Source organism: Erythrolamprus reginae, chromosome 1 (assembly GCF_031021105.1).
Source record: "Erythrolamprus reginae isolate rEryReg1 chromosome 1, rEryReg1.hap1, whole genome shotgun sequence".
In the NCBI taxonomy this organism is placed as follows: Eukaryota; Metazoa; Chordata; class Lepidosauria; order Squamata; family Dipsadidae; genus Erythrolamprus; species Erythrolamprus reginae.
This window is the reverse complement of record NC_091950.1, coordinates 83769412-83885024: the sequence shown is the minus strand read 5'-3', so window position 1 is coordinate 83885024 and position 115613 is coordinate 83769412. Positions and strand designations below refer to the sequence as shown.

The following is a 115613-nucleotide window of genomic DNA, read 5'->3' as shown; positions in this document are numbered from 1 at the left end:
TCATGGCTAAGATGGGACTGGAAGTCAGTGTCTGCCTTTCTAACCTGGCGCCTTTAGCCACTAGACCTGTGATGGCGAATCTATGGCACAGGTGGCACACGTGGGCCCCTCTGTGGGCACGCAAGCCGTTGTCCAGCTCAGCTCCACTGGGCATGAATGTGCCTCCCGCTGGCCAGCTGAATTTAAGGTGTCTGGCATGGGGGCAGGGCACATATGGGAGATGCAGTGTGCCCCCCTGCGGCCTGTCTTTTGTTCCAGGAGGCTTCAAGGAGACTTGCCAAGTTCAAAATGGGCTGCAGAGGGGGGTTTATTTATTTTTCAACTTCTATGCCGTCCAATCCCAAAGGACTCAGATCTTCCCCCCGCCCCCCGCGTCTCCATTTGGAAGATACCCTCAGCTGTGCTTTGGGCAAAGAATAATGGTCAGCATTAAGACAAGGGAAGGTGTGAGGGCCTCTTCCACATGGTGACGCTGTAAAAAAAAAATCGCCATAAATCAATGGGTTCATACCAGCACAGGTAGGAACCCACCACTGCCTAACAGGCTTCGGAAAGGCCTGTGCGCATGCGCGGGGGGCAGCAGGGGGCGGTGGTGCACATGCATGGGGGGGAAGGGGTGTGGGCACGTGCACACATGCTAACACATCCACACACACCCTTTTGCACAGGAACCAAAAAAGGGTTTGCCATCACTGGAGTCGGTTCTACCTCCTTCTGGGTTGCCAGGGGAAGGCTTTCTTCAGAGATGGTAGCCTGAGTTTTTCTCCATGCACCCAGGTATCAGAGCAAGTGGAGAGTCCAAGGCTCAGGAATCCCAGTAGTGTTTGGTTAATTTTGGGAGATCTGGCTTGATGTCAGGATTCCAACAAATGGCCTAATAAAATTAAGAATCTCAGGCCATTGAGCAAGAAAAATCCAGTTCTTCACTATGTACTACCTAGGTCAGTGTTTCTCAACCTTGGCCGTTTGAAGATGTGCGGACTTGAACTCCCAGAATTCCCCAGCCAGCAACGCTGGCTGGGGAATTCTGGGAGTTGAAGTCCGCACATCTTCAAACGGCTAAGGTTGAGAAACACTGACCTAGGTGAAGCTCTGGCTTCACCGAATTCGCCCCTTGCCTCTGATCCTGTTTCCCCCTGTCCCCAGAGTGTGTCAACAACCACATTCCCCAACAAAGCAATTTTGCAGGTTGTGGAAATCACTCCTGGCCACCATTACGAGTCTCTGTGAAGATGGCCTTGACTTTGGCCAGCTAGGCTGTGTCTTGTTTTGACTGAGGTGTGAATTTTATGCCGCAGCTGCAAAGCGTGATTTCCATTCCCTTATCTATAGCAACTGGGGAGGTCAGGAATGCTTTGTGCGTTGATTCCCTCCCCAAAACAACACAGGGGTACTGCAGCACTTGATAGCTCTGAAAGTTGCTGAATTTTGTACTTCTTGTACTTGATGTGAACATTTTGTCCCGGTACTCATCATTTGTTCAGTACAGTGGTACCTCTAAGAACGCCTCTACTTTAAGAACTTTTCTAGATAAGAACCTTCATATCATACTACTTGCTTGATTTTTTAAAGGAAGAGACTATGCTTTATAACCAGATGTGTGTATAATTTGATGATGTTCCGGCTAATATTTTTAAGGACTTCATATGCTGATCTTCATTAGACCTTTTCCTCACTGTTGGGTTGAATTGCTCTCCTAGCCGTCACTGAATCAGCAAAAAATAAAAATAAAATACAGTGGTACCTCTACCTAAGAACGCTTCTGCTTAAGAACCTTTCTAGATAAGAACCGGGTGTTCAAGATTTTTTGCCTCTTCTTAAGAACCATTTTCTACTTAAGAACTTGAGCGCGGATAAATTTCCCAGGAAATTTGAGAACGGCACAAAGGCCCAGCCAGTTTCCTGCCATTCTCCCTGGGTTTCTCTCTCTGGCACAGTGTATGGGAGGCAGCCTCGTGCCAGATATATGGGAGGCACGTGCTCCTCCTCACCACCTCAGAGTCCCCCCCTTTTTTTAAGCCTTAAAGTTTTGGATTTTTTTTTATTCCCCTCACCTCCTTCCTTCGACAGCGACTTTCCTTCTCCTCCTCCCACCCAAATTCCAAGCTTTTATTTCTTTCCTAGTGGGTTTGCACGCATTATTTGTTTTTACATTGATTCCTATGGGAAAATTGCTTCTACTTAAGAACATTTCTACTTAAGAACCTGGTCATGGAACGAATTAAGTTCTTAAGTAAAGTAGAGGTACCACTGTACTTGATGCATAAGCTAAAAGTTGTCGGTGTTGGCTGCCTCGCAACCGTGAAACAAAAGTCATGTGTTAGTCTGTGTGGCACTGGTAGTACTCACCACGTTTCCTAGAACCAATTAATGACAAGTACCAAGGTGCCACTGCAAATGAAAATGGCTCAGTTTATTTCAAGTGGTAGCTAAATTGAATAGAACAGCTGCTTTATTTTTTCTGGGTGTTTTCTACTTTTTCTCTGTACCTTATATCACCTGTTAGGAACTCTTACATTTGTGGAAATAACTGTAAGTAAAAAGTTCAAATGAAAATTATATTACAGTATTTGCATAATACTGTAGATAACAAAATCTTGCTTTTTTTCTCCCCCAGATGAGATTTTCTACATTACTCATTCATCATTTTGTTTCAAAATATAAATAAGAATCAAAACAAAAACATAGCAATCGTCAAAGTGCATAGTATTATTAACTTTAATGAAATCATAATTACAAAAATATTTACAAATGGAGGACATAAAATGTTTACAACTTTTGCTTTGCATAACAGCTAGCTTTTCTTGGCTGATGCAATATTTCAATTTACAGCTGTGCAAGTATGTGTGTGTGTGTGTGTGTGTGTGTGTAAAACATACAACTTCTAGTTTGTCCTTGGAAAAGAAACTATACAAATTTAAGAAAATATCTTGCTAGCCATTTAACAATTGCTGCTTTACTTTTATTTGATAGTTCCTTTACTGATCAAATTTCTTCCATTTTTATTTTGGCTTCAGTCATAAAAATCAAAGTGTTGAATGTTTCAAATTGATATATCCATGAACTGCACACATTCTGCAAATGTTATTTCTCAGAGTTGTTACTATTCTATTGCACTAAATAACAAGATCTTAGTAAGTTATCGGGTATGTTTTAGATAGTCCAGGAGTCTTTTATAGTTTATCCACAATAACGATTTATGGTTGTTTCTTCTGGTACTATAGTAGAAGTCACACGAAGAATAGGATCATATGGAAAGAAATATCTCTTTGGCCCAATTTTGCGCAACAAATCAAAGGGGCAGCTTCTTCAGTCTTTAGCATCTCCTATTCCATCAGCATTAATAGCAAACATAGCTTCTGCTTCAGGGAGGCAAGGTGAATCGTATATCTTGCATATCCTAGTTTCACCACGACCTTTTCTCAAGTAAAGCCTAACCAGACAAATTAATGCAGTTATTAAAATAAAAACGATGAACTATTAAATAAAACATTAGACATTTATTCAACTTATATACCATTCTATCAACCAAAGAATATTCTGGGCAACATTCAGTTTATTATTGGTGGTTTTTTAAAGGTTTTCCTCATTTATGATATGCTATTGGAAACTCAAACAAAACAGTCAGGTAGAATAGGTAGGCGGGTTAAAGGAAAAGGCTAATGTGACAAACTGAAAAAAAATCCATTATCTTTGTTAACACATAGTTACATAACCAAATCCAAAGCTGAATACTAGTCTCTTGTATTTTTTGTTGCTTTCTCTTATTCCTCCCACGTACTACAGTACCGTTTAAGTTCTATCCCAGTGACCTGAGGTGGCCACAACACATTGATATGCCAAGAACATCAACAGCAGAGCACAATATTATCCAAAGTACCCATGTGTATTTGAATATTTGAAAGGGCTAAAGCAGCAAATAAACAAGCCTTCTATTAAATCATAATAATGTCTATGTAAGAACTTATTGCATCTTACAAATATGCATTCATATTAAATATACATTTTTTTTGCTTTATTGTTTTACAATAAATATATCATTATGATAAACTTGTATGGTAATTTTATTCCTTATGTTGGTAGCTGAAGATTCAAATTTAGCTTTATACTTCTGGAAGGAACAAATTGGAAGTTTGATACAGAATATAATCAGGTCCAAAGACTCATAGTAATTACTCCTCCTGTCCTTGATCAATAAAAGTTTGACTTTTTTTTTTAAACCATTCACACAATCTGTTCCCTAGTGAAGATTTCCACAAATGGGGAAACGATGGAGAACATTTTCACTTTGACTTGCAAACTTCCCTATGACTTATGCTGAGGGGGTTGGACTAAAAAGTTTTCCATTAAAAAAACCTTTGATATAATCTTAAATTATAACTTCTTTTAAATCATGCTGATTTAAAAGAAGGATATCATCTCAGTCAGACATGTGGGAATCTGGCTAAAAAGGTTAGTAAATCTCAGCCCTTAAAGTTGCTATTCAAGACTCCATCCAGCTGGAAAGGAAACCTTATTTGGAGTTCACAAAATAATTTATTTCAATTAGTAGGAAATGTGCGTGTGTGTATTCCAACTTGCTCTTGGACAAAAGATTTCAGCTTCAGGGAAACATGTTAAAATGTTTTATTGTGCCCTGAAAAAAGGGGGAAATGTTTTCACTGTCTTCACTACATAATGTAAATTCAATTCTGGTACCCACTATCTGTTAAAAAGCTCAAACATATTAATCTCTTTCTCTTATTTTACATATAATTCGCCTCCGATATTTTATTGTGGAATTTCTCAAGTATTTTAGATGCTGAAAAACAGTTATTTTTTGTCAGAGCATTAAAAAAAACACCATCTCCCATTAAGATATTTAAAATTTAACAGCTGGAGCAGTGAAGGGTTGGACAATGAGTAAGAACACGTAGTTATAACTAACTGGATAAAGAGAGCTGGCCACTATGGTTGCCGTGAGTGAAAAGGGAGAGTGTTTCTTTGTTTCCCACCTTTTTCCTATGTGCTGTGGGTGCTCTGTGATTTACCTTATTTAATGTAAACATATTAATTTATATAAAACTGATTCAGGTCAGAGTTCCTGACTCCATTTGGCATTGGCTGCTCAATTCCCTGATATTTTTCTACATAGTTAATTATTGTATTCTTCAAAGCTTGCAGATAAGATACTTTCCACTCACTTCCTAATATTTAACTGAACATTTTGAAGACTTCAAATAACAATTGCTTTGTAATTACTATTCAGTGTTCATAATCAGGATTACCGTACTTTTAATTCTTCTGCAATTCCATTATGTAAGTAGATTATAATCCTTTTTGTCCTTTTGGAACTTTATGACTACTGTTCACATGCAATTCCTGAGGCTATGCTCTCTAGAACATCCTGAGTCCACCTTGTGGTGGAAACGAGTTACAGGAAGCACAAAGATTCTATGTTTTGTACTACCAATAGAGCAGTGGTTCCCACACCTTTTCAATCCACCGCCCCCTTGGTGCTAAAACTGATCCTCACTGCCCCCACAGGCGGTCGTGGCTTGGTGGTCAGGTGACCAGGTGGGTGGGGCCAACTTGTAAAATGTGGTGAAACTCACTTAAAAATGTTCTTGCTTAGCAACAAAAATGTTAGGCTCAATTGTGGTCATAAGTCTTTATTTCGTTCTTTCTTTCCTCTTTGACTTCCCCCTTCTTTTTTCTTTGTCTTTCTATCTTCCTTCCTTATCATTTCTTTTTTATTTCTGTCTTCTTTCCTTCCTACCAACTTTCTTTCTTTCCTTCTTCCCTCCCTTTCTTTTTGTCTGCCTTCCTTCCTATCATCTTTTATTGTCTTCCTCCCTCCTTTTTATTTCTTCTTTCCTTCTTCCCTTCCTCCTTTTTCTGTCTGTATTCCTTCCTTCCTACCCTCTTATCATCTTTCTTTTTCTTTTTTCCTTCTTCCCTCCCCTCCTTTTTTCTGTCTGCATTTCTTCCTTCCTACCATCTTTCTTTCTGTCTTCCTCCTTCCTTCCCTCCCTCTTTCTTTCTTTCCTTCCTTTTTCTTTTTTCCTTCCCTACCTTCTTTTTCTGTCTGTGTTCCTTCCTCCCTACCACCTTCCCCCATCGAGGAAAACTGGGCAGGGAGATGCAGCTGATTGTCTCGTTGGTGTCTTGGCCAAGGAAGAGGAGCATGTTTGAAAATGCTGCTGGAGACAGCCCAGAGCAGCTGAGCCAGTCCCGTAGGGTGTGCATGTACAATACAGAAACTCTTCTCGCTGCAAAAAGTTGTTAATTGCTCACCCTTGCAAGAAGAGTTTCTGTATTTTGTAAGCTTTTTTTCCTAAAGAGACCAGGTAACAGACACATGGAGCTGTTAAACTCCAGTAAGACGCCTGTCTCATGGCCTGCTCAGCTCAGGCTGGGAAGAGTGGTGAGAAAAGCAGTGAACGGGCGATTGGGTGGACATGGGCGGTGACACGGGGACAGGACCGGCAAACCACCCGCCACCATCCTTGCCTCTTAGTGCCTCCCTAAGGCATCCCCCCCCCCAGGGGACGGTACCCTCCACTTTCGGAACCACTGCTCTACAGCATCTATTGGCTGCAATTCATTTTTTTTATCATTATCCTTTTTCTAAAATATGTACCTCTCCATAATTTTTGTCTCTTAACTGATCACCAGCTCTCTCCAATTGATGTCAAATGCCACCACCTAATTAAAACTTTGAATTTACTTTATAAGGTAAATGTAGTACACACCTGGATTTTTTGAACCAGTGTGGTTTATAAAATAAGCAGACTTTTAAAGAGATATTAATAACTTGATGAGTATATTTTATATTGGTTTTTTAATTATTTAAAGTATTATTCCACCCTCCATTTTTCTTTGTAAAAGACACCCAGAAGTGTTAGCTATCTTGAGTTAGAATATAAGCTACAAACCACCAATTTCTATTTAAACAAAACCTGGTTTCTGTTTCTGCAAAAATCTGACATCACATTGAAGCTTCATTTTAATCTTCACAAAAATTTCTAATTAAATGAAAGCGTGAAAAGTCTCTTCAAAACTAGCACCTGCCATCCTACCTGGTTGTTGAAGCATGTGCGATAATATTCCCTCCAATTGGTTTCTTAGGATCTGCAGCAAACATTGCAGCTCCATCTACTTGTGCTACCACCTGGTTTGTGATCACAACTGCTACGCCAAACTGTTGTGAGAGAAACATACAGTCAATTTCAGCTTCTTCACTATAAATTGGGGGGAGGAAAAAGAAAGGAGCAGGGTGGTTTAAGGATGCTGGGTTTGCCAAACAGAAATGGTCGACACTGTAGTGGTTTGAGCCCTGGTTGTATCACAAGACAGGGCAAAATCCTATCACTCACCTCTTAACTTCTGCCCTCCCCACCCAGCAGTTTGAAAGCATTATTGTCGAGTAGATAAATGGGTATTGCTTTATTGGGAAAGGGAAGCTGTGCAAGAACGGGAGCCCTGCTTGGACATGAAGTGAGATAGGCAGAAGAGGCCATAGAAGATGTCATCAATGCGAATGCTGCCAGCCTGATGGTGCAAGCTAATTCGCCCAATGGCACACTGTGGACAAGCATGCACGCGCAAATCATAACAAAGCAATCAGGTTGTCAAGATTAATCTGTAGATCTCCCCTTCCCCCACACATAAAATAAATAACTGAAAAATCCCCAGGTGGCTTGGAACTACCTGTTGCTACAAGGGTCTTTATGCTAAAGTGGAACGAATGACAGGTTGTCCAAGGGGAAATCATTTTGAAATTCCCTGTAACTTGTGATCTACTTAAAGTGCGGTTGTACATGATGTCATACCAAATGGCTAAGCCATGGAGAAATATCAAATGTGCTGAGGAAGCAAGTTGTTGCCACAGTTATGCTCATTTTTGCTTGACTCTGTCAGGCAGTGCGATCCATTTTTGGGGGGGACATGATTTTCCCTGACTTTTAAACATTTTAATATAGTGTTTTTCCCCCTGATTTATTCCATTTTTTTCAGGAATTCCCTGATATTTCCCGAACCGATTTCCCTGGTAATTCCCTGATTTCCCTGTTTTCCAGGCTTGCTGGACACCCTGTAATGATTACCTCATCTGCCAGTCGAAGCAACATGCGCAGGAATCTGGCTAAATGCATCTGCCTGGCCGATAACTCTCCTCGGCCGGAGTAGTCTGTCCGGTAAAGAGCTGTGGCACTGTCCACTATCAGTAAAGCATATCTAAAAGAAAAGAGCAGAGCAATAGTTTTCATGTAATGATTTTAATCCTTGCCCTCCACACGTTTGCTTTTCTGAATTATCTGGCCAATTTTTAGCATGCTTCAATTGAATACGTAAGCATCAATCAATCAATCAATCAATCAATCAAGGTAGTTCTTGACTTACAATAGTTCATTTAGTGACTGTCCAAAGTTACAATGGCATTGGAAAAAGTGACTTATGATCACTTAATGACCATTGCAGCTGCCCCACAGTCACGTTAACGAAATCCAGACGCTCGGCAACTGACTCATATTTATGACAATTGCAGTGTCCCAGGGTCCTGGCAATGCTTTTTGCAACCTTCTGACGTCAGTGGATAAGCCAGATTGACTTAACAACTGTATCATTAACTTAACAACTGCAGTGATTCACTTAACTATGGCAAGAAAAAAGGAGCAAAATTCACTTAAGTGTTTTGCTTGCCAACAGAAATTTTGGGCTCAATTGTGGTCGTAACTCAAGGACTATCTATATGTCCTACTGCTCTTTCTAAGCAAGATGAAGCCACATCAGCAATATTTAGGAGACTTACCAGGATGAAAACCAAACCAACTGACAATTGAAACAACTTTGATTGCCTTCTTGGTATCTGTTCTGTAAAGCAGGCATGCCTAATAATGACAAGCAGCCGCTGTATGGCTGTCCATCATCTCTTGTCAGGATAATGCATGCCTATGAGACAGTTTTTTGAGTTCAGGACACTGCCTGGATTAGTTCCTCCAGTTTTCCTGGTAAGATTTCAGAGGTGGTTGGTTCACTATTGCCTCATTCTTGCTAAAGTTGAGAGAAAGTGACTGGTCCAAGGTCACCTAGCTGGGTTATGCCTAAGGCAGGACTAGAATTAATCTCTCCCAATTTCTAGCCTGCTGCCTTTAATCACACCACCAAATTGGCTTTATCAGGATGATACTCTTTGAAATGATTAAAGACAAAACACGGTTGTAATCAGTTTAAAAAAATATCCTCACGTATGTTTGAATTAATATCAGACAATGGTATGACGTGGGGGGAACAATAATAAAAGAAGGCACTTTCATGCAGTTCAAAATAATAAAGAGCATATGCAATTTATTTACCAAAGGAATGCAATTTGTTAACAAAGCTTCTTCTGAACCATTGTAATACATATTGTTTTGCCATGAGCGAAGACTCCTAAAAGCAGGCAAATCTGCTTGTTTTGAAAAGCAGTTTTGTCATAAGAATTTTATCTTTCCAACTTGCATAAAATGATGGGTATCCTAAATTGGATCACCTTTTACATATAAATATTTTAATGTGTTTGACTTTTTTAAAATTACCTTGATTCTGTCATCATAGCAGATGCTTGATAAAGCAGTTGGGTTTGATGGTCTGTATTAAATCCTCGAGCATAAGCCACGTTATCAAGAACATCACTCCCAGATAAACCATATCTGGGGAAATAAAGCAAAAATAGATACATTTTACAGGAGTGAAAATAAATGCATGCAGCTTAAATATACCAATACCAATATATACCAAATACACCCATAATTTCCAGATAGAAGTGCAGACCTCTCAGCCACCGCTAGCAAGCGCTCTGGGCGGAAAGTGCCTTCGGTGTCTATGTACATGGCCTTCCCTTCGCCACCGCCTCGATCAATGGGGAGCTTAGAAGGGGGGAAAAAAACCAATTCAGTTTATAGAAGTGAATTGCAATACAATATGGAATTCCATACAATATTTTGTATCCAGTGTTATGCCAGGTGACTCTCTCTCCCCATCCAGTTACTCCTCCGTTCTCTAAATTTGCTGCAGAGGATCTCCCAATCTACTAGAGCCAATCTGAAGTGTGGACATGAGAAACAATTAATCTGCCTTGTCAGTGAACACACATCATTGGCTATAATCCATTATATCAGGCTGTTGCGAGTTGTCTTATTATCAGCTAGAAATACAAGCTGATAACCAAACAAACCAACATATATTATTTTGATTGTAATTCTTAAAATAATGAATTTATTAAAAGCTTTGTTAAAAGGAAAATGAGGAAAGGGGTAACTGAAGAGGCCGATTAAGATAAATATTAAAGGACAACAATCAAACTATTAAAATATCTGTAAACCATCTAATAATGTATAGCTTATATACAACAATTAATATTTATTTAGTTGATGAATTTTATGGGTATATTTCACTCAATAAAACATTAAACAGCGACCGGTTAGAGGCCACAGAGTTGGCCTTCTCCAGGTCCCATCAACCAAGCAATGTTGTCTGGCAGGGCCCAGGGCAAAGGCCTTCTTTGTGGCAGGTCCGATCCTTTGGAACCAGCTCCCCCCAGAAATTTGTGCCACCCCTACCCTTCTGGCTTTTTGTAAGGCACTAAAAACATATCCGTCAGCAAGCTTGGGGCCGTTGAGCATTGCCTTCATGCTCTGGCTGACGGAATGAATGATTATGAATGAATGTTAGTCAAATGCTTTTTAATTATGCAGGGTTTTAGATTAGGTTTTTACTGTTGTTGGGTTTTATTACATTAGGTTTCTCAGATTTTGAATTGTATTGATATTCTTCTGTAAGCTTCCCTGAGTCCACAGAAGAAGGGAGGCCTAGATATCCAATTAAATAAATAAAAATAAATAAATAAAGATAATTGAGTAAAACTAAATTCATTCTAAGGACCATTAGCTGAATGATAATGTAGCAAAGAATTCCACTGTTGTGGAAAGAGGGCCTATTATAGTTATAGAAATAAGAAATATTCTATTTTAGTATAAATAAATAAAAAATCAAAATTTTCAGACCAAGCCTACAAGTTCCCAGTCCTGGGTTTGCTATCAAGTATCTCATTTAGCTATCAGCTTCTAGAATGTCCTTGGGCTTAATCTAAAAATGTCCCGACTAACTGGGATATTTAAAGAACTGCAGCATTCTCCATCTCAGTGAAATCAAGATTTCCAAATCAGGGTCTTCAACAAAACATCTAATTCAGACTTCATGGTCAAAAGAACTACAGAATTCTAATCTTTACTTTCCAGTCCTGAGAACCATGTAATTAAAATATATGGAATATAACAAATTATAAAGATTTTTTTGCACAGTATTACACAAAGAAAAGTCTCCTTTGCTTACTTGACAGGTTACCGCCAATGTGTGACATATCTGAGTTTTTCCTGTGCGGAATTCTCCAAACATTTCTGTTATTGACCCAGTTTCTATTCCACCTGGACAAAAAGTACAAATTTCAGGCATATCACAATAATGGTATACATACAAATACGCTCATGAGATTGTGTATCACACATTTAAATTCAAACCTAATTGATCTTAAACTCTTCTATTTCTGCAAACATATCCGATATTGAACAAATTTACTTCTGAAACTCAAATACTTTTATATGTTTCAATTACAAGAAACATAACAAACAGAATTCAGATAGTGGACATCAGTCATATTGCACATCAGCTTTTTTATTTTGATTTATGAAAATAATATTATTCAACAACTAGATGTTTTTCACATGACCTTATCAGGATGCCATTGGTACTTTGTTGAATGAGATTTTTGTAGCAATTCTTTTAGGAGAAATTAAAGTACGAGGACTTTAGCTTAGGAAACAATCTATACAATTTTTTTTAAAGAAATGGTCTCCTACTTTTTTTCAGAAGTAAACTTCACTGTATTAAGTCTGCACAGCAGTGTAATATAAATATGAAAATTAAGGTTTATGGGACCTCAAAATATGTTCCTTCCTATATTAATACTAGAAGCAATCCAAAATCGGGTCACCTACTTTTGATTTATAACATGTGATAATGATTTCAGGACCAATTATAAATGTTGTACCTTGAAGAAGCTTATCAAGTTCTTTGGATCCAGTGGTAATCTGAATGATCTCTGAGCGTCTTTGGTGAAACTCTGTAGCTGTGGTGAATCCCATTGGAACCAACTTTGCTGCTTCAGCCTACAAATGACAGTGAAATGAAAAGGTTGGTTTTATTTTACAACTCTGTCATTTCATTTGTATTCTTGTGTTAAAACTCTCGTTTTCCTATAACCCTTTAAAAATTATAAACAACCACTTGCAAAAACTATATGATAGAGTGGGCTTGCTCCAGGTTCTCTCCAGAGGGGAAATGCTCCCGGTTCGCTTATGCCTGTCGGTCGACGGAGAGCCACTTGTGAAGGCAGCGTGAGGCTCCGCCTGGATGCCGCCATTTGGGTTTTTACCTCTGTGCATGCGTAGAATGCTTTGCGCATGCAGAGGGTAAAAGAACCCAAATGGTGGCATCCAGGTGTGTGGGCAGAGCCTCACACTGCCTTTGCGACCGTCTCTCCAATGACTGACAGGCACAAGCGAACCAAGAGCATTTCACCCATGGTTTTCTCTCTTAAATGTTGTTACTTAATGGGACCTTGGAGGTGGTGTTTCTTGATGGTGCTTTGGAATAGCCTCCCATCTGAGATTTGAGGGATCCCTATCCTTTGAGTCTTCTACAGCAGTGTTTCCCAACCTTGGCAACTTGAAGATATTTGGACTTCAACTCCCAGAATTCCCCAGCCAGGAAACACTGCTCTAGAGGGCCGTGGAAAACTGGCTGTCCCCCAAGCATTAAGCTAGGGTGGAGATGTTTGGTCTTATATCCTGGGGAGAAGGTCAATTCTATTTTATGAGTTGTTATGAGCCACCAAGAATCATTATATAAAGTAGAGGCTCATATAAGCCTAATCAGTCAGTCAGTCAGTCAGTCAGTCAGTCAATAAGACAATACGAATAATACTCAGTACTGCAGATGTATATATATGCTGAACATTTTTAAGCTAAGCATGATTACCAGGATTTTATCTGCTTTAGCTTCACTGATGCCTTTAATATTGAGCAATTCCTTCTTTGGTGCATAGGCAACAGCTTCAACGGTGTGAAAGCCAGCTTCTTCCAATTTCTTCACATCATTTGCATTTATTCCACATTGCTATAGAAACAAATATATTGTTATATAACACATTTAATGTAGAAATCAAAGAGTTCTATATATATCAGATATAATGATTCAAATATAATAGGTAACAAAAGTAAACAACCTAATGTTTGTTCTAATTAATGTTCTAATGTAAGAGTGAGCTCCACTGAACTCTATGAGATCTGGTCCTGTAGTCTTCAAAGATAGCAGCTAATAATCAGCTTTGTTCATTTCTATTATTTCCATTAATTTAAATAAACAAAAACGCAGCTTTAAATTCTTCAGCAAGTTCTTTTTTGTAAAAAAAAAATAAAACCAGATATTTTAAAAAAAGTTTTACTTAATGAATCAATACTTAACATTGTTTTCCTTTTTGTGCATAAGCAATAAGTAACCAAAATTATAAAAATACATTATTAAAAAATGTTATTTCAATAAGACTAAAATTTGGAAGTTATAACAATTTGGATAATGATTTTTCTCAACCTTTCAAAGATCGTATAAAAAAGAAACAAATCTCCCATTGTCAAGCACAGTGTTTTATAATATCAGCACTAGTGGCAAGAAGCTTTATTTTGTTAAAAAAATTAAAAAGCTAGCATTAATGGTTTCATTGAAACGTGCACTAAAACACCAGCCTGGAAAATGTATTAATAAAGAATATAAGATGGGACTGAAAAAATGACTCCATTTATCTATCCTATCTATCTATCTACCTACCTACCTACCTACTCATCCTTCATTCATTCATTCAATTTTTATGCCGTACAGCTCCCTAAGGACTCTGGGCGGTTACAACTGAAAATTACATCCGAATAATACTAAAAAAAACCCTATAAAGTAGTTTACAGTAATACATGTTAGTAATACATACCTCTAAACGAGAAATAGGCTGAGGACCAAAGCTTTCCTCTTCCGTTGAGATATCTATGCTCTCCTCACATTGCATTTGCATAGCCATAGCACAAATTATCCGATCTTCCTATCTAGAGAGAAAACAACCGCACTTTGAACAAATGGCACAAAACTACGTTGACTGTGTGCAATTTTATTTTTAATTTCCCTTTAATTTTATGGTCCTATCCTCTTGATGTTTCCATGCTTGAAAAATAACTGTTATCTGGGTGAGGACCCACAAATAACAAACAGTGTAAACATGATGCATTTCTTGGCATTCCGCAGTAACTTGACACTGAAGAGAAGTCAATAAAACAACATTAATATGTTATTATTGAATATGACAAAGAGTTGTTAAATTTTTGAAGTACAAAAAGAAAACAATACGGGTAACTGCATAAGTTAAACAATGAGCAGTGATGTATGAAAGGAAAATATGATAGAATTGTGATGTTTTTCTCTTTCTGGTTTAAGTCTGTAGTGTTGCAAGATGTTGTAACTCTTTGTGTGTGTGTATATGGTTGCTTTCTCTAGAAAACAAAGTTTCATTTTCACTCTCAGCAAATATATATACCCATACACACATACACACATAATACTCAAATCCCAGTGAGAGGGTATGGCTAGCTGATGAGGCCAGAACAAGGCCAAAATAGATCTATTCTAGTCTCCCTTAATTTTAAAACATGTGAGGTGTGTGTTTGTGTGTGTATATGTATGTATGTATGTATGTATGTATGTATGTATACATATATGTACACACACACACACACACAATGCTGAGAGTGAAAAGGGAATATTGTTTTCGAGAATAAACCATACATACACGGTTACAACATCTTGCAACACTACATACTTAAACCAGAACACACACACACACATTATGTGTGTGTTTGTGGGTTTTTTGCTGTTTTGTTCTCTATGTATTATTTTCTTTTTTTAATGTCAGGGTTTTTTTTTGGTAATGCTCTCAATAAATTTTTTTAAAAAAAACAATATTAACAGCCCTCGCTTTATTCCTTACCGGAACCAAGGCCACGGTTTACAAATCCCAAGCGACGCCTTTCTGTCCCAGATTCTTTTCCGCCAACACCACGCGCGCGACAGAGAGAGGCCCAAAGGGAAGGGAGACAGTCGATTCCTGACGACTTCTGGCTTCACAACAGCCGCCTTCCGTGTGGAAACTTGAACGAAGTCCGATGGAGTTGGGGGTCGAGCCGCCGCTAGGCCGCTCGAAGGTGTGGAGCAGCCGAGATCCTGCCCCCCCACCCCTCCCCGCGTGAGGCCGAACCCACTTACTTCTTCCACCTCCCAATTTCAGATTAACCCGCCACAGGTCACGTGACCGACGCGCAGGCGTTGCAAACGTCCATCACGAAACGCGGGAGGAAACCCCACTCCCATTACCCCATGCACATGCGCGTTTTCTAGCGGGTTTGACGGAGCGGGAGCAAAGTGTTTGATCCGACGGAGAGGCCTATTTCCAAGTTGGTTTTTTTAAGAGTCTTGTAGTTTACTTTGATTAGGGTTGTCTTTTTATTTTCGCGCGTGTGTAGATCAGTTGTCTACAACCAGGGCTCTCCAACCTTGGCAGCTTTAAGACTTGTGGACTTCAACTCCCAGAATTCCTCAGCCAGCTTTGCTTATCAATAAACCTTTGCCGGCTGAGGAATTCTGGGAGTTGAAGTCCACAAGTCTTAAAGTTGCCATGGTTGGAGACCTCTTGCCTAGAGGGCCATTTTCAAAATGCCAACTTCAATCCGAACCTTTTCGTGGTTATTCCTATATGCATCCTGTATCTAGATGGGTGCAACTTCCTGACACTTTTCAAATGTGTGTGGGGAAAGCGAAGTAGTAACAGAACATACGTGGCATTCCTTTTTCGTTTTTCTCCACCCGCTGCATGAGGTGGGTAGGGCTCAGAATGACTGGCCCAAAGTCTCCCAGCTGTTTTCATACCTCAGGTGGGACAACTCAGTCTCCTGGCTTCTAAGCCCATGCCTTAAATCAGTGTTGGGAAACATTGCCTTAAATCCTAGATTAAATTGGCTCTCTATTTACTCCTACGTCCCCCACCCAACCCTTGAAGGAGTGCTGAATTAACCAGTTCTTGTGAAATGCTTAAGCCAGTGTTTTTCAAACGTTGAAGCTAACTTTTAAGATGTGTGAACTTCAACTCCCAAAATTTCCTAGCCAGCTTGCTGATTGGGGAATTCTGCCAAATGAAAGCGACACATCATTAAAATGGCTACGTTTGAAAAACACCTTTAAGTTTTTAAAGAACCAGGAACCTATGACGTGGATAACTATGGTGTGTTGTTTTATGTTGCAAAAACCCAAATGATGGTGATTTGTTCAATAAACTATGGCTTAATACTGTGTGATTATTTCTTTTAACATGAACTATATTCTTAAGGAAACAACTTAGCTTTCCACAATTATACTTCTGGAAAAAACGCTTGGAATAGTGTTAATTACAGACTCAATGTGTGTGATATGGTTACAGAAGGCAATATTAGTGTCAAACCTGTGCAGAAGTTGGTGATAAATTAAAGGCTTGATAAATTAAAGACTATCTATAAAAGGCTTGATGTTTTGGGGAACTGAGGGAGTGATTTTCATGAGGGAGCAGATGCAGCCACAAAGTATTCTTTCAAGAGGTTCAAGGTCATCCTATGCCCACCCACCTGGGTGGAAGTGGAAGGACTGGTCACGCTGGCACAATCTGAGTAGGAAACCTGGCAAGTTTGTGGGTGGGGACAAGGCATGTGAACTTTCAACTGGGTGGGAAACTCAGATTCAGGGTTCCCAGTATAGGTGCCAGGATGGCTCCAGAAATAAATTGGATCTTTGAGGTATACTTTTGACTTCGACCCTGATTTAGTTTGGATGCTACCTGGGACCTTGGCAATTGTAGATTCTGTCATAGAACATTTGGAACATCATGGCACAAAGGTGTGATTCAGATTCCCCCCTTTTGGCCTTCGAGAAAGGCCTGAAACTCTGCCAACTAACTGAGGCTCCAAGGGAGCATGTCATTCTAGAGGTGGTTAATAGATTAAGAGAAGACCCCACCCTCCTCCCCCTGGGCACCTTGCGCTCTTCCATTCCAGGAAAGGGATGGGGTAGGCGAGAGACATGAACTACATTCTGATACAATCTATAGTGAAATAAGTAGAATGCCTATTGTATTATACATTAAGCCTGCAAAGTAGCACTTGTTTCATTAGTCAAAATGTTGTCAACTAAATAAATTGTCAAATAAATAGTATAATTTGAGGACATCTTGAGGTCCTGAACGAGGTCTAACATATTTTTATACCACTGTAACATCAACATTATATACTACTCAAAAAATAAAGGGAACACTTAGACCAGCGTTTCCCAAACGGTGTGCCGCAGCACAGTAGTGTGCCGTGAGACACGGTCAGGTGTGCCGCGAAGCTACTAGGGAAGCTCCAGCTGGGCGGGGCGTTGCCGGTGTCGACCTGGAGCTCCCGCTCGCAGCTGTCCCCCGGCTCCTGCTCGATGCTGCGGTTTTCGGCGCTCTCCTGCTGGGCCCCAAAGAAGGAAGGCAGGAAGGAGAGCTTCATTCTTCGCGCCTTTTTCCCGCCTTCCTTCTTTGGGGCCCAGCAGGAGAGCGCCAGAAACCGTGGCATCAGGCAGGAGCCGGGGGACAGCTGCGAGTGGGAGCCCCAGGTTGGAGGCACCGGCAGCGCTCCGCCCAGCTGGAGCTTCCCTGGCGTCGGCGGCAAGTGTCCTTTGGGGCCCGGCGGGAGGGCACTGGTGGTGGGAGCGGGGTGGTAGCTGCAGCGGCCGCAGGCAGTCGCGGGGAGATGGCGGCAGCGAGAGGGAGCTCCAGGCGGCGGCGAGAGGGAGCTCTCTCTCTCTCTCTCAGCTGACTGCAAGCGGGAGCCCTGACGGTGGTGGTTGGACATGCTGCTGGACGCCGTACATGCTGGCGCTGCGGGCCTGGCATATACTGCGTCCAGCAGCACGTCCAGTTGCCGCCGTCAGGGCTCCCGCTTGCAGTCAGCTGAGAGAGAGAGAGAAAAAGAAAGAGAGACATATAAGAGAGGCAGAGAAAGAGAGGCAGAGCGAGAAAGAGACAGCAAGAGAGGCAGAGAAAGAGACAGAGCGAGAAAGAGAGACAGCAAGAGAGGCAGAGAAAGAGAGATAGAGAAAGAGAGAGAAAAAGAGACATAGCAAGAGAGAGAGACTTAGCAAGAGAGGCAGAGAGAGAGAGAAAGAAAGAGACATAGCAACAGAGATAGAGGGAGAGAAAGAAAGAGATAGCAAGAGAGGCAAAGAGAAAGAAAGAGACATATAGCAAGAGACAGTGAGAGAGAGAGAGCAAGAAAGAGAGAAAAAAGCAAGAAAGAGATAGCAAGAGAGACAGAGAGAGAGAGAGAGCAAGGGAGAGAGAAAGACATAGAGGAAGGGAAGGAGGGAGAGAGAAAGAGCAAAAAAGAGGAAGAAAGAAAGAGGGATGGAGAGAAAGAAGGGAAGGAAGGAAAAGAGAGAAAGAGGGAGAAATAGAGCGAAAGGGAGGAAGAGGGGTTTTTTGTCCAAACTTTTCTTTAGCCCGCCCCCCCCCGCCCCCCCTTTCAATGTTCCCCAGGATTTTGAAAATATGAATAATGTGCCGCGGCTCAAAAAAGGTTGGGAAACACTGACTTAGACAACACAATATAAATCCAAGTAAATCAAACTTCTGTGAAATCAAACTTTCCACTTAGGAAGCAACACTGATTGACACTCAATTTTGCATGTCAGCACATTCAACTTTGTGCAGAACAAAGCATTCAATGAGAATATTTCATTCATTCAGATCTAGGATGTGCTCTTTGAGTGTTCCCTTTATTTTTTTGAGCAGTGTAGTATCACACAATAACTACAACAACTTTTTGGACAAAACAGCAGTCTTAATAGATTACTCCCATTAAGCAGAAATGAGCAGGTGCATAAAGGGTTAAGGCAAAAATAAAACATAAAAATTATGGTATTTATAGGTGTTAGATGTCCCCATCACTGACATTCCAGGAATTAGTGCAGGCTGAAGTTTTCTGGAGGATCTTTGGAACATGATTGCTTGATACCAAAATTAAAAAAATAAAATAATACAGCAAGTAAATATTGAGTGTTTTTTTCCATCTCTAAATCGCTACCAAGATACTAAAAGTACTGTTGTTAACTTTATTACACTTTTGAAAAAAATACAAAAGGTAAAAAACACTCAAACATCACAAAGCAGTTAAATATGCAATATTTACATACAATTTGTCCACCAATAAAATATTAGACAAGGGAGAAATATCCTAGAAATTTTGTTGTAAGAATGTCAATATTACAAATACAAGATGAGCCTTCCCCAAAATTCATGTTAATAATAATGTCTCCTGCCTTCATTAAAACTGAAGACTTTCCTCAGTCAGTATAATGGAATAAACATTTAATACATCCTATGATTTCTAAAAAATTAGGAGACTGATCCAGTATTCTATATCCAACATTCAATTACTTAAGTGCCTTATATAGGACTCAAAAGATCCTCTTACTCATCTTAGCATCCCTTTCTTGCAGTATATATTTAGAAATTACATGAACTACAATATAAACTTTATTCTATTATAAAATAATCTCTCAGAAATAAAAGGCAGCGCAAAACACTACTGAAAAACTATAGAAAAGAAAAATAACAACAACAGAGGAACCACATTACAGTTTTGCACTATCCTTCGTAGAAGAAAGACTGTTTCTGCTTTTCTATAGTTTAAGCAAAGATGTAATCACTCTAGTACTGCATGCTTGATAGTTGACATATTTTTCCCCCAACAAACTATTGAACACTTGCTCTTTTATTTTTCAGAATTGCCGAAGAATGTTGGAGCAGATTACAACTGATCTGATTGACCATTCTCTTCAAATAGTTGGCTCCCACTGGAACGTTGGACAAAACCGCAGAAATTTCATCATGGCTGAGAACAGAAAATGCATACATACAAACTGATTAAAGACAACATTCCTGATAAACTTTTTCATAGAAATAAAGTTTATATCATTACCCAGATACATTCATCTTTGTTTTACTCACCTAAGATTGCCTGTGCATTTTTGGATACTGAAAACTATTGGGGATGTTGGATAATTGGCAGATAAAGAGAGTTCAACTTCAAACTTCGCAAGAGGCATAGAACTGGAGAACAAAAGGCTTAAACTGCATATGGAAAAAAAAAACCCAGATACATAAAGTTAATAATTATGTATGTTACTAATCAAGCAAAATCCCAAATGTCATATGAAATAGTTGGAAGAAGCAATCAGATTTAGAATGAAAAATTATGATCATGAATAGATAACTTTATCTTTCACCTAAACCAAATGATGTAGTGATAATCTGAATTGGATTCTAAATTGATAATTTGGTAAATAATAAATAAAGGTGAATTTGGCCTATTTGCAGTAACTTTCATCATGTAAACCAGAGGTGGGTAATTAACTTTCCCAAGAGGCCACATGAGAAACTGGGACTGTTGTGGAAGGCCATTATAGGCCACTCTGCTGCCACCTCTACTGTGGCCAGACAGAGATGGCTAAAATGCTGGATATGGCCCATGGGCTATAAAATGTCCAAGTCTGATGTAGACCATGACCATATTGAACTTGTTCTCTCTCACAGACTACTTTACATTGGTTTTGTATTGAATGTTCAGATGGTGCATCAGCTGTTCATCTCCTAAAACAGAATGACATGTCTACTTACCATGATTTAATAACATCCTGGATTCATTGACATAATAAATGTGTTATAAATAGGTTACTCTTGAAAAATGGTTGGAAACCTCAGATATGGCCAGTGGACTATTAATGTTTTTTTTAATATAAAAAACTTAATTGCTAGTTATTAGGAATCTTTGTTTGCTTCTACTTTTTTTTCTGGAGCTATTTTAAATAATACGAAATTATAGAGCCATAAATGGTGAGAATCTTTAATAAAGTTCCTTAATAAATATATCTTGCAGATATTCTTATATATTATTGTTTTTATTGTTGCATCCTGTTATATCCATCTATAATAATTCAATGAGAGGTGGTATAAAATTAATAATCAAAACTGTTAACAAAACTCTTATTAGATGTTTTTCTCATGCTAAGTCCACATACATAAATTGTGAGTGTTAAGATCTTTAAAAAAACACTCTGCCAGATCTGCCTGTTGGATGTTGTTGTTTTAAAGTTGCCTGTCAAATTTTATGTTCATAACTCTTTTTAGCTTTTATTTTGTTTACCACTTATTTTAATCTGGTTCTTGAATCCACTACAGTGAACCCTCGAGTTTTGCGTCCTCAAGTATCGCGAAAGGGCTATTTCGCGAGTTTTCAACCCGGAAGTAAACTCCACCATCTGCGCATGCGTGCCCTTCCACGCATGCGTAGATGGTGGAGTTTCCCCGCCGGGCAGAGGCTTCCCTGGGTCTTCCCCCTCTTTCTCTATGTTGCTTCTTCCTCTCTCACACTCTCTTCCTCCCTCTCTCATCTCTTTCTTTCCTTCTCTCTCTTTCTCTATCTCTCCCCCTCTTGCTCTCGAGCGGCCGCCTAGCAGCTGATCTGCTCGGCAGCGCAGCAGCAGCGAGGAGCCGAAGATCTTCGGCTCCTCGCTGGTGCTGCGCTGCCGAGCAGATCAGCTGCTAGGCGGACGAAGGAACCTTCCCTGGGTCTTCCCCGCCCGGATCTTCGGCTCCTCGCTGCAGCCGCGCGCCCCTCGCCTTCGCCTCACCTGGCGGGCGAAGGAGGGCGCAGCTCCGGCCGCTCGCCTCGGAGCCGGTCTGCCTCACTGCCTCCAGTCCGCGGCAATTCCCCTCAGCACGCTGCCGGATCCAGCGGGGGAGGGGGGGAAGCGAAGGCGCGGCGATGGGCAAGGGCTGCCAGTGAGCCTTCTCCGTCCCTTTCCTGCTGCACCGGTCTGGGGCCAAGTGGGCGGGGGGCGGCCGGGACCTCGCCTGTCTCCGCCGCCCGCATCGCCCCTCCGGCGGGCCGGCCTCCCCCGCCTGCCTCTGCTGCAGCCGCCACCGCCTCCCCGACTGGCACAAAAGGGCCCCGCCCGCCCCGCCCCGAAGCTTACCTTGCGGCGGGATTCCCTCCCCCCGCAGCCAAAACTAAAAGCCTGTCTCTTTTTTTTCTTGCGGCGAGCCCAAGCCGTTTCTCTCTCGACCGCAGCCGAGCTTCCCTTGGCCCCCTTTGGCCCCGTCGCCTCCTCCCCGCCTGCCTTTCCTCGCCAAGCGCACGAAAAAAAAGAGAGAAGGCTTCTACCAGAAGCGGGTGATGGCGGAGGAGCTCCGAAAGCTGGCTAGCGGCTTTTCCCCCGCAAGAGATCCTTCATGCCCCTGCCCGCCGTCCCCGGCTTCTGGTAGAAGCCTTCTCTTTTTTCGTGCGCTTGGCGAGGAAAGGCAGGCGGGGAGGAGGCGACGGGGCCAAAGGGGGCCGAGGGAAGCTCGGCTGCGGTCGAGAGGGGAACGGCTTGGGCTCGCCGCAAGAAAAAAAAGAGACAGGCTTTGAGTTTTGGCTGCGGGGGGAGGGAGTTAGGAAAGTCCTACTTCTCTCCCCGCAGCTAAAAACTCAAAGCCTGTCTCCTGCCGCCCGGTTTAGCCAGGACACGAGCGGCGAAGTGACACCCCCCACCCCAGCACTTTGAATCCCGCCGCAAGGTAAACTTTGGGGCGGGGCGGGCGGGGCCCTTTTGTGCCAGTCGGGGAGGCGGCGGTGGCTGCAGCAGAGGCGGGCGGGGGAGGCCGGCCCGTCGGAGGGGCGATGCGGGCGGCGGAGATAGGCGAGGTCCCGGCCGCCCCCCGCCCGCTTGACCCCGGGGGGCTGAAGGGAGCCGGGCGGGGGCTACTCCCCCAGCCGGTTAACTTGAAGCGCTCGATTAACCGGCTGGGGGAAGGCAGGGCATTTGCCTCCTCTTTCCAGCTGAAGGAAAAGCAGACAACTGCCTTTCCCTCGGTCGCTTCCCGGAGACCGCTTTGGAACATCGCTTTGGGAGAGGGGGCAACTGCTCCCAGTTAAGAAGCAAGAATCCACCCCCTAGCCAAACGGCTTTTTTCGTGTTTAGCGCTCGAACGCCGTGCTAAACAGGAAAAAAGCCATTTGGCTAGGGGGTGGATTCTTGCTTCTTAACTGGGAGCAGTTGCCCCCTCTCCCAAAGCGATGTTCCAAAGCGGTCTCCGGGAAGCGACCGAGGGAAAGGCAGTTGTCTGCTTTTCCTTCAGCTCTAAAGAAGCGGCAACTGCCCTGCCTTCCCCCAGCCGGTTAACCGAGCGCTTCAAGTTAACCGGCTGGGGGGAGGCAGGGCAGTTGCCGCTTCTTTAGAGCTGAAGGAAAAGCAGGCGACTGCCTTTCCATTGGTCGCTTCCCGGAGACCGCTTTGGAACATTGCTTTGGTTGTTCCTGCCTCTCCTGCACCAGAGAGAAGCGGCAAATGGCCCAGCCCTTCCCCCAGCGGCTTCACCGAGCGCTTCGGGAAGGTGCCGCCTGTCTTCGCTGTAAGAAAGGCAGGTGCATCCAAAGCATGCGGGGAAGCGGTTGGGGGAAGGGCTGGCCATTTGCCGCTTCTCTCCGCTGCAGGAGAGGCAGGAACAACCAAAGCAATGTTCCAAAGCGGTCTCCGGGAAGCGACCAAGGGAAAGGCAGTCGCCTGCTTTTCCTTCAGCTCTAAAGAAGCGGCAACTGCCCTGCCTCCCCCCAGCCGGTTAACCGAGCGCTTCAAGTTAACCGGCTGGGGGGAGGCAGGGCAGTTGCCGCTTCTTTAGAGCTGAAGGAAAGGCAGGCGACTGCCTTTCCCTTGGTCGCTTCCCGGAGACCGCTTTGGAACATCGCTTTGGGAGAGGGGGCAACTGTTCCCGGTTAAGAAGCAAGAATCCACCCCCTAGCCAAACGGCTTTTTTCCTGTTTAGCACGGCGTTCGAGCGCTAAACACGAAAAAAGCCGTTTGGCTAGGGGGTGGAAGTGAAAGTGAAATGCCGGCGGCTCTAGCAGCTGCTACAAGCAGCATTTCACTTTCCCTCCCAGGCAAAAAGATGCCGGCATTATGGGCTGATGGGGCCGGACTTCCCAGGCGGAAGGCGTGCCCCTCTCCCCGGCATCTTTTTGCCTGGGAGGGAAAGTGAAATGCCGCTCGTAGCAGCTGCTAGAGCCGCCGCCATTTCACTTTGCCTCCCAGGCAAAAAGATGCCGGCATTCTGGGATGATGGGGCCGGACTTCCCAGGCGGAAGGCGTGCCCCTCTCCCCGGCATCTTTTTGCCTGGGAGGGAAAGTGAAATGCTGCTCGTAGCAGCTGCTACGAGCGGCATTTCACTTTCTCTCCCAGGCAAAAAGATGCCGGCATTATGGGCTGATGGGGCCGGACTTCCCAGGCGGAAGACGTGCCCCTCTCCCCGGCATCTTTTTGCCTGGGAGGGAAAGTGAAATGCCGCTCGTAGCAGCTGCTAGAGCCACCGGCATTTCACTTTCCCTCCCAGGCAAAAAGATGCCGGCATTCTGGGATGATGGGGCCGGACTTCCCAGGCGGAAGGCGTGCCCCTCTCCCCGGCATCTTTTTGCCTGGGAGGGAAAGTGAAATGCCGGCGGCTCTAGCAGCTGCTACGAGCGGCATTTCACTTTCCCTCCCAGGCAAAAAGATGCGGGGAGAGGGGCACGCCTTCCGCCTGGGAAGTCCGACCCCATCAACCCAGAATGCCGGCATCTTTTTGCCTGGGAGGGAAGGTGAAATGCCGCTCGTAGCGTGGGCGGGCGCGCGCGCGGGGACCCCAGCTTCGCTTCCCAGCTGGGAAGCGGCCCCAGCAATGGTGTGGGCGGGCGGGGAAACCCCAGGCGCGAGCAACGGGGTGGGCGGGCGAAGGGCGGTGGAAGTAAAAACACCATCTGCGCATGTGCAGATGGTGTTTTTACTTCCGCACCGCTACTTCGCGAAAAATCGATCATCGCGTGGGGTCCTGGAACGGAACCCTCGCGATGATCGAGGGATCACTGTATTTGAATATTTCTCTATTCTTTTATTTGCTGCGTTTTTATGAATTTTTTAAAGTTTATACCATATTGGATAACTGTCCATTTTGTTCCTTACCCTTGAATTCTATTTACCAAAAAAATGTTTAACTTTTTTTTCTACCTTCAGCAAAATGGATTAAGACTCCTGACGATTGCCTGGACAAATCCATCCAGTTTTCTTGGCTGCAATTTCAGAAATGATTTGTCATTGCCTTGTACTAGGTTGAGGGAGAGTGACTGATTTTTACCTGGCTCACTTTGTGCCTAAGGCAGGAACTAGAACTCATAGCCTTTTTGTTTCCAGTCCTGGGCCTTTAATCACTTCCAATCTGCCTCTTATTCTAAAATGCACCATTGTAAAACTTCAGTGTTGTCAGTTAAGCATAAAATCATGGAGTAATTTGGCTGAATTATAACATGTATTTACAAACTGGGAAGAGTTTTTTAAAAAAAATATTTGAATGCACAAAGCATAAAAATATAAGTAGATTAGACAAGCACTTACTTTGTGTCATTCACTTCAGTCTTCAGCAAGTAAAATTTTCCACCCCATTTGTTCAGAAATTCTATCTCTTCTCCCAGAAGTTGACAGCGGTTCACCACGAGAGAGAGATCATGCAGTATCTGGTTGAATAACCAAAATAAAAGTAATCTTGATTATCATAATAAACACATCGATTTTGTAGAAAATATGTCTATGGAGATTCTCAGTCATCTAGGTCATGGTTGTGCTTTTTAAAAGAGGCATCTTGTCTTTCTGTTTTTTCTTTGAAGGCATTTTGCTTCTAATCCATGAGGACTAAAGAAGCTGTTTATATGAGAAGCAAAACATCTTCAAAGAATAACCAGAAAGTCCACTTGCCTCTTTAAAAAAGCATCTTTGGGACTTCTGGAAAATATTGTCAAAATGAACTTTTCATAAAAATAAATTCCGGTGATTTTAGTCTTCAGTCTCCCCCTCATCCTCACCGCCAACATCTCCATTATTCGGAATACCTGGAGGAAAGTGGTAGAGGTGCAGGGCATTGGCGAACCCTGCCTCCACCTGAACTTATCATTGTTCAATTCTCCTGACAGCAGTTGTCTCTTGACAAAATAAGTGCTTTATTTATTTATTTATTTGTTTAATTTGACTTCTATGCCACCCAATCTCGAAGGACTCAGGGCGGCTTACGGCAGTATATAAATTACAATTAACAACAATAATAAAAAGAAGTCAAGGAAAAAAAACTAATTCTAAAATCATCATTAAAACTAAGACAATTTAATAGCATACATACTAATCATTCAAACCAATTTGAACATGTGGACAAGCTAGTGGTTATTTTAGGGCCCCCAGGCCTGCCGGCATAGCCAGGTCTTCGTGACCTTACGTAAAACCAGTAGGGTGCGGGCCATACGGACCTTGGGGGGGAGTTGGTTCCATAAAGTCGGGGCAGCAACAGAGAAGGCTCTGTTTAACTGATGGGACCTGGAGGAGGCCGACTATGTGCTCTAATTGGTCTCTGGGAGGTATATGGTAAGAGACGGTCCTGTAAATAATCTGGCCCTGAGCCATATAGGGCTTTACAGGTAATAACCAATGCCTTGAATTGTGCCCGGAGATTAAGAGGGAGCCAGTGCAGCTTGCGGAGTATAGGTGTTATATGGGTGTACCGAGGTGCACCCATGACAACTCGCGCAACTGTATTCTGGACCGTTTAGAGTCTCCGAACACTTTTCAAGGATAGCCCCATGTAGAGCGTGTTGCAATAATCAAGACGGGAGGTGATGAGGACCTGACCGACTGTGCGTAGAGCCTCCGGGTCCAGATAAGGCCGCAACTGCTACACGAGGCGGACCTGGGCAAAGGTCCCCCTGGCCACAGCTGAGAGAGAGTTGTGGACCCAATCTGAAGGGGTTAACGTTTCTCCCCCGAAGACGATGGTTGGGACAGATCGAATAGTCCTTAGGAGGAAATGCCCACAGCCACTCAGTCTTGTCTAGGTTGAGTTTGAGTCTGTTGGCCTACATCCAGACTCTCACAGCCTCCAGGCACTGACACATCACATCAACTGCTTCACTGAATTGGCATGGGGTGGAGATGTATAATTGGGTGAGCTATTGATGATAGTTCACCCCATGCCAACAGATGACCTCGCCCAGCGGCTTCATGTAGATGTTAAATAGTAGGGGGGAGAGGATGGGCCCCTGCGGCACGCCACAAAGGAGAGGCCGAGGGGTGGACCTCTGCCCCCCCACTAACACTGACTGCGAGTGACCAGAGAGATAAGAAGAGAACCACTGTAAGATGGTGCCTCCCACTCCCAGTCCCTCCAGTCACCGCAGAAGGATACCATGGTCGATGATATCGAAGGCCGCTGAGAGGTCAAAGGAGCACCAGGCCAGAGGAATGTCCCCTATCCTGGGCCCGCCAGAGATCATCTCATAAGCATCATGAACTAGTAAAATAATAACTTTGAGGACAGTTTTAAGAGCTTTACAGTATTTATTCTACATTAGTGCTTTATTCGACATTAGTTAATGAATTCTAGATTTCCTTATAATTAGTTCCTTACCTCAGAAAGTTGATGCACTGTTGAGCATTTCTTTTGCCATGAATTTTGACTGTCAATAAACTGAAAGATAAGCTTATGCACTAGATTTTCAGTAGGCGCAGCTTTTGTTTCTGGAAAAAACATCAAGTAAAAAAAATATTATCAAAAATTATAGCTATATTTAAATCATTTCATGTTATTTTATTTATTAATTTATTTATAACATTTATATGGCTGCCCATCTCACACAAAGTGTCTTCTGGTGGCATATAACAATTGAATAAAACAACAGATAATGTTTAATCATTAATACATGTCTCCTTTGTACAATTTTACCAAATACATGTGCATTATCGGTTACTTGTAAAATCTTCCATTTCCCCACAACTTTGAGTATTATTTGGCTAATGCAAAGAAATATACTACAGAAGAAATTAAAATTAGAAAGTAAAGATTCCTGATATCAGCCTGCTTTTCCTAGTTTCTTCCATTTCAACAATATGTTTCTCATGAATCTCTGGGTATTCGTTAAGATTGTAAAATATTGCAATCTTACCATCCAATAATGTTTCAAAATCCAGACTAACAATCTCCCAGTATAACTTGTTTTGGAAAGTAGCATCATCTACAAAAAAGCACACACGTTGTGAAGCACATCTTCAAAATTGGGTTATTCCATTTCTAGTACTGCATAGAGTTTCTATTACAAATAGTATGACTTAGGGTGATGTGTGAATCAGATTTATTGACTTCTGAATAAATTGGATAACCACCAATACATATTTCCAATATTGAGGAATATTTATATGGCGAGGCAACTTGCTATGTCAGTCTCTACCATAAAACTGTCCAGTTTAGATAATTCAGTATTTACAATCTATCCTTCTAGTGCAAAATGTTCCATTGCAATAAAAAACATAATTTTGCATAATAGTGGTAAATTATAGCCACAACAAATAGTTAAATTCAAATAATTTTAAACAGTTTTTATAGAAGTGCCATAGAAGGAAGGTAAGAGTTCCTGTTGTTTTGCAACTTACCAAAGGGCTGTTTAAATCCCACAGTGAGCTCAATAGACTCATAAAGGAAAGTAAATGCTGCCTGGTGATCATTCCATTGCTTTATTTCCCACTCAGAGAAGCTGAAGAAAAAAACATAACAGAGTCACAGATTAATAATGCTCTTTCCACTCTAGGAAAGAAGTATTTCTACACTAGGCTACTAGTGCTACTAATATTAATCAGTTCTGTATTACCGTACTTTCTTTAAAATACTTTTCTTCTTTGGAGAAAAAAGGTAAAAAGAAATAGGTTCCAAATGGAAGAAAGGAAGAAAGCAGAATTCTTTAATCAAAGTCTTGTGCAGAAGCCCCCCCAAAAAACTGAGTTTCACAGATTAGAAGAGAACTTCTAGCAGTATCAGTGTCTCTTTAATTGTAAGATTAAATTAATTAATTGGTCTAGTGCAGTGGTTCCCAACCTTTTTTTTGCCTATGCCCCACCTAAGCATCTTTAAAATCCTCATGCCCTCCCCGTGACATATAAGTCTTACTATTCAAAAAGTGAACTCCTACTCATGTGGAGGAAGCCTAAAAAGGCCATTAACTTGGTTTAAACAAGGTTCCAATTGTCCCTATTAAAAATCAAATTGCCCCATGGGGCATGAGCCCCACATTGGGAACCAGGGGTCTTGTGGTTAAGGCATCAGTTACAAAATGAGGGATGATGAGTCAAAGGCCCATCTTTGTTATGAAAACCACCTGAATGACCTTGGGCCTCTCAGCTCAACTACCTCATAGGATTGTTGTTGTGTGGAAAAGAGGAAGAGGAAAATGTGTTGAGTATGTTTGCTGCCTTTTGTTATTTGTGACAATACGAATAAAATAAAAATAACATAAAACAAACTCTGTCAGTTAACTTCAAAACCATGCAGACTTGCCTGGATACACCCCCCACATACATACTGAAACGGAGAAGTTGGTCTTTTAACTATTATAGGAAGACTCCGTTTATTTTCCTAGACTATTTTATCAATATCAATAGTTTTTTTAGAGTGAGTAGTTATATTGTCATCCCTCAATGAGAATGAGCAGTAGTCATGAAATAATCAAATTAAACTTTAGAGAATTCTCTGTCAATTGAGATTATTTTGTGATCACAGTTAAGTTCCCAAAGGGACAGCATATATTGGGACAGTTCTAATTAGAGGATGAATGGCATTACAAGAAAATCCTCTTTACTTACTTGTATTTCTCTGTAAATTCTTGGCAACTTCTTATGTCTCTTTGAAGCTGATTGATTGCAGAAATTTTCTGTTGCTTTTTATCCCTAAGATCTGTTTGCTCTCTGTAAAAATGCAACATGTGAATAACATAGAGATGTTGAAAGCCTACATATTTTATAGGTTGCAAATATGGGGTATTTTGGTGTTAAATATTACCTTTGAAGATCATCTTCTTGGGATTTGTAATTTTCTAGTTCTAAAATTAAAGAAAACTACTTTTATAATCTGGCAATAGAATCCAGGTAAAGAATCGAGATAAAATACAGGAAATAGTATAAGGGCAGACTAGATGGACCATGAGGTCTTTTTCTGCCATGAATCTTCTATGTTTCTGTTTCTATCCATCCCATTTATTGTAATTAAACACATCCAGCCCCATAATTCCACACAGCTGTACTTTCCATTCCATTATCCAATCCCTCCAAAGCAGGTGATGCTAATGTGCAATTGTGTTCATGCCTGCCAATTTTGTGCAATACTAAGAACAAATGTTCCATCCTAAGCAGCTCCAGGATTTGGAAAGAAAATAGACCATCCACAAACTCAACAGCGTTGCAACATTTCAAAGAAAATATTAATTTTGCTATACTTAAATACAGGCACACATGACAAGCGAACATGACTAATATACAGTATATGTGCTTACTGTCTTCCAGGTACGGCCCTGGGCAGGGGGAGCCGCCTGACCTGTTTGCCATACTTGGGGCGGGGGGGGGGGGGTTGGAGAACAAGGTGGCAGGAGCAGCCGAGTGCTGCCTTGTTGGGTGGCACCTTGCCAGGCGGCAGCTTAAACACCAACAAGATTTACAGCTGAGATGGCTTTGGCCTCTACCAGATGCAGTATGGTTTGGCAGTAAGGGCGGCGTTACCGCATGCACAGCTGACTGGTGGCCTCCCAGAACCCAACTGGCTGGTGCCAGATACAATGGCATAATGAAGCAGCAGCGGGTTATGGGCCAGGGGCCAAACCAGGGAACCCGATGATGGGAGATGACCGAGCTGCCTGCTGTAAAGGAACTGGATGCCGATGCCAGATGGTTGTTGAGTGGTGGGGCTGAGGGGGCACGGTTCCACCTACAAAAAGTGCTGGGAGGCAGTAGCTCCCAGTGCTGACTTTACAACGGACTGCTATTGTTACATACTCAATCTGGCCTGAATAAAAGCTAATTCTACGGTTCCAGAGCGTGTTTGCTTCTGTGGACAGTTAAGAATAAGAGAGGTAAACTCTGGCTAACAGGTGTCAGTACATTTCATGTACTTCAAATATTCCCTATATAAGCTCTATGGAGGAATGTCATCAGTTTACTTTATCCGGTTTATATGATTCCAATAATCAAGAGATTCTGAATGGTTTACGCTCTCACCATATGTAGACTAGATTAAAACAGCAAAAATAATCAAACAATAATTCTAACTAAAATATTTTTGTTAAGAAATTATAAAAATCCTATCATCACACAGGAGGAATACTATTAAAATAATATAATCTTTATTTTTAAGTAATAATGGAGCCCAAAGGGTTTTTGTGCCTGAAATGTTTTTGTAAAAGAACACTATTATAAATGTCACCCTCATCTATTGAAAATTAATTCTGAATCTTTTATCTCATTTAAATAAAAAAGCCTACTTACCTCTCTCAAGATGTTTTACTTTGGTCTCATGTTCCTCCATAGCATAATTGACAACCAACTCAGAATCATTCAGAGTAGCAGTTTCTAAAAATCAGGTAATGTTTAACAAAGACAGAAATTGTTACACCTCAAACAGAAGGAATAAAAAGATGGAAATCTCAAGTAAAACATTTATATAATTGGATAGAACTGCTTGGAGGAGGAATGGACAGTCTGGAGGTGTTTAAAAAGACTCTGCATTGGTTTGGCTAGAACTAAAGATTATATTAGAAAATGGGAGTTTCTCCCTGAGGATGAGGATATTCACTGCAAATGTGGCACTATTCATACAAGTCTCCATCTTTTACAGTGCCCTCTGGGACCAACTTGCACACAGAATGACTTGCTGGTCGGAAACATCTCTGCCATTAACGTGACCTGGTATTGGGCTAAAACTATATATATCCATATATTATTAAAGTTTTTAAATATCAAATTAATAATTTCCCCGTTTCTAGTTTCTGTATTTCTGACACCAGATGAGAAACTAATTTCACAAGAAGTTATTACCTGACATAGAATGTGTAAATTTAGTAAAATAGTGTATTTAAACTAAGTGTTGCACCTGTGGATAATCTGTGTAGCATATCAATGGTAAAGTGATCAGAAACCTAGAAACAGTATTTTTGTCATAATTAAGTTCCAGATACAAAGAGGAGTGAGATTAAAACATCAAATTTATAAGGAACCAAAGTCCTTCAAAATCTATGGTTATTCTTCTCCCCACTTGTTTATCCACTGTTTGGGGTTGAACAAGCAGTATGTCTAAATTGCTCAATTTTGAACAAGCTGAATATAATTTTATAGAGCCATGAATCTTTTGTCCTCTATTTGATAAAGAAAATATAAACAAAGGCTAGGGCATATACCTTATGGAAACAATACAGTTTACCAAATTCTTGTAATTTTTATTAATAGAAGTTTGCTATAAATTTAGGAAAACAACCAACTTATACTAACTCAAGAAGACTGAATTGTCTAATTTTTTAAAAAGTTATACCTTTCTCCAGAGCAAAAAGACAGCTATCCATTTCTTTCAGAAGTTCATCCATTTTAGCTAATCTTGAGTGTAGTGTTTCACATTGCATCTTATATAATAAAAAACATACTTTTTACTTGTAACGTAATATTTATATTATAGTAAATCTAAAGTTAATATTGATTAATGCCATCTAATGTTTGTTTGCTAATGCCAAAATAAAAAAGTGTAATCATATTAAAATATTACATAAAGTGTTGGGTGATATATCAAGCAAAGGACAGATCTGACAACACACATATTTAATAGCTGAATAATCAGGGTCTCTAGCCTGTTCATCAAATGTGAAATGGAAATGGAAATGTCCATCATGGAATATGCTTCTTACTGACATATTAAAAATTAAAAAACAAAGTATTTGATACACTTTTTGTTAAGATTATTTGTAAGAAATTAAAATGAGTTTTCTACTATTATGGGAAGAGAGAAGCTAACAATGAACAATGCTAGTAACAATGTAAATAACTGTAGTAGGCCATCCGCATTATATTATTGTAAATTTAAAGTTAGAGGGAAATTGTATCGTGCAATTCATCTACATGAATTGCACATTTCTATTTTATTGCTTGTTAAAGATATTTAAAAAGTAATAATTCCAATTAGGGAGTATTGAGCTACATTTTGTATTATTTGGAAGTAAATTATTTGCAAGGTAATTTGAATTCAAATCCCTTTTCAAATATAAATTTCATCTTGGAATAATCAGCAACTCGGATTATGCAGAACATTAAGGCTCAATATAATTTGCTTGTTTTTCTAGGAACAAGCTATTACATTTCAAACTACCTTATAAAATTGTATTGTAAAAGAAAAAGGAGGGCAAAAATACAAAAATAGAATTCTTAATAATTAAAATTTTCAAGTTATATCACATTGATTACCATAAATAATTTACCTTTGCATTGTCCACCAATTTCGCATATAATTTTGTTTTTCCTTTGTGAGCAAGAATTTTACTTTTCTTGGTGAAACAGGATTTCATTTTGTTCAGCTCAGCACCAAAAGTTTTCAGCTGCAATGAAAATAAACTTAGCTTAACTGATAATTCATTAGCAACATGCCACAGTCACAATGGATTGAATTCAAATGTTGGGCACATCAAACAACTATTAGAAACATGTTTTCCTAGCCACCTCTTATCCACTTATTTTGAATTCCCAAATGTAGTATTAAATAAATTGGTGAAATATGCTGAATTAATTTTATCATATAGATGATTTGGAAGCAAGAGGTCACAAGCTTCTCTTCAATATCTAAGGATACCCCCAGCCTCATTTCAAGCAAGCAAGCAACCAACCAACCAACCAACCAGAATCGACTGGTAGGGACTTTCTCAAACAGGATACCCTACACAATTTGAGACACATGAGTATCCAGGCTCTTCTTAAAAACTTCAAAAATCCAAAACTTCTAAAGGCAACTGTTCTACTGGTTAATTGTTCACTGATTACCTTATTTTTCAGAGTATAAGACGCACCCCCCCCTAAAAGAAGGTGGAAATGTTAGTGCGTCTTTCACACCAAATACAGCCATTTTTGGCCTCTCAAAGCTCCACCCAAGCGTCCAATTTTTGCAAAAAATGGATGTTTTTCAAAAAAAAAGGGGGGTGGGTCCGCAGAAGGGTTTGGGGGGCCTGCAGAATAGTCCTGGGGGCCGGGGAAAGGCAAAAACACGCTCATTTTCGGGGGGGGGGATGGGCAAAAAAATGAGCTCTTTGCAAACATGGGAGCGTTTTTGCCTTCCACAAATGTAGTGATGGTGAACCTTTTTTGGTTCACGTGCCAAAAAGGTGTGTGTGGGTGTGCTAGCATGCACACACTTGCCCATACCCTTTCCCTCCCTCCCCATGCATGTGAACACCCACCCACCCTGTGCATGCGCACAGGCTTTACTGAAGCCTGGTACATGAAAAAAACGCACTCCTGATTTGCTGTTGTGCTGTTTTGTGCACTCCGGAGGGTTTAGGGAAGCTTCCTGAAGCTCCAGAGTGCATAAAAACAGCTCAATGGGCAAGCCGGAAGTTTGGAAAACGCACTTCCGGTTTGCCCATTGTGCTGCTTTTTGCAGTCCACAGCTTCAGGAAGCTTCCCTAAACCCTCCAGAGTGAAAAACCAGCACAATGGCAAACTGGAAGTGCGTTTTTCCAAACTTGCGGTTTATCCATTGTGTGATTTCTTTTTGCCTCTGGGGCTTCAAGGAAGCTTCCCCTGAAGCATTGGAGGGCAAGACAGCCTCCCCCAAGGCCGTAAATCAGCTGGCCAGGGCGCACATGCACGCTGGAGCTGACACAGGGCAAAGTCTCAGGTGCCCTCCAATATGGCTCTGCATGCCATAGGTTCGCCATTATGGCCCTAGGAGTACCCTGTAGTCCTCCCAAACCCTCTGTGCACCTTGTTTTTGCAAAAAACAGGCCATTTTTCACAATATGGGGAGTTTTTGCCTTCCCCTCCCGCCCCGAGCACTCCGCAAGACTCCCAAGCCCTCTGCGCACCCCACTTTTACAAAAAAAAAACAGGTGAAAAACAGGGCTGTTTTTGCAAAAAGCCAGGTGCACATAGGGTTTGGGAGGCTTGCAGAGTGCTCCTGGGGGCCAGGGAGGACAAAAACCTTTCCCCCCCTTACTTACCTCTTTGAAATCTAGGTGTATCTTATATACCAGTAGGTCTTATAATCCGAAAACTATGGTAGGTTTTCATACATTGTTTATTGTACTGCCTTCGGACGCTTTGGGAAATAGGTTCACCTCCCCTTCTTTGTGACAGCCTCTCAAATACTGAAATATTGCTATCATGTTACCTATCACTTCAACATCTCTAACCTATTTAACAAAATCTGCTTAATAGTGTTTTTCTGGAAGATCTTTGTGGAATTGATAAAAGCATCTGCTTCTACAAGACCTACTAAGAGCATCTACATTTCTTGTCTGTTGAATAATGAAAGTAAAATAAATGTCTTAGAATTTATTTATTTATTTGATTTTTTTAATGCCACCCTTCTTAGACTCAGGGTGGCTTACAACATGTTAGCAATAGCACTTTTTAACAGAGACAGCATATTGCCCCCACAATCCAGGTCCTTGTTTCACCCACCTCGGAAGGATGGAAGGCTGAGTCAACCTTGAGCCGGTGGTGAGATTTTAACCGCTGACCTGCAGATCTAGCAGTCAGCTTTTAGTGGCCTGCAGTACTGTACTCTACCCACTGTGCTACCTTGGCTAATGTCTAATATCTTTGAATTTTATTATTTATAGAGCTTTATAATACCACTACTCCTAAAAAGTGGTCTGAAAATAGTAGTTTGGGTATAGATTATTTCTAAGGCTTTCAGAAATTAATTATACTGAATTGGGCACTATATTCACATTATTATTCAGTTGGCTATTGCCCTGATGTTCACCTTCTACTATCAAAGTTCCTCCCTTACTAATTTTGCTTAGTCGTCTACTTCAATAATTTAAAATGTATACTCCCAGAGAGTAAGAGAGCCTCATCTTTTTAATACTCCAATAGGCTTACTGAAAATAAAATATCTTGACACATTTTAAATGTTTATTTAAAGCTATTCAATCTAAAAGAATAGTCCATTATCAGTTAAGAATGAGCATATACTATCTGTATGTCTCATTTTTAATATATTTCTATTTATATACTATTTTTATTTATATAAAACTATTTTTAAAGTGAGCATACATAAGCAATTTCTATACATTGAAGTGCCATTAAAATAACCAAATATTCATAAAATTAAGATACGTTATGGACATATCCCAATAATTACAATTAAACAGAATAAGTCAGTTGTCTATACCTCTTTCTTTGAACAAGTTTTCATTACTTCCCAAAAACTTTTATTCATATTCACCAGAAGTTTATCTTGGTCAGCTGCATGAAGTTTTAATCTGAAAAACAAACAAACATCTGTGCTAGTCTGCTCATAGAAAGCAGAAATAATTTAACTGAGAAAAAAATTAAAAATGGGGGGGGGGGGAGTTATAATGGCACTGAAAAAAGTGACTTATGACCAGTTTTCACACTTAGGCCATTGCAATATCCCCATGGTTACATGGGCCAAATTCAGAAGCATATATTTGCCCGGAGTCATGTGATCAACTTCTGTGACCCCCCTGACAACAGAGAAGCTAGATTTACTTAACAACTGTGTTACTGACTTAACAAGTGTGATTAGCTTAAAAACTGTGGTAAAAGAAATGTTGTACAATGGAGCAAAACTCACTTAACTGTTTTGTTTAGTAACAAAAATTTTCAAGTCAGTTGTGGCATTAGTCGAGGGCCACCGGTGGAGAAGAAATCGTCTTTCTGTATGCAGAAACCCCCAGAATCTTCACAATAGAGATATTATTCTGTGCACAAAATATTCCATACACAGAAAAAGAGAGTTTTGTAGTCTATGTCCAAACTGGGACCTGTGTTTTTGCCACTTTGTTCTCTAAACAGACAGAATAGGGGGTTGTTTTGTTCTGGATTTGGACTGAAATAAATGTTCCGGGGGGGGGGGGGGGGGAGAGAGAGGAGAGCCAAAACCAAAGCATTTCCTTGGTGATATATATATGAACATCAGTGTCAGCAGCTGTCTGGAAGCTTAAATCACTGAATTAAAGAACAGGTTAATATACAGGTAATCCTTGACTTAAAACCATTTATTTAATCATGGTTTAAAGTTACAATGGCTTTGGAAAAAGTAACTTATGATGTGTCTTCAAAGTTATGACCATCGCACCATCCCTGTGGTGGTTACATGATAATTTGGATGCTGAGCAACTGGATCACATTTATGATAGTTGCATCATTTTGCAGCCACCTGATCGCAATTTGCAAACTTCCCAATCAGCTTGTGAAAAAGCTAAGTCAGTTGAGAAAGCGGAATTCGTTGAAGGACCATCCGATTTATTTAATGATTTTCTAAATGACAGTGGTAAAGATGGTTGTAATGTCGGTTTGGGTAATGTGATGACTCGCTTAATGACTCCATTGCTTAGTGACTAAAATTCACTTCCAAGTTGTGATTGTTAGTCAAGGATTACCTGCACTTGTTTAATATATTGGCTTTTGCAAGCAACACTTGTAAAAAAAAAAAAGGCAGAAGTAGTGGAGAAGACAAAGTTGCCAGAAAGATCAGTGTTCAGGAAGGTCAGTGGAACAGGCTGGAAAAGAAAAGCACTGTGAGGAAGTGGGAAAGGTGAACTGGTGCAGATGCAAAAAAAAAAAAAAAAAAAAAGCAGGAGGGGACCCAGGGAGTGACACACATCAGCCTTGTAGTATTCATCTCAACAAATCAGTCAGGATCCCTTTGAATACTGTTTTTGGCTATAAACTGCAAAAATCAAAACATTCCGGGCTTCAGATGGTCAATCCAAAATGAATAGACGTAGAACTTTATTTGTGTCCAGAACAACAAAACAGTGCAGGATTTATAAGAATCCACTAGTGTTTCTGAAAGAATTACAATGGACACATTAAAGTGATCAACTGATATCAGTAATATTGCAATTCACATCAAATTTAAAGTAGTAGATGTTAATACAAATGTCTGGGGGGGGGGAATTGGAAGTATCTTACTCTTCTATTATCGAGTGAAGAGTTTGACAATCCTCCTTATAAATCTGTAATTTGGGAAGATGGATGCAGTGATTGAGAATCTCATCCTCTAGCATAGATGATGTGTTGACTGTGTGCTATAGAGAAAACAAAACATATGTCATTTCTTAAGAAGGAATCTAATTAAAATTAAAACATTCCTGCTCAAAATTGAGAAAACCAATGTGCTCAAAATAGAACTGGAAGCAATACTAATTGCTTCTTTCTTGGTTCAGCAATTCCAGAATCCAAATTGGCATAAAACTAAATTAAACTTTGGCTGAAATGAATGTTACAAAATATGTTTATAATGGCTGAATGAGACTTATAAAGTACAATATGCATACTGATGAATCTTAAATAATCTTTAATATAAAGCACAAAGTTTGTTTCAGTAGTAAAATGAAATCCTTACTTATATGGTAACATAGTTGCTAGGAACTTTTACGCATACGTACTTTGATCGGAAGGTGACTCTGGCGAGGCATTTGTATTAAAACATGGACTTGGAGAAGTGTGAAAAATTCACGAACTGTGATAGTACCTTCCAGCAATTTCTAAAATGGAAACGGTTAAGTATAAACATTAGTCTGGAGTTGAAATCAAATGTCTCAAGATATTTTAATTACAGTGATTCCTCTACTTAAGAACTTAATTCGTTCCGTAACCAGGTTCTTAAGTAGAAAAGTTTGTAAGTAGAAGCAATTTTTACCATAGGAATCAATGTAAAAGCAAACAATGCATGCAAACCCATTAGGAAAGAAATAAAAGCTTGGAATTTGGATGGGAGGAGGAGGAGGAAGAAGAAGAGGACAGTCGTTGGCGAAGGAAGAAGGTGAGGTGAAGGGAATCAAAAAAATCCAAAACTTTAAGGCTTAAAAAAAAAGAGGGACTGAGGCAGCGAGGAGAAGCACGTGCCTCCCATACACTGCGCCAGACAGAAATCCAGGCGAGCAAGAGGAAGGAACCTTCCGCTCCTTTGACCAAAAGGCGGCGGCAGCTGCTGCTGCTACCTGCATCCTCTTCCTTCCCATGTTGAAGGGCTCCCCTCTCCTCTCGCTCGTTTTGTAGCCGGCACATTTACTTCACTGTGGTGACTCCTCGGTTTGGCTGAAGCCAAGTTGATCCAGCTGGAGCGAAGCGCCTCTTTTTGCCTTTCCGTGCTCAGACGCTCCGGGAGGCAACCTCGCGCCAGGTGTATGGGAGGCAGTGCAAGGAAGTCACCACAGCGAAGTGGTTTATTCTCTTTCCAAGCGCCCAGAGAAAAGAAAATGCTCCGTTCGCTCTGGGCTGCCCAGAGCAAAGGGAGTGTTTCTTTTCTCTGGGCGCTGGCAGAGGTTTATTCTCTCTCCAAGCGCCCAGAGAAAGGAAAATGTTTCGTTCGCTTTGGACTGCCAAAGCCTCCTTACACATCACCAAAAGGCTCCTCTGGCAGCCCAGAAAAGCCTGAGATGTCTGGGGTTAAAGAGGGAATGGCAGGAAACTGGCCGGGCCTTCGTGCTGCTCTCAAATTTCCTGGGAATTTTTTCTGGGCTCAGCTTCTTAAGTAGAAAATGGTTCTTAAGAAGAGGCAAAAAAATCATGAACACCCGGTTCTTATCTAGAAAAGTTCTTAAGTAGAGGCATTCTTAGGTAGAGGTACCACTGTATATTGCTCATATACCCACTAGGCTATAACCAAAATTTAAGAATAAAAATTAATTTAGTGTATAAAAGAATTATCTAACATATTGAGTCAACAGAAACAATTTTAGCAAAACAAGAAAAACAAAATCTAGCTATAATTAAATATTATGATAAATCTGCTAGATTTCAAGACCATTCATTATGTATCAATACATTTTGAAAGAGAAAGTTATAATTAAATATATACCTCTTGCAAATTTTGTTCGCAAATACTGTCCATGAGAAGCTCAGTCTCCAGATCACTATTTTGTTCAACTAGAAGAAAAAAAATAGGTGAGATGTGAAGAAAAAAATCCACATAAAGATATATCAGTAACAACCAGCATCAGTTTACAGCCTAAACGATTTTAATTTTTACTTTATTTGGCACAAAGTTCTGATTTTTTTTCTCATTTAGTATTTATTTATTTATTTAATTGGACTTCTATGCCGCCCAATCCCGAAGGACTCAGGGCGGCTTGCAACAGTGTAAATTACAAGTAACAATAACAATAAAAAGAAGTCAAGAAAAAACAAACTAATTTCTAAAACTCTTAATTAAAACTCAAAAAACAGTTCAGCAACACACGTACAAGTCATTCATACCGATTCATACACATGGACAAGCTAGTGGTCGATTTAGGGCCCCTAGTCCTGCCGGCATAACCAGGTGTTTGTGACCTTATGATGGTCAAGGTTCAGCTGTGAGTTGAGGACACCCAAGTTGTGAACCCTATCTGAGGTGGTCAATGTTTCTCCCCCCAGCAGAATGGATGGACAGGTCGAATAGTTCTTAGAAGAAAATGTCCATAGCCACTCAGTCTTGTCTGGGTTAAGCTTAAGCATGTTGGCCCCCATCCAGACCCTTATAGCCTGCAGGCACCGGCACATCACATCCACCGCTTCACTGAATTGGCATGGGGTGGAGATGAATAACTAGGTATCATCAGCGTACTGATGATACCTCACCCCATGCCGTCAGATGATCTCACCCAGCAGCTTCATGTAGATGTTAAATAGTAGGGGGGAAAGGAACGCCTCTGGTGGCATCACACAAAGGAGATGCCGAGGGGTGGATCTCTGCCCCCCCCACTAACACCAACTTGTGAATGACCGGAGAGATAGGAGAACCACCGTAAAACGGTGCCTCCCACTCCCAGTCCCTCCAGTCTTTGCAGGATACCATGGTTGATGGTATCGAAGGCCACTGTCAAGGAGCACCAGGATAGAAGAATATCCCCTATCCTGGGCCCACCAGAGATCATCCATCAGCACGACCAAAGCATTTTCTGTGCTGTGACTGGTCCTGAAACCAGACTGAAAGGACTCCAGATAATCAGCTTCATCCAAGGATCGCTGGATTGCCACCACCTTCTCAACAACCTTCCCCAAAAAGGGCAGAGTGGAGACTGGTCTATAATTCTTCAGTTCAGCTGGATCCAGGGACGGTTTCTTGAGGAGGGGTTGCACAACCGCCTCCTTCAACGGCTGCGGAAATGACCCTTCCCTCAAGGAAGGGTTAATCAACGCCTGGATCCAGCCATGTGTCACCTCCCGACTGGCCGAGACCAGATGGGAGGGGCAAGGGTCCAGTAGGCAAGTGGAGGAACTCACAGCTCTCACGGCCTGGTCCACTTCCTCAGGGGTCACCAGGTCAAATTCTTCCCAAGGATAATACTCTGATAATCTTTGAGATAAATGTGAAGAAACACTTCATTTGTAGGGTTTATGATATGAATAATATAATGAGTGAAGAAATAATTCTACAAGTATTTAAATTTAAAGTCATCTAGTTTCTTACTCTGTGTTTCTAAAAAACACAACTGCCAAATTGTGGCAGTTATGGTAAACATTTTAAAAATCTCCACTTTTTTGTATCCTGCCTAGAGACTACAGTTGGCATGGCCAGTGATGTCATGATATCCATAGAGCAGGCAGAACCAACCAACCTTCCCAGTTTCAAAAATAAAAACAAACCTTGAGCTTTTTCAGTCCTGTTATTAAATTCCCCACAACTTGGTCTCAATAATTCAGCCCCACCCACGTAAAGAAACACAATAATTAGTTTTTCCACCCAGATTCATAGAAATGGAGGGACTGACACTATATTATCGAAAACATCATATAGATGATAGAAAATACACAGATTTGCTAGTAAGGAAGGTGTACAACAATTTTTACTACCACACTGTGGGCGTGGCTTATGCAGGATGCCCTGCATTTTCTTTCAACATCATTCAGTGCAAATTGGGTGCTCTAAGGTGCTCTAATATCCGCCTTCTATTCTATTCCCCCACTTTCTGACTGTGTCCATCCTCACTATTGGTATCTCCAATAAAGATCCCTTGAAAAATCAGCCACAAACACTTCTGTTCTACTGCTAGACTTCAATTAAAAAAAAAGTTTATTACCTGAAGCTCTTTATTTGGAACTATATCTATTTGGGAGGTATGGAGTATCCAGTATGGGAATCAATATTCTGAAACTAGCATGACAAGCACAGCAGTAATTTTATGAATGAGCAGGACTACAACGCGGTAGCTACTTTGCAGCAAAATTCCACATATAGAAGAATTGTGTATATAGCCTAACAATTTGTTACTCCTAACAAGAACCATCTTTAGAGTGAACTACTTCTGAATAATATGAGCAATAGATAGTCTGCCTCTGAAATAAGCCCACATACATTCTGCCAAGTGAAGGAGAAACTTCCACGGCATATACAATACTGAAAAAAGCCTCTACATATTTCAATCTCTATTATTCAAGTCATTCGTTTGAAAGAAATCTTACTATTGCAACTTGCATCAACTGCAAATGAATGAGAAAGGTTGTCCTTGCTGCTTTGTTTCTTTTCCCGTTTTGTGGTCACCACTTCTGGAATATGTTTATTTTCATCAGTTTCTATGTCATTATGAGGTACCTCTGTGCTATGAAGAATCTAAAATTAAAAGTCATTATTCATAAAATATCAAATCACAAGAAAATATTACAAATATTTTGCAGGTTATACATCTTTTATTTAAAATTGTATGTCTTTCTTCAGCTACATAATCTATTCATTATCACCATTTTTGTTAGAGCGTCTTTATTCTCAAAGCACAGGTGCCAGCATTATGACTGGAATAATCTGTTTTCCAATATTACCTAGCTAATTTGTAGGTATTATTTATCTTTTTAAAAATAAAATCCTATTGCTGGATAATTATTCTTTAACCCACAGATTTGCAAAAACCTATCAAAATAGTAAACTTTTACCAACCTGCTTTTGTTCTGTGATATCATTCCAGTCCATATCTTTCTTAAACTTTTTTTCTGCTTGAATGTCCTCATTTTCTTGATTTATAGGTCTCTTTAATTTTTGATTAGTTTCAAACATTTCATTATTAACAATCATTTTTTCATGTATCTCCTCAGAATATTTTCCTGGCATTTCCTGACATAAAGATTCGTTAGAATCCATTTCCTCTGCATATGAAGGAAGTAGTTCTTCATCTATGTAAGGATAACACAATTTCTCGGTTATTTTGTCTGAGGTACTCTTTGTAAGTAGAGAGGCTTCAGAATCTTGAATTTCTGACTTTTTATCCAATTTGGCAGCAGAAACGTCTATATTGGAAAGTGCAGGTTTTCTTTTATTCGGTAATTTAGGTGGGAAGATAGGCAAGGGCATTATTCTTATTTTACTGTTATCTGTACTTAAATGTACATTAAGAGGAATACCCTCAGTAGAACTTGTATTTATCCCTGCTTTAGAAGCATTTGCATTGGATTCCATTCTTCTGTCTTCTTTCAACTTCAAGGAGCAATCTGGCTTCATTATCAGCTTGGGCAATTCTTCACCAAGACTGGACTCGACATCACAAGAGAGCAGAACAAGTTCTGGTTTCTTCTCAGCATTTTGTAACTTTGGACAGTTGCTAATAGCAGTAGATCCTTCATTTAATATGACTGGCTCATCCACTGGAAGTACATTTATGGGACTGGATTTCAAATTGTTATGTTGATCTTTTGAAAAGCTTCCCCATTCTGCTTTCTTTCTGATTTTGTCACCACATGGAAGAACATCCATTGCTTTTATAGTAATATCATCTAATTGTCTTGATTGAATTAATTTTTTAAGGTCATCATTTTCTTTAAACATCTCTGTGTTTAAACCAAGAGAAGTTTTATCAGATAGGGTTGGCACCAGAGAAGACTGTTTGATAGGGAATATCCATTCATTCTCTTTATTTGAATCTACATTTGATATAATTTCTTTCATATGACTAATTTCAGCCGTGCAAGACTCTAGTTCTCTCTCTTTAATATTCAAAATGTTCTGCTGCACTTGGACGATGGACTTATCAGATATAGTTTGGTCAATATTTCCTTTTTTTTCATGATCAACTATTAAAGCAGAGCATTCAGCATTAAAGTTAGCCAAGGAATGTAACTCACATTCATTTTTGTCACTCATAAACATCCTTTCAATGCCTGTTGTGTAGTTTCTAGTTATCTCCATGTTCCCATCACCTGAAAAGGCAACTGTTTTTTCTTTTGATATTCTTGAAATGTTTGGTATTTGTTTTTCAGCAGACAGCACATAGCAATTATGTTCCTTGTTGGTAACTCTGTGTTTTTTAATAAATTCCGGATCATTTGTCCTTTCCTCGTGATTCTGTTCCATATTTTTTTCTAGCATCTCTTCCTTAAATTCCTGCAGATTCCCACAACTTATGGTATCAGGGTGCAAACTAGTAGCTTCTGGGCCATCCTGATATGATATGACTGCATTAGGAAAAAGTTGCTTACTTTGGCTAGCAAGCTGGCAATAATCAATTGTTTTATCAAACAATACTGCATGCATGTTAGTGTTTACTAGCTCATTACCCGTTTGATTTGAAGAGAACTTCCATTCAGCATTTTCTGGTTCAGTCCTATTCTTATAAAGATTTTCAGCTTTTTTTGCAATTGTAGGAAATCCTGAAGTATCCATACTATTCTGAACAGATAATTGCAGAATCTTTTCATTATGGAAAACATCATCATGGTTAACTAACACAGTGTGGCATTTTGTAATCTCCATTTCATTATGTTGTTGGTCAAAAACACTAATATTAATTGGGTCTACTGAAATAGACTGACAATTTAAATTTCTTTTCTGTCCCAAAGGTTTTAGACTAGTTTTGAAAATTTCAGCTGGTAAAAAAGTTGTTGTTTCCATATCACGATTGCTCATAATCATGGTGTTTTCTGCAGGAACAAAACTGGAAGATTTATTTATTGTTTCATAATTATTACATACCAACAAACCAGTTTCATTTGCAGGATCTAAAAACAATTTCTGACGGGCCATCTTAGCATGTTGGATATCATAATTGACTGCTACCGTATGACTTCTTGTCATTTCCATCTCATTTTCATCCAGCAAACACAGATCAGTTTCTTTCTTGGCTGATTTTATTAGAATCCCTTTGCCATTTTCTTTATTTTTTAACTGCAAAATCTCAAAGCCAGTATCTTTGATAGATGTCATACTTATTGGTTTAGTGATTTCCATGTAATTATTATGTTCAAACATTACAGTTTTATCTGCAGGAGCAAAAGACATGCTTTTATTTACTGCCATATTATTGGATATATTAATGTTGATATTCTCTTCAGATGAAGTTTGTTCTCGAGGAGCTCTTTCTACTGCGTCTTTAAGGTTCTTCCTAAATTCTAGTTTACTGTTTGCACTCAAAGGAAATGCATTAGACCCATCACTATCTGACTCAATTGTTTTCCTTCCAGTTCCTGCATTCTGCTTTGGAAGATTAAGGAAGTTAGATATGCTTCTAAGATTTTCACTTGTCACAGGATAGGTTATTTCCACATCATCCTTTAATGTAGATAGGACAGTTTTATTTGACGATGCAATTGACAGAATAGGCATATTTTCTGCAAAAGTGCCAGCATCATGATTTAACGCAACTGTGCCACTTCTGGTAATGTCCATTTCATCCCCGTCATTAAGAGCAAACACAATAGTCCTATCTTTGGTTGGCATAGTTCTACCAAATTTATTTTGCTTTTGTATAATCTGGGAACCAGGATTTTCTACATACTGACTTATTATACATGTTATAGGTTTAGTTTCATCCATATCATTATATACATTAGTAGTTTTGTCTACAGATTCTAAGGGAAACACTTCAGTGGTTCTATCATGCTGCAGCATGTTGCAATTTACTGGCACAGTATAGCTCTTGGTAATCTCCATTTCATTGTCGTCACTCAATGGCAATGCCATAAACTTATCAGACTCTGAATCAATTATGCTTTTCCTACTAGCATCTGTCAACTGCTGTGATATACCCCAGAATGTGATAGGCTTCAGATAATTATGTCTTAAGGATCCTACAGCTTTATTTATTTCCATATTATCACTGGGAGCAAAGGCATTTTCATGATCAGGAACTAAAGATATGGCGTTGTTTGAAAGCCCAATTGTTTTTGCTGAAGTAGTCCATTTAGTGCTACCATTAGTAGGATATGGCATTAATGGAGTCTCTACCTGCTTTTTAAAACTCTTGGAAATTTGAATTGTATTTAAGTTTACGTCTCTTGCAGAGGTAAGATTTATTTTTTGATTTAAATGCTCCATGTTACCATGATCATTTTGCTGATCTGCAGTAGTCGATTTACTGACTAAGTTAGAATGGTGCATACTGTTTAGATGAGAATTCATGGAAACATGGTTTTTTGCAATGTCCATATCAATCTCTCTAAAATTAGTTCGGTCCATTAGCTCAAAATCATCATTTCTCTGTTTTTGAACTGAGAAGTGAACAGGACTATCTGTTCCTTTAGAATGTACTTCCCAGATTAAACTTGTACAATCCTTGGTCATTTCCATATCTTCAGAGAATTCAGTTTTATCACCACGAAGAATGGGCACAGAAGTGACAGAAGATCCTGTAATAGTTGCAAAACTGGCTTGTGAGGGTAAGGTGTCCCTGTTAGTTATCTTGACAGCAGAATTATGGTTAATATTTGTTTCCTTGTTATTTGCATTTATTTCACTGTGAGACATATTTGTGTTTTGCTGAATAGCAAGCTGATAATTTGAAGTCCTTAGAGTACAGCTAACTGTGCTATGAGTAACTGATTTATTCTTTCCAAGCTTCTCTTGTTCATTTATCCTGCTACTTGTGCTAGTTCCAGATGGCAAAAGTCTTTCTGTATTGGCAATAATTACATCCATACTTTCAGCACATCCTAATTGCTTTGAAGCAGAAATGGCTGTTTCAATAGATAGAGCAGAGGTTTCACCATATTGCCTATTATCAAGTCCTCCAAAGACAGTAGTCATGTTGCAATTTTCTGTTTGCAAATGAGTATATGCATTTTGTTGGGAAGAAAAAGTGCTTCTTTCTGAAGCTGCTCTATCTGAAGGGACATCATCATAGGGTGCTGAAAAAAATTTAGTGGACCTTAAACTTTCCAAAAAATCTCCTAAATTAACTTTGTGTGTCTTATCGGCATTTGTCTTCTGCTGAGATAAATTGTTCTCATTCATTTGTACAGAGTTATTTGAGAAGCAGGTTTCAGTAAATTGTGAAACGTTTTTCCCAGGTTTTATCTCAGACAAAAATGATTCAAAATTTATTTTCTGGGGTTTGTCAGTTTCTTGGGAGACTTTAATGTCATGGGTAATCAGGACTGTATGACCAGATGTCATATCCATTTCATTTTGTTCTGAAAAAATCATTGTTCTATCCACGGTGTTCAATTCTTGACTAGGATTGGCATTAAGACACTATAAAAAAGAAAAAGCGTGACATTTTAACTACTAATTATATTAAGTTATGTTTTACAATCCTATGTTATACTGAAAACCAAAGCTCAGTCCTTTCTATAAATTAAAATACACTACTTATTTTAAATTCACCTTTTGAATTTTATAAAAACAGGAATGGTTTGATATTTCTGGAGTTAAATGTGATTGTATTAAACTGAAAACTGTTAGAAAAAAGAATACTGACTTTTGAAACTAAGCAAATATTATTTACAATAAAGAGGCATTTCCAGAATAGTTCAGATCAATTACATATATTTAATGTACATATTATACCTCAGGTTTCAAAGAAAACAAAATTTTAATAAGCACTCAGGGCATCACAAATTCCAAAGGCTCTCAATAGTCATTCTTATAAAGGAGAAAATCTTCCAAGATATGTTTACTGGCAGAAAGGTATTTAAATACATTATATGAAAGCAGAGAAATGAAGAGAAAGTTTTGAGGACTTGTATATCAAAAGTGAAAAATATATAATTAAAAATCAGAAAAGAATATTCAGAATGTTTAAATTTGTATTTCCCTTATGTATGAACAGACATTGTAATTTGCCAGCCAAAGCACTCCAGTTCAATCTTCTGTCCAAGCATTTTGAATAAAATAAACTATAACCATTCAAATAAGAGCTTAAAGTATTATTTGAGTTGCTGCCAAAAGTAATTAGCAACTATGAAAAGAACGTTGACACACTGGTTACCCATCAACTCATGGAATTACAGTATTAGGTGCTTTTTTTTTTTTGAAAATTTTTATTAATACATTAATACCTCGTCTTACGAACCTAATTGGTTCCTGGGGGAGGTTCGTAAGACGAAACATTGTTTCCCATAGGAAACAATGTAAAATCAATTAATCCGTGCAACGAAAAAAAAACGCAAAAAAACGACGACGCCTGGCTGTCACCTTTTGAAACAGCCGGGGGGCTTCTCAGCAGCCTCCCGAACGCCGAACCAGAAGTTCGGGTTTGGCGTTCGGGTCCAGGAGGACGCTGAGAAGCCCCCCGGCTATTTTAAAAGGTGACAGCCAGGTGGCGAGGCTTCTCAGCGGCCTCCCGAACCCGAACTTTTGCCGAACTTCCCGGTTCGGCGTTCGGGAGGCCGCTGAGAAGCCCCGCCGCCCGGCTGTCACCTTTAAAAACAGCCGGGGGGCTTCTCGGCGGCCTCCTGAACGCCGAACCCGGAAGTTCGGGTTTGGCGTTCGGGTCCAGGAGGACACTGAGAAGCCCCCCGGCTGTTTCAAAAAGTGATAGCCAGGCGGCGGGGCTTCGCGGCGGCGGGTTCATAAGAAGGAAAAAGTTCGTAAGAAGAGGCAAAAAATTTCTGAACCCCAGGTTCGTATCTCGGGTTGTTCGTAAGACGAGGGGTTCGTATCATGAGGTACCACTGTATTTATAAATGTTTTTATCATCCCAATAAATCTTACTCTATTGTACAAGGTGTCCATGGGGAAAGCATTTTGAAATTCCCTAATATTTCCTTGTAACTTGCGATCTAGTTAAGGCGTGGTTGTAGATGACGTCATACCAAATGGCTAAGCCGTGAAGAAATATTGGTAGCTGAGGAAGCAAGTTATACTCATTTTTGCTTGACTCTGCCAGGCAGCACGATCCATTTTTCCCCACATGATTTTTCCCTGACTTTTAAATATTTTAATAGTTTGTTTCCCCCCCCCCAATTTATTCTGGTTTTTTCACATATTCCCTGATATTTCCCAAACCGCCGATTTCCTTGATAATTCCCTGATTTCCAGGTTTGCTGGACGCCCTGATTGTATTAAATTGATATGATAGATTAGTACATTTTACCTCCATCTGTTGCAAAGTGTGGATAGGAGCATGAAGTAAAGTGTTCATCCCTTTGAGGAAAAAAATAGAATTAAATCCTTTTGGTTAGTGTTATGTTAACATGCCATATAATTTTTTAAATAAAATCTATCTAGTCTCTCCCCTAGCATAGTGCTAGCAAAAGATTACATTTTCTAGATGCAAGAAGTTTATTTATAGTATCCATCTTGTATTTCATTTGATTTCTATTGTTTCCTGCTGTGCAAGCCACAATGATATATGCATAATCGGGCAAATTATATTATTTATTTTTTTAATTTTATCCTACCTCTATTATTTTTCATAAATAATGCAAGATAGCGAACACACCTTTCTCCTCCTATTTTTCTGAGATGGGTTAAGACAGAGGATTGGCCCAAAGTCATCAAGCCTGTTTCTTTACGTCTAAGGTAGGACTAGAACTTATGATATTCAAAATAAATACCTAAATTGTGTCACTTGCATGATGACTTAAAGCACACTTTTTTGGTTCTATTTGCAAGCGCCCATGCCCTCAAGTCTTATTTTTCACCTTCACCTTCATATAGGGATACATTCTTCCCTATTTGTGGATCCATGATGGCATAATTGTAAGAATGCAGTACTGCAGTACTGCTCACTCCAGTTGTTCAATCCTGCCTTCCTTGGGTGGTAAAAGCTTGTTGAGGGCAATATACTAATATTGTAAAATGCTCAGAGAATGCTGTGAGGCACTATGGGGCATCATATAAGTCTAAGTGGTATTTGCGATTGCTAATACATTGTCTAATATTGCCCTTTGATTTAGCTCTTCTTCTGTACAATTTGTTCTACCATTTTTTCTTATATCTAGTTTATCTGCAATTCAGAAAACTGGCAGTTTTCTTCATAAGATTTTAACAGTTTTATCATATAACCATTTGATGTGAGCCTATTAGATCCAAAAGCTTCTTTGTCATAAATTCAATGTATTTTATATTACTACTTAACAATGATGTTTTTATAAATCTCTGCTATCAATAAACTTAGAATATTTATTGATTGGATGGATGACTATATAAATTAAAATACCTGCGTAAATAAAAAGTAATAAAATAAATATTACCAGTTATCTCATACTTGGTAGCTTCTGGTTCTTCATTTCTGAGAAGAAAAACCCAACTTATTATAAATGCTGGAATTAGTAGAATGTTTCTAAGAAATTTAACATTTAATAACAAAATCATGGATATTTGTTAAAATATTGATTTGTCTGAAAACATCTTATTAGTGAAAATTTTCTAGCTCCAATTGCAAGTATGAATCAGTTCATTTAGTCAACAAGTTTAGAATTGTGAACAGAACACTAATAACATGATAAAGATGAATTTATTAAATGTACTAAGCAAACAATCCCAACAAATGCATACAACAGAAAGTGATAGGCCATTTTAAAAGAAATTACCGTATTTTTCGCTCCATAAGACGCAGTTTTTTTCCTCCCAAAGTAGGATGAAAAATCAGCCCCGTCTTATGGAGCGAAGATGCAGGCAGGGAGGGGGGGCGGAGGCGCTGGAGCAGAGGGGGAGGCGGCGATATCCCAGCAGCCAGCTTCCAAGCCTTATTCGCCTTCCTCCGCCGCTGCCAGCCGGAGCGAGCTGCTGGGCTGTGCGTGGCGGGAGAAGCCCGGACAACGCCGGAGCGCTGGGCAGCACTACTGCTGCCGCCGCCGCAGGGAGAGGCGGGCATGTGAGCTGGCGGCATTGGGCTTGGTGGAAAGTCCGGGGGCAGCTCCAGCGACTCCCCTCCCGTGGCTGCTGTTGAGGCGGCAGTGAGAAGCCCGGACAACGCCGGAGCGCTGGGCAGCACTACTGCCGCCGCCGCGGGGAGAGGCGGGCATGTGGGCTGGCGGCATTGGGCTTGTGGAAAGTCCGGGGGCAGCTCCAGCGACTCCCCTCCCGTGGCTGCTGTTGAGGCGGCAGTGAGAAGCCCGGACAACGCCGGAGCGCTGGGCAGCACTACCGCCGCCGCCGCCGCGGGGAGAGGCGGGCATGTGGGCTGGCGGCATTAGGCTTGTGGAAAGTCCGGGGGCAGCTCCAGCGACTCCCCTCCCGTGGCTGCTGTTGAGGCGGCAGCGGCGTCCGCCTCCGGCGCGCGGCTCTCTCTCCATTCTTCTCTTTCCCCCTCTTGGGCTCCGAATGCAGCGGCGGGAAGAGGAAACGAGGCGCAAGGCAGCACGTCTGCAGGAACGGGTGGTGGGGCGCCGTTGTTGTCCTCACGGCGCAAAGCCACACAGTCCCGGATCGCTTGCTTCCCCGGCCAGCAAGCCGGCTGCCTGGGAAAGCGTTTTTCAAATGCGCTGTTATTGTAATAAATATTTTAGCCCACTTTTTGGCTCAAAATATTTTTTTTATATTTTCCTCCTCTAAAATCTAGGTGCGTCTTATCAGCAGGTGCGTCTTATAGAGCAAAAAATACGGTACTTGATATTCTATTCATTCAATAACTTACTCATTTTGCAGATTTTGATTTCTTGTTTCATTTGGTCCTACAACTGAACATTGTGAAAAATGATCAGTTATCATAGTAATGTAACACATATATTTTATTTATATGTACTAATTGAGGATAATTAAAAATTCTTACCTGCGTGATTTAATTCAACAACAGTTTGAGAATCTTCTGGAAAGAAGCTAAAACAGTGATACATTTAGAGTTTATACTTAAAATATAAATTTAGAACAAACTATTTGAACCCAACAGTATTTTCATTTCACGAGAAATATTGACTAAAGACCATGCACTTCGCTTAACATATAAAAAATTAAAAAACCAATTTCCAGTTTTATATTCCGAATAGTTCTCAAGTATAGGATGAATGTGGCAATTGGCTTATGCAATATAATATTAAAGTCATAGACACTGAATGATTATTATAAACATTGGAAAACTTTGGTATGTTCCTTTCTTATTCTTTAGCTCTCAAGAAAATAATTCAAATATGTATGATTCTTAGCTGTTTGCAAGATGATAGGTTTTTTTTTAAAGAACTGGATCCATTCAGTCAGCCATCTTGGTTTTGTTTCTTTCCTACTGCACGTATAGCAAAAATAAAAAATGGTTTGAATAGAGCTGTGCAACTATTCAAATTTCAAGGAGAAAATATGATTGGGAATGAACTGCAATAGTCAGCAACCTCTTAAAGAAGTTGCACTTTTAAATCTGAAAAAGTTTATTTACAAGATGCAACTTGTAAACCAAACACCTTCTAAATCAGGAGTGTTAAACTCATGTTCCACAGGCCAGATGCAACATCTGCTAGCCCCCCCCCCAGTTCTGCTAGCCCCCCCCAGTATAGCGAAGGAAAAAAGTCTGATATGTCATGTGATGCTGTTGCGTATTTGACACCCCTACTCTAAATCATCTTTTCTCCTTGGATTCCATATAGTTTCACAGCTATACTGTATTACCCAATCTTGCAGTCAGCCCTGACTTTGAACTAACCTGCACTCTATTTCAAATTGATTCTATTCAGTATCTGGAAAGTTGCTTTCACCAAGTCATTTTTGGGCATAAACCAAGACTCTTTGGAAAATATTACATCTGCTTTAAACAATTGGACTGCATATCCTAATCTATATATTTTATTTACTTTTGAATTGCTAGTATTAAATGACTTAAATGTTAGCAATTCAACTACATATTAAATATCTGTAAATGAAGACAACTTATTCTTCTTTAGTACTTAAGAGATTCTTCTTTAGGATTCCTTTTCTTTTTTTGTACTAAATTAAGCAATATTTATATTTAAAATAATTGAAAGATTTCAGTACAACTTCTTGAAGAATATTATGTAGCTGCTATCTGCGGAGAGGGGAGGCATACAAATCTAAATAATAAATGAAATAAATAAATAAAATATATTGAAATGCTTTTTCAATAAACTCACCTTATCTTCTCTGCAAAACTCACCCGTCTGGATTTTTTCTGATGTTTCTCCATATTATATTCCTATATATGCACCACAAATTAAATTCAAAGGCAAGAAATCCGAAATGAGTAACAAGACATATAACTTGCTGTCTATATCTAAGCATACTTTAAAGGATGGGTATATCTGTAATATTTAATCATATGTAAGATTTCCTCTTGGTCTTGGCATGTAAATGGCCTGTGCAGCACAATTCCACACTACTAGAATTCATTCTCAAGCAAGGGGTCTGATAAGCAATGTACAGTATTTTAAAATTTTCTTGGCATGTAAATGTGCTGTTTGCAGTACAGTTCATCAGGAGTGGGAAAAACACAATGTTTCTGACTATTCTGGGAGTGGCCTTTAGTTTTCTAGAAGCACATCTTCCAAATCTGGAAATGGTTCACTGTGTTCTAGTTGTGATTGGAGTCTGAAATAAGCAAAAAAAAATTACCGTATATGCTCTTCCTGTTTGGCATTTTTTCCAGAGAAAAAAATGAATTTTCTATAGCACTAGAACAGAGTTTTAAAAATAATTGCAATCAAGGTGTGTGCTTAAGGACCATGATGGCTGGTAGAATAAAATTCAAGTTATATTATGGAATAACATTGTACAATATTCGCCTAACATTGTAGCTTCATCCTAAATAAACTTCCCTGGAAGTGTATCTCATTATCTTCAGTTGAATTTTTCCCACATAAACTTGTCACATTATTTTCTTTTGTAATTACTATAACCTATTGCTGTGGTTGGCTTCAAGCTAGCTCCTGTAGCTGGGGATTTTGATGTAGAACAGTGGGAGTCATCTGTTTACAGAAGACCAGTCTGGTTGCAGCCAGATGCCTCAGATAGCAAAGCAGAATCACAGGCAGAGGAAGGCAGTGAGAAGGAAGAGATAGACAGGGGAATGGGTTCAGCCAGCCCACCAGCTAAATGGTCCTCGGACTCAGAAGGGGAAGACGTCATGAATAATCCTATCGTGAATCCCTGTGTGAGGAGGACCTTGGGAAGGCAGGAGCAGCTGCGCAAGCGTAGAAACAAATAATAGAGCACAGCTGTTAAGTATTAATGACACTGCTGAAACCCTGATAAAAAAGGGAGGGTTGGAGTGCTTAGCGTGGGTGTTTATTGTTGGCATTTGGAAGAAAGAAGATTGTTGCAGCGTGGTTGCATTTTGGTTTGGATTTCTGTGAACTCTCTGACACTCAAGCAGGAAAGGCTGTGCGGATTTGAGTGTGGAATTCTGACTTTATGAACTCATAAATCACCAATTGTTCTGGCAGAAGCCTAAACGTATCAGGTGGACTTTTGAATGAGTAACCCTGACCTTCTGGACTTGTAAATCAGTATTGGTCTTGCATTCAAACAGGTGTTTAGCTTTTGTATATAAAAGACTTTCTTGGTTTATGCTCTCCTGTCCTGTGTTTGACTTATTTCTGTGCTTGTGGGTGGCTAGTAGTAGTAGCCAGGAAGAACACCTATAAAATATGGTTTTTCAAAAATAAGACTCTTCCAACCAAGAAATGCTAGTGCTTACCTGAGTAAATTCATTTCCTGTGCCTAACTCACAAAGAGGTGATCGGGGAATTTTTAAAATCTAAAAAGAAGATATAGTTCAGAAAATAATGTTCACATTGCCAAGTTAATTTCTGAAGGAAGCAGTTGTTTTCATGATAGGTACATTGATTTTAACATATAGTATAGAACTATAGCTTATCTCTATTATTTGGCCTCTCTGTTCCAAGAATGCATTTACCAGCAGGATATGTCTTAAATAGTCCAATTATTGTCATCAAAATAGCAAGCCATTTTGGAAAATTTCAAAGAGTGGATTCAAAATGGATTCTAATATGCTTCAACTATTTTAGAAATGTCCTGAATGTCATGTCTTATAGATATACCAAAAAACAAAATACTAATTCACATCTTACTAGTAAGCTTATAATAAACGGAATATTTCAGCTAACATCCAAATAATACATGCTAATGCACACACACACACACACACACACACAGCTTTTATTATTTTTACAAGTAACTCAAGGTGGCAAATATATCCAATATGCCTTCCTCCTATTTTCCCCACAACAACCCTGTGAGGTGGATTGGATTGAGAATGAGTGACTGGCCCAAAGTCACCAAGCCTGTTTTTCATGTCTAAGGCAGGACGTGAACTCATGGTCTCCTGCTTTTTAGTTTGGTGCCTTAACTAGACTTAGGTAATAATATAAATACTAATATCAATCTCAATCTCAATATCTTTTCAATAAATTGTTCATGTTATAATGTAATACTTTTTTATATCACTTATTATAAAATAACATTTTTTTCTTGCACAAGGAAAATATACCAGTAAATTATACATACTGATGAAATTCTTCTTTTATTTGTGCCATTTGTAAAGTCTCTAAAATGATGGGGGGAAAAAACAATGAAAGCTAATATTCATTATTACCAACAGAATGTTTAGGAATACATGTATAAACTTATAACATAAAAATAGTTACTATTTCAAAAGATAAAATAAAAACAGCATTTAAAAATTAAGAAAGAGCTATAACCACATTATTATGAACGACGGGGTGGACAAAAAATTGGAAACACTTGACTTTTTGGCATCATGTTTGAACATGTTCAAATCAATCAAAACTTGACATATTTAAATGTTTTTTAAAATTCGGTTACTTGATATGTTTTTTAAACTACCTTTTTTTTTTTACAGAAATTTAAAGAAATTGATTATAACCTTCTAGAAATGGCAGACCTCTCAGACTTTCAAAGAGGCCAAATTGTTGGTGCTTGAATGGCAGGCGCTAGCTAGTGTAACAGAAAGTGCCCGAATGTTTGGCGTTTCAAGAAGCAATGTCTCAAAAGTAATGGCTGCTTTTGAAAGAGAAGGGAAAACATCCTCAGTCAAGCACAGGTCTGGTCGAAAGTCGAAGTTGTCTGAGAAAAGACCATCGGACTACTCTAAAGCGAATTGTTAGAGTGGATCGCAAGACCGCAGCTCCTAAAATCACTGCAGAGCTCAATAGACACGGACAGAACCCAGTTTCTCCAAAAACTGTTCGAAGGGAGCTTCACAAATCTGGATTCCACGGAAGAGCTGCAATTAGAAAACCTCTGCTTTCAACGACAAATGTTTCAAAACGTTTAGAGTGGTGTAGAAACCACCAGAACTGATCCCTCGAGCAGTGGCAAAATGTAATTTTCTCTGATGAATCGTCATTTACCCTTTTTCCAACCTCTGGTCATGTTTACGTTTGGAGACAGCCAAAAGAATCATTTCATCCAGACTGCCTTCTCCCAACCGTCAAACATGGTGGGGGTTCAGTGATGATCTGGGGTGCTATTTCTTAGAAATCCGCCAGGCCAATGATTTCCCTTCATGGAAGAATTAACAGCCATCACTATTTAGGAATTTTGGCCGGCCAAATTCATCCTATGGTTCAATAACTGTTTCCAGAGGGGGATGCCATCTTTCAAGATGATAATGCACCAATCTATAGAGCAAGAATTGTTAAAGAATGGCACGAGGAACATTCTAATGAAGTTAAGCATATCATCTGGCCACAACGATCACCAGATCTCAACATTATTAAGCATTTATGGTCAATTTTAAAGAACTGGTGGGTGCTTTAACTGAAGAATGGGCTAAAATTCCTTTGGAAACAATTCACAATTTATATGAATCAATACCTCGGAGAATTGAGCCTGTATTTGCCACAAAAGGTGGACCAACACCATATTAAAAGATATTTTAATGATTTTTCAAGGTGTTTTCATTTCTTTGTCCACCCCCTACATAGAGTAAGAAAAACTCATCAGAGAAAAGGCCTCTACTAGAAGCTCAACTTACTTCTCCTCATTCATCTCAGCATACGTCCTGTCCATTTTGGAAGCCTCTGGTGTCTGCAGTATTAGTCAAAACACAATGGGACATTAATTAAATCAAAATACAATGGAAAAGCTCAAGCTACCTTTTTCAAAGCTGGAAACAATATAAATGCACCTTGTATAATACAAGGTAAATGAGAAAATATTTTTGGCTGTCAGTGACCTAACAAACAGCACCCTGAGAGAAAAAAACTAAAAAACTGAAATTACTGAATTACTGGAATTGAATTTTAGCAAATAAGCTTTACTGCCTTGAACACAGAGCACCAAAGTTAATCAAGCATGTATTTATACAGTAGAGGTAGTCCTCGGCTTATGACCACAATTGAGCCCCAAACCTGTTGTCAAGTGAGACATTTGTTAAGTGAGTTGTGCCCCATTTTACGACCTTTCTTGCCACAGTTTCTATGTGAATCCCTGCAGCCGATGATACCCTGTTTCCCCGAAAATAAGTCACCCCCGAAAGTAAGACATGGGAGAGGTTTTGTAGAATTGCCTAATATAAGGCATCCCCTGAAAATAAGACGTAGGAGATGTTTCATTTTGCAAATCTGGAAGCGCAGCTCCATCTGGAGCGCAGTGTCCTTCCCCAAAAGGAGGACCACCAAGTACATCTGCTTCTCCTACTTTGGATGGGCCAAGGGCTGTTTGGGGAAACCTTTTGAATACAGGATAAAACAGACTCTTCGGCATTTCTGCCTTGGTTTGCCAGGGAACTAATTAACTAATTTACTTATTTATTTATTTATTTAAATTTGCATGCCACCCAACTCCCCAAAAACTCTTGGTGGCTCACAACCAAAACAAAAAAAATCTAATCTTACGTAGCTTCTTCTCTGGCAACATTGAATTGCTATCCAGGGCATACAAAACATTTGTCGGACCAATTCTAGAATACTGTTCACCGGTCTGGAACCCGCATTGCATGTGACATTAATACAATCGAGAGTCCAGAAATATTTCACAAGAAGAGTCCTTCACTCCTCCGCTTGCAACAAAATACCTTACTCCACCAGACTTGAAATACCTGCGATTAGACAATTTACAACTACGTTGCCTCCGAACTGATCTAAATGTACTGTAGTTCATAAAATCATATACCAAAATGTCCTTCTTGTTAATGACTACTTCACTTTCAACTGCAACAATTCACGAGCACATAACAGATTCAAACTAAATACTGTATAAACAGCTCCAAACTCGACTGCAGAAAATACGACTTCAGCAATAGATTAATGCCTGGAATGCACTACCTGACTCTGGTTTCTTCCCCAGCCAACCCCCAAAATCTTTAACCTTAGATTGTCTACAGTAGACCTCTCCCCTTTTCAAAGAGGTCTGTAAGGGTCGTGCATAAGCGCATCATTTTGTCTACCATCCCCTTCTTGTACATGTTTGACAAACAAATAATTTTTAAAAAAACAAGACATACAATATTAATAATAAACAATCTCACTGGTGTCCTTCAATCTCCAAAGACCACGGTATCACGCTCTGGACTCCCCAGATGCAGGGGTAGGCAAAGTGGGCTCTTCTATGACTTGTGGACTTCATTTCCCAGAATTCCTGAGCCAATCATCCTAGTTCAGGAATTCTGGGAGTTGAAGTCCACATGTCATAGAAGAATCAAGTTTGCCTACCCCTGTGGGCCCAGATCATATGAAGCCGGGGTAGGTTAGTATGGAGGATAGACTCCTCCATACATAGACTAAAAAACCAATATAAAAACTGTTTAAAACCCACAGTAAAATAACCACACGTGCCATTTTATACCTGGCATAAGAGGGGGGTGGGGGGATGTCGCGGATTCCCAGCGACCAGTTAGGTCCCACAAAGTCAGCCTTCTCCAGGTCCCATCAACTAGACCAGTGATGGTGATCCTTTTTTCCCTTGGGTGCCGAAAAAGTGTGTGTGAGTGCTATCGCACATGCGTGAGCTTCCCTGGAGCTGGGGAAGGGTAAAATGCCCTCCCGTCCCCCACCAGAGGCTGTCTGGAAGCCAAAAACGCCCTCCCAGAGCCTCTGTGTGAGCCAAAAATCAGCTGGCCAGCACAGACATGCACATTGCTAGGGCAATGGCTCACGTGCCAGGAGATATGGCTCCATGTGCCACCTGTAGCAGTCATGCCATAGGTTCGCCATCACTGAACTAGACAATGTCGTTTGGCGGGACCTAGGGGAAGAGCCTCCTCTGTGGAGGCCCCAGCCCTCTGGAATCAGCTCCCCCAGAGATTCGTACTGCCCCCACCCTTCTCACCTGTAAAAGCTTAAAGACCTATCTGTGCCGTCAGGATTGGGGCCATTAGACCCTTCTTCCCCTGTTCAACAAACGTACTGTAGTATGTTTTGCAATGTGAATGGGAATGAATGACTGTAAATGTTAATAGAGTTTTAAAGTTTGTCTAGTAAAATTAATTGGATTTTTAGATTTGTACACTGCATGTTGCTTGCTATGTTGTGAGCCGCCCTGAGTCCTCGGAGAGGGGCGGCATACAAATCCAATCAATCAATCGATGGCAAGGATATCTCCGGGACCGCCTCCTGCTGCACGAATCCCAGCGACCAGTTAGGTCCCACAGAGTAGGCCTTCTCCGGGTGCCGTCAACTAAACAATATCATTTGGCAGGGCCCAGGGGAAGAGCCTTTTCTGCGGCGGCCCCGACCCTCTGGAACCAGCTCCCCCGGGAGATCAGAATTGCTCCCACCCTCCTTTTGTAAGCTCCTTAAAACCCACCCCTGTGGTCAGGCATGGGGGAATTGAGATACTCCTTTCGCCCTATGCCTATACAATTTATGCATGGTATGGTTGTGTGTATGTTTGGTTTTTAATAAGGGTTTTTAGTTATTTTAAATATTAGATTTGTCATATGCTGTTTTATTATTGTTGTTAGCCGCCCCGAGTCTACGGAGAGGGGCGGCATACAAATCTAATAAATTAAATAAATAAATAAATAAATAGTCCCGCGAAGAAACGCAGGGTATGGCCGGAGGATAAGACCGCAGAAACTCAACTACGGTCAAACCCTCTCTAAATGAAGGCGAGGGTTCTCGCTCGGGCTGAAGTAAAGCTCTCTTCTTCTTTACTCCCAACTTACAACCAGGAGTTACTGCTCCTGGTTGTAAGTTGGGTGGGCCGCGGGGCAGTTGAGGAGAGGAAACCTTTGACAGAAAAAGGGGAGGGAAAGATTGAGGGGGTGGCCTGGTTCGGAAGCTCTTAAGAAAATGGAGTCAGCCGAGGCGGATTTTCGGCTGCCTTCCACGGCTTAGTCCTGAGGAAAGGGGGGTTGGGGGCGCGGTCGGAGGGGGGGGGGAAGAGTCGGGAAAACGAAGGGTTCGCTCAGACGAGCCTTCGAGGAAAACCAGCCTCACCTAAATCGTAAACTCGCCCCCGACCGACCATACACCGGTTTCCTTAGGCCAAACACCGAGACTTCCTTCCACCGCGGGTCCCTTTTTCCCGTTGTCAGGCTTGGTTGACTTTCCCAGCCGTCGTTGCCTGAGCTTGAAAAAAGCACCGAGGCCGCCAACCGCCGTCGGATTTAAACCAACCGCCTGGCTTCACGCATGCGCCGTCGCCTCGAATGAGCCTGCAGGCTCTTTTCCATCATGGCGGCTTCTTCTCTGTCGTGCTCCACCCCCGTGTGGCCACCAGCGTTCTAAGCCGAACTAATGTGGGGGGGGGGGGGTGTTGTTGAGGGGAGGGAGAGAAGGAGGAATGGCAAAAATCTTAGCAAAATACTTTTTAGAATTCTGACGGTTTGTCGGGTCTCGGCACGAAACGCTATCTGTCGAGTTGCCGCCGCTTGGTAGCAAAAACCAACAGAACAAACGATGAATAGGAGGCAGTCATCGGTAGGAATCGTTTCTTATAAGGTTGGAGAGAGGCTAGGCTTCCGCGACGAGGTGGCCGAGTGGTTAAGGCGATGGACTGCTAATCCATTGTGCTCTGCACGCGTGGGTTCGAATCCCATCCTCGTCGTTGTGTTTGTTTTTACTTCACCAGCTTTTATAAAATATCTCATATATATTATATACTGTATACTGTATATATACTGTACTGTATATGCTTTTAGAAAAACAACATATCGTGCTGTCACGTATTTGAATTAATTCCTGTTACTGTACAATTAACAAAAACGAACGCTACAAGTAACCCTCACCAAAAGAAATAAATTGTACATGAAAAGTGAATACTGAAAATCAGGCATTTATTCATTTTTTTCCCCTAGGAAAAGCTGGACTAGTTATTCAATTTTTCCATGACAACAGTCATTTCAAAGATTGAGAGTGTACACATTTCATCTTTCATACACATCAATAAACTCCTTATTTTTAGAATATAGCCAATTGATTTATCCAACTCTTAAAACAACCCTGGGAAGTTTACAAGTCACATACATCAACTTCTAAACAGTACACATTTCATCTTAGAATAAACATCTCCATAGAACCTCTCAAATCACTTCTTAGAATTATTTCAGCTCTGAGAGTTTCCATGAGTTTTGGATTCCTCTTTCGAGATAGCTCTTGCTGGTAGATTTTTGGTTTATTTTAAGTTTTAAAATACAGCTCATTCTACACGCTTGACATCTTAATCAGTTTAAATTAGGCTAGCATAGTTTATGTTGTGATATTATTGTTGTTGTTATTATTATTATTATTATTATTATTATTATGTCAACACAACACAGCAAACGAGATCACTATGCTGGGTTTTGTATTTCATCACCAGTCGGACGCTTCCCAAGCACCTAGGACTGTGTGATGTAGCAGCAAATTATATCTGCCCATCCCAGTAAAGCAGCCTTTTGCAATTGACAGATGGAGATTTTGTCAATTCTGATGGTTTTCAAATTGTTTTCTATTATTATTATTATTATTATTATTATTATTATTATTATTATTATTATTATTATGAAAATACTTGCTCAACATCCTGGCTCAGTGGTTCTCAACCTGGGGGTCGGGACCCTTTTGGGGGTCGAATGACCGTTTCACAGGGGTCACCTAAGACCAAGGGTCCCCAAACTTGGCAGCTTTAAGACTTGTGGACTTCAATTCCCAGAATTCTCCAGCCAGCTTAGCTGGCTGGAGAATTCTGGGAATTGAAGTCCACAAGTCTTAAAGTTGCCAAGTTTGGAGACCTCTGCCTAAGACCATGGGGAAAATACAAATTTGCCATGGTATTAGGAACTAAAGCTTCTATTCTGGCGCCTTGGAACATATTTTTACAATCCGACCAATCAGATGTTTACAATGGGGATACTCTGACTATCTTGCCAATCAGCTTAAAGCTCTGTTGGGAAAATAGGCGCTAGACTTATGGTTGGGGGTCACCACAACATGAGGAACTGTACTAGTTAAGACACCAACTAGAGGGGAGAATATTCTAGATTTAGTTTTTACAAATGGGAATTGGGTTTCAGAGGTCAAGGTGGGAGAAAATTTAGGTTGCAGTGACCATCTATGTTTGTGGTTTGATGTAAAAACTGATTGTGAGCAATCCTATACTGCAACCAAAGTATTGGATTTCAGAAAAACAAATTTTAATGCAATGGGGGAATATTTAAATAATGAATTAAAGGGGAGGGATAAAATGGCAGGAGCGAGCACCCAGTGGACTGTATTAAAAAAGGCCATCTTAAAAGCCACAAGACTTTATGTAAAGCAAATAACTAAAGGTAAAAGGAAGAAGAAACCACTATGGTTTAGCAATGATGTAAGGGCTATAGTCAATGAAAAAGAGGCTGCCTATAGGAGGTATAAAGAGTCTGGAAGTATAGCAGATCAGATAGAGAGGTGTATAAAATGAGACAGAAGGAGGCGAAACAGATAATATATGCTGCTAAAGCCTCAAAAGAGGAAGAAATTGCAAAATCTGTAAAGAAGGGGGATAAAACCTTCTTCAGATATATTAGTGATAGGAAGAAGAAAAACTGCAGCATCACAAAGCTTAGTACCGGGAATAATACATGCATTGATGGGAATAAGGAAATCGCTGACCATTTCAATAGCTACTTCTGTTCAGTTTTCTCAAGACACCTTACAAAATAATACTATAGAGGGATATAGCATTGCTTCCAGCTGTACGGATTCAGCTCCAGTGATCTTAGAAGCCGATGTCTTAGAAGAACTTGAACGATTAAAGATAAATAAGGCAATGGGTCCAGATGGCATCCACCCCAGAGTTCTTAAAGAACTCAGATCTGTCATTGCTACCCCGCTGACTGATTTGTTTAACCAATCCCTGTTAACAGATGTTCCTGAGGATTGGAGAATGGCCAGTGTTGTGCCTATCCACAAGAAGGGCAGTAGAGAAGAAGCTGGTAACTACAGGCCAGTTAGCTTGACATCAGTTGTAGTTAAAATGATGGAGACTACTCAAAAAGAGGATAAACCAGCACCTAAAAAACAATAACTTATTGGACCCAAATCAACATGGCTTTACTGAAGGCAAATCATGTCAGACTAATCTCATTGATTTCTTTGACTATGTCACAAAGGTGTTGGATCAAGGTGGTGCCATGGATATTGCCTATCTGGACTTCAGCAAAGCCTTTGATACAGTTCCACATAAAGAGCTGATAGATAAATTAGTGAAGATTGGACATAATCCCTGGATAGTTCAGTGGATTTCAAGCTGGCTGAAGCATAGACATCAGAGTTATTGTTAATGGTGAGTATTCTGAGCAGAGACAGGTTACAAGCGGTGTGCCACAAGGGTCTGTTCTGGGTCCTATTCTTTTTAATATGTTTGTGAGTGACATAGGGGAAGGTCTGGTAGGGAAGGTTTGCCTATTTGCCGATGACTCTAAAATGTGCAATAGGGTTGATATTCCTGGAGGGGTCTGTAATATGGTAAATGATTCAGCTTTACTAGATAAATGGTCAAAGCAATGGGAACTGCAGTTTAATGTTTCCAAATGTAAAATAATGCACTTGGGGAAAAGGAATCCTCAATCTGAGTACTGCATTGGCAGTTCTGTGTTAGCAAAAACTTCAGAAGAGAAGGATTTAGGGGTAGTGATTTCTGACAGTCTCAAAATGGGTGAGCAGTGTGGTCGGGCGGTAGGAAAAGCAAGTAGGATGCTTGGCTGCATAGCTAGAGGTATAACAAGCAGGAAGAGGGAGATTGTGATCCCCTTATATAGAGCGCTGGTGAGACCACATTTGGAGTACTGTGTTCAGTTCTGGAGACCTCACCTACAAAAAGATATTGACAAAATTGAACGGGTCCAAAGACGGGCTACAAGAATGGTGGAAGGTCTTAAGTATAAAACGTATCAGGAAAGACTTAATGAACTCAATCTGTATAGTCTGGAAGACAGAAGGAAAAGGGGGGACATGATCGAAACATTTAAATATGTTAAAGGGTTAAATAAGGTCCAGGAGGGAAGTGTTTTTAATAGGAAAGTGAACACAAGAAGGGGACACAATCTGAAGTTAGTTGGGGGAAAGATCAAAGGCAACATGAGAAAATATTATTTTACTGAAAGAGTAGTAGATCCTTGGAACAAACTTCCAGCAGACGTGGTTGGTAAATCCACAGTAACCGAATTTAAACATGCCTGGGATAAACATATATCCATTGTAAGATAAAATACAGGAAATAGTATAAGGGCAGATTAGATGGACCATGAGGTCTTTTTCTGCCGTCAGACTTCTATGTTTCTATGATGATAATAATAATAATACTCATAATACTACTAATTATTATTATTACTACTGCCTTGGAATCAACAAACTTCTAGATCAGTGATGGCGAGCCTATGGCATGAGGAGCCATATCTGCTGGCATGTGACCCGTTGCCCTAACTCAGCTCCAATATGCATGTGTTTGCTGACCAGTTGCATAGAGGCTGTGGGAGGGCATTTTGGGTTTCCAGAGAGCCTCCATGGGGATGGGGGAGGATGTTTTTACCCTCTCCTGGCTCCAGGGAAGTCTTTGGAGCCTGGGGAGGGCAAAACACAAACCTACTGGACCCCCCAGAAGTTGGGAAACACCACAATCTTATATTCATTTCCCAAAGTTGTTTCCCCAGACTATTTTCAATGATCTATTAAATTTATTATTATTTATTAGATTTGTATGCTGCTCTTCTCCGAACTCGGGGCGGCTCACCAGAGTTGTATCCTCGGCATTGTAAACTCAGCTACTTGTACAAGTTCCCCCAACCTTTCTAGCTTTATGGACTGAGGGGGGGGGGATTGTTCTTTGTGATGCTGGCATGTGCAGGCCTGTTGCATGTGCAAATGGGAGTACACACTCACCCGCTGCTTGTGCAAGTGGTGTGTATGAACATGCTCGCCCACTAGCCCAGTTCCGACCATCTCACAGCCCAGTAATGGGCGACCATCTGGGAGTTAGGACCCCCTGCTCTATCAGTATCACTTATTAACCTGCATTATATACAGTGTTGCCTCGATTTCCCCTGGGGATGTGTTCCAAGACCACCCGCGAAAGTTGAATTTCCGCGAAGTAGAGATGCAGAAGTAAATACACCATTTTTGGCTATGGACAGTATCACAAGCCTTCCATTAACACTTTAAACCCCTAAATTACCATTTCCCATTCCCTTAACAACCATTTACTCACCATTATTACTGGTACTCACCATTGAATAAGACACTTAGTGATCCTGATATTTATAAACATAATTATTAACAATAATTATTTTTTTTATTTATTTGCAAAAATTATTAGTTTGGCGATGACATATGACATCATCGGGTGGGAAAAACAGTGGTATAGGAAAAAAACGCGAAATATTTTTTAATTAATATTTTTTGAAAAACCGTGGTATAGGCTATTCGCGAAGTTCAAACCCGCGAAAATCGAGGGAACACTGTACTTAGAAATAGTCAATTCTTCAAACAATACTTTTCTGAGAATACAGGTATTCATTTTGTAAGATAATGTGAGCAAATGTGTAATACTCCTATGACAGCCTGAGACTTACTCTTGAATTCCTTGAGTAGTCCTAATTTTTCTCTCGTAAAGTTCATGAGTCAGAAATTACAAGCGTATATGTGTGTATACAGTATTTCCCCCTATGCTTACCTTCATAATTGCAGAGCTGAATGGTGTTACTAGCCATCCAGAGATTTCCAGCATGCTTTCAATTTTACTGAGCTAAATCAATGACATTTCTGAACTCCATTTTTGCCATCTTATTATTTATGAAAGTGATCACAGACATTAGTATAAATAGAAATCTTAATGGGATTCCTGTTTTTCTGTTGGAATGGTCACACTATATAGAACACTTATGAAAAATATTGTGGAAAATATCCCATTGTATTCCTCCTGCCAAAGTGAGGGTCTGCAGTTACACCTCTTGACTGCAGAGCAGAGTGCATTTTTCAAACTTTTGGCATACTCCAATAAATTCCGTTGCTCAAAATGTATTAAACAAAATTGGCAATTAACTGGCTGGCATTTCCCGCGTACAAAGAACTCATGCTTCAGATATTTTAAATCACACCAACTTCGTAGAAGTAATTAGCAACAGATGTTTTTAGTGTGTTTATTGGAAAGAGCAGAGTTCCATCACATTTTTAGAACCAATGATTGCTCCCAGGAAACCGGAACGGCTTTATTATTATACAGCTTTTTAAAAGCAATGAAATAAGCAATACAAGCTCCCCCATAAGACACGTTAACTATGATTGCAGCTGTTTAATGAGCCCTTTTATTAAGTTAATCTATTAGAGAGGCTATGTAGCTCTATTAAGAAACAGAACAGCCGAGTAGCAGTCACAATAAAACAGACCAGAATACGGAGATGTATGGCATTGGAAGAGGTCCAATGGGTTGTGGGAACCCCAAGGGTGGGAAGTGGAGAATGGGTTATCTCAGAGGTGGGGGGAGGCCTTGGAAGGACCATGGCTCATGGCTGCACTAATCCCTCCAGGGTCATCCCTGAGGCACCCCATGCACACCTAATGAGCCCCACTTTAGTTTCCCAAATGCATTGGGATGAGCAAGGATAGAGCTCATTTATCCCGATTCCAACAGTACTTTAATGGGCAGGTTCCATTACTGTTGTAACTCAAGGATTACGTGTATATTCTTACTTGGTAAGAAATATTGCTTCTCCAAATAGTTACTTCACTTTCTCGCAATAAAAAGAAAATGCATTCTTTGGAACAGCTTCTTCACCTATACAGTAGTACCCCTAGATACGAGCATAATTCGTTCCATAAGGGAGCTTGTATCTCGAGGCAACTCGTATTCTGGAACAAATAACTTTTCCCCCTCCGAGATAACCAAAAGCAAGGATTCTAACCAAAAGCAAGGATTCTTGCGCCACCTAGTGGACGCTTGGCTCGTATCCCGAATTTCAGCTCGGGAGTAGAACAGAAATGTCTCTCCCCTCCTAGCTCGTATCTGGAAATACTCGCATGTAGAGCAGCTCGTATCTAGAGGTACTACTGTACTGACTTCCGTTCCTTTTGCAGAAAGTTTCTCACCCACTCTTCACTTTATAAAATAAAGATTCAAGTCTCTTCCCAATCATCCTGGGCCCAAGCAGGCATTTTGGAACAATATTCAAATTCCATTCCTTTATAGCGTAAAGCATGGAGATACATCACTAACTCTCCAGGTGAGGGATCAGGCCTCACCATTTTGCATTCTTCACATAGCGGGTCCATCTCATTGTGGAACTCAGTTAAACACATTTCCCCCGTTTCAGTTTTATGCACATTTGCTTGAGGGGCAGAATTCAGAGAAAGTATCTTTTCTTTGCCTTCTGATTCTTCAACGTTGTCAGAATGTTCAATTGCACTAGTGACCTGCAGAGACTTAGCTCCATTATCTGGAGTTTCCTGCTTTTTATCTGCTAAAACTGCTTTCAGGTCCTCCTCAACAATGTCCAACATTCCCAGACTCTCTTTTGAGACATATTCTTCCGCCAATGACTGAAGCAATTCATCATCAGTTTTATTAATGCTGCCGCCCTTCCCCTTTTCGGGACCCCAAATTTCACTATTGTAGATAGGATCATTGATGATAGGATGTCCCAAAAATTGTAGGTGGACACGGATCTGATGGGTACGGCCGGTGTACGGGAAGCACTTTACTACACTAGTCTTGCCATTGTAGCTAAGCCGCTGGAAGACGGTTTTACATGGCTTGCCTTTGGGATCCACTCGACACAAACCCATTTTGTAAGACATAGACAAGATAGGTTCTTTACAGATCACTTCATTTTCAGGAAACTCTCCAACCACACGGCATACATACTCTTTCTCCAGCTATTAGAATTGGGGAAAGGGGAAGGAAAAAAAACTATTAGGGCTTAGAACATAGAAGGAATGTGCATTTCAGAATGCTATTTATGCATGTAAGTAATTTACATGGCCATCCATCCCACAACAGTGAATCTGGATGGCATACAAAAATTAAAGCACAACAATTAAAAATAATAACCCATAGCTGCTTAGGGAATCATAAAAATCATATCAATGGGGCTAATCTAATCTCCTGGCCCAAGTGCTTAAAGGCTAAAATAGTCAGAGCCATCTGGATCTACAACGGAGAAATTATTTGACATCTAGTTAATCTACTAACCATGTTCTGTATTGAGGCTAAAAGTGTTATCAGCATTAAGGTGGACAGGGAGAAAGCTTGAAGCATCTTCAGTTGGTTTTAAAGCACCTCAAAAGCCAGAAATTGATATTCATTTGTTTATTAGCTAAGAAAACATTATTTTAATTGCCAGAACTTTACAGCTCATCTAACAAAGAATGCAATGCAGATATTGTTCTTAACCATTTCAGATTTTCTTTCTTTTTTTCCTCTCTCTCTCTCCTTCCTTCTGTGTGTGCACTCAATTCAGTGTTGACTGTTTGCAATTTCCTGGAGTGGTACTATTTTCTTGGCAAAATTCCAAAACTGAGTTGCCATTGCCTGCTATCTAAAGTGGAGAATGAATGACTGGTCCAAAGTCAACCAGTTGGTTTGGTTCTAAGGCAGGACTAGAATTCACGGTCTGCAGTTTTGGGGCTGGTGCCTCAACCACTATACCAAACAGGATCACTTCCTTGCCTTTCGTAAACTCCTTAAAACCCACCTCTGCCGTCAAGCGTGGGGGAACTGAAACATCTCCCCCTGCCTATGTAGTTATTTGTGCATGATATGACTGTATGTATGTTTTTATATATTGGGGTTTCTTGTTTTTTAGACTTTTTAAATATATTATTGTTATTTTAGATTCTAATTATTAGATTTGTTATTATATATTGTTTTTATCATTGCTGTAAGCCGCCCCGAGTCTACGGAGAGGGGCGGCATACAAATCTAATAAATAAATAAATAATAAATAATGTATCAAATACAGTGGTTAAAGTTCTGGCCTGGGAAGTCCTATAAGAATTTTAGTTCAGGCTATCAAGTTCACTGAGTATACAGTCAGTCTTTCTCACATTAACCTTACACCCTTAAGGATGATGGTTAAATCTGCATCTGTAGTGATGCTGCTGGAAAAGCATATTACAAACATCAACATATCAACAAAAGCAATTTTACCTGCCGCTGTCGAACTTGTTCATCAATTCTCTTGGATACTTCTGCAGACTTGGCAAAGATGAGGACACCTGATGTCAGGCGATCAAGCCGATGAACAGTATGTAACTCTTTCAGATTATGCTCTTTGCCCAAAATGAAAATGACAGTGTTGTGTCGAAATCCACCACAAGGGTGAACGGGTACAGATGAGGGCTTGTCTACAACCACAACTTCATCATTATCCTCTATAAACTCAATCGTTTGTGCTGTAACTGGAGGTTCATGGCGATGTATGGTATTCTCTAGAAAGTCATTATTCTGCAAACAAAAGCAATTATTATATGTTAGTTTAGCCAGATAATTTTCTGGAACAATTAGCTTCAACAGTTATGGTCTCAGTTTTCCATATCATTTTTCAAAGGAACCATCCGAATTACCATGCCTGCATTCAGAGTGAACTCTTAACAATCAAGGGGCACTGATTTTTATTCTGGTAAACATAAACTAACATCAGATTGTAGGCCACAGTTCTCTGTATGAGATGCAAAAAGTGATGCTTGTGGCATAGCTGGTGGCAGCTGTCCTCCCAGAATGAGCCATGACACATTTGTAATATAGTTTAGGGCCTCACTGTGGTGCAAACCACCCCACTGAAGCACTGATGAGGCACTTTTGCCTCACCTGTATCTACCTGTGCTTTCTTTCAAATATCTGTTACCGCAAAATTACGGTGATACCTCTGCCTACGAACGCCTCTACTTACGAACTTTTCTAGATAAAAACCAGGAGTTCAAGATTTTTTTTACCTCTTCTCAGGAACCATTTTCCACTTACAAACACAAGCCTCCGAAACTGTAACTGGAAAAGGTGGTGAGAAGCCTCCGTGGGGCCTCTCTAGTAATCTCCTGAGAGGAAACATGGGCAAAAAAGGCGGGGATAAGCTTCCATGGGGCCTCTCTAGTAATCTCCTGGGAGGAAACTGGGCCTCCACCCTCCCTATGGTTTCCCCAATTGCACACATTATTTGTTTTTACATTGATTCCTTTGGGAAAAATTGCTGCTTCTTACAAACTTTTCTACTTAAGAACCTGCTCACCAAACAAATTAAGTTCGTAAGTAGAGGTACCACTGTATAAGGTTAGGTGTTTGTTTAAAAAAGATAAATTTACGATACTTGCAAAAGCATGTTCATATTGAAAAGGGGGAGGGAAATGAGAGAACTCTAAAGTCAGAAAGCTGACTATGGCTATACCATCACTGCCTGACTTAGCCTTTTCTCTCTACGTGACTGCATTCTCCCACAAAACGTGTGGGTTAGATCCAAAGCAGGAGATGGCAAGTGGGATGGCCAAGTGGGATTGGACACACAAGGAATTTGTCTTTGGTGCATATGTTAAGGAGTGTGCAGAGTGATCCCTGAGTTATCAAGGATACACATGCGCAAAGGAAACGTGGAATCCTAGCAGATATTCAGGAGATATGAGTAATGGTCAAGTCATACTAACCAGATACATTAAAGCGTATTAAATAGTATTTACTTTAGCAAATATCCTAATCAAGTTACAATCCAGTCATACACAGTCAAATCAATCAATAACTCTCAATACATTAACAATACAAGCCTTACAGCTTACAATACATAAACTATCATCGAACACACTGTTCTTACTATAGCAGTCACAAATGAATCAGCAATAGCAAACAGAGAAATGGCAGAGAGCAAGAATCAGGCTTCAGGTTCCCTCTTATGGCAATCTCCAATACTAACTCTTAAAGCTATAGTACTTCAATACATACAAGAATTCATTGTTAGCTTGTTTATATATTGCCAAACCCAAACGGTTATGTACATAGTACTAACAGCATATGCTCTCAGTGCACATAAAAGAAAAAAAAATCATTTGTGAAGAATCATGAAGCACAGCACTTAACTACTTACTGTCATAGAAACAATGATAGAAACATCGCCAAGAATGCCTTAAGAGTTGTTAATCTAATTCTAGGTAGCTTCTGCTCTGGAAATCTCACACTACTTACCAGAGTTTACAAAACTTTCGCCAGACCCATCCTAGAATACAGCTCATCTGTTTGGACATTAACACCCTAGAAAATGTCCAAAGATACTTCACCAGAAGAGCCCTTCACTCCTCTACCCGAAACAGAATTCCCTACGAAACTAGACTTACAATCCTGGATCTTGAAAGCTTAGAACTACGACGCCTTAAACATGATCTAAGTATTGCCCACAAGATCATATGCTGCAATGTCCTGCCTATCAAAGACTACTTCAGCTTCATCCACAACAGCACACAACAGATTCGAGCTCAATATTAACCGCTCCAAACTTAACTGTAAAAAATACGACTTTAGTAATCGAGTTGCTGAAGCATGGAACTCATTACAGGACTCTGTAGTGTCATCCCCTAACCCCCAACATTTTACCCTTAGACTATCCAGTTGACCTCTCCAGATTCCTAAGAGGTCAATAAGGGGCGTACATAAGCGCACTAGAGTGCCTTCCGTCCCCTGTCCTATAGTCTCTCCTATATCTCCTCTACTATATCCTCTATAAGCTTCATTGTGTATTATTGTGTATTGGACAAAATAAATAAATAAATAAAATATTAATATAAATCGTAAGGATACAAGCAAGAAGTTAGAGTCTTAAATGAGAGAAGATGGGTGATGGGAACGATGAGAAAAATAGCAATGCAGCCTTTGGCCTGACGCCTCACCTTGAGTACGACGCTGAGGTCTTTCAAGGGGTGTTTGTTGAGAAGCAGGCGCCCGGCTTTGGCTGCGGCCAGGTAGTATTCGATGGGCCGACCGCGGAACTCCGAGTGGAAGACGTCCAGGAGCTTCTTTCCCACCCAGCGCCCCTTGCAGTAAGTATTGTAGTCGAAGTAGTAGGGGCGCACCTTCCGAAGCCCGCCCTCAAAGTAGTAGCTCGTTTCGGCGAAGTGGGCCTCTCCGAAGCTGACGCCCGTATTCCGCTTCTTCGGCGGCGGGACGTAGCGCATCTCTCCCTCTTCGAGTGGGCCCGGCCGCTTTTTCTGCCGCTTGAACAGCCGCCGCTTCTTCGCCGCCGGAGGAGAGCTCTCCCGCTCTTGAGGCTCGGGGATCGGCTCCTCTTCCATGCTCCTCGCCAGGACAAGGTCGGCTAGCGTAGCCAAGAAGGCGCGCTCTGCATTCGGCCGGGCTAAGGCAAAGCGAAGCAACGATCTCCGAGACGGTCCGGGTCGCATGCTGAGCAATAGAGGCGGGGAAGCCGAACACGTGGCGTTTGTGGAGCCCCGCCCCCACGCGACCTTAACCACCTTTACCCAATCACGTTAGTCTATTGTTTCTGACGGATAAAGTAAGCGACGGAACGAATGTTGCGCTCCGCTTAGAAACGCGGTAGTGGCTTATGGAGGGCTGAGCGTTTTGTTTTTTTGCTGGATCCTCGAGGAGCCAAATCAATCAACGCTCAGATCGACGTTTAAAACATTTTATTAGGTTATACAAAATACAAAAGTAAATAGGAAAGCGGAGAGGGGAAGAGAAGTTGGGGAAGGTTTGGCATAAGTGCACCAGCGTGCCTTCCATCCCCTGTCCTAATGTATCTTTATATTTTTGTACTAGTATCATGTATATGAATATTATTATATCTAATGTTTTTTCTTATTTTGCTTTTTACTAGTATCATGTATATACCTATTATTATATCTTTACATACCTCCAATATGTACTTGACTAAACAAAAGTAAAATAAGGCAACATCAAACCACAACTTTTTTTTCATACAAAAGATTATTTTATTATAAACATACACAAACATAAAGAAAACATAAAACATGATATGTGGCAGTCCTGTTTCTTATTTTCTATGGTGATATTTCTATATTACCGTCATTTAATATTTCTAATACTATATATATTTTATTTTACATAGGCCTTACATTGGTATCCCTTGTATATTCAACCGATCCTCTTTTCCTTTCTTACCCTGTTATTTAAGTTTAGACTATTTAATTGGTTGTCTTTATTTTTTGTTTTTTTCTGACTTTCTAACTAAGAGTAAAATTTATTCAAGCTTTGGTAGTATTCTGATTCATCGTTATCTTTTATTTCCCTTGTTAATTTATCCATTTCTGCAGAGATCATATTTTTTTCTAATAATTCATCTTCAGTTGGTATGTTTTCACCTTTCCATTGTTGTGCAAAAATTAATCTCGCCACAGTTGTTATGTGCAGACATCTTCCGTATCTTTTTATTCCCAGTAAGAATAGTTAGGATTTTCTTCCAATTTTATTTTCCAGTATCTCCTCTAACCATTTTTGAAGTCTGTTCCAGAATATTTTTGTCTTGTTGCAAAGCCACCACATGTCAAACCACAACTTTTTGCTTTTTCATAATAGCTATTTCTGTAAACTCAGATCATGTTTCCAATACTGGATTGAAGAGATTATCCAGTCTGTTAATAGCACGCTCCAGACATCCTAATTTGAATAGGTTAATTTGAATTAAAACTGGGCATTATTTGCCCATGCAGCACTGTGGCCCAAATGCCCCAATACTGACTTTTGCAAGAAATACTATATATTGCAGATAAAGCTGTGGTAGTCTAGTACTGATTTTAATTTATTAAAGTGTCATATGAGTCTGGAGCTTGTCTGGAGCTATCAAGGATGGCAGAGATCAAAATCTATCTGCCCCAGCTGTTGATGAGTATGGCATACAGTCCCGGCTTTTCTTGTGTTCTCTTTTTTAATGTAATTTTTATTGACAACAATAATAAGAACTAATATAAACCAAAAGAGAATACGAAAGAAGAAAAAAATGGCACTAACAGTTAAAAAGTGCAAAAATGAAAAAACCAGCAGGTTAAAAGGATATAAAAAATAAAAACTGGTTTCTGATCTTCAGTGCTTTATTTTAAGTTCTCAAAGATTACATCATGACTATATAGTCTAGCCTATCAGAATAATCAGGATCATTTTTATGTAGAAGAAACACTAAGGTTTTTGGGCACAAAGTGCCTTCAGATGTTCAGTATAACTTCAGCTAAATTTCAGAAAAGTAGGCCATTTAGTACAGTTATTTACTTGTTGGTCAGGACTTGTTCTGCTCTATCTAAATCCAGATTCAATATTACCAGACTGTTGATAATAGGTAAGAATGTTACTGTTTTCTGCATTTCCAGAATATGTGAAAAATACCTTCCAAATATTAAATCACAAATAAACAATTTATCACATTTATAAAAGCCAGAGAAAGTGCAACTTTTTATCCATTGTTTATTATACATTGGTACACACAAGAATTACTGTATTGGTAATTGTGAAATGTGTTGTTATTCCTGAATCAATCAATTTCTATTGCTTTGTTTCCAAATGCCATCCAAATTCTTATAATTACAGGTCAAACGTTACTTTCAAAGAGGAGAAATGAGCATTCATATATAATGTACTGCAAAGATCAATTTTTCCAAACATAGTTCATAGATTTTCAAAAGGTCCTTTATAAAATATTTAAACCTTTTAAAGTTCACCCCTAGAGAAAAAGAAATAATTGGCTTTTATTACATCACACAATAATTCTTTCTTCCTTAAACCCAATGCTAATATTTGGCTGTGAGTGAAAAAATACTATCAAAGGTGGCTGTTTAGTGTTATACTGAATACTAATACTGAAGATTTTGAGAAGTAAATTAATACTAAATCATGCTTTCCAGTTTTAGATTGAACAAATAAATGTCATTAGAGCATAAATGAGGAAGAATGCAAGAACTCTCTGTCTTTTGGTTTCCCCCTCCCCAACTACTAAACTGATTTTACCACTGTTACTTTTAATTCAAAGAAGTGAATAGGAATACAGTATTCATAATAACCCCTTTTTAGAACATCAACATTAAACTGAACTATATGTAAATTCACACTTATAAATGCACCTGCTATCCAATCACATGCATGTTTTTGGGAAAGCAAGTTCCATGATGCTAAAACACAGTAGAACTTAACTTGCAGTTTGCACGTATTCATTGCATTAAACATTACAAAATTAAAACTGTAACATAGCAAAAAGATCCAAAGAGATTCTGAAATCTTCAAAACGAAGTAAAATGTTTCAACAGTGGTTTTGGCAAAATTATAATGAGCTCAAACTCCATTTGAGATTTCATTTTCTAAGATTTCATTGCTTCTTTGCTTAAGAGGAGATAATTCTAATTTCTATAGTTTTGTTAGAGATTTTATTAGTATTTTTGCATAGCAAAAGCCAATTAGGACAACAAAATTCACTATCCTGGGGTAACTTTACAAAAAAAAGGTTTTAATATTTTACCGAGGCCACTGTTTTTCTTTGTCTGTTAGGGGAACATATATCACACCCATCAGATGCTTTTCCACAATCTGGCCATCCATTGTTTTGTCATATTGCATCATAACCTGGCTTCCATTTTCTGGCCCTACTGGCAAAATCAGTCGTCCTCCAGGTTTCAGCTCATTCAGCAACTGGCAATACAGAAAAAATATCAGTAAACATTAAGGCAAATTAAAGAAAAAAATTAAGCTAAACATAGGGCATTCTAGGAATATAGTGTAAATAAAGTATTTCTTTCAGTAAAATAATATTTTCTCATGTTGCTTTTGATCTTAGTTGGGGGTAAGATCAAAAGCAACATGAGAAAATATTATTTTACTGAAAGAGTAGTAGATCCTTGGAACAAACTTCCAGCAGACGTGGTAGATAAATCCACAGTAACTGAATTTAAACATGCCTGGGATAAACATATATCCATCCTAAGATAAAATACAGAAAATAGTATAAGGGCAGACTAGATGGACCATGAGGTCTTTTTCTGCCGTCAGACTTCTATGTTTCTATGTTGAGGCTCAGGAACCTTACCATTTATTTTTAACTCAGCTTGTTCTACATACTTAGTTCCTATGGCAGATATCTAGCAAGATAGAGCTTGTTTTGTTAAAATATGAAAGCTTAAATCTCATAATGTAAGAAAAGAAATATCAAAACCCTCAATAGTTGAAGTATTGTTCTGAGTTGATATTATTCGGGGCTAATCTTCCAACATGGATTATAGTTCCACAGAATTTTTAGGAACTTGTAAAATAAGATTATTGTTTAAGCCCCCTACAACTGACCCTTTATCATTGGGTTGCCAACCCCTAGTGATCACAGAAAAGAACGTGCAAGACCTATTTCACAGACAAAAGCTAGGAAAAGCTCAAGGCCCAGACAAGACAAGTCCTTCTTGCTTAAAAGTCTGTGCTGACCAATTGGCCCCAGATCTTCACTCGAATCTTCAATAAATGACTAGTGATGCAGAACAACTAGACACAGGAACAGTTTTTTCCTAAACGCCATCACTCTGCTAAACAAATAATTTGCTCTGTACTGTCAACCTATTTATTAAGTCTGTACTACTATTTAATTTTCTCATCGTTCCCATCGCCTATCTCCTCCCACTAATGACTGTATGATTGTAATTTGTATCTTGTATCCTTACGCTTGTATCCTTACGATTTATATTGACTGGTTCCTAATATTTGATTGCTTATTTGTGCCCTATGACTATCATTAAGTGTTATACCTTATGATTCTTAACAAATTTATCTTTTATTTTCTGTACACTGACAGCATATGCATCAAGACAAATTCCTTGTATGTCCAATCACACTTGACCAATAAAAATTCTATTCTATTCTGAACGGAGCTGAGATGGGTCCTTTAGTATCCTACCTCCATTGGCACAGTGGGTGCTGCTGCTCCAACATGGATGGCATCATATGGGGCTTCTTTGGGATACCCTTCCCTACCATCTCCAACTGTGGAGATAGAATGTGGACAGTGAAGGTTTATAAGCAGGAGGAAAAATTTTTTTTTCAATCACAACCCATTTTCTATGAAATACACAGGTGACTGAATGTAGTATCTAGTTTAAATTAGAAACTACATATAGAGTAAAACCCAAGAACAGAGTGAAATGACAGTTAAAGAACAAAATATATGCAATCTAATTAATTATCAGGTTCAGGACTGATAAACACAAAGTTTTCCTGAATAAAAGTAGAAATATCACACTAAGGATATCACTAGAGAAAAGCTTCCATTCAGTATTATTCCATCCAGTATTTCACTATTATAATTTAGTCTCTTTTTTCTAGTTATGAGGAGCATTAAGATCCAATTAAAAACTTCTGGGTAAAATGAAAAAAAATATCAGGGAAGCAGTGAGTTTCAAAACATCCAGATTGTCTTATTTGCCATAAAAAGAATTATTATATAGAGATAATTCTTTAGAGACAATTCACCTCTAGCTTTGACAACTATATTTTAAGAATTATCTTTCTAGAATGCTTTCTCTACCATTGAAAACAACAAGCATCTATGAAACCACCTATGAAACCACAGCAACAAAAGAAATAACTTACCTAAAAATTTCACTCGTCCAGAACTAAGTAGGTTTGGGTCATCTTGTCTGACGTTGCTAAGGGATTCGTTAACCAATTCTTCTATGTGCTCAATACCTATCGCCATGCCTGTGGGGCCCACCTATCAAAGGAGTCATGTATATGTCAAACTCTATTACTACTTCAAATTCATTATTATAGAGAAAACAGAATTACATAATTCATTATGAGTCTAGTAAAGATCCATGAATTTTAAATAAAAGTTTAGATTTTTTTTAACATTGCTTGATTATGCAATTGTGACTACATTCACAAGCAATTTATTTGCAACTGTTTCAGGACTGCATCTCATTTCCAGTTCCAATGTGAGGGGGAAAATGTGTAATTTGTATAAATCTGACCTCAAAGCTAAATTCCACCATATTCAGTGGAACTCATATATTGCCTGAAATTATAAAGAAGGTTCTATATGGGATTTTGTCCACATGCAGAGAGATGCAAATGAATATTTTTTGTGTTTTCCATTTAATTTTTCAGAGTTTAAGTTTTGTAATAGCCATTCAGCAATTGCATCAGATATATCAAATTGAAAGAATACTAACTAGAAAAAACGCTCATCCGTAGCAAGAAGAGAGATTTTTGTTTTGGTTGCTAAAAATGCTTTTTGCTTACCATTCTAGCAAAACAAGCAGTGAGATAGCCACTTCCTGATCCTACATCTAATGCCTTCGCTCCTTCCACTAGCTGATCCTTCAATAACTCAAGAGCGTGAGCATGCTGTAAAAACAAGCATTATACACAACATTACACATTTTCTACATAATTAATTTTCACAGTTTTTAACTCAGTCTTCCCCCACTTGTTGTCTTGAGTGACATGTATTGAGTGACGATTTCCATTACATCAAACCACCAACATGCTGGGCTGAGAAAGGAAAAGGTTGCAGTCCAGTACATTTGGAGTACACCAAGGTAGAAATAATAATTCTCTCTTACTATATCCTAGTGCCATTTTTCTTTCAGGCCAAAAAAGAAACAAGTTAGTTCTTATCAATTTAGTACCGGCAATCTGATTTCTGTAGCACAGATATACAGGTAGTCCTTAAAACAGTTTATTTAGTGACCATTCAAAGTTTAAACAGCATTGAAAAAGTGACATGATTGTTTCTCAGTTATGATCATTGCAGCAATCCCATGATAAAAATTCTTGGCAATGCCAAAGTGGCATGGAAATAAACGGATAATTCAAAACTATAAAGGTTTACATTGGTGGTCTCTTTGTTTATTGAGCAAATATCTTTCAATGCAAGAATGTCTTAATATACTCTTTAATATAAAAATGTGTCTTACCATGTGAGGTGCACTGATAGTAGCCTGGTATCCTGAAAAAAAGTTATCAATACTGTGGGTTTTCTCCTGCTAAGAACCATCATTCAAGCAACATTACAAACATTACAACACTACAAGCAACATTCATTTTCTAAATCCTTCCAGGCAATTAAAAGTATAAGATGAAGATCAACCTTGTAGTTCAGGTATAATAGTTTTTAAGGGATGCAAAGGGCAGGATTTTAGTTTTCGTTTTCTCGGGCTTTTCACCGAATCATATTTAGGGACTTTTGAAGCCCAATCTTAGGTACACAATACCACTGTATGATTTTCATCTCAAACTCGTAGTTAATAATGCCACTGATCTTTAGCTCTTTCAGAAGCAACTCTGGAGCTGCCCAAAGTTGATTCAAGGAACTGTGGGAACTCCTGAATTAAGATTCTTGTTTATTCATATTAATTTATGTTCTGGAGGTGATCACTTCATTCAAAGTTTATAAAATGTTACTTAAGATTAATCTGGAAGATGAACATGTTGAAGATTGTGTGGTAAAATGGGCAAAAGAATTATGTATAACATAAATGGGAGAATATATGGACTAATGGACTAAAATTTACAATAAATTATAGTTTGAAGGACATTTTTTTAATAAAATGATGCATCATTGATATTTAACTCCAGATAAACTAGCAAAAATGTATAAAAGGACCTTTAATAAGTGCTGGAAATGTAGTCAAAATCCAGGCTCATTTTATCATCTGTTGACTGTTCTTTCTTCTTTTATATGCATATATTTGTAAAAGGGGAAAAGAAGTTATTGTTGTTTTTTCAATCATTCAACACAGGTGGATACTATATGTTAAATATTAAATTTATTTGATATTTGGGATCACCTTTTTCTCTTTTTTTGTACACCATTTTTTTGTTATTAGTGCTGGATATGATTTTGTTCTGTTTTTCTGTTTTATATTTTATCTTTTATGATAAAACAAAATAAATATAGTGAATAAAGTCTTCATATTACCTTTATTACCTGTAGAATACTTTGGATGAAATCATGCTTTTTAGTAGCCTGGGATAGACATGAGGTTCCAAGCATGAAAATAATACATAATGTGGTCTCACATACTATAAATGAAATATTTCTTCCTTAACTGACAATAGTCTGCAATCTTACCAATTGACTGGGGAGAATCCATATATGGAAAATAATTGGCATAGTGGGCTCTATCGGTAGCCAGCATCGCAGAATGAACACGTTGGGATTTAATCACACCATTTCCTACAGGAATAGAGAAATAGATACAAGTTGTTATACAGTATAAAACTCAAGTCTGTCCCAAAATGGAGACCAGATCAGGGCAGCTACAACTGAGATAATTCAGTTTTCTTAGCTTTTTGTAAAATCTAACACAAGCTATATACCAAGGAATATGAATCAGGGCCATTCCGTTTTATGCATGGTTTGTCTGGGATGTATAGATTATTAGATTATTATTATTATTATTATTTATTAGAGACTCGGAGCGGCTCACAAGAATAAAACACAGTACAAATCCAATGATTAAAAACAGTTTAAAACCCTTAATATAAAAACAATCATACATCCCAGACAAACCATGCATAAAACGAAACGGCCCGGGGGAATCAATTTCCCCACGCCTGACTCATATTCCTTGGTGTATAGCTTGTGTTAGACTTTACAAAAAGCTAAGAAAACAGAATTATCTCAGTTATAAATCAAAGTAAGAACATAATTTATTTTCTTAATTTCTTAGCTTCTTAGCTTCTATCAACTATATACCAAGGAATACGATTTATATCTGAAATCCAGTATCCTACAAATATTACAATTCAGCCCTCAGACTTTTTCTTTAGTTCATATTAGAACTGGCATAAAATTATCTTCTCTGTAGTCCTTAGATAACTGGAATTCATCACAAAACGTAGCAACAACTTTCAAATAGGATTATTTAACCCTAATTAAATGTCAGTGAATAATAAAGTTATCAGTACCATTATTCATATTATCATCTTACATACTGTGTTTCCCTGAAAATAAGATGGGGTTATATTTTTTGAAACCTCCCCCCAACAATGACTCTGGCCACATTATCGGGGATGGCTTATTTTTGGGGGGTGCAGGAGGCGCCTCACCTGCCACCTCCAAATTGTGCCCCATTGAGATGCATGTCCTACCTGGGGGACTTGTAGCTCTGTTGTGTTCCTCAGCACTTTGTCCAGGGAAAACAGCCCATTGTACCAGTAAAAAAAAGGTCTTCCAAGTTCAATCAAACTTCTCAATCTCACAAGTTTTCTTTTACAGGTACAATGTGCTTTCTTCCCTGGATACAACGCTGAGGAATGCAATGGAGCTAAAAGTCTCAGGTAGGACACACATCTCGCAGCCCTCCCCACCTTGAGACGCCTATTGCGGCAGGGGAAAGAATCGGGACAGGCAGAAGCTGCTGGGTAAAGAGCGCTTGTCCAGAGCGGCCACCGTCCTGGCTGGATTTGGAAGCCAAAGAGTCGGAGTTTGGGGCAAAGAAAGAAAGAGTTCTGCTGCTTTCCTTCCGTACAGCCAAAAGCAGAAGCAGCAGAAGTCTTTCTTTCTTTCCCGCCAAACTTCAGCTGTCGTGGGAGAGGATTTCTTTATTCTGGTCGCTTTTTTATCTGGCGGCTTGGGCCTGTCCCAATTTTCCCCCTTATTGTGTGTGTGTGAGCAATCGAGAGGCAGCTATGCGCACATCACACAGGACTGGCTTGGCTGCTCTGGCCTGTTTGTGGCTGCGTTTTAAAATGCTCTCCTGTCTGAGTAGAGGCAGGGATCGATACTCTTCTCCTCTTCTTTATGGGCAGAACTGTGTTTTAAATTGCCGTAGGCAGAGCCCAGAGGAGCTGAGTTATTCCTACTATGCAGGGGTTGAACTGTTTTAACTGTAAATTGTTTTTAAACAGTTTTTAGAGGTTTTCACTTTCTATTGTTGTTTTATATTCCTGTTGTGAGCCGCCTAGAGTCCCCAGGGCAGAGGTCTCCAAACTTGGCCACTTTAAGAGTTGTGGACTTCAACTCCCAGAATTCTTTGCTGGCTGGAGAATTCTGGGAGTTGAAGTCCACAACTCTTAAAGTGGCCAAGTTTGGGGACCCTAGCCCTAGGGAGTTGGGTGACATAGAAATTGAATGAACAAATAAATGAATGAATGAATATATGAATGAATGCATGTATGAATAAATAAATAAATTGCTCTTGCTGTTGCAGCTGTGAGCCGCTCTTTCTGCGAAAGGCGAGGGAGGGAGGGAGGCGGTGGTGACAGGCACAGCCAAAGGGGCAGCAGTTGAGCCAAAAGGGTGGTGGAAGGCGAGTGAAGGAAGCAGACCGGAAGGGGCTTGCTCTCACTCTCTTGGCCAAAATAGTGCCCACCGGAGAAAGAGAAGCTCCCAGCGTGTCCATTTAGCCCATTGAAGATTTCAGTATTGTGCCGTTCCATTTGATATAATTGTTAAAAGAGATTCTTAATTGTCAAATTTACCATGCCACTAGAATGGTTAATTATGAAAAATGCCCAGGTAGTTCAGTAGTGTTTTAGAAGTCTGTCCAAACTGCTGTTTGTACTCACTATAAAGATTGTTGATCAGTTCAGCATGTGTCTTCCCAGTTGAGGTCCAAGCCATGGCTCTCGACGGCAGCAGTCCCATGAGCAAGACAGAAAAAGGCAGCAAATAGCTCATTGCACATAAATGTTTCCAGTCCTTCCTTGCCAGTCACAGTGGGTTTTTTTTTTTAAGAAAAGGAAGCAAAATATGTTTAAATAAAACTTTGTAAAATCAAAATCCTACATCATCCAGAAAGCAGCCAAGATTAAGACTAGATGCCCAGAGGCACACATAAATAGAAAACACATTTGCTGCTAAAGTTCAAAATAAGCAGAGTTTTTCATTTTGCTAGACTGGCAATGAATTCAGAAGCTTGTTCACTCGTAATCCTTAGATTGGCCATAACATAAGAATCCAAATCTGAATTTTAGAATTGGCCTCATTATAATAAGAAAATATTTTACCACCATTCCACCACAGCAGGCATTGTGCAGTTTTATAGATGTAAACTTAGCTACTTTTATGCCAAGCAGCTCTGGAAGATCATTTGAAAGTTCTAGCTAGTCACCAACGCGCAGATCCCTCCCAAAAATTATTCTTGTCTTTATACAGAAAGAATTCAGTTGCCCTTCAGCCTCAGCTTCCAAACTCTGCTTAAATTATTGGATCTGCTTTAGAAGCTAAGTTCCTGCTGCTTTCCTCGGTGGTGCAATCGTTAGAGTGCAGTACTGCTAGCTATTTCTGCTGATCATCGGCTGCCAGCAGTTTGGCAGATCAAATCTCAGTAGGCTCAAGGTTGACTCAGCCTTCCATCCTTCCAAGGTCGGTAAAATGAGAACCCAAGTTTTTTGGGGGCAATATGCTTACTCTCTGTAAAATTACTTAGAGAGGGCTGCAAAGCACTGTAACGCGGTATATAAGTCTAAATGCTAATGCTAAATGCTAATAATCCCTCCCGTGACAAAAAACATGTGTTTTCTCATTTTTCCTCCCACACAGCTGAGGATTGTTAAAGCGAAGCTCCTTCCAGGGTGACTGTCCTTCACAACTCCCTCTCCAGGAAATTTCCATCTGCTGCCTTTGATGGTTATTGCTCAAATCTAGCAACTTTGACTTGGGTGAACTTCAAACACCCAGAGTTCCCAAACCATCCAGGGAGAATTCTGGGAACTGAGAAATCCCACCCATTTTAATGTTATGCAGTTTGAAGCACGTTGCTTCAGGCCTTTCTCCTGCATACTGGGATTAGACCATTTACAACTATGTCGCCTCCGATCTGATCTAAATATGGTTCATAAAATAATATACCAAAATTTCCTTCCTGTTATTGACTACTTCACCTTCAACCAAAGCAATACACAAGCATGTAATAGATTCAAACTCAATGTAAACCACTCCAAGGTCGACTGCAGAAAATATGACTTCAGCCATAGAATGATTAATGCCTGGAATGCACTATCTGACTCTGATTTCTTCCCCAAACCCCAAAAACTTTAACCTTAGTGTCAAGGTTGCAGATAACATCTGAATTACAGTAAGTCAGACTCTAAGTTGAAGTATTTCTCAAAGCTCCAATTTATTTCTGGAGCCATTCTGGCACCACACAGAAATCCAATAAATAAATAAATAAATAATAAATAAATAAATAAATAAACCTGACTATGAGCTTCTCACTCAATTGAAAAACGTTAACCTTAGATTCTCTACAGTTGACCTCTCCCTGTTTCTAAGAGGTCTGTAAGGGGTGTGCATAAGCGAACCATTGTGCCTACCATCCCTATCCTATTGTCCTCTTTTATCCTTACTTATGTTGTATTTATACAAACTACTATTGTCCTATACAAGTTCGACAAGTAAAATAAAATAAATAAATGAAAAAGCTACCCAATTTTAGCACAGCCAAATTCAAAACCACACACTGAATCTGCAGCTGTGCTCTCCTGCTACGCTTTCCCACAATTTCTTCTCTGGTAATACAGTGGTACCTCGAGATACGAGTTTAATTCGTTCCGGACCTGGGCTCTTAAGTCGAGCAGCTCTTATCTCGAACGACTTTTCCCCATAGGAATTAATGTAAATAATTTTAATTGGTTCCAGCCCTCAAAAAACTCACAAAGTTAGTCTAAATTATGCAGAAAGACATGTTTTTAATGAAGAAATGTACATGTACATATAAATGAATAATGAAGTTTCTTTCACTTAACTTGTAAACTTTCTTAAACTTTTAAATTTACATATGTTCAACTTCTCTGCCACCCAATCCTGTAGGACAGAGGTCCCCAACCCTTTTTGCACCAGGGACCGGCTTTAAGCGATCAAGAGAGGAATGGGTGAATGAATGGACGGAGGGTGGGAAGGAAGGAAGGAAAGAGGGAAGGGACAGGAACAGAGGAAGGAAGCAAGGAAACTTATGAAAGGGGAGAGTAAGAGAGGAGTGAGTGAAGGGAGGGAGGGAGGGAAGAAGGTGGGAAGGAGAAAGAAAAGAAGAAATAGAGGAAGGGAAGGTAAAAGAGAGAAAGAAAAAGAGCAAGAAAGCAAGAAAGCAAGAAAGCAAGAAAGCAAGAAAGCAAGAAAGCAAGAAAGAAAGAAAGAAAGAAAGAAAGAAAGAAAGGGGGAAGGGACAGGAACAGAGGAAGGAAGCAAGGAAACTTATGAAAGGGGAGAGTAAGAGAGGAATGAGTGGAGGGAGGGAGGGAAGAAGGTGGGAAGGAGAAAGAAAAGAAGAAATAGAGGAAGGGAAGGTAAAAGAGAGAAAGAAAAAGAGCAAGAAAGAAAGCAAGAAAGAAAGAAAGAAAAAAAGAAAGAAAGGGGGAAGGGACAGGAACAGAGGAAGGAAGCAAGGAAACTTATGAAAGGGGAGAGTAAGAGAGGAATGAGTGAAGGGAGGGAGGGAGGGAAGAAGGTGGGAAGGAGAAAGAAAAGAAGAAATAGAGGAAGGGAAGGTAAAAGAGAGAAAGAAAAAGAGCAAGAAAGAAAGCTGCAAGCACCCCCCCGAGCCCCCCAGGCCGGCTGCAACCTTTTAAAACACGCGCGCCGCTTCGCAGCTGTCTCTTGAAGCCAAACGCGGAAGTTAGCGTTTGGCTTCAGGAGACAGCTCCTTGGCGCTTGTATCTCGAATTTGGGCTTGTAAGTAGAACAAAAATATCTCTCCCCTCCCAGCTCTTATCTCGAGTTGCTCTTAAGTAGAGCAGCTCTTATGTCGGGGTTCCACTGTATTGATCTGCTAACCAGAGCTTACAAAACATTTATCAGACCAATCCTAGAATACAGCTTACCTGTATGGAACCCACATTGCACATCTAACATTAACACAATTGAGAGAGTCCAAAAATATTTCACAAGAAGAGTCCTTCACCCCTCTTCCCACAACAAAATACCTTACTCCACCAGACGTGAAATTCTTTGATTAGACAACTTTCCAACTTAACTACAGTTCATAAAATCATATACCAAAATGTCCTTCCAGTTAGCAACGACTTTACCTTCAACCACAACAACACGTGAACACATAATAGATTTAAACTAAATGTCAACCGCTCCAAATTAGACTGCAAAAAATACAACTTCAGCAACAGAGCAATCAACGCCTGGAATGCATTTACCTGACTCTGTGGTTTCTTCCCTAAACCACAAAACCTTTAACCTTAGATTATCTACAATTGACCTCTCCTCGTTTCTAAGAGGTCTGTAAGGGGCGTGCATAAGCGCACCATTGTGCCTACCGTCCCAGACTTATTATCTTCTATCGATACTTTTTATCATTACTTTTCTAATATTTTATTTATACAAATTACCATCCTATAATTGTTTGACAAATAAACAAATAAACTCAACTAAGCTAGTTCTCTGCTTTCACACCGCACACTGACCACCTGACCCCTTTTCGTTAGTCGGTTCAAAGCGGTTAGGACTTCTCCAAGAACCCACCACCACCAAGTGAAGGGAGGATTCCTCTGCGCAAACGCAGTAAAACCTAGCGGTCACATCCCCACCCTTTCCAGTTCGTTACACAACACGCGCGTCCCGGGAGCTTCCATAAATACGCAGTTAACGCAAACGCCCTAAAGTAATGCCCGGTTCTAAGATGTCGCCTTTAACCACACGGGAGGAGAGGCTTCATGACTTTTCAAGGGGTTGACTTTAAAAGATGACGTTGGTCACTTCCGTTGCTGTTGGGCGTCTCCATATGCGGGCTGAGGGTTCTGAAGCAAAAAAAAACAAACGATATTGAAGTTCCTTAAATACTCACATTTTCTGGTGTTTTCCTCACCTCCGTATTTTCTCCCTGGATGAATATGCTTTCTTCTTATCTTTTGAGAACGGCGCTCGGATTTAACGTCTCTCCCCCAACTTCCTTTTGAGGTCTCCAGCCCTCTTGCCCCGCATATGGACGCCGCCGCAAGGGGCTGTAACGGAACCGGAAGTTTAGTAGGAATCACAATCGACCGCCACCCATCTTGAATAGTTTGGGGGATCGATGGTTTTTCTTACCTGCGTCCCCGTTCTCTTCGCCCATTGGCCAGCGTGGAGGCGAGAGGGAGCCGCTCGCTCAGTTCCTTCTCTTGGCGGGTTTTGGCATCCAGGTAGGACGAGTCGGAGCCGCCGATCGAGTCGGAGGGGGCGGGGTGGTGGTAGTGGCGGGATGAGGGGGGAAACCCATCGCGGTGCAAGAACGGGAGGGATCTCTCCAAAGATCACCTGCAGAGATCACTGTCGAAGGCCTTCCGCTTCTGGGTCTCTCGAGATTGGCGCATCGGTGCTATTTCTGCGATGGTAGGTGGGGCAGGCGGTGTGTCTGTATCAGGGTTTTGTGTTTTTTTAATTGCCCAAGTCATTCAGGCTTTAGTTTTCTTTGTTTTGAGTTAATAATCTTAATTGCAATTTTTCAATTAAAAACAGCAACAATAAAACAAACAGTACAACATACAAAACAAGCATGGACATCACACACATGTAAAATATAATTCCATTAATACAGCTTTATGCCATCTTAATTCCCTTCTCATTTCCACATTTTTCCTACTTATGGCTATTGTTACATACCCAAACGTTTCCCCCCCTATTCGATACATATACACTGTTACCTATTATAGCACAATTTCATATTCTTATTCCAGAGTGCCCAGCAAACCTGGAAACAGGGAAATCAGAGAAATCGGCGGTTTGGGAAATATCAGGGAATTATCAGGGAATTTGTGGAAAAAAACAAAATAAATCAGGGGGGGAAACCCAACTGTATTAAAATGTTTAAAAGTCAGGGAAAAATCATGTAAAAAAAAAGAGAGATCATGCTGCCTGGCAGAGTCAAGCAAAAACGAGCATAACTGTGGCAACAACTTGCTTACTCAGCTACCGATATTTCTCCATGGCTTAGCCGTTTGGTATGATGTCATCTACGGCCGTGCCTTAACTAGATCACAAGATACAGGGAAATGTCAGGGAACTATCAGGGAATTTCAAAATGCTTTCCCCCTGGACACCCTGATATATATCAATATGATGTTATAATGTACACAAGGGAACTCACACATCATTTTCTATTCTTTTCAGAATTGCTGCGTCATGATCATGACTGAAAGTGTTGATTCTCTAGTTATGGTTTCCAGCCAGGACCTCTGGACTGAAATCTGTTCATCTCTGCCACATCCAGATCAGAATGAAGAGTCCAATAATGCCTTTGCAGATTCCTTTGCAGATTCTTATGTTCACGTGATGGAGAATCAGATGGAAGTAACAGGACCCTCTCTACAAGTGAACGAGAAGCCCTGGGCACCATTGAAAGATTCAGAGCTCTACTTGGCATCTTTGGGTCAGTATTAAAGTATTTTCTTTTTTTTTCTTTTTTTAAAATAAATTTCTTTATTAATTTCCAAAATTTTCCCACAAATTACAATAAGTCCATAAACAATTCTACATCTACTTGTTTACATTGATTTCCTATTTGTGCAATACAATAATTACAATATTTACAATATTCTGTGTCTTTATTTCATTTTCTCTTTTTTTGTTTTCTATCATCAATCCATTGATACCAGTTTTCCCATATTTGATAGTATTCTGAGGTTTTTTTTGTCCTGTTAATTTTATAGTTAATTTGTCCATTTCTGCACAGGCATAGATTTTAATTATTAAGCTTTCAGTAGGTGGGTGATTCTTCTAACATTGTGCAAATGTAAGTCTTGCAGCTGTTGTAATGTGCAGAGTCAGGTATTTGGTGTTTTTAAATATTCCAAGTAGAAAAAATTCCAGAGTGAATTCTACCTGTTATTTGTTGCAACCAATATTGTATTTTTAGCCGATAATTTCTCACTTCGGGACATAATCACTACATGTGAAAGACAGTGCCCTGCTCTTTTTTGCATTTTCAACAGCTTGGATTTTAATTTGGATATACTGTATTTTTGCTAATCTTGCTAGGGCCAAATACCAATGATAGAACATTTTGTAAGGGTTTTCTTTGTAAGAAGCTGGTTTTGTTAGTTTGTAATTTCTATTCCAAATTTTTTCCCAGTCGGCCAGGTGTATGTTATGCCCTATGTTTTTTTGCCCATGCAATCATAGATCCTTTAACTATATCTTAAGCTCTTTCAAATTGTAACAGGTAGTTATAAAATTTGGAAATAATTTTATCTACTGCAAGTATTTTCTAATCTAGGATTTTTCACAGGAGTTGATTCTTTCTTCCACCTGGATGTGTGTGACTTTGAATCCTATAATTCCAGCTACAGCTAATGATATTATTGGGGGCATCATATACAACAGAGAATGTTGAATTAAGGGGGTTTTAAGTTAGTTTTTAAGGGGTTTTAAGTTAGTTTTTAGTATTGGATTTTTACTATATATTGTTCATGTATATTGTTCATGACTGTTGTTAGCCGCCCCGAGTTTTCGGAGAGGGGCGGCATATAAATCCAATAAATTGAATTGAATTGAATTGAATCTACCTATACGTAAACTATCTTTTTTGATACATATTTGTATATAATTTTAAAGCACTGTTTTTAAAAACTTGACAACTTGACAGCCATCATTATGAGTGAGGAATCCTGGGAATTGAAATGCACACATTGTTTAGAGTTGTCAAGCTATTAAAAATACTGCTTTGAAAGATTATGCTCAAAGACTTTAAGCTTGATACAGATGCACTTTATAAACAGTACATCTGTGAGGTTCATCTGTGATTATTGTACTTTCATGTTTTTCTGGATATTGTCCGATATCCACATCAGAAAGATTTCTATTTTATTTTTAAGCTTTGTGACAATAAGCTATGTTGTATTTTTCTACCTGAAATTTTACAGAACTGGGAAAGAACAACCACAGCCTATTTTATCTAATTTGGGTTGTTTGATGAAACTCTGTGAGAAATATAAACTGCAGTTATCGTCTTCTTCAATAATTTATGTGTTGGGAAAAAACCAGAAATCTAATCTATCCGTTAATTGGGGAAAAAAGAATGGGCATTCTTAATGCGGATGAAATTCCTAAAGAATATAAATATTTCTATACCACTTTTTTCCTGCCTGCTGTGCATGTAATCATGTCCGTTTTCTCATGTGAAATATTGGTAGGAATAATCATGAGCCATGATCCTTAAAGGAGAGTAAAACCCTTTCTTCTTTAAATATAAATGCCACTTCAGTACACAGGTTTCTAAAAGTTTATTCTGATTTAGATTTGGGGCAGTTTAAATTTAAAAACAATGGCTTGGCCCCTGCTGATATTTTTTAATCCAGTCCCCAACAAAATAAAGCTCTGATATGAAGCTTTGACATTAAAAGGGTCTCTCAGAGTATGCACACTGTTAACATGGTTACAATTTATGCAAAATCTCCAGAGTTGAACTGAACATTGCTCACTTTAACCTGCCCACTGGTTTTCATTTCTCTACAGGGTGCATTCTTCCTTCATTACTTTGTTTCTTTCCTCAGAGAGAAGATTAATGAGAATAAAGGGTTTGTCTCAGGAAGTGACATCCAAAGATATCCTGCATACACTTTCTCAGGCTAAGAAAGAAAGTTGGGATAGGTTTCTGCAGGAGAAGTCCGAATCTGACTTTTATATGGAAGGAACGGATTCTGATGAGAGGTAATACTTGTGTAATAAATATTTTATACATAATACCTCTTTTAAATATTTATCTTGTAGAAATTGCAAGAATTATGGGAGAAAGGATATTCTGGGCATTTATTTATACTGTTGGAGCTTCTGATACCTGTTGTGGTTCATCCTGAGCTAGATCAAAGACCAGCTGCGTCTCTGCTGACTCCATGCCCGGGGGAGGCTGAGAGTGGAGAGGAGAGTTCTTTGCAGTCAGACAGTGCAGACAGCAGTCACGGAAGTGAAGGTGATGCAAGGCCTGGGAGCCTTGCACAGCAAGTAGCTGTGATTCCCTGGAGTCCCTGGATGATGACGCACAAGCTATCATTAGTATGCGGCAGAGACGCATAGCTCAAAGGAGAAATCAACTGCATAGATATTATCAGCGTTGAATGAGGAACACCAGGGGGTTGGGTGTGGTCCTCATTATCAGGGAAGGGTTTATAAGGCATGAGAACCATTCCGGCAGCGTGGAGTGTTATCAAAGTGGAGTTGCTGTTATCTGCATTTTCTCTCAGCGTTTTTGTTCCTGGCTCGTGGCCCAGCAGCCTTGTGTGTGTCTGTTAGCAACAGCCTCGTCTGGCATTAAGGATCCTGTGTTTCTGTATGAACAATTGCCTTTGTGTATCTATTTGGAGTTCCAATGTTTTCCTGATCTGTAAGGACATTTTCTGTTGGCTTCTTTTCTCTTTATCATTATAAAACTGTTTTTGGATTCAACCAGTGTGTCTGGCTTATCTTTTTGGGCTGGTCATAGCCTCCGGAGTGACCCAGACAGAACAATACCTAAGAATGTTTCTAGTGATAAAGAGAAAAGAGAAAGATAAGCTTGCTCTCAAATACAGAAAAGAGACATTTTGACAAGTGAAGAAAGAAAAGAGATGGCTAGGAAAAAAAGCCAAGACAGTACTAGTTGGGAATAGATGCGAACTGTAGTTAGATCAAAATGCTTATCTTTCATCCCTCATCTTTCATCATATTCTTCCTAATCCCTTTTCTTACATCTTCTGCCTTTTAAGTTGTAGGATTGATCTGAAAGCAGTTTAGTCTGAGCTTTTTAGAATCTACTTGGAGAGTCCCTTCGGCTTAAGAAAAGTGCTTTAAATAATGTTAGCTATATTTAAATTTCTGCTGCGTTCTTGTCAACTTTTGACAATAACTTGGTAAAGCTATTGACTTTATCAAGTCAGATGCCAGTGGCAACAGACAGACCGTGGAGTGTCAATTTAATATTCATTCAATTGATCCTCCTTGAGACCAGTTCTCCAATAAATTGTGCTTGTGGTTGTAGCTTCAAGATTCAGCTACAGATTTTTTTTTTGTTCTTATTCAATAAAAGTGTCAACAACACACAGTGTGCATCTGCTGTAAAAAAAAAAGTTAGCGATAATAAAAAATGTTACTGAAAAATAGAGCTGCTAATATCATAATGCCTAAGTATAAATCAATAACGTGACTGCATTTGGAATGTTGTATGAAATTCTGGCTACTACAACTCAAAAAAGATATAGAGGAGTTAGAGAAACATAGAAACATAGAAGACTGACAGCAGAAAAAGACCTCATGGTCCATCTAGTCTGCCCTTATACTATTTTCTGTATTTTTTTTAGGATGGATATACGTTTATCCCAGGCACGTTTAAATTCAGTTATTGTGGATTTACCAACCATGTCTGCTGAAAGTTTGTTCCAAGCATCTACTACTCTTTCAGTAAAACAATATTTTCTCACATTGCTTCTGGTCTTTCCAAAGGTTCAGAGGATGATATCTAAGATAATCAAAGGCTGGATAAACTGCCCTCTAAGGAAAAAATGTGACATTTATGGCTTTTAGTCTAGAAAGGCTGCAAATGTTGAGTTATGAATTTTTTTTCATGGTGTGGATAAAGTGGAAAAGGACAAGCTGGTTTTCCCATTCCAAAAATACTAGAACCAGAGAAGACCCTGTGAAATTGAATCCTGGAAGAATCAGAACATTATTCAATGTGTAATTAAACTTTGGAATAGTCCTGCAAAAATATGGTGTTGGCTATCATCTTGGCAGGTTCCAAAAAAAGAATTGGACCAATTCATGGAAATCATGGTTTTCCATGGCTACTAGCTTTGATGGCAGGAGGGTTGCTTCTGTAGGCCATTTGCTAGAAGACATCCTTGTGCAGTTGGTTAGTCACTGTGAAGATAGACTGCTGGACTAAATGGGCCAGGGGTGTTAACTTGCAGGCCACTGTTTATTGTATTGAGCTTTCCAGACACTCAAAATATCTAAAGAGACATTGAGAGATGAAATAGTCAAAAGATCGAGAGACGAACCTTAGAAATATAAAGGAAACGAAGTTGTGACTTTGAAACAGATCCCTAGGGAGAGTAAGATATCAAAGAAGATACTAAAGACTGAAAAGAATGAGTACTGCACAGATTTCCCATGGAGGTAAAAACCAGAAAAACAAAGAACAACCTTGATCAAACCAGTAGTGATAGAAAAAAGTGGTAGAGAAGGATCAGGGGAGACATAGAAACATAGAAGTCTGACGGCAGAAAAAGACCTCATGGTCCATCTAGTCTGCCCTTATACTTTTATCTTCGGATGGATATATGTTTATCCCAGGCATGTTTAAATTCAGTTACTGTGGATTTATCTACCACGTCTGCTGGAAGTTTGTTCCAAGGATCTACTACTGTTTCAGTAAAATAATATTTTCTCATGTTGCTTTTGATTTCCCCCCCAACTAACTTCAGATTGTGTCCCCTTGTTCTTGTGTTCACTTTCCTATTAAAAACACTTCCCTCCTGGACCTTATTTAACCCTTTAACATATTTAAATGTTTCAATCATGTCCCTCCTTTTCCTCCTGTCCTCCAGACTATACAGATTGAGATCATTAAGTCTTTCCTGATACGTTTTATGCTTAAGACCTTCCACCATTCTTGTAGCCCGTCTTTGGACCCGTTCAATTTTGTCAATATCATTTTGTAGGTGAGGTCTCCAGAGCTGAACACAGTATTCCAAATGTGGTCTCACCAGCACTCTATATAGCAGGATCACAATCTCCCTCTTCCTGCTTGTTATACCTCTAGCTATGCAGCCAAGCATCCTACTTGCTTTCCCTACCGCCTGACTGCACTGTTCACCCATTTTGAGACTGTCTGAAATCACTACCCCTAAATCCTTTTCTTCTGAAGACATGATAACAGTATTACAATACTTGAGGGGCTGCCACACAGAGGAGGGGGTCAGGCTGTTTTCCAAAGTACCAGAAGGCCAGACAAGGAACAACGGATGGAAACTGAACAAGGAGAGGTTCAATTTGGAAATAAGGAGGAACTTTCAGACAGTGAGAGCGATCAACCAGTGGAACAGCTTGCCTGCGGAGGTTGTGAGAGCTCTAACACTTGAGACTTTCAAAGGGAGATTGGACTGCTATTTGTCCAAAATGGTGTAGGGACTCCTGCTTGAGCAGGGGGCTGGACTAGATGACCTTTAAGGTCCCTTCCAACTCTAATAATAATCTAAAAAAGAACAGAAGAAAATTCCCCGATACATCCCTAGGGAGAACTACAGTACTTACTCAATAGTTAGTAATGCTTTTAATTGTTCCATTCTTACTCAGGGTCATATGACCCACAGTTGTCTTGTTACAATATTAAGGGATTGGAAAATTCCTAAAGTTATATTTTACATGTTTTTGTACCTTGTTTTATTTATCTACAGTGTTACGTTTATAGCCTTTCTATGTTTTAAAAAAAAAAGTCAGGGCATTTAATCTTGATTCTATCCCTCTGTTAATGCAGCCTAGAACGGTGTTGGCTTTTTTGGCAGCTGCTCTGCACTGCTGGCTCATATTAACTGTAAATTGTTGTCCACTAGGACTCTAAGAGCCCTCTCACAGTTACTACTACTGTGTTTCCCCGAAAATAAGACACTGTCTTATATTAATTTTTGCTCCAAAAGTTGTGCTACGCCTTATTTTTGGAGGGTGCCTTATATTTCTCAAATAAGACAAATTCACAGGCAGAAAAGCTGACACTCCCAAAGAAAGTGTACTGTATGGTACACTGATTACGGTACGGTAGCTATCAGTATGGCACCCACACACACAAAGGACGGCACTTATATGGTACAACAGTATATTCCCGCTATTGCAGCTTCTGGCCACCAGAGGAACTACAGTCTATGCACTGTAGTGGAGACTGTAATGGCGGTGAGACAGCAGCAGACTGTGTCTACTGTACTGGATGGTACAAAGCGATGGAAGGAGCCAGCAGGGGACGCCACATTATTACGGTACCGCTATGAACAGCTTTGAATGGTACCGTATTTTTTCCACCGTACCGTATGTAAACTTGACTACGCCTTATTTTCTGGGGGTGCCTTATATTAGCAAATTCTGCAAAACCTCTGACATGCCTTACTTTCGAGGTACGTCTTATTTTCGGGGAAACAGGGTATTGAGCAAAGTACCACATGTATAGGCACCCTATTATCTACGCCTGTCTTATTTATTTACTGCGAACTGCTCTTGTAACTTTTCTCTCCTGCTTCTTCTCAGTACTTTAGAATACTTGAAACGTTGGCTACAACCAGAGAAGGTGGCAGTCAGCAGCGAAGAAATACAGTATCTCATCCCTCTTGGAGCTCCTTCTGAGAAGCAAGAGACCGGAGAAGATGAAGACCCTGCGACTGTAGAACAGTGAATGCGCACAGATCTCGCCTCGAGCGCAGATGACTGTGGTCACTTTGGGCCAAAATGCCAAAAGAAGGATAGAGTTTGATTGAAATAGACCTTGAGGATTTTTTCTCTCTCCACCAATGTACCGTTTCTGATTTCAAGGCATATAACGTTGCAGATTTAAACGAATTGCATGTCATTTGTTAAGGCGACGAAACGTGGTAGGATAACTTGATTTGGCAAACAGGTTTAAATCCTCTTTCCCTCAAATGTAGAGTGGATTTTGTATTGAAATGAGCATCTGTGGATATATCCTTAATAATACTGCTCTCAGAAAGTATAATTTCCTCATTGAGAACTTCCCTGATTTACCCATGCTTCCCAGCTTGGGGAAAAACCCTTTGAAGACCTGTACTTTTTGCCCTGGGAAGAAAATATCTACCACCATTGTTTTTTGGCTAAAGCTGAGCCATGCCACTGCAGTTACACCCTTTGTTGGACTAAAACACACAAGAAATACTGGGTGGGGGGTGGGCAGAGGAATTGTCCTACTTTATGTAGCTTTTTTAATGTTATGGCTATTTGTTTTTTTCATTCATTTCATCGAAGGATTGACACCATCTTTTCGATTTTATTTTATTTTTTGCTTTGGGCTAATAATTATTCACACATTTTCTTCTTTTTTATTTCTTTTGCTGCAAAAAGGAGAAGGCCATGCATAATGAAGAAAAAAAAACCAGAGCTGTCAGTTGAATGATGAAGACAAAGTTTGATATAAGGGCATAACAGTGCGAGTTTTTGTAATAACCTTACCATTTCACTTTTTTTTGGAGGAGGTGGGAGCAAAGACTGCTAGGAGGTCATTCTCCCATTCAGTGCTGTAGCATAGCTTTGGACTTTCTACCTCCCTCTTTTTTTTAATCACCAAGCATTTATAGCAGAGGTCTTCAAACTTGGCATCTTTAAGACTTGTGGACTTCAACTCCCAGAATTCTGACTGGCGAATTCTAGGAGTTGAAGTCTACAAGTCTTAAAGTTACCAAGTTTGAAGATCTCTACTTTATAATTTTTGCTTCCAATATTCTAATCATTGGTTTGCTGTCTACTATAGGCTGTGTTGAAGATATTTTTTAAAAATTATCTTTTTTTCTTTTCTATTTCCATGGAAATTATCGTTAACAGCTGAATATAGAAAAAAATTGAGGACAGCCAGTATCTGAATTTCTTTGTTTACCAATTGGCAAAGTTAGGTAGTCAAAGGAGAAAAACAACTTAATTTTAAGAGAGTGCAACAATTATTTGCGTTGGTTTAGCTGTAAGACAGCACATAATTAAATTGGGGAAGTGATTTGATCCTCCCACTGTGAGGTTTTGTTCTTTTTTGCACTGAAGTTCTCAGCTGAAATTCTGATGCCTGTTTAAATGCATGTCATTGTTATTTTTCTCCAAAATTGTAGAGATACCTTGTTTTATGAAACAGATCAGGAAATAAAAGTTCACCAAATGTATTAGACAATTTGAGATGTTTACACATTATTTCTTTACTGAATTGATTTCAAATGTAGCCTAACTGGATTTTCTGAATCTGGTAATATAATATGAATAGTGGATTGTATAGTTTGATTTTGTTTTGTCTGTAATCTAAATATTGTCTACTTGCAATAATTAAGACTATTTGAAAGTTGATTGTGATATTTTCTGTCTCCATCCAGTGAAAATATATATCCTTGTGTAGTTGAATTTGAGGTGATTTGGTAAATGTTTTAGAATAGAGATGTGTTTTTTCATAGAGAAAAGAGCAAAAATGAAGCATGTAAATATTTGTTTATGTTGTTAATCATGGCACCGGACCAGATTATCTCAGGGACCGCCTTCTGCTGCACAAATCCCAGCAACCAATTAGGTCCCACAGAGTGGGCCTTCTCCGGTCCCGTCAACTAAACAATGTCGTTTGGCGGAGCCCAGGGGAAGAGCCTTCTCTGTGGCGGCCCCGGCCCTCTGGAACCAACTCCCCCCAGAGATTAGAATTGCCCCCACCCTCCTCGCCTTTTGTAAGCTCCTTAAAACCCACCTCTGCCATCAGGCATGGGGGAACTGAGATACTCTTTCCCCCTAGACCTTTACAATTTATGCATGGTTTGTTTGTTTGTTTGTATGTATGTTTGGTTTTACAAATAGGGTTTTTTAGTTGTTTTAGTATTGGATTTACATGCTGTTTTTTATTACTGTTGTTAGCCGCCCCGAGTCTACGGAGAGGGATGGCATACAAATCCAATAAATAAATAAAAATAAATAAATAAATAATCAAAGAAAGAAACCCCAATTCACAAACATTAAAAAAAAACTCACCCTCTTCGCTAATGTCATTGTGTGTATATAACGTATAGTTACATAAATTGTGGGGCGATTGCCCTGGCTATTTAACCTGAAACCACGAAACCTGTGTGCAGTGAATGCTGCAAACGGGTGCATGCAACCAATCCTTAGAAAAGAAAAGATTGTTATGGATATTTCTATGTGGACCTGATATTAAATTGTCACTGCTTTCAGAAATTCGTGCGAGGGCAAATAATTTAGAGTTGTAAGGTGGATACCAAAGTAGGAAGACGCTAAAGGTCCAGGTGTTAATGTAAAAAAAGGCAGGTCACCTACAGTTATGGGAAACACTGCTTGAATTCATGTGAACCAGCCAATAATAATAATAATAATAATAATAATAATAATAATAATAATAATAATAATTTATTAGATTTGTATGCCGTCCCTCTCCGAAGACTCGGGGCGGCTCACAACAGTAATAAAAACAGTATAACAATGGAACAAATCTAATAATAAAATATATAAAAACCTCAACAATTAAAAACATGAATGTACGTGAATGTTGCACAGCTTACATGAATCAGAAACTGGCAAAGTGAAAGGACACCCTGGCACCTTTGTGCTTCTCATTTCCATAATGAGAACATTTATGGTAGAATGGAAACTGTAGGCACACTACTGGAGGTGGCTTGTTTGAAGAACGTTTGAAAATGTAAGCAAAAAAGGAATACAGTGTTCCCTCGATTTTCGCGGGTTCGAACTTCGCGGAAAGTCTATACCACGGTTTTTCAAAAATATTAATTAAAAAATACTTTGCGGGTTTTTTCCCTTATACCACGGTTTTCCCCACCCGATGACGTCATATATCATCACCAAACTTTTGTCTGCCTTTAATAAATATTTTTTTTTAATAAACTTTAATAAATAAACATGGTGGGTAATAATCTGAATGGTTGCTAAGGGAATGGGAAATTGCAATTTAGGGGTTTAAAGTGTTAAGGGAAGGCTTGTGATACTGTTCATAGCCAAAAATAATGTATTTACTTCCGCATCTCTACTTCACGGAAATTCAACTTTCGCGGGCGGTCTCGGAACGCATCCCCCGCGAAAAGCGAGGGAACACTGTAGATATAAATGCTTATGACGTTTACATTACAGTACTAATTGCAGTTGTGCATGATTTATGGCTAAATGTAAAAGACAGAGCAATTAATTAAGCAATTTCCAAATTCACTGGGAAATTGTTATCTTTATAGACAAGTCAACTAGGACTCATTCAAATGATGAGTGGGGTGTGGTTTAAGATATAAGGTTAGTATTAATAACAGCAATTAACACAGAAACATCAATCGAAATCCCCACGTGGATCATTATTTTGTGTCTTCAGAATCCTTGATATTTAAGCCAAGAATTTTAGAAAGTATGGTAAAATGGCTCAACTGATATTTGCTAACTAGAAATGTTTAGAAGTATATTATATTCAAAATCATAACTTAACTGCAATCCTTGAGTTATCATCCTAATTGAGGCTGCGAGTTTGGACGTAAGTCGTGACGGCTGTTGAGTAGTTCACGTGGCCATACCTGACCTTACAACCTTTCCGTAGCAGTCATTAAATGAATGCTATAGTCCATTGATGGTGAACCTATGGCATGGGTGCCACAGGTGGCACGCAGAGCCATATCTTCTGACACGCGAGCAGTTGCCCTAGCTCAGCTCCAACGTGCACATGTCTGCTGGCCAGCTGATTTTTAGCTCGCACAGAGACTCTGGGAGGGCGGTTTTGGTTTCCAGAGAGCCTCCAAGGGGATGGGTGAGGGCGTTGTTACCCACCAAAGTCTCCAGGGAAGCCTTTGGAGCCTGGGGAGGGCACAACACGAGCCTACTGGGCCCACCAGAAGTTGGGAAACAGGCCGTTTTTGGCCTCCAGAGGCCCTCCTGGGGGCGTGGGAAGCTGTTTCCGCCCTCCCCAGGCATTGAATTATGGGTGTGGGCACTCGCGCATGTGTGATAGCACACACACACGCTCTTGGCACCCAAGGAGAAAAAGGTTTGCCATCACTGCTCTAGAGCCTGAGGAGGGTGAAAAATGGGCCTATCAGGCCCACCAGAAGTTGGGAAACGGGCCATCTCTGGCCTCCAGGGGAGGGGAGGTCATTTTCACCCACCCCAGGCATTGAATTATGGGTGTGGACACGTGCATGCGCAATAGCATGCATGTACACACTTGCAGCAGCCATGGGAAAAAGGTTTGCCATCATTGCTATAGTCATTGAACAAACTCATTATTTGCTACAGGGCGTATTTTGATGGAAACTGGAAGCAAATGTTGGTTTCCAACAAAAATGTCATAAATTGTGGTCTCACAACTAAGGGATGCTGCAAATGGCCATAAATGTAACTGGTTGCCAGTTGGCCAAATGTGATCATGCGACCATGGGAAGGCAAATCTGGGTTTTAAGTCCCTTTTGGAGGCGTCTGTCATAACGTGGAACAATAATTAAGCCAAGGACCACCTACAGTGATTGTAGAAATGCCTGCTAGCTAGTTAGGAAAAGATGTCAGGAATCTGCCTTATACATGCATCCATCCCAAAGATATTTCTGACGCGTGGAATCCATCAAATGAATTACTGTGATGGCACTGGCCATGAAGATGCTCAGAAGCTACAGCTGGTCCAGAATGCAGTGGGGTGAGCAGTGATGGGTGTGCTTGAGTATGCTGGTGTGACACGATTCTGCAAGCTGCACTGGTCACCACTTGACTTCTGGATGCAATTCAAGCTGCTGGTTATTGTTTATAAAGCTTTGCGTGCCATATGGCCTTATTATTTGAGGAACTGCCTGTTGCCAGCTCCTTCTGGCTATCCAGGGTGGTCAGGTGAGATAGTCACGCTCCACGTCCCCATGTAAGTAGAATCACCCTGTAGGGCCCAGGCCTTCTCTGTCATGGCACCTGTCCTTTGGAATGATATTGGTCTATCCTGGCCTACGCAGCTTGAAAACAAAGGAGGAATCCACTCATTGATATTTTCAAATGAGTCTTTTTATACACTGCTCAAAAAAATAAAGGGAACACTTAAACAACACAATGTAACTCCAAGTGAAATCAAACTCCATTTAGGTAGCAACACTGATTGACAATCAATTAATAATAATAATAATAATAATAATAATAATAATAATAATAATAATTTATTAGATTTATATGCCGCCCCTCTGTGAAGACTCGGAGCAGCTGTGTGCACATTCAACTTCGCACAGAACAAAGCATTCAATGAGAATATTTTATTCATTCAGATCTAGGATGTGTTATTTGAGTGTTCCCCCCCTTTTTTTTGAGCAATATATATAAAGTCCCATTTTTACAAGCTGAAGTCATGTATGTGATATAATCTTGGCCAGTTTCTCAGCGAGGGTAATTAAGATATAAAAGTTCCCCCGTGAGGCTGCTGCCAAAGGTCAAAGCTACTGGTGCATTCCTTCATGAGGTAAGAATTCTACAGTTTCACAGACTTACTAATTACAGTTTCCCAGCCTCTCAGCAGACAGGGCCCTATTTCTCCAAGGATTTTTAGCAGGAAAATAACAGGTGGCTAGCGTAACCTGGCTGAGACCTCAAATCATCATCTGACTTCATTGCAAAATGTTGTAACTCTGCAGTCTACATTGGTTGCCGATCAATTTCAATTTCCGGTCACAATTCAAAGTGTTGGTTATGACCTATAAAGCTCTCCATGGCATCGGACCAGAATATCTCCAGGACCGCCTCTTGCCACATGAATCCCAGCGACCGATTAGGTCCCACAGAGTTGGCCTTCTCCCGGTCCTCTTGACTAAACAATGTCGTCTGGCGTGTCCCAGGGGAAGAGCCTTCTCTGTGGCGGCCCCGACTCTCTGGAACCAGTTCCCCCCGGAGATTAGAACTTCCCCCACCCTCCTTGCCTTACGTAAATTCCTTAAAACCCACCTTTGCCACCAGGCATGGGGGAATTGAGATATCTCCCCCGGGCCTATACAATTTATGTATGGTATGTTTGTATGTATGTCTGATTAATAATGGGGTTTTTAAAAAATGTTTTTAAATTATTAGATTTGTTATGAATTGTTCTCTTGCTGTTGTGAGCCGCCCCAAGTCTACGGAGAGGGGTGGCATACAAATTTAATAAATTAAATAAACAAACAAACAAACAAACAAACTCTACCCCAAATTATCCATACGCCACCCTTAAATACCTATAGGAAGTGGTCAACAATTCCCTAGAGTTAACAAACTACAGACTACTTCCTTTTTCCATACAAGGATTCTTGTCTTTTTCTTAATCTTCTAAAGCGGGCATCTAGCAAAGGCTCCAGATCTTCCTCCTCCTCTAAGTCAGACTCTACTGTCATTGGCATATCTGCCACATCTGGTGGTCCTTTGGGTTCATCCAGGTCTATTTCTCCTTCACTCTCACTCTCTGCATCAGCTGGTAACATACCTGGCCCAGTGTACCAAGATGGGCCTGGCTCATCCTCCTCAGAATCTATCATTAGCAGAGTTGGTCGAGGAGCACTCACAACAGATATCCAGAGATCAGAAAGCCAATAAAGAACGGCTATAGTCTCCAGCTTCACATCAGAGCAACAGTTGAGCTCACTTGGATGGTGATATGTTCTTTCTGAAGCTATTTCTGATTCCATTTTGTCCCTTCTTTTAAATATATAATTATAACTTTCCCAGGGTCTTATTTTCCTGTGGCCTGTGGCAGGAGGTTCATGCTTTAAGTAATTGAAAGTGAAATGAGCAGTGGGTAAGGCCAGAACAAAAAAGAAGTGGGAACAACTTTCCAATACATTTTCCCATGTTTCTTGAAACTCTTATTTCATTCCCAGGAAACACACAGTAAAATCTCACCAATGCTCTGAATTAATATCTTGCAAGAGGGTTTGGAAAAGAGACCGAGAGCTAGGCAAAATTAGCATAAGGCTCGTGTCCTCTGTTTGATTCTAAGAAATATTAATCGTGTTGATATCCGTGCATCTGCTTTGAAGAGTCTGTTGAAAGGGGAGGCGAGGGAAATTATTCTGATTTATTTAACTAATATGTATCAATCCCCGATACAGATCTGTAGAACAGGGAAGGGCAACTATCAGCCTCAGGCAGAGGAACAGAAAGCTCACTCTGCCTTAATCTCTTCTCAGTTGAGCAAGAATATTTTCTGAAAGAACTCCACTGCTTCCTTTTTATTGATTTCTATTATAATCCGTGTGTCAGCGTTCCAAATAGCATCGGAGAAATAAATCAGAGTCCAAGGCTTTGCATTCCTCAAAATTCCAATTTATTAACAGGGCCATGTTAGCATAAATGGAGAATAGAATAGAATAGAATAGAACAGAACAGAATAGATTTCTTTATTGGCCAAGTGTGATTGGACACACAAGGAATTTGTCTTTAGCGCATATGATCTCAGTTTACATAAAAGAAAAAGATACATTTGTCAAGAATCATGAGGTGCAATACTTAATGATTGTCATAGGGGTCAAATAAGCAATGAGGAAATATTAATAAAAATCTTAAGGATACAAACAACAAGTTACAGTTATACAGTCCTAAGTGGGAGGAAATTGGTGATAGGAATGATGGGAAAAACTAGTAGTAATAGTAATGCAGACTTAGTAAATAGTTTGAAAGTGTTGAGGGAATTATTTGTTTAGCAGTGTGATGGAGTTCAGGAAAAAAACTGTTCTTGTGTCTAGTTGTCTTGGTGTGCAATGCTCTAGAGACATTTTGAGGAGTCAGTAAATATTTTCACAGCCCTCTTTTTGACTCATGCAGTATACAGGTCCTCAATGGAAGGCAAATGTAAATTAGAAATGAACTGGCAGCAATTGTTTTTTCTGCAGTTCTGATTATCCTCTGAAGTCTGTGTCGGTCCTGTTGAGTTGCAGAACCAAACCAGACAGTTATAGAGATGCAGATGACAGACTCAATTATTCCTCTGTAAAACTGTATCAGCAGCTCCTTGGGCAGTTTGAGCTTCTTGAGTTGATGGAGAAGCTCAAATCTAAAGTTGCGAGGGTATCTCCACCCGGGTTACAGTTCATTTCTAATTTACATTTCCAAACTTTGAACTGGAAGAATCAGCAAATGTATGGTACTTTAGTGACTAGACCAATGTTTAGCAAGATATTTAATATATTCCACTGCTAATTGGTATTTATAGCAAAGAAACATGCAAACTATTGCAGCCTTCTGTTAAAATGAAGCCTTCTGTGAACATAATATACTAGTTGGGAGCAAATATATCTTTTAAATCTATTATTTCCACTCATAAATTAGTTTGGTTAACAAATAAGATATAAACAATATGGTTAACATGGTTTCTTCCCTTGCACATCAGCTGATCTAGGTTTATTTATTTGCAGTCTTCTGTTCTTTAAATTATTGATCAATTTCAGTTGGAATCTTTGTATGCTAGTGATGTCAATAATTAGGCAACCAGAATAACAGAAAAATATAGTGGGAAGGGAACTTATTCTGCCCCAGCACCGAGCCCCAAATAATTTTGCAACAAGTTGTCTTGGGTGACATCTCTCTACATGCTCTCTACACGGGGCTACCTTTGAAAAGTATTCAGAAACTTCAGATCATGCAGAATGCAGCTGCGAGAGCAATCATGGGCTTCCCCATGTTACATCAACACTCCGCAGTCTGCATTGGTTGCCGATCAGTTTCCGGTCACAATTCAAAGTGTTGGTTATGACCTATAAAGCCCTTCATGGCACCGGACCAAATTATCTCAGGGACCGCCTTCTGCTGCACGAATCCCAGCGACCAGTTAGGTCCCACAGAGTGGGTCTTCTCCAGGTCCCGTCAACTAAACAATGTCGTTTGGCGGGACCCAGGGGAAGAGCCTTCTCTGTGGCGGCCCCGGTCCTTTGGAACCAACTCCCCCCAGAGATTAGAATTGCCCCCACCCTCCTCGCCTTTCGTAAACTTCTTAAAACCCACCTCTGCCATCAGGCATGGGGGAACTGAGATATTCTTCCCCCCTAGGCCTTTACAATTTACGCATGGTATGTCTGTATGTATGTTTGGTTTTTATAATAAGGGTTTTTAAGTTATTTTAGTATTGGATTGGATTGTTACATGCTGTTTTTTATCATTGTTGTTAGCCGCCCCGAGTCTACGGAGAGGGGCGGCATACAAATCCAATAAATAAATAAATCTGTGAAAAAAACCCCATGTGCTCAGGCATGAAAATGTGCTACTCAGACGCTATACTTTTCCACCCACACTGAAAAAAATTAGAGGGAACATTGGAACGTGGAAGTTTTATTTCCTCTGAACTGTGCACAAGTGCACAGCAAAGCACACACTTAGTGAACCAGTTGTAAAGCCAGTAGCAACCCACCACTGATTTTAATGTCATTATTACCCTCCCATTAGCACACTGTCTGAGATCTTCTGGCTAGGCGGGCATGACAATGGACCTCCTCCATCATCATCATCCCCACGCTTGGGCAAATAACTCCTCCTCCTGGAATTAAGCTTGATCTCTCCTTTCCTCATATTCCACAAAGCACATAAGACCCTTTTATTTCACAGTGCATTTGGTTCTGATTAGTTCTGAGTGACAGTAAAAATAAATCGATTTTTATTTTTGCATTTCACCATTGCTTTTTCTTTCATGTTTAATTGCTCCTTGTAAAAAAAAAAAGTTCCCAGAATCTGCATGGATTATAGCAGCTGACAAACATCTAATAAATAATTGTTTTTGTATAAATGGCAAATAGTTGAAAACTGAAACAGTAGTGCTCTTTATATTAGACAATAAAAAAGAAAGAAAACGTGAGAACATTGTCATTTTGGTATTTCAGGAAATGAGACTTTGTTTGTTTGTTTAATTATATTTTTATGCCATCCAACTCCAAGGACTCAGGGTGACTCATAACAAAAATAAACATGGATCAATATAAAAACATTTCTGTTTAAAATAATTGCAGCCATCCATACATTCATGGGCTGACCTTGCTAGTAACCCCTCCCCCAGGTCAATGGCCTCAGACTTGTCAGAAAAGACAGGTCTTTACAGCTTTCCAGAAGGCCAATAAGGTTGGGGCAGTGTGGATTTCAGGAGATAGCTGATTCCAGAGAGTCAGGGCACCCACATAGAAGCCCCTGCCCTGCGGACTCATCAGCTAACACTATTTAGCTGCTGGGACCCAAAGAAGACCAACTCTGTGGGATCTAACTGGTCACTGGGAGTTATGTAGTAGATACACTGGCCCTGAGCCATGTAGGACTTTAAAACTTTCCAATAACAGCATCTATTAGTTTTTATGCTTAGATAAACTGAGCCTGTTTTGTTATTTGTTCATCATGCCAAATTATCTTTAGATAAACATGCTGATGCAGTTGTACTCTTGAAACCTAACAGCTATTTATCCTCCTATGTACACATGTGATCAAGATTGACTTGAAAGCAAAGCTTTCAATTTCCTCCTAAGGTACATTTAATGGAAAAAGCAATAGGAAATGCTGGTTGCTTTTGAAGAATATGGATTACCATAGAAATCACCTGCAGCTGAAAGCTGTGCAAATTAAATATTTAATTGATAATTGTATTTCAATTTTGACTAATTTCACTTCTGGATTTTAAAAATAGGCAGAAAGAAATATAAGCATGGACTTCTACCTGCCCATTGTTCATTCCTGCAGTTAAGTAAGAATTTTTCAGTTACGTTTCACTGAAAGGAAAACATTTTTCAAAGGTCTTCTGTTTGCCTTTCCTCTGTTGGATTGGGTTCAAACTGTTTTTCAGTCAATGAAGTCGAGAAAAATACAATCACAATAAATTTAGTGGCAGAGTCAAACATATCTTGTGTTGTGTGTGAGAGAGAGGGGAGAGAGGAAGAGGGAGATAGGTTGAGGGAGAGACAGAGACAGAGACAGAGAGAGAGACACACACACAGAGATATCCATTCCTTATCATCTTTATGGGTGGTATATGTCTTCTACAATTTTAAATCCCCTACAAGAGCCGTGGGAATTTGAGGTTTCTCTGCAATCTCTCTTGAGGGCACCAGGCTAGGTAAGGCTGCCTAGAGAAAACGTTAGGATAAAATGATTTTAACTTCCTTGAAAGCATTATATGCCATATGTTGTTGTACTATTCCCCCACTCCAAATGGGCAGCATAAGAAATGAAACGGGAGGAGAACGGGAGGGGAGATAATTTAAATCCTTGTCCAAGTTGGCGGCAAGGTGGGGGGGAGGAGATTTTTCGGTCTCTTTCTATACATATCGTATTTCTTAGCGGTAAAAGGAGGCTGATCGCTTAGATTCAGCACCACGAGGTGAGGACAGCTCCAGAGCTTTCCTTCCCAGCTTTTTTCCTCTGTTCTTAGGAAACCCAACTGGAGCCGCGTTTGTGTTAAAAAGGAAGATTTTCCCTCCTTACAGCTCCAGTATGGTGAACGAAAACAGATCTGGCTTTTTTTGGCCTCTCTCAGCCCGTCTCCAGCTTTTCCCCATCCCGTCGGTTCGGGAAGAACAAAAGAGAAAAGCCAAAAAGCATCACAGATTGGGAGGATCTTCACCGATTCTTTCTAAAAGCCGCCTGACCAACAACCTCCCGGGACATTTCTTTTCTTTCTTTCTTTCTTTCTTTCTTTCTTTCTTTCTTTCTTTCTTTCTTTCTTTCTTTCTTTCTTTCTTTCTTTCTCTCTTTCTTTCTCTCTCTCTTTCTCTCTCTCTTTCATTCTTTCTTTCTTTCTTTCTTTCTTTCTTTTGATTTGTATGCTGAATGTCAAAGCTGTGTTCTTTCTGCCTTTCCCTCAATGGTAAGTGTTGACGAAGCTGACGGGACAGGTGTATAGCGGGATAAAGGAAGGGGGTTCTTGGTCTTTCAATCCCCAAGAAACAAGAAAACTTCAGTGTCCTGGATTCATCCAGGACATGGAATCACTTTTCTTAATGTTGCTGGGTTGTCTCCAGTGATGGGCTCCTATGGGAACAGTCAGGTACGCAGTACCAGTAGAAAATTTTTGGTCAAGTATGCAGAACCGGTAGAAAAAAATTGAATATTTTTCTTTTTTCTCTTCTGGTCTCTGGGAATGTTTTTCCTATCGCAGTAAATGAGGTTGAATGTGTATAATTTTAGAAGAGCTGTGCGTGTGTGTTTGTGTGTGTATATGCACATACAGTTTATATAGTAGATAATGTATACTTTTATGTGCCTGTGTGCAATATGTATGCATACATATGGCATATATACATAGAATTAAATAGTATATTTTGCATGTTCAGTAATAGTAAATAGAGAGGGAGATTGTATCTCTTTGAGGTGAGGAGAGGCCAGGCACCCTAACCCAAACCCTTGACATGAGTGATGTCAAGTTGGCCACCTTTAAGCCAGTCACATGACCATTAAGCCACCCTAGTCATGTGATTATCAAACCACTCCTATCTGGTCACATGGCCTGCAAGCCACACCCACAAAATAAGCCACACCCACAGCATGGTATACATTTTTTGTAGCCCTTCACTGGTCGTTTCCCTCCCCCCCCAAGTAGTTAATGGGGGTTTACAATGGAAAAGTATTGTCCAGATATACTAGCTATAGCTTCAGAATTCAGAAGATCCAGCCAACATTGCTGAAGAAAAACCACTGGTGAAGTGGAGGGTTTAATATTAGGAATTGGAGTTGGAGGGTTCGGAATGGAATGGAATGGAATAGAATAGAATAGAATAGAATTTTATTGGCAAAAGTGTGATTGGACACACAAGGAATTTGTCTTTGGTGCATATGTTCTGAGTATACATAAAAGAAAAGATAAGTTCATCAAAAATCATAAGACACAACACTTAATGATAGTCCAGGTAGAAATAAGCAATCCAATCATATTAGGAATCAGTCAATATAAATTGTAAGGATACAAGCAATAAAGTTACAGTCATACAGTCATTTGTGGGATGAGATACTACTACTACTACTACTACTACTACTACTACTACTACTACTAATAATAATAATAATAATAATAATTTATTAGACTTGTATGCCACCCCTCTCTGAAAACTCAGGGCAGCTCACAAATGGGTGATGGGAACGATGAGAAGATTAATAGTAGTGCAGATTTAGGAAATAAGTTTAATTCCTGTGGCCAGACAATTGCAGCTTAAATCTCAGGGAAATAAGTGGGAATTTGAAAAAGGAACAAATTTATTTTCTATTGCATTAATGAGTCATGACAACAGCTAATGAATGCAAATTGTAAGGAAAGAGAAAATTTTTTCCTAATGGCATCTCTTTTCCTTCACTGAAGATATAGCTGCATATGTAGCCAAATCATAGATTGGATCAGAAATATGCAATTAATGCAAATAAGAGTTTTGGTCAATGGGACACATGCAATAGATGCAATTATCTATCTATCTATCTATCTATCTATCTATCTATCTATCTATCTATCATCTATTTATAAGGTAAAGGTAAATGAACAATGCTGGCTCCCTCGCTAAGAAATGGAGATGAACACTCCATTTGGATATGACTGGACAGGGAAAACAAAGAGAGGGGGGGAGGCAGGGAGAGAGGAGAGAGAGGGGAGAGAGGGGAGAGAGGGAGATGTTATAGATGATAGACAGATAGATGATAGATAGACAGATAGATAGATGATAGATCAATAATAGATTATAGATAGAGTTAGAGATATATATGTTATATATTATTTAGATATAACCATGATATGCCCTCATCACCTTGAGGCTCGACTACTGTAACGCTCTCTACATGGGGCTACCTTTGAAAAGTGTTCGGAAACTTCAGATCGTGCAGAATGCAGCTGCGAGAGCAATTATGGGCTTTTCCAACTATGCCCATATCACTCCAACACTCCGCAGTCTGCATTGGTTGTCGATCAGTTTCCGGTCACAATTCAAAGTGTTGGTTATGACCTATAAAGCCCTTCATGGCACCGGACCAGAATATCTTCGGGACCGCCTCCTGCCGCACGAATCCCAGCGACCGGTTAGGTCCCACAGAGTTGGCCTTCTCCGGGTCCCGTCGACTAAACAATGTCGTCTGGCGGGACCCAGGGGAAGAGCCTTCTCTGTGGGGGCCCCGACCCTCTGGAACCAGCTCCCCCCTGAGATTAGGATTGCCCCCACCCTCCCTGCCTTTCGTAAACTCCTTAAGACCCACCTTTGCCGTCAGGCATGGGGGAACTAAAACACCTCCCCCTTGCCCATGTTGTTTTGTTGATTGATTGACTGTGTGCCTGTTTTTTATATATACTGTTTTTATGAGATTATTAATTTAAATTGTAACTAGATGGGTGGGCATTGGATTTGGTATTATGTACTGTACTGTTTTCTATTATTGTTGTGAGCCGCTCCGAGTTTGCGGAGAGGGGAGGCATATAAATCCAATAAACCTAACCTAACCTAACCTGATTGATTGATTTGTTTGTTTGTTTATTTAATCAAGTAAGTATTTGTCATATACATAGATATAACATTGTTTATATACATAGGATGGGTACTGATAAGAGGGAACAGTTGGACAGGGACTGTATGCATGTTGGTGCGCTTATGCATGACCCTTACTGACCTCTTAGAAAGCAGATGAGGTCAACAGTAGACATTCTTTTTTTTTCAGTATAAATTTTTTATTTTCTCCAACATAGAATAAAAATGATACATTATTTCAAACACAACATCAATGCTTATTATCAAACATATACAGATTTTTTTTCTTTTTTTCTTTTTTACTTTCTTGCAATCATTCAATGGAGGCTCTTGTAGACATTCTAAGGATAAAGTTTTAGGGGTTTTGTGACCAAACCACAGACTCAGGTAGTGAGTTCCAGGCATTAACCATTCTGTTGCTAAAGTCGCATTTTCTACAGTCAGGTTTGGAGTGGTTCGCTTTGAGTTTGCATCTGATGTGTGCTTGTATATTGTTGTGGTTGAAGTTGAAAAAGTCATTGACAGGAAGGACATTGTAGCAGATAATTTTATGAGCTATGCTTAGGTTTTGTCTAAGGTGATGTAGTTCTAAGCTTTCTAAGCCCAGGATTTCAAATCTGGATGGGTAAGGTATACTGTTGTGGGTAGAGGAGTAGAAACTTCTTCTCATAGAGTATCTCTGAACACTTTCTAATGTATTTAAGTCCTATATGCAATGTGGGTTCCAGATAGATGAGCTGTATTCAAGGATTGGTCTGGTGAATGTTTTGTATGCTCTGGTTAGTAGTGTGATATTACCGGAGAAGAAGCTATATACGATTAGGTTAACAACTCTTGAAGCCTTTTTGGCAATGTTGTTGCAGTGGGCTTTGGCACTTAGGTCATTAGATATGACTATTCCAAGGTCTTTGAAAGAGTGAGGGTCGTCTGCAAGGTCTTCTTTATTCGATTTGTATTTGGTGTTCTGATTCTTTTTGCCAATACTGTATATAGGACAGAGCATTTGTTGGTTGAGATTTGGAGTTGCCAGATGTTTGACTATTCTGACACAAAATCAAGGGTAGCAGTGTAGCAATGTTGGTGGTGTTGTTGAAAATTTTTATATTATCAGTGAAGAGAACGCAGTCGCTTACAATGTGATTGCAAAGGTCATTTATATAGAGTATAAAGAATGTTCATCTTAGTACACTGCCTTGGGATACACCGCTGTTAACAGGAATGGAATTAGATAAGGCACTCCCTATTTTGACCACTTGTGTTTGACAGGAACACAGTTATCCAATCATGTAGGGGTCAAGAGATGCCATAGGATTTCAATTTCAATCATGGACCACTGAGTCAAAGGCTTTACAGACATCTATGTAAATTGCATCTATTGTTTTGTCCTGGTCAAGTTTTGAGGTCCATATGTTTCTGCAGTATAGTAGTTGTAGATTGCAGGATAATTTTTTCCTGAAATCAAATTGCTTATTTGAAAGTAGGTTGTTAGTTTCTAGGTGGAGGGTAATGGATTGGTTTATGATTGATTCCATGACTTTGCATGTGACACAGCATGGATGAATTGGATGAATTTAGTAGTTTTCTACTAAACTGGAATCTCCATTTTTGAAGATGGGGATAACCGTGGTTAGTGACCATAGGTTTGGTAGGGAACTGGTCCTGTAGGATTTTTCAAAGATTATGCTTAGTGGTTCAGCTATGGCTGTAGAGAGGTTTTTAAGGAAGTATCCACATAGTCCATCAGGTCTGATTGACAGAGAAGGTTTTAGGCCATGCAATGCTTTTTCAACATTGTCTTTAGTGAAGTTTATTTGTGTTAAATCGTTGTGAGTATTTGTGGTATGTCTAGTGAATTTTGGGCATGAGCCATTGCTGTTTACAAAGACTGAGTCAAAGAATGTGTTGAAGAAGTTAGTTTTGACTGTTTCATTGTAGCATTCTTTCTGTTGGGTCCTTTTAGTGGTGGGAGGGGTCTCGAGTCCTTGAGTTTGCTATTTACGATGTTGTAGAAGGCGTGATTGGATTTTGTGTGCAGAAGGTTTTCCTCTTGTTTGCTGTGATAGTTGGAACTTTCCATCTTTATTTGGTGGCATATATTTTTGTAGTGGTTTTTGAAGTTAGCTATAAAGCCTGTTTTTGTTTTTTTTGCCAGAGGGATTTGTTTGTCTGGATTGTAGTTTCCTTATTGATATGGGTAGTGTAGCTTCCTTATTGATTAGTGGTTTGTGTAGTCTGATAGTTCTTTTGACTTCTAGCAAGAAGATGTTATAGAGATCATTGCCAGTGTTATAGCCAGAAAATAGAGTTTGCCAGTCAAGAGTTGAGAGGTTGGCATCTATGAGTTCATAGTTGGCTTTTTAAAATTTGTACTTGGGTGTCCCATTGCAGAATATAAGGTCAAGGCAGTTGTTGAGTCTAGTATTGTTTGCTACTTGTTGGTTGAGTCCTAGACTGGTGTTGTTTAGGGTTGTGTGGATGGGTTCAGTCGTGCATTTGTTTTGGGTCCAGTTAATGAGAGGTAGATTGAAGTCTCCAAGAAAGATAAGGGGGTATGGGCAGGAGGCTCCCAACAAAGTAGTGGCATTTAAGGACAGATCACAGACAATGGTTTCAGGAAGGGTGAGATCATGTGTAACTTGGATATTTTTTAGATTCAGTGTCTTTTTGTGGAATATAGCATACATACATGCATGCATGCATACATACATACATATATACACTGCTCAAAAAAATAAAGGGAACACTTAAACAACACAATATAACTCCAAGTAAATCAAACTGCTGTGAAATCAAACTGTCTATTTAGGAAGCAATATGGATTGACAATCAATTTCACATGCTGTTGTGCACATTCAACTTCGTACAAAATAAAGTATTCAATGAGAATATTTCATTCATTCAGATCTAGGATGTGTTATTTGAGTATTCCCTTTATTTTTTTGAGCAGTATATATATATATATATATATATATATATATATATATATATATATATATATATGTATATATATATATATATATACACTTATATATAATACATTATGTATGTATGTATGTATATATATGTCACATTTTTTGCTGAATTTGAAAATTAAGGGATATAGTGGAATACATATATACATACTATATTATATATAAGTATAATATAAGTATAATATATACATAATTAACGGAATAGCAATAAACATTAAGTGAATGTGGGAGCTAGCGTTTTACAAAAATGAACCTTTAAAATGCAGTGTTGTTCTTATCAAATCTTTTGAGATAATGTTCTTGGAATTATTCCCTATTGACATTTATTTATATTTATGCAGACAAACAAACAGAAACAAGGATGCAGTGAAACCCCTAACTTCATGCAACAAGTGAATTTTAAGTAAGACTTTGGCATAAGATTCACCCAATCTAATTGTCAAGCTCAGATTGATTTGCTATCCAGGATTAACCAGAGAGAAAGGCAAAAAGCAGAAGGAACCCAGAGGGAGAGATTGAAGGAAAGGGCATGTTTGTAGCTGCAAATAAAAGTACTTACAGAAGCCTTGGAAAATCCTTCTGAGGGAAAGCATAGCCTCAGAGGAAGTCTAATGAAATGCGCTAAGTCAAGAAGTTCCAAGGGATGAATTTTAAAGAGCTCCTAAGAGGGCTAGAAGATGGAGATTGAAAGCTGCAAAATGTTCAGAAACAGACGAGAAAATATTTTGGACTCAGCTCCGAGGGCCTTTCTATGCTTCTAATCTCCCCCATGTCTTGGGGGCATGCTGACAGTGGTGGGTTGCTACAGGTACGGTCAGGTACGGAGTACCGGTAGCAAAATTTTAATTTTCTTTTCTTTTTTTCCCTTCTGGGCTCTGGGTATGTTTTTCCTATCACAGTAAATGAAGTTGAATGTGTATAATTTTAGATAAGTTGTGCATGCGTGTGTGTGTGCATACACTTTATATAGTAGATAATCAGGGGTGGACTACTGCCTGGATTGGGGGGAACGCACTGGGGTAGTGAAAATGGAGCTCCACCCCAGAGCACCCAGTTTGCACTGAAAGAAGTTGAAAGAAAATGCATAAGCCACACCCACAGTTTGGGAGTAAAAAATTGGGTAGCCCATCACTGCATGCTGAATAAGTAGAGTCAGGCAATTCCACAAGGATAAACAATTTGAGTATTGCCCACAAGGTTTGATTAAACAAACACGATTTGAGTATTGCCCACAAGATCATATGTTGCAACGTCCTACCAGTCAATAACTACTTCAGCTTCAACCGCAACAACACAAGAGCACGCAACAGATTCAAACTTAATACGAACCGCTCCAAACTTGACTGTAAAAAATATGATTTCAATAATCAAGTTATCGAAGTGTGGAACTCATTGCCAGACTCAATTGTGTCAACCCCTAACCCCCAACATTTATCCCTTAGACTCTCCACGATTGACCTCTCCAGGTTCCTAAGAGGCCAGTAAGGGGCGTACATAAGTGCACTGGTGTGCCTTTCATCCCCTGTCCAATTGTCTTTCCTTTCTCTCACTTATCATATATATTTTCTTTCTTTCATATATCCTCTCCTCTAAGTTCACTTTACCCTTATATATATTACTACATGTCTATTTTTCTTCCTATGTATTTGTGTATTGGACAAATGAATGAATGAATGAATGAATGAATGAATGAATAAATAAATAAATAAATAGATGCCAATCTCTCCATTTTCTTTTTAACAATTCTCCCTCCCCACTTTTTTTTAAATGGAAAAGATCCTGACGATCAGATTCCGACATGGCGCTCCATTCCCAACTCTTGAATTACTCCTGTTTTAATAGCTTGGATCACTTATTCACTGTGTCACCAACT

The 115613-nt window shown here is 39.7% G+C and overlaps 5 protein-coding genes, 1 long non-coding RNA gene, 1 other non-coding gene and 1 pseudogene across 18 annotated transcripts; 4 read left to right on the top strand and 4 right to left on the bottom strand.

Annotated features, from left to right (window-relative positions):
- Positions 1-2700: 2700 nt before the first annotated feature.
- RAD51 (RAD51 recombinase) lies at positions 2701-15501 on the bottom strand. Of its 2 annotated transcripts, none has more exons than XM_070756885.1 (10): positions 15104-15501; positions 14057-14168; positions 13057-13194; positions 12068-12185; positions 11353-11444; positions 9793-9887; positions 9558-9671; positions 8088-8217; positions 7062-7183; positions 2701-3433 (listed from the first exon to the last, which is right to left on the bottom strand). In XM_070756885.1, exons 2-10 carry the CDS (start codon positions 14141-14143, stop codon positions 3310-3312), a joined length of 1020 nt encoding a protein of 339 aa, XP_070612986.1. In that variant the 5' UTR covers positions 14144-14168; positions 15104-15501; the 3' UTR covers positions 2701-3309. The 2 variants fall into 2 exon arrangements, with proteins under 2 accessions (XP_070612986.1, XP_070612996.1); XM_070756895.1 differs by having other exon boundaries at positions 14057-14164; positions 15104-15433.
- Positions 12047-20153, top strand: LOC139170120 (uncharacterized). Its single transcript, XR_011559570.1, has 2 exons — positions 12047-12210; positions 19949-20153. It is a non-coding gene; the product is annotated as an uncharacterized lncRNA (long non-coding RNA).
- KNL1 (kinetochore scaffold 1) lies at positions 19262-61019 on the bottom strand. Of its 2 annotated transcripts, XM_070756865.1 has the most exons (26): positions 60752-61019; positions 57346-57398; positions 55854-55893; positions 55024-55083; positions 53462-53523; positions 52159-52205; positions 52024-52066; positions 50639-50676; positions 49537-49586; positions 43173-47693; positions 42704-42851; positions 40119-40186; positions 38704-38802; positions 38228-38343; positions 36459-36549; positions 33547-33663; positions 32613-32700; positions 31574-31657; positions 30099-30138; positions 29903-30004; positions 28700-28800; positions 28216-28284; positions 27681-27790; positions 25628-25746; positions 20174-20296; positions 19262-20057 (listed from the first exon to the last, which is right to left on the bottom strand). In XM_070756865.1, the coding sequence occupies exons 2-26, from the start codon at positions 57378-57380 to the stop codon at positions 19919-19921; spliced, it is 6510 nt and encodes a 2169-aa protein (XP_070612966.1). In that variant the 5' UTR covers positions 57381-57398; positions 60752-61019; the 3' UTR covers positions 19262-19918. The 2 variants fall into 2 exon arrangements, with proteins under 2 accessions (XP_070612966.1, XP_070612975.1); XM_070756874.1 differs by lacking the exon at positions 55854-55893 and having other exon boundaries at positions 60752-61012.
- Positions 61020-61279: 260 nt separating this feature from the next.
- Positions 61280-61361, top strand: TRNAS-GCU (transfer RNA serine (anticodon GCU)). The gene has a single exon. It is a non-coding gene; the product is annotated as a tRNA-Ser (tRNA).
- Positions 61362-66895: 5534 nt separating this feature from the next.
- RPUSD2 (RNA pseudouridine synthase domain containing 2) lies at positions 66896-73225 on the bottom strand. Its single transcript, XM_070734276.1, has 3 exons — positions 72629-73225; positions 69915-70211; positions 66896-68641 (listed from the first exon to the last, which is right to left on the bottom strand). Exons 1-3 carry the CDS (start codon positions 73136-73138, stop codon positions 67883-67885), a joined length of 1566 nt encoding a protein of 521 aa, XP_070590377.1. The 5' UTR covers positions 73139-73225; the 3' UTR covers positions 66896-67882.
- A 1933-nt stretch (positions 73226-75158) lies between these two features.
- Positions 75159-87579, bottom strand: LOC139170048 (protein-L-isoaspartate(D-aspartate) O-methyltransferase-like). 8 transcript variants are annotated; one of them, XM_070756807.1, is made up of 9 exons: positions 87479-87579; positions 83253-83385; positions 80812-80916; positions 79655-79686; positions 78978-79082; positions 78327-78447; positions 77635-77720; positions 76219-76388; positions 75159-75429 (listed from the first exon to the last, which is right to left on the bottom strand). In XM_070756807.1, exons 2-9 carry the CDS (start codon positions 83362-83364, stop codon positions 75417-75419), a joined length of 744 nt encoding a protein of 247 aa, XP_070612908.1. In that variant the 5' UTR covers positions 83365-83385; positions 87479-87579; the 3' UTR covers positions 75159-75416. The 8 variants fall into 8 exon arrangements, with proteins under 8 accessions (XP_070612908.1, XP_070612925.1, XP_070612862.1 ...); XM_070756824.1 differs by lacking the exon at positions 87479-87579 and adding an exon at positions 87064-87254; XM_070756761.1 differs by lacking the exon at positions 87479-87579 and adding an exon at positions 87222-87241.
- A 105-nt stretch (positions 87580-87684) lies between these two features.
- Positions 87685-97510, top strand: CCDC32 (coiled-coil domain containing 32). 3 transcript variants are annotated; one of them, XM_070756845.1, is made up of 4 exons: positions 87685-87812; positions 88780-89038; positions 91161-91317; positions 95875-97510. In XM_070756845.1, exons 2-4 carry the CDS (start codon positions 88792-88794, stop codon positions 96017-96019), a joined length of 549 nt encoding a protein of 182 aa, XP_070612946.1. In that variant the 5' UTR covers positions 87685-87812; positions 88780-88791; the 3' UTR covers positions 96020-97510. The 3 variants fall into 3 exon arrangements, with proteins under 3 accessions (XP_070612946.1, XP_070612936.1, XP_070612955.1); XM_070756835.1 differs by lacking the exon at positions 87685-87812 and adding an exon at positions 87874-88002; XM_070756854.1 differs by lacking the exons at positions 87685-87812; positions 95875-97510 and adding an exon at positions 87874-88002 and having other exon boundaries at positions 91161-91321.
- Positions 97511-115538: 18028 nt separating this feature from the next.
- LOC139161443 (prolactin-releasing peptide receptor-like) overlaps positions 115539-115613 on the top strand; it is a 3662-nt pseudogene continuing 3587 nt past the window's right edge.

What these genes read in the sequence shown, in the direction of transcription:
- RAD51 (XM_070756885.1), bottom strand. Translation starts at nt 14,143, where the DNA reads ATGGCTATGCAAATGCAATGTGAGGAGAGCATAGATATCTCAACGGAA. An exon ending in ACTTGATAAGCTTCTTCAAG is followed by an intron (nt 11,445 to 12,067) that starts GTACAACATTTA and finishes CTTTTTGTCCAG; the next exon opens with GTGGAATAGAAACTGGGTCA. An exon ending in GCTATGATGACAGAATCAAG is followed by an intron (nt 8,218 to 9,557) that starts GTAATTTTAAAA and finishes CTTTTCTTTTAG; the next exon opens with ATATGCTTTACTGATAGTGG.
- KNL1 (XM_070756865.1), bottom strand. Translation starts at nt 57,380, where the DNA reads ATGGACAGGACGTATGCTGAGATGAATGAGGAGAA. An exon ending in ATAAAAGAAGAATTTCATCA is followed by an intron (nt 55,084 to 55,853) that starts GTATGTATAATT and finishes TCTTCTTTTTAG; the next exon opens with ATTTTAAAAATTCCCCGATC. An exon ending in AGTTGATGCAAGTTGCAATA is followed by an intron (nt 40,187 to 42,703) that starts GTAAGATTTCTT and finishes TTTTTCTTCTAG; the next exon opens with TTGAACAAAATAGTGATCTG.
- RPUSD2 (XM_070734276.1), bottom strand. Translation starts at nt 73,138, where the DNA reads ATGCGACCCGGACCGTCTCGGAGATCGTTGCTTCGCTTTGCCTTAGCC. An exon ending in ACCTCAGCGTCGTACTCAAG is followed by an intron (nt 70,212 to 72,628) that starts GTGAGGCGTCAG and finishes TTTTGTTTGCAG; the next exon opens with AATAATGACTTTCTAGAGAA. An exon ending in AACAAGTTCGACAGCGGCAG is followed by an intron (nt 68,642 to 69,914) that starts GTAAAATTGCTT and finishes CAATTCTAATAG; the next exon opens with CTGGAGAAAGAGTATGTATG.
- LOC139170048 (XM_070756771.1), bottom strand. An exon ending in TGGACGAGTGAAATTTTTAG is followed by an intron (nt 77,721 to 78,326) that starts GTAAGTTATTTC and finishes CTATCTCCACAG; the next exon opens with TTGGAGATGGTAGGGAAGGG. An exon ending in CACCCACTGTGCCAATGGAG is followed by an intron (nt 76,389 to 77,634) that starts GTAGGATACTAA and finishes CTGTATTGCCAG; the next exon opens with TTGCTGAATGAGCTGAAACC.
- CCDC32 (XM_070756835.1), top strand. An exon ending in GCTCTACTTGGCATCTTTGG is followed by an intron (nt 89,039 to 91,160) that starts GTCAGTATTAAA and finishes TTCTTTCCTCAG; the next exon opens with AGAGAAGATTAATGAGAATA. An exon ending in GGAACGGATTCTGATGAGAG is followed by an intron (nt 91,318 to 95,874) that starts GTAATACTTGTG and finishes GCTTCTTCTCAG; the next exon opens with TACTTTAGAATACTTGAAAC.